The 131587-nt window shown below is 44.4% G+C and overlaps 2 protein-coding genes and 1 long non-coding RNA gene across 8 annotated transcripts; 1 reads left to right on the top strand and 2 right to left on the bottom strand.

The window, feature by feature from the left end:
• Positions 1–37555: 37555 nt before the first annotated feature.
• On the bottom strand, positions 37556–57967 carry LOC144315932 (uncharacterized). Its single transcript, XR_013381663.1, has 8 exons — positions 57854–57967; positions 55195–55272; positions 51525–51640; positions 42836–42958; positions 42320–42394; positions 40503–40712; positions 39050–39201; positions 37556–37920 (listed from the first exon to the last, which is right to left on the bottom strand). It is a non-coding gene; the product is annotated as an uncharacterized LOC144315932 (long non-coding RNA).
• A 455-nt stretch (positions 57968–58422) lies between these two features.
• WDR26 (WD repeat domain 26) lies at positions 58423–98458 on the top strand. 3 transcript variants are annotated; one of them, XR_013381661.1, is made up of 15 exons: positions 58614–59172; positions 60948–61047; positions 61148–61252; positions 66677–66813; positions 70271–70368; positions 71535–71691; positions 77175–77313; positions 81538–81678; positions 84727–84846; positions 86554–86699; positions 86981–87059; positions 87337–87466; positions 90555–90740; positions 93902–96051; positions 97125–98458. XR_013381661.1 is itself a non-coding variant. In XM_077901263.1 (14 exons), the coding sequence occupies exons 1-14, from the start codon at positions 58751–58753 to the stop codon at positions 93925–93927; spliced, it is 1986 nt and encodes a 661-aa protein (XP_077757389.1). In that variant the 5' UTR covers positions 58423–58750; the 3' UTR covers positions 93928–98458. The 3 variants fall into 3 exon arrangements, 2 of the variants coding, with proteins under 2 accessions (XP_077757389.1, XP_077757388.1); XM_077901263.1 differs by having other exon boundaries at positions 58423–59172; positions 93902–98458; XM_077901262.1 differs by having other exon boundaries at positions 61148–61204; positions 93902–98458.
• A 4892-nt stretch (positions 98459–103350) lies between these two features.
• CNIH4 (cornichon family member 4) lies at positions 103351–119079 on the bottom strand. 4 transcript variants are annotated; one of them, XM_077901264.1, is made up of 5 exons: positions 118921–119078; positions 115433–115501; positions 109945–110057; positions 104829–104969; positions 103351–103553 (listed from the first exon to the last, which is right to left on the bottom strand). In XM_077901264.1, exons 1-5 carry the CDS (start codon positions 118987–118989, stop codon positions 103526–103528), a joined length of 420 nt encoding a protein of 139 aa, XP_077757390.1. In that variant the 5' UTR covers positions 118990–119078; the 3' UTR covers positions 103351–103525. The 4 variants fall into 4 exon arrangements, with proteins under 4 accessions (XP_077757390.1, XP_077757392.1, XP_077757393.1 ...); XM_077901267.1 differs by lacking the exon at positions 103351–103553 and adding an exon at positions 109774–109775 and having other exon boundaries at positions 104829–104920; positions 118921–119079; XM_077901266.1 differs by lacking the exon at positions 115433–115501 and having other exon boundaries at positions 118846–118988.
• Between the last annotated feature and the right edge of the window lie 12508 nt (positions 119080–131587).

The raw sequence follows: 131587 nt of genomic DNA, 5'->3' as shown, positions 1-131587 counted from the left end.
AAGACCTGCAGGCAGGACCAGACCCTTCCTTCCAGGCCATGGCCACGTGCCGGGGAGGAAACAGGCCTGCTGAACTCTCCACTGCACCCGCCGTCACAGAGACGTGGGCCAAATGCCACCAATTCCACGCAAGCCAAGTAAAGAAGGCGCACGAGGTGCTTCGATTTCAACATCAATTCTTTCCCCAAGTGTGCATTTGAAGAATAATAACATTCCGTACATGATCATGGTTTTGTTTTAGAATCAGTTAGAAATGACAAATACCCACCATTTGCTTCAACATGGATGGAACTGGAGGGTATTATGCTGAGTGAAGTAAGTCAGTCGGAGAAGGACAAACATTATATGTTCTCATTCATTTGGGGAATATAAATAATAGTGAAAGGGAAAATAAGGGAAGGGAGAAGAAATGTGTGGGAAATATCAGAAAGGGAGACAGAACGTAAAGACTGCTAACTCTGGGAAACGAACTAGGGGTGGTAGAAGGGGAGGAGGGCGGGGGGTGGGAGTGAATGGGTGACGGGCACTGGGTGTTATTCTGTATGTTAGTAAATTGAACACCAATAAAAAAAAAAAAAAAAAAAAGAATCAGTTTGTACAAGTTTTCAATGAGTGGTTGTTAAAGTGTTGAGCAGAGGAGGTAGCTGGGGTGCAGACTTCTGTGTCACAAGTTGGAGAGAAAGGAGGTAAAGAGCTGTGGGGTGGGGAGACCCGGGCCGGATGCCTTCACGCGGTGCCAGCCCGAGTGTCCACTGGTCGCAAGGGTACAAAGTGGAGGAGCGTGAGGCATCCCCAGCTGCTCAGGTCCCGCACAAGCATATGCACTTCTGGGCGTCCTGTCCTGGGGCCTGAACAACACACACGTACTCCTTGGGGTCCTGGCATGGCAGGTGCAGCGAGGGGGCTCCCCGGGCCCTCTGACTCGGGCACTGACCCCACTCTCCGTGGCCCCAGCCCCACGACCGACCACCTCCGAACGCCAGCACTCGGGTTACAGTCAGCAGGGAAACTCGGTGCCCAAGCACCCAGGCCACACAGCTGGTCTGCGGCTCTGACTGAAGACCAGCCAATTCCCGCAGGGGGCCTGCTCCCCCGCCAGGGCCCAGCCTGACCTGCCCACCTCCGCTGGGGAGTCCCCACCGCCCCACCCTCACCCCTGCAGCTGTTGGTTTGTCTTCCAGAAGTGGGGGTCGGGAGAGTTACTTTCCATCCGCAACCAGCTGGGAGCCACGTGACCCAGGAGACCACCGCACCCCCAAGGAAGTGGGGAGCTGCCTCGGAGCCCAGGGCCTGAGGCCCTGCCGCTTGGCCTGGCCGGGCTCCGCTCCCGGCACAACCGCGCGGGTTTGGTGCCCCCTGCTGTCCCCTTTCTGCCTGTGTCTGCATCCTGTGTCCCCCTGTGTCCTATGTCCTGTCTGCTCTGTGTCCCTGTGACCTGTGTCCCCTGTGTCCCTATCTGTGTCTCTTGTCCCCTGTGTCCCCTGTGTCTGTCCCTGTGTCCCCTGTGTCCCTGTGACCTGTGTCCATATCTGTGTCCCTGTCCCTGTGTCCCTGTTCCTGTGTGTCTGTGTCCCCGTGTCCCTGTGTCTGTGTCCCCGTGTCCCTGTGTCTGTGTCCCCGCCCCTGTGTCCCTGTGTCTGTGTCCCTGTGTCTGTGTCCCTGTGTCCTGTCTGCTCTATGTCCATATCCCTGTGTCTGTGTCCGTGTCCCTGTGATATGTGTCCTGTCTCTTCTGTTCCCCGTGTCCCGTGTCCCTTTCCCATGTTCTGCCTGAGACAGACATCATGACCATGGTGCAGCAGGGGGTGGTAGCATTGCAGTGAGGCCACAATGGTGCAAAAATGCACCTGAGTCATTCGCCATATAAAATCCACAATTTGAGAAAATCAAGTGCCACAGAGGGCTCTGCACCCCTCCGTGACCATGGCATGGGGCTGCTGTGCGGCCCTCGCATCTGTCTGCGCTGAGGCCAGCATGGGGCAGGGGCGTTTCAATCATTTCTTCAAGAAACAACTACTCCGCTTCTGCACCAGCCAGGAGGCATTGTCAACAAGACACAGGTATTTACTAGAGGCTGGGCAGGCGCCCTGCTCTCAAGGGGCTTTCCACCTCGGAGACAGGGAAGAGAAACCTAAGAAATCCTGTCAGTCCCTTCACTGACCCAACCATCTCGGCCTTCTCTCCAACGTCAACAACAGTGCTGTGAACTCAGTGCCAGGCCTCGGATGGAGACACTGAGGCTCAAGAAGGCCCAAGTGAAACAGGCCAGTCTCGAGCCCTGGTCCACCTCACCCTGAACTCCACGAGCTATGCGCCCACATCCTTCTGTGGTGGTTCCGGGGTATATGGGGTAGGAGCGGCCGCATGCGGGCACACGCAGGCACACATGGGCACACGCGGACAGGGAGGGCACACACCCGTGACAGTGTCACCTCAGGGGCTACAGGAAGGCAAGGGGCAGGAGGGGGGGCATACAAATGTTTTATTTCCTTTATTTTTTTTTTTAAGATTTTATTTGTTCATGAGAGACACACAGAGAGAGAGGCAGAGACATAGGCAGAGGGAGAAGCAGGCTCCATGCAGGGAGCCCGATGTGGGACTCGATCCAGGGACTCCAGGATCACTCCCTGGGCCGAAGGCAGACGCTCAACCCCTGAGCCACCCAGGTGTCCCTATTTCCTTGAACAACAAAATTTTAAAACCACATATAACTCACAGTGCACTGTTAGATTTAAAAAAAATACTTTAAATTCTAATAAAGGTTGTTAATTGTAAAAAAAAAAACTCACTATTTGTTCATTCTGGATGGTGGGGGTGTGGGTGTTCAGCTCCATATTCTCCATGCAGCTCCATATTTTTAAATTTTTTTCCTAGATAATATTTTTAAAGCAGAAAGAAACTGATAGGAAATAAGTATCCTCCAAGGATTCGAATACGAAATCACGGAACCAGTCTACCCCTGCAGCAATCATGCATGAGCGCAACTGTGAGAACACAGGCTGGATCCTCACGGAGAAAGTCAGCTACCCACGCAGCATTTTCATCTGAGAGCCTCTGAGCATCACAAACAGGAATTAACTGTGTCCTGTCACCTCCTAGAAGATAGAGCAATGCTTCACAGATTGTTAAATCGAGTCCGGGGAAACAGTATGGATTGGGATCACGGAACTGGAAACATGCCAAGCAGTCCCCCACAGGACCGCAGCGGTGACCGTGACCATGTCCCTGCCTGCCTACCTGCTGTGCCGAGACCTGCTGTGCCTCTGAGGGCCAGCTCCTGCACAGGACAGCCTCCTGTCCTGACATGAAGCCCCATCTGAAAATAACCTTCCACATATAAATAGAGATCTTTTTCAGGGACAACCCAAACCACATCCTCTGGCTTTTATTTTACATACATACTCAGCCAGGCTCCTTCAAGCACTGGGCCTCTTTTGTCTGTCCCCTGCTCTCACCACACAGGGCCTGGGAAGAACAGGGACACCAGTCAGCACCGGCACCAGAACTCACGTGGCTGTGGGTCCCGGCACCCATCTTCTCAAAGGCAACACTTACCATGCACCTGACACCCCGGCACCTGGGGCCAGCAATCAACCGAAACACTAACAGGGTTCTGGTCCTCTTTGTCCCTCCCCTCAACTCCTGGCCTCCCAACTGGTCTCCACGGCTCCAGACTGCTACCTGCAATAATCCTAAAACACAGATCTGACCCCTCACTGAAGACTATGCCGCTGCACCTGCCGGAGGTGGGTCTGCACGCCTTACACGCAGCATGCACAGGGGAGCCTGGACCCCTCAGGACCCTAGCCCGTCCTCCCTTGCCTCCTTCCCAGAAGCAGGGCACCCCACAGGGAAGTTCCTCAGAGAACACCTGCAGACTCCACCAGGCCAGTCCAGGGAAGGAGTCCTGAGCTTGGCTGTCGAGCTTCAGCAGTGGGGAGCTGGACATGGAGCCAGGGAGCTTCATTCAGGCTGTGGAGGTCATGGGAGGAAGACTCAGAGCTGCAAGGCCACAGGCTCTCTCCATGCCTCCTGCAGCCCAGCCGAGGCAGGAAAGCATTCAGGAGGGCTACTGCCCCCTTTCTCAGGTGCCCCTTCCCCGGGCGACTGCCAGGAAACACTGACACAATGTCCTAGAGCTCTGGGGATGTGGCACCTGGCGATCCCAGCACTGAGACTGCTAGGCTGAGCCTCCCACACTCAGGGCTTAGGGTTCATCCTGCATCCTTCAGATGCATCCAGTGGACAGACCAGTGGTGACTGGCTTCCCACTCACCAAGAGCAGATGTGTGGGCTCCTCTGGTGTCTCACATGCTCTGCCTCCCATTTCTGTGCAAGTGCCTAGTTCCCCTGCTAAACTAAGTTTAGATACAATATACTATATACACATATATCCCACTTTTCAAAGGTGTATCAGCCACTTTGCTTCTACAGAAGACCTACATTATTACCTGTTCTTACTAAACAAAAGAAGGATTTTTGCTTTCACAATGAAAGACTTAAAGTGAAAATCGCATTCAGCGTGTGTTTCACAGCGAGCAGAGCCTGGAGCAGCGAGAGGGGTCCCCCGGCTCCTTCCCTGGGACCCACACTCACATTTCAGCCTCAGGCCACCAGAGCTTTGGATGGCATCTCTGAGCATCAATTTGTTTTGTGCATCAATTAGCAAGATGTGTCCTAAGGTATCAGAAAAGTCTAAGACAGGTTTTCTTGGGTCTGGGAATTCCCAAATATTTTCCATATAAATGAAATGTAACTGCTTCTTTGATTTACACCCCTTTACCTTATAGAAGCTTCCAAAGGAATGTTCAGCTTTCAGATAGCAGGGGAAGCTGCCTCCACAACAGAAATGGCAGGTGGACCTAAGCCACACCTTAGAGGATGCTGAAGTAAGGGTATATTTGTATGTTTGATACCGTTAGTAATGGGGAGTCATCAACATTTTACAAGGAGAGCAATTTGATCCGAGCTGTGTTTAGCAAACCAAACTGGCCCTGTGTGTTCAGCAGATCTGAGCAGGGAGACGCGGGATGGGAGAGCACTCAGAGCCGTAACAACCCTACCCCATGCAGAGTCCCTTCAGAGAGTATCCCGAATGGCCTGCGGCCCACTCCACAGAGCACCAGCCAAGTCCTGACCCTCACACTGAAAACCACACCTCAGGAATTAAGACAGACAAACACAGCATAAGACCCAACTGCACAAGCGCCAGCACCTCTGTTTTTGCTGGGAGAGCCCATTCCTTCTAGTGCCAGAAGCATCCACAGCCACCCCTACCCACCCCATGTCTGAGCCTGTGACATCTCTAGAGGGAGCACAGGGCCATGTCTGGCTTTAATGACCATTGTCTAAAAGAAACACATCCGGAGAACTGGACAGGAAGGAAAAGCTTGTGTTTGGGGGGAAAGGGAGGAGGATGTGCTTTATCTCCAAACATCTAGCTTCTATTTAATAAAACCCTCCTTTGCCAAACGCATGTCAGGCCAGGATTCTCACAATGCTCACACAGAACAGAAAAGAAGGGCCTAACATGGAAATGCCTCTCATTTCTTGCTCTGGTGTGGCAGATGGCCCTCTCCTGACATTCAGGGAGGTGAACTTTGCTTCCAGAGAGAAAAGCTCACAAAACAATGCTAGGTGGGTGGCATGTGCGCAAATGCCTAACCCTGGGCGGCACGTGCACAAATGCCTAACCCTGGCCATAGGCATCAAGCATGTCTGTGGAACACGAAGAACATTCCCAAGCAGGGACCAAGTGTAGCTCATCATGCTCTCATCACAGTGCACTGCACGGAGCAAATGCCGTCCAAAGATGAGTGCACATACAAACAGCTTAATGAGACAGCTCAATTCCAGGTATACATATTAATGGGCCTCTCACACTGAGAAGCCTAGGAGTTCCTGCAAATTCAGCAACAATCCAACTGGGAAACAAGACACTAGATACTAATTTCTTGCAGACAGCCTTGAAAAAAGAGCAGGGATGGAGGTGAGTTTTGGTATACTGTGGTATGCTATGCTGTGGTATACTGCATACACTGGAGTATGCTGCGGTATATTGAGGTCTACTGTGGTATGCTGTAATCCACTGCGGTATACTGCATATACTGTAGTATACTGGGGCATACTGTGGTATGCTGTAATATACTGAGGTAAACTGTGGTATACTGTGGTGTGCTGTAATATATGGTATACTGTGGTATGGTGTATATACTGTAGTATGCTGTAATATACTGAGGTCTACTGTGGTATATTATGATATACTGTGGTATGCTATATATATGCCGTGCTATGCTGTGCTATACTGAGATATACTGTGGTATGCTGTAATATACTGTGGTATACTGTGGTATACTGTAGTATACTGTGGTATGCCATAATATACTGGGGTATACGGTGGTAATCTGTAGTATACTGAGGTATATTGTGGTATGCTGTATATACTACAGTATACTGAGGTCTACTGTGGTATGCTATAATATACTGTGGTATGTTATATATGCTGTGCTATGCTGTGCTATACTGAGGTATACTGTGGTATGCTGTAATATACTGTGGTATACTGTAGTATACTGTAGTACACTGAGGTATATACTGTGGTATGCTGTAATATACTGTGGTATACTGTAGTATACTGTAGTATACTGAGGTAAATACTATGGTATGCTGTAATATACTGTGGTATACTGTAGTATACTGAGGTATATACTGTGGTATGCTGTATTATACTGTGGTATACTGTAGTATACTGAGGTATATACTGTGGTATGCTGTATTATACTGTGGTATACTGTAGTATACTATAGTATACTGAGGTAAATACTGTGGTATGCTGTAATATACTGTGGTATACTGTGGTATACTGTATATACCGTAGTATACTGAGGTCTACTGTGATATATTATGATATACTGTGGTATGCTATCTGTGTCGTGCTATGTTGTGCTATACTGAGGTATACTACGCTATGCTGTGTTATACTGTGGTATATTGTTGTATTCTGTGCTATGTTATGCTGTGGTATATTCAAAGCCTCTGGTTTAATGATGGACCCTAGCTGACACTAGGGGAACATATATATCAGAAAACGACTTTAAATATATTTGCGTATTCAGCAAACACTTATACACTATATTACGTTAGGCATTATCTTCATCACTTTTGAAATATTAATTCATTAAATTTAATACTCATTTAAAACCCAAGAGGCAGTCACAATTACTATCCTGATTTACAGAGGACAAAACGAGGCACGGGAAGGGTACTCAACCTGCCCAGGGTCACAATGCCATGAAGTGACAGAGTTGGTAACTTGAACTCGATCTGTCTGGACGCAGGTTCTGTGACAACACTAACCTCTGGCCTCACACACGCCTCTTTTCTGGGCTGCTACAATTCTCCTCCTGATTTATTCTATTTGGAGTGAGAAACACTTGATATTCTGAGAATTGGAGCATCCATTGTTTTATGAACAAGAGTACTTCTAATTTAGGTGTTGAGAATTAAAATCCGATCATCTTGTCCATAGGTATGCAGGCATAGCCTAATTGCTGAATACCATAAAATTCCAGCACAGAAAGGGTGTAAGGTAAAAACAAGTGATTCCATGTCCCAAGGGTGCTGCTCCCCATGAGACCCCACATTTCCCCCAAAGGGCTAACTCAGGTTTAACTTCAGGGAAGGCTTTGGAAGTAGAGGTGAGGCAGAGTATTGTAATTGATCCACCCCCACAGCCTGAGCCCACTAGGAACACTAACATGGGGTCCATGAGAAAGTGGCAGAGTGCTGGCTGCCACAGGCCCTTTGCTGTGGCGGCCAGGAGGATGTGTTGCAGGGAGAGCCAAGCCTGAAGGGGAGGGAGCAGAGCCAGTGAAGACGGAATGTGCTAGGCCCAAAAGATTCATTCCCAAAACATCTCTAGTCACTAGAGGTCAAAATTCCATGAACCAAAATTCCTTAAACTAAGAAAAGTGCCCCAGGACCTTGGACACCAAAGTCTTTCTGATAGGAGGGTCTGGGCAGGGAGGGGGAGTGCATACTTTCAAAGGGGCAAACAAGCTTAAGCCTGCAAGCCAGTCATTTCAGGAGGAATAACCAAACTTCTAGTGCAACAGGGAGCCAAGTACTTTCATTTCAGGCTCTGGGCCTGCTCCAAGTGCTTAGCTCCTCCAGATTTTTTATAATCAATTGACGGTTTGCCAATTTTGTTGAACACTAAGAGTTTGCACAGCATCAATATAACCAGCAAATAAGATTCAGGTTTAGCATCTGTTCCACCAAGACTGTGACCAACAGACACAGACGATGTAAAGAAAACAAAACATGGCCTTGGCATCAGTCTGGCAGCCACATAACCTGGGTCTCACGGCTCAGTACCTCTGAGCCCTTGTTTTTCTGTTGGTAAAGTGAGGATAGTTACACCTGCCCTAGGAACTTGATGTTCTTGCAAAAGTTAACGAGATACCATGTGAATGTGCCAAACACCATGCCACCTACATAGGAGCTGCCTCTTTTCCCTGTAAACATACAGACAAGCAATGTGCCATGATTGTGGATGAGCATCATTCTGCAAAATTTGGTTAAATTTGGTTAAATAACAAGTTAACCAAAATGGAGGGGCAGGTGCCAAGGTATTTACTGATCACCCAACACATGTATATCATTGACAGGTGATATGGCGAGAGAGCAGAAGGCACAGCCTGCTTTTGAAGAGCTTACACTCAAGACAGGAAGCAAAAATGCTCCTATTAGACACTCAGCAGCATAGAAGTCCTGACAAACCTCGACTGAGCAGATACAACATGACACATACTCTGATCACTGCAGGCGTAGGGGCTTATCTGACCCTCTTAACAACCCCCCAAGTCCTTACTGCTATTCCTGGGTCTGAGCTCAGACCTCAAGCAGTCTGGCAGGCATGGGCTGGTCACAACATGTCTCAGGACAAAGATTGAGGTGTAGCTCGACCAGTGACAGCCTTCTCCGAGGAGCTCAGCTGAGTTCTAGAGGAAAAATAGAATTCAGACTGGCAGGTGCCAAGGCGGGCTGGCATGTGGCCATGGTGGGCTTTGACTCCAGATCTAACTCTGGAAGGCATCGCTCAACCACAGAGTCCTTGAAACAAACTATTCACTAAGTGGGCCAAGTATTACTTCCATTTCATAGATGAAGACACGAAGTCTGAATGAGGCAAGTAACTTGAGTAAGTCTGCTCCACTCACTAGCAAGCCAGGCTTTGGGACAACTATGTCTCTTGCCCCACCTCACCCTCCCAGCCCCTGTGAGATGGCCAGCCTGGCACCCTTCCTTCTCCTGGGACCCATGCAACTGCGACTCTCCTAAAGAGTGGAGGGCCCGCGGGCCCCACCAGCCTGAGGGCCCTGTGGGGCCCCACGCACCCCCTCCCCTGGGAGCTGGCGGCCACAGTGCAGCCCTGGCCACGTGTTTGTGCCTGCTGGGCTGGGCCTGTTACTTCACACAGCTGGCACTCCCGCCGCAGCCTCTGCCAGAGGGCTGGGCCGGCTCCCCTATCTCCCCTGTCGCAGCTGTGTTTTCAACAGGGAGAGTCACTCCAGCTCCCCTCCTGAATCCCGGGCTCTGGACGCAGCCAGCAGGGTGACAGGAGGATGAGATTAGGTGGGCGGGCAGGCCCCTGGGCCCCGGGACAGGCTGCTCACCGCGAGAACCAAGGGACGAGGGCAGGACACAGAGACTACAGGCAGGAAGGAAGAAAGAAACACAGGCGAGGGGAAGACGGAGGGACGGAGGGACAGAAGGACAGAGGGACGGACGGAGGGAGGGAGGGACAGAAGGACAGAGGGAGGGATGGGGGGTCGGAGGGACAGAGGGACAAAGGGCCAGCACAGGCGAAGAAGCCAAGATGTGCTGCGGGCCTTGGCTTTCAAGCCGGGTCCTCACAACAGACCTGCTGAAAGATGTTAACTCTCAGAAGCAGCTCGCGGACAGGAATCAGTACGTGTGCACTAAGTGTGCTCTGGTGCTTCACACAAAACAAAGGCGGTCCTCTTGCATCCCCCCCAAGGGGATGGCTCACCCAGCAGTCTCCCAGGGCACACTCCCCCTCCCCGGGGGCCGCCACCCCCCCTCCCCGGGCTCTGCTCTTCTCCATCGCTCCTTCTCCCTCCCACCCTTCCGCCCGCGGGTCCCTCTGGCTCTGTTCCTCGCTGTCCACGTGGTTCTTCAATCCACCGCTTCCTCTCGGTGGTCAGAGAAGGGATAAAAGCTTTCCTTTTCTGTCCGCCAGGGTTAAATTCCTTCTGAAAACATCCAGAAAGGACTATGAAAGGGGAACGGTCTTTTCCCACTGACTGCTCAGCTACAACCTGGCAGGGAATGCAGGGGTGGGGAGATGCCCAGCCGGGGGGCTCCTGGCGGCCTGGACTGCATCCCCTCCCCAGGGTGCCAGGACCCCGAGAGGCCCCGGCCTCCGCCCCCCAGAGCGTGGAGCCTCAGGAGGCAGGCAGAGCGGACTCGGGCTGCCAGTGGATGGGCCGCTGCCTCTAGGGACCCAGGCTTTCTGCGCCAAAGGAGGTCTCTGCCTCGCTCCGGAGTGTCCACGTGGACCTTCCACAAAAAGCGGCTCCCCGCTAACCCACTGCCCTCTCAGGGGGAGCTTTCTGGCCAGCCTCTTACCACTCATTTCACCCCAGCAGCTGTCTCAGGATGGCTGGCAGGATAGCTCGACCCCCAGGTTCTGAGGACCCCTGGAGACAAGGGCCCGGGGTCAGGGCACCATACTCCCCAGCACTCCCCGACCCTGTCCACAAACAGCATCCTGGAGGGAGACCCTCCTCTTGCAAACCACCCAGCTCAAGGCCCTGAGGGTCCTCCACTCGCCCGCCTCTCCCACCGCCCCTCCATGCTGCAGTTCCCGGGGGAGCGCCACGCTCACCCCTCTCCTGGCTGGTCCCCTTGACAGCTTCCAGGGAAGGATCCCCTGGCATGCAAATCTCAGCACAGAACTGGATCAGGCCTAAGACTGGGGACTGTGGAGTAGAAAAAAATCCAGGTACCAGTCTATGGTACTACCTGCTGACTGCTTTGCCAGACTGAATAAGATTAAGTGCAACTTGTGCAAAGACATCTTAGCAAAGAGCTGTCTGTGCAGGGAGCTCGGTAACGATATTACTTCTCACGACCATTTATTCAACACTCGTGCCCCTATGGTGAGCACACTATGAACCCCTACCTCGCGGTTCTCTCTGCTGAATTATGGACTCGGATAAATACACCACCAGATAGGAAGCTGTAAAACATTATGAAACATACGTGTGTACACCGCTCTCTGCCCCATTCCTACTCATATTTGGTCTTGGACCCCAGCTCCCTACACGGAGCTCCTAAGTCCTTCGGAATCTCCTGGGTGATAGGAAACCTCTTTTGTTCTAATGAGGTGACTCTCGGGGGCTCCTGGATGGAGGGTGGGCACCAGGAAATCTAAGCCATACTTTAAAGCTCAGAACTTCCAGCCCCACCCCCATTCTTGGGCAGAGGGGAGGGGGGCAGCTGGAGAATGAATTAATGATCAATCCCACCTATGTGATGAAGCCTCCGCAAAAGTCCCTGAAGTGCAGGGTTCTAAGAACTCCAGGCTTGTGAACACATCCGCATGCCAGGAGGGTGACACACCTCAGCTCCACAGACACAGGTGCTGCTGCGCTCAGGACCATTCCAGACCTCAACTTATGTGCCTCTTCATCTGAATCCTTTATTAAATCCTTTATAATAGGTTGGCAGATGTGTTTCTCTGAACTCTGTGAACCATTTTAGCAAATGATCAAACCCAGGGAGGGGGTCATGGGAACCCCAATTTATAGCCAGCTGGTCAGAAATACAGATGACAGCCTGGGACTTGTGACTGGCCTCTGCCGTGGGACAGTCTGGTGGGACTGAGTCCTTACCCTGGGGGATCTGATGCCACCTCCAGGTAGGCAGCGTTGGAACTGAGTTTTACTGTGGGACACCCAGCTGGTGTCAGAGAAATGACACCAATGCTGTGGAGCAGAAACCACACATCATTTGGTGTCAGAGTGCAGAGTGTGAGAGTCCAGGGAAACAGTGCATTTTCCCCTAGACAAATGCAGAATTAATAAATGCAGTCATGCATGAGACAGAGCTCCAGGAAGTGGGGGAAGGAGCAACATTAATTCAGCAGGAGAACAGAAGGGACGTAGCAGCAGACATGGTACCAGGGCAAGGCCGTGTCCCATGAGTGGGACTGTGCCTGGTGGGAGAATTCCAAATTCCAGGAGGCAGATGGGGAATTGTGAAGGGTGCAGGCAGGGTGTGTGGGATCAACACACACAGGCTGCTTTCTTAGGGTCCAGTTCTCCTTCCTCTTTCCACCAGCCCTGGTGCCCACTTAGGTGCCCACTCAGTTCTTGGGAAACCCCTAATGTGAAGAGGAGCACATCGCACTGGCTGCAGGAATTGGTGCAGAGTAAACACCGACATAAACAAACCTAGTTGGAATGAAGATGGGCTAGGAATGCGGGGCAAAGTCATTCTTTCTTTAGAGACATGAACAATGAAGCAACCACCTTGGGACCATGAAAATCAGATAGAAGGAAACTGAGTCCTTGAAGGAATTGCTGAGCTGCTGGAGCAAGCCTTACCTGAAGCTCACACTGATAATGAACTTTTGTGTTTTTTTAGCCCCAGGAGCAAATAAATCCCTGTCTTACATATACGCCAGTTTGAGCTAAGCTTTTCAGTTTCTTGATGTTCAGGAAATGACCTGAAGTCATGTTTTGCATGCATCATGGGTGCATGGAGGGATGTAAGAGACATTGAAACTAGAAGGGTATTTGAGGATTAAGCCATGTTCTACACTAGGGTGTTGGATTTCATGTAGGCAGCAGGGAGATGCACAGAAAATTGTTGAGGAGGGAGGTGGCGTGATGGAATATGTTTTAAGAAATTAGTTCTCATGGCAGGATGAGTGACAGACTGCAGGGAAGGGAGATTAGGAGGGAAAAAATGTGATTAGTAATGGGTCTGGGAAAGAACATTTATCAAACATGCCCAGATGTCAGTGCTGCAGGGGGACAGGGGGCGTTGGCAAGCTGGCACAGTCCCTCCTGCTGCAACCTCTCTGCTATCAGCACTGAAAGGCTTCCCTTCGCCCTTGAGAGCACACAGCACACAGCTGAGAGGGTCCAATCCTAATATCGCCATATCCCCAAAGGCTGTCCAGTCATCTTAGAAGTTTCAAAAAAACAGGAGAATCTTCTTCTTTTAAAACCTAAAACGGGCAGCCTGGGTAGCTCAGTGGTTTTGCCGCCTTCGGCCTGGGGTGTGATCCTGGAGACCCGGGATGGAGCCCCCCGTGGGGCTTTCTGCATGGAGCCTACTTCTCCCTCTGCCTCTCCCTCTCTCTCCCTCTGTGTGTGTGTGTGTGTGTGTGTGTGTATCTCATGAATAAATAAATAAAATCTTAAAAAAAATAAAAATAAAAATAAACTAAAACAGGGGAAGCCCAGGTGGCTCAGTGGTTGAGTGTCTGCCTTTGGCTTGGGGTGTGATCCTGGAGACCCGAGATCGAGTCCCATGTCAGGCTCCCTGCATGGAGCCTGCTTCTCTCTCTGCCTGTGTCTCTGCCTCTCTCTGTGTGTCTCTCATGAATAAATAAATAAAATCTTAAAAAAAAAAAAACAACCTAAAACAGGGGATCCCTGGGTGGCTCAGCAGTTTAGTGCCTGCCTTTGGCCCAGGGCGTGATCCTGGAGTCCTGGGATCGAGTCCCACATCAGGCTCCCTGCATGGAACTTGCTTCTCCCTCTGCCTGTGTCTCTGCCTCTCTCTGTGTGTCTCTCATGAATGAATGAATGAATGAATGAATGAATGAATAAATAAAATATTTTTAAAAAATTAAAATCTAAAACAAAGTTAATTTTAACTTTCTTAAATTTGTTTATTTTTTTTAAAGATTTCATTTATTTATTCATGAGAGACAGAGAGAGAGGCAGAGACACAGGCAGAGGGAGAAGCAGGCTCCATGCAGGGAGCCCGATGTGGGACTCGATCTGATCATGCCCTGGGCCGAAGACAGGTGCTAAACCGCTGAGCCACCAGGGCTGCCCTTAAATTTGTTTAGACTAACAATACATTTCCACAGTGGGGAAAAGAATACACCCCAAAATAAGTATCTATAACAAAGCATCCCCACTCACAAAAGTTTGTGAAACACCGATCTAAATCACAGGGCTCCTAGCTCCCCTCCCCTGTGGGAGCACCTGTCCCAACAGCTGCCAGAGTGTTAGAGCCTTCCCAAGCCTTCCAGAGGCTGGCAAGAGGCCTCCGGAGCTCACGTGGCTCTGTCCCCACAGCCACGAGGAAGGTAAGCATCTTCATCTCCTCCCACTATGCCCAGAGAGGGCCCTGGCTGCCCACTAGTCCATACTGCCTGGGGCCCTACACCTTGCTCCTTCCTCGCAGCCTCTTCCCCACCTGTTCCCATTCTCGGCCCCCAGAATTTCCCATAGGCAGACTGCCACCTGCATCCCAAACCCACTGTTTAATTTACATAATTCCAGTTGTTTTCCTTGTCAGCTTCCAGTTTTGTAAACTCCGTAGGGTTTCTTAGTCTGCCTGGTTCACCACCACCCTCTGCCAACATGGCCTTTCACATCGAAGGAGACAGAGGAGCTTCTATCTGTTGATTTCTCTTTTTGTTGTAGAAACAGAAGCTTCAAAACAGCCAGTGGTTTTTCCAATCCAGAGAGTTTCCTACCAACTTCTGACTCCACTGGTTACTGGCTTCCTGTTAGCAGAACAAAGTTTCAGGCTGAGTCACAGCAGAGAGCCAAGCCCAGCAGTGATGTACAAGTGCAGCTAATGACAGCCTTGCCACCAGCAGTGGCCACTAGCAGTGCTGCCCCTGTGGGGGCTCCACAACCCCTGGTGAGTCTGATGCTAGGAGTGCAAGACACTGAAGTGTGTGCCTGAATTTCTCTTCGGGGTAATGTAGGAGTGCCAGCAGTAAGCACAGGCTGGGCAGGGCTGGCCCGGAGGTCGGGGGATCAAATGGGGCCTGCATCAGGGTGGTTCCAGGGATACCCAGGAAGGCATGACTGCTTCCAAATAACTTCCCACCCACCTCCTCTCCCCTCCACAGAGCAGGTTTTTCCCTCTGAGGCACACACAGGCCACTCACACCCTAATATGATTAACGTGATGAGTTCACTTTGGAAAACACTCATCACTGCAGAGAACCACATGAGAGAGACACAGAAATAACCAGAAACATGAGCCGGCCAAGAGAGATAGGCAGGAAGGAGACACAAAAGTCAAGTGCTCCTCAGTTTCGCCCAGGACGGGGCTTGGCTGCAGGGGCAGCAGTGGGGAACCTCTACCCGCCCACCCCCCACCACCATAACTGAGTTTGGGAGTTTCTCCTGATTCCAAGAGTCTCTCAAGGGGCCTCAACACCAATGAGCCATGCAGGAGCGGCCTTATGATACATAGATGAAACACAGGGGCTCCACACCATGCCAAAACCACCACCACAAGGACAGGTCTGCAGTGGGTCTGTCACATGCAACATCACCGTTAATTTTCACAGACGTCCAGGAAATGCAGCTCCTCCTAAGTCTAGAGAGCAGGGGGAAGAGGTTTTCTGACTCTAGGTACCGTGGCATGTATAATTGATGAATTCCTAGATTTCTCAAAAATCAAGGTATCATCCCATAACATGAAGTTCACCATTTAAAAATCTGTGGTCAGTGGCTTGTGGCAGGTTCAACACGTGGGACAAGCCCCAGCGCCCCCCAATTCCAGGTCCTGGCACCATGGGATCTGGGCAGATGTGAAAGTCCCTCCCACAGGCCCCTGGGACAGGCCTCAGAACAGAGAGCAGGTGAAAAGCAGAAGCTCCAAGGTACCAAGAAGGGACAGTGGCTGCTCAGTGACTGTTGTCACAGGAGCTCAGAGAGGACAATTGCTGAGCCTCTGGAATTCCGGAGACGTAGGCAATGTGTCACTTCCCAGATCACGTCCCACTCCACAGCAAGGAGCAAATCCCACTGCTTCACGGGCATATCTCACATATGGGCATCTCATGTGGTCTTAACCTTGATTAAAGGAGAGCTAAAATTCTGTTTTTCTCCTCAAAGCCTGTTCCTGTGACCCCCACACACACACCCCAGCCCCATTTTGGTCCTCCAACCCACTGGCCTCCTGTCATCTGCTTCAACTCACTCTGCTCCTCTGGCCCCTGACACCCGGCACAGGCCACACCCTGCCCTCACACGCTCAGCCTACGGTTCCCAGACCCTCTCCTCCTCCCGACACCCACAATGCACACCGCTCCTGGGAACTCAAGAGTCCCTGCCCCAGTGAGGAGCCCTCGGCCACCAGCCACACCGCCTCTCCTCTGGGCCTCCTGGCTGCATGTGGCCCAGCCTCTGTGTGACACCTGCCACTGCTGTGGCCGGGCACTTGCAGGGTGACCATTTCATTGGTGTCCATAGCCAGCAGACACCCCATCTCCTCCGGTACCCCCAGCAGCTGGCAAAACCTGGCACCTAGCGGGCAATAGAGTTCTGACAAACAAAGGAATTCAAGTCTCGTCTCTTTGTTTTTACTTACCTACTTATTTATTGAGGCATAGCTGATATACACAATGATTCAACATCTGTATGTATATGCTGTGAAATGATCGGCACAATGAAGTCTAGTTAACATCTGTCAACAAACATAGTTACAGAAAACATTTTTTTCTGGTGATGATTAGGAAGAAGCCCTAAGAGCTCTCTAGGATAGGGCAGCCCCGGTGGCGCAGCGGTTTAGCGCCGCCTGTAGCCCAGGGCATGATCCTGGAGACCCGGGATCGAGTCCCACATCGGGCTCCCTGCATGGAGCCTGCTTCTCCCTCTGCCTGTGTCTCTGCTCTCTCTCTCTCTCTCTCTCTCTCTCTCTCTCTGTGTCTCTCTCATGAATAAATAAATAAAATCTTTAAAAAAAAAAAAAAAGAGCTCTCTAGGATAAAGTGGCTGCAAAAAGAACTTCAAAAGAACCCCAGCAGTTGGTTATGGAAACCAGTGTTTATACCATGAGCTATTCCCCATGTTGCTTTGACCACAGGCAAAGGTTTGACAGGAATGTAGCTTTCAAGCACTGGGACTGTCAGGCGGAGGGCTTGATAAACCGGTTCCTACCTTTGGTCTACTCTCTCCTGCTCACCTTCCTGCTTCCAGAACACAGACTGGAGTAGGGCCAAGTGGGGAGCCTGGCTGCTGCCAGGTGCGCTGCCAGGGTGCAGGGAGGACACAGGGACAGAGAGGGAGGACCGGGGGCCAGGGAGATGTGCGTGCACTCCGTTCCTTCTCATCCCTGGGACTACACAGCATTTCAAGGGCTCTGTGATTTCTGAAATTCCATATGAAAATGATAGGAGATCTAATTTTTCCAAGTCCTTTTGGTGAATTTTATCAATAAGGGATGTGAAATACCAACACTGCTTGATACAATATTCAGAAATCACATTATCACAGCTTTTGACCCAACACCTGGAATGGAACCTATTTAGAAATCAGTCCTGGCAGCTTCTGAAAGCCTGGAAGACATTATTATTGATTTTGCAGGTACTCTGAAGAACTACCTGCCTTTTCTCATCAGATCAATATGTTCAAGTGAGGGGGGTCCCTGGGTGGCTCAGCGGTTTAGCACCTGCCTTCAGTCCAGGGCGTGATCCTGGAGTCCTGGGATCGAGTCCCACATCGGGCTCCCTGCATGGAGCCTGCTTCTGCCTCTGCCTCTGCCTCTGTCTCTCTCTCTTTCTCTGTGTGTATGTTTCATGAATAAATAAATAAAATCTTTAAATATATATATATATATGTATATATATGCTCAAGTGGGTCGTCTGTTGAGATGCTGCGGTGATGCAGCTGGTTTACACAGCCCTGGCCCCGGGGCAGCCACCGCATAGCAGTGTGGACAGAGGAACTCTGGCCCACGTGCAGACTGTGGGTTGGCAGGGGGTCTCTGGTGGCGGGGCCAGAGGAGTGGCACTCAGCCTTTCCCCACCCCTCACCTGCGGCCCCCACATCCTCCTTACCCAGCCCCCCAAGTGCTGCCAGAGAATCAGAATGACCTGAATTATCTCTGATACACTATACAAGTAAATCATCTCCAAATGACAACATTTTTACTATAACCGAAACAAATCCCACGTGAGACACCTTCCAGCTCACCTCTGTTCATCTCTGTAAAGACTGGATTACTCTCCTAGAAAAAAAAGGTATGCTGGTTTTCCAGCCCACATCTACACCCTACCACCTCTGCTAGCAGAGGGGAGAGCCCAGCTTCAATTCAACTTCTTTCTGGTTCTGTCTCACTGGACACAATAGCTGTGCTCCTGAAAACCCACATGCATTTACTCTTTCTAAACAGTCCCACATTTAAAAGGCACTAAGGAAGCTTCCTACCTAAAAGAATTCCAGGGGCAGCCCTGGTGGTGCAGTGGTTTAGCGCTGCCTGCAGCCTGGGGTGTGATCCTAGAGACTGGGGGATCAAGTACCACGTCGGGCTCCCTACGTGGAACCTGCTTCTCTCTCTGCCTGTGTCTCTGCCTCTCTCTCTCTCTCTCTCTCTGTCTCTCATGAATAAATAAAATATTTTAAAAATAATAATAATAAAAGTAAAAAAAAAAAAAAAAAGAATTCCAGAAGCACCGGTGGGGGCTCAGTCAGTGAAGTGTCTGCCTTCAGCTTAGGTCATGATTCCGGGGTCCTGGGATCTAATCCCGCATCAGGCTCCCTGCATGGAGCCTGCTTCTCCCTCTGCCCGTGTCTCTGCCTCTCTCTGTATGTCTCTCATGAATGAATAAATAAAATCTTAAAAAAAAAGAGAGAGAGATGTGAAGGAGAAAAACACTGGTAAACCAGAAAAAAACCACATTTCTCTGTATGCAACTTCCTACTTACTTCCCATGCACAGGATGGGAATCCGACTCACCCTCCCTCTGCTCCCCTCTGTGCCTCCTTCCAGATATTTACTGTTCATTATGTTTGCTACCAGCAATCACACTCCTCCTTTGAGCCCCTGGGCAGGCTGAAAATACTGCAGAGACCACTCCAGTCCGCACACTCATGCACACTCATGCTCACTCACACACTCACCCAGGGCCTCAGGTAGCTTTCCCTGGCCTTTTGGTTTGCTAAGCACAACTAAAAAAGGCCCCCACTCACCCACCAAAAGGGTTGGTAAAAGTCCCTTATGCTCAGCAAATATAAAATAGCCACAAGTCTGTAACACAAATCAGTCACTGACCCATCAGCCTATTTATTTACCCATCATATTGAGTTTATATACAAAGACTAACAAAATAACTCTCAACAAATTAATCCCTTTAAAAAGAAAGATCTTATTTCTCAGCTTAAAATGCCTTGTCAACTGGCAACAGATAAACACATGTTCTGGGATAAGTTAAAGGCCCTGGGGTCAGTGCCCTCACTATCCAGGGAATTCATGGACTAAATCCTTCTGAACTTGATTAGATGGCTCACACTACTCTGTTCTGACATTGCTGGATGTTATAGTAAAATAGCCAAAGTCATTCAGTCTTGCCATCAACAGATGGTGTCTGCTTTTCCCTTGTGTGTGCCTAAAGGCCTCTGCTATAAACTCAGAAATAAAATAGAAACTTTTGGAAATAACCTCAAAAAGAGGTGTCATAAAACTTGTAGCAGGCTCTGTTAACTACGGACACCACAGAAACCAGACTTGGGAGCATGGGCCTCCCCATTGGTGCAGACAGCATGTCCACACACACCTGTCCAGTCCATACCCAGGCTCTGAGTCTCAGGACCTCCACAACTCTGAGCACGGAAATAGGTGACCTCATGAAGGTAGGCTGCTCAGCCCAAAGTTGGCCAAATAAAAATCAATTTTCTGGGACTGAGTGAATGGATTTAATTGTGGTTAATGTTCTATTCTGAGTGGGCAGATGAGGAAATATACTTCTCTTCCTTCTTTATCTCTAGCCATCAGTTTAACATGCTTTCATAAACTGGAATGGAAAAAAAATAAACTGGAATGGAACATTCTGTAAGTGATATAATATTCTAACATCCCTCCTTAGAATTCAGGAGGAAAAATAAACTTCTGGTGAAATTTTATAGTATATAGTTTAAATGAGGAAATTAAAAGAGAAATCTGAAAATACTGATTCTGGAGAATATATTACTAGACTTTACAAATTACCCAAAACAATGGTAACAGTGGTTAAATATTACTCCAAACACTTTTACTAAGTTCCTTTACTTTCCGTGATTGTGTAATTATTTACTTAGGACCAATAAAAATCCACCCTCTTTCCTATAAGATTGAACCTGGTAAATCAAATTTGCAACAATAAGCAAGATAGAAACTCCATTTAATTAGATATGGCAAGCTCCTCCAGGACCAAGGGCTATGCTTTACAGGTTGAAGGGAAATGCCTACGACCACTGATATGTTGATAACTGTTTAACAACCAGCTCTCCAAAGGAAAGGCAGCGCCTGGTGGTGTTTGCCAATTCCTGTGTTATGAATACTCTCGTCATTGCCAACTTCAACAAGACACCCTTGAACACAGGGTTGGGAGTGGACACGCAGTAGCACACCACTTCAGAGTATCTCCACCACCAAGATACGAAAAGTGTGAACAACCTCAAGAGCTTACATTAAAAAGTAAGATGTGGGCAGCCCCGGTGGCTCAGCGGTTTAGTGCTGCCTTTAGCCCAGGGCCTGATCCTGGAGACCTGGGATCGAGTCCCATGTCGGGCTTCCTGCATGGAGCCTGCTTCTCCCTCTGCCTGTGTCTCTGCCTCTCTCTGTCTCTCTCTCTCTGTGTGTGTGTGTGTGTGTGTGTGTGTGTGTGTGTGTGTCTCATGAATAAATAAATAAAAATCTTTTTAAAAAAAAAAGTAAAATGTCAGGCAACAATCAGGAAGGATGAGGTTTGAACATTTATGACCACTATGTTAAATATAATATATTTAACTGTAAATGATAAAGTTTAATTTCTAATAATGGCCTGGTTTAACACACAGCTTACAAAATTCCTGTAGATTTAAAAATCAACTCATGTGAGCCAGTGATAGCCAATTCCAGGATACTACTTCCAAGAAAACTGTCCTGAAACCTACTTCATGGCTTACAGAGTATCAGCTTTACAGGTAAAGAGTTTCCCTATGGGCCAGAATGTGACAGCGCTGAGCCTCTCAGACAGAGGGTACCCTACAGGCTACTGCAGGCAAACCTCCTAGAAGCAAATTGGATGGTTCTTGGTCCTTAGCTCAGGAGATGAGCTGATAGAAGTAACTTACAACTGTAGAGGATTTACAACGTAATTCTGAAATCAGAACTGCCCTGGTTTTATTAATATGTAACAAGGATGCCTCCATACAGACAGTCCCTGACTTAGGATGTCTCCACTCACTGGTTTTCAACCCTATAACAGTGATACCCTTTTCAGGAGAAACCACACTTCCAATGGGGAATTGTGATCTTATCCCAGGCTAGTGGTCTGTGCTATCCTCTGGTGATGCTGGGGAGCAGTCCCTGATCCCCATTAGTCAGTCATCACAAGGGTCAATGCCGATCCACTGACCTCCATTCTGTACCCATACAACCATTCTGTCTTTCACTTTCAGTACAATATTCAATAAATTACATGAGATATTCGATACTTTACTATAAAACAGGCTTTGTGTTAGATGATTTTGCCCAACTGTAGGCTGATGTAGGTTTCTGAGCAGTACTGAGGTCAGTGGGACTAAAAGGTACTGTTCAGTAGGTTAGGTATAGTCAATGAACTTTCCGCTTAGTGATATTTTCAAATGATAAGGGGTTTATCAGACATAAGTCCCTTGTATGTCAAGGAAGATCTGTGTATTAACATATCTTGTGCACTATGTAAATAAAACCAGTGAAATAAAACAAAATATCAGTTGAGTTACACCAAATCTGAAAACCTCAAAGCCATCTATGGGGTCAAATCCGAGCATCAGAGTGGGGCATGAAGGAGAGATGGTGAAAATACAACCAACGCTCTGCTAACCCACACAGATGGGACACGTACGCATCTACTTTGCACCCAGAGATAAAATCAACAAACAACAAAAACCAGGAAAACCAGAATCAGTCTGTGTCATTCCAGACCTCAAAAGAGGAAATGTTAAGCCTTTTCTGCAGGTTACCGACCCCGACAAAATCATCTGTCTCCCTACCTTTTGCACTGCTAGTGCCTAAAGATATGTCTCGGCCTCTGTAAGTGCTAAAATCATGCAGGAAAACTACAATTTTTCTACCACACACAGACCAACCGGAATCTCAGAGATTTGGTCATTTCTTTCCTTTAAATACTGTTGCATTTTTTCCTTAAAAAGCCTGTCTTTCCAAAGCCTGGACTCCCTTACAAGCCTCTGTGTAAGTCCAATTACTTTCATCTCTGAGTCCTTCTGTGACAGTGACTTGCTTATCTGTCTCTATCTTGTGATCCTACACACCGAACTAGGTTGTTTCCAGTCACGGCCATGTGGTTTCTGTCAGAGCAACCTTCTCACAAATAACAGCTATAAACCCTGGGCAAAATATAAAGACAACTATCTGAAGACATTGGGGAATAGCCAAAAAGAGGTGGATACTGGGAGGAAGTCAACACTTGGATGAAGGCAAAGAACTGGGTGTGTTTCCCACTTTTTTTATGGCTTTGATCCTGAGGTAAGGCCTCACTATACAAAAGAGCCAAAAGTCAGAAAGAAAACCCAAAGTCTAATGACCTGAAGACAGAGCACAGAGTCAAGACAGACACAGCTGCTGTAAAGCAGAGGGGGAAATCCTGAAGAGAGCAGATCCAGGAAGGGGGAGCCCCAAATTGTGTGTATAAATTTTGCCCAAATCTCTTGATTCATGCTGAATCACATTTGTATGAAGCAGACTTCAAGCAGTCCAGCAAAGACCTAAATGAAAGGAGAAATTGGACTGACCATTCACAGCAGGGAAGACAAAATTAGCAATCTGAATTCAGCCAAGTTAACTGCCTACTATCCAAAAGCAAACAAAACAAAACAAATCAAAACTCTTCAGGAGAACATAGCAGAACTAAGAATCTCTACAACATGTCACTCAATTCATAACGTCCAGAACATGGTTCAAAATTACTTAACATTCAAAGAAACAGGAAGACATCTATACTCAAGAAAAAAAAAAATGAAGATCAACCCTGAAACGATTCACATATTGGGATTAGCAGATGAGGGATATAAAACAATTATTATAACTAATTTCAAGGACACAAAGTATGCTTATAATAAACAAAAAGTAGGAAGTATCAGTAGGTAACTAGAAACTATTTTAAAAAACTAAATAGACATTCTAGAGCTGAAAAATATGTATCTCAAGTGTTTGAAATCATTGGATGGGCTTAACAGTAGAATGAAGATGACAGGAGAGTCCATAAACTTGAAGACAAATTAACAGATTTATTTTCTGATCTGAAGAGCAAAAGGAAAAAAAGAAAAATTAATAGAGCTTCAGGAACTTGGGGGACATTATCAAAAGCTTTAATATATGTACAATTGGAGTCCCGAAGGAAAAGAAAAATAAAATGAAGCAGACAAGATATTTGATGAATCATGGCCAAGCGTTTCCCCAAATTGCTATGTCCCATCTAGATGGCAATCTCAGCGAAAGTGAGGGATTCTGAGTTGTGCCTCTTCAGTGGTCCACACAGCACCAAACAAAGGCCACACAGCAGATATGTAACTAATACATATTTATACATTCAGCATCCAGAATAATTATTGAATGCTTACTATGTGTAAAACGTAATGAAAGGTGCTAGAGACACAGTTCCAGCTATTGTTCTTAGTTGAAGACTACAATTTTGAAAAAGGAAAGAGGGAAAAGCCCCACTGTTTCTTTTTGAAACACTTTTCTTTCCTAGGCAATTCCCCTGCCGATAGTGGTCCCTGCCAAAAGGAAGACATAACATTGTGAATCCAAGGTGAGAAGGGATCTCATATCAGCAAGCAATAGTTAGAGCTCTCTTTCCAGATCCCCTTCAAATAGTCCTTTTCTCCCCTAACTTTGTTTGTTTAGGACAAAAGGGTGAGCATCTCCACACAATTTTCACTGATTTTTCTTGAGAGTGTCTTTAGCTTTTAGACAGAATTTACAACCTCAAGACACCTACAGATGATTAACCATGACATATTTTGGTACTCCCGTAATATATAGGGAGAAAGCTGAGAAAGACCATCTCTCCACTTTGGAAAGAATACACAGAGGTGAACATACCTCTTCGGAACCTAAACAATATAATATCCAAAAGATGAGGTCTGTGTGAGTGTGTGTGCATGTGTCAGTCAGAGAGACAGCAAGGCAAAGAACCAGAGAGACAGAAACACAGAGGGAGAAACAGAGAAAGTGGGACTCAACATTCCCTCCTCTGTGTGAAACCTTGAAGCACTTCTTCAGTCTAATTTATATGCCTGTCCACTAACAGCCTATGGTTTTGAGAAGCAGCCTGTCCACAAATAAACTCAGCAAAACGCCCCAGCAGAGATGTACTGGACTGATAGACTCATTGCAAGCATTACCGTGGCTATGAGGACATGGTTTTGGGCACAATGCCCAAAACTAGATGCCTGAGACCATAAATTTAGTAAATCCCCTTGAAATGAGCTGCTGGAAATGTCTATTCCTGTTATAAAAAAGAATTTGCCCATAAAGATAGAAGCAGAAATTAGATTTTGGTATATTTGCAGGAGCCTTGGAGTCCAGGAAGTGGCATTTATGAGTTTGGTTATGGGTCTGTTGCTGGATCCTGAAGAGACTTTAGTCAGTATCTGAGTATTTCTGGTGCCTGTGTGGCCAGCCACTTGGGGACAATTCCCTCTGCTATCCATTGCACAGCCACACTGCATCTGTCAATACACTAGTTGTCATCTACTGAGTTATTCCTAAGCATAGCGCACAGTGAGGGGCACTCTACTTGCATCACTTCTAATCCTAGTCATCCTCCTGAAGGTGGGCATTATTCAAGTTACAGATGATGATGCTGGATCTCAGAGAGGCTTAGCAAATTTGGAGAAGTCACATCAACTAGTAAGAAGTGGTGCCAAGATTCTAAGAGACTCTTACTATGTTATGCTAGTTTGCTTTTACTCATTAGGCACAGTTGATATATAAAGGACACTCCAGGTATATATGTACTCAGAAAAGAAGAAGAAGAAAGAAGAAAAGAAGAAGAAAGTAGCTTAGGAACTGCATTCATGGATATAAATCTAGATGAAAGAGGAAATATGGCCTAAATCACCCAGAGACTAGGAACAAAGCACAGAATGAAAGCTACAGGTTTCACTTAAGGAGTGTGCATAAAACAAAAAGTCAGAGAGGATTTGAGATGCTACTGTGTCCCCTGGAGACCCTTAGTTCTTATGTTGTATGCACCCTAACCTGGATAATAAACCAAGAGTCCTATACCCACACCACATGAGACAAAAAGGGCTGCACATCCCCCACCACATGATTTCTGAAGCAACTTGAAAATAAGTCCCTAATAAATCTTGAAAAAAAAATGGGGATGCCTGGATGGCTCAGTGCTGTGATGCCTTCAACTCAGGGTGTGATCTTGGAGTCCCAAGATCAAGTCCCACATCAGGCTCCCCGCAGGAAGCCTGCCTCTCCCTCTGCCTATGTCTCTGCCTCTCTCTCTGTCTCTCTCATGGATAAATAAATAAAATCTTGAAGAAAAGAAAAGAAAAGAAAAGAAGTCCCTAATGTTTGCAATTCCACAGCATTAGAAAAATGCAGTTGCAAGAGTAGATGACTGGGGGTTTTTCTAATTTATTTTAATTCAATTAATTAACATATAACGTATTACTGGTTTCAGAGGTAGAGATCAATGATTCGTCAGTCTTATATAACACCTAGTGCTCATCACAGCACCTGCCCTCCTTAATGCCCATCATCCAGTGACCCCGTCCCCCCACCTCTGAATGGATGATTGTTGATGACTGCATGGGAGCCCACTGTACCATCATCTTTCTATATTTTGGCAGGCTTAAAACCTTTCATAACTGAAGTTTTAAAAGAGTCAAAGGAGAAAAGAGAAAGAAAAAAAAAGAAAAATGTCAGCCTGCATAGGGTGGAAGAAGAATGATGCCTGAAAATAAACAAGAAATCCTGATAAAATAAAGGACATATGAAGGAGCCTCTTCCCTGTTAGCCAATAGCCATAGGGTTTCAAGGCAAAAAAACTCAGGGAAGAAAGAGAAAGCTCCTCCTGTGAAAACCTGTGAGTGTTCTTATGAGAAGTGAGGGATTCTGAATGACCAAGAAAAAAAGCATCTTGGAAGAGACATCAGGGCGGCCCAATATGACAGAGCTGAGAGCAGTTGCATGTGGAGCTCATGAACAAAGGGTAGATTTATAGCAGAAAACTGTTTACCATGAACTTAACTGCATCCCAGAACAAAACTCAAAAACATCACCAGGACTTATTAAAATACACATAGCAGGGTGCCTGGGTGGCCCAGTCTGTTACACATCCAACTTGATTTTGGCTCAGGTCATAATCTCAGGGTCATGAAATCAAGTCCGGCATCCGGCTCCATGCTCAGCAGGGAGTTTGCTTCAGAGTCTCTCTCCCGTTGTCTGCCCCTCCTGCTCATGCACATGTTCTCTATATAAATAAATAAGTCTTAAAAAATACACATAGCAAAAATATATCTATACCGATGTCTCAGTGAATCAGTCTGTTTAAGCACTTATCAGGGCTTCCAAACAGTTATCTATTTTGCTCTGGTTGATCTTGCTTGCCGCCATTAATGGCCAGATGGAGCTCTCATTCTTTCTTTCAATTATAACTTGTAAACCATTGATTCCCAATCTTTTTAAAGTTACCATTGCTTATTTGACTTTATAAAACTTGTTCCTTTTTTACTCCCTGAAGGAAAATAAAAGCTTTATAACATATTTATTTTTTTAATAAAACAAAGCAAAAATAAAGGTCCTGGTAGTTTTTTTTGTTGTTGTTTTTTGTTTTTTTTATTGTTTCTCAGGGAACTTGGCTGGCTTAGTCAGTGGAGCATGTGACTCTTGATCTCCAAATTGTGAGTTTGAGCCCCAGGTTGGTATAGAGAGGATTTAAAAATGAAATGTTAGCAATCAATGTGATTGATCATATCAGCAAGAGAAAAAACAGGAACCATATGATCCTCTCAACAGATGCAGAGAAAGCATTTGACAAAATACAGCATCCATTCCTGGCCAAAACTCTTCAGAGTGCACGGATAGGGGGAACATTCCTCAGCATCTTAAAAGCCATCTATGAAAAGCCCACAGCAAATATCATTCTCAATGGGGAAACACTGGGAGCATTGCCCCTAAGATCAGGAACAAGACAGGGATGTCCACTCTCACCACTGCTATTCAACATAGTACTAGAAGTCCTAGCCTCAGCAATAAGACAACAAAAAGAAATAAAAGGCATTCAAATTGGCAAGGAAGAAGTCAAACTCTCTCTCTTTGCAGATGACATGATACTGTACATAGAAAACCCAAAAGACTCCACCCCAAGATTGCTAGAACTCATACAGCAATTTGGCAGTGTGGCAGGATACAATATCAATGCCCAGAAGTCAGTGGCATTTCTATACACTAACAATGAAACTGAAGAAAGAGAAATTAAGAAGAGAAATTTACAATTGCACCCAAAAGCATAAGATACCTAGGAATAAACCTCACCAAAGAGGTAAAGGATCTATACCCTAAAAACTACAGAACACTTCTGAAAGAAATTGAGGAAGACACAAAGAGATGGAAAAATGTTCCATGCTCATGGATTGGAAGAATTAATATTGTGAAAATGTCAATGCTACCCAGGGCAATTTACACATTTAATGCAATCTCTATCAAAGTACCAGGGACTTTCTTCAGAGAGTTGGAACAAATCATCTTAAGATTTGTGTGGAATCAGAAAAGACCCCAAATAGGGGAATATTAAAAAAGAAAACCAGAGCTGGGGGCATCACAATGCCAGATTTCAGGTTGTACTACAAAGCTGTGGTCATCAAGACAGTGTGGTACTGGCACAAAAACAGACACATAGATCAATGGAACAGAATAGAGAATCCAGAAGTGGACCCTCAACTTTATGGTCAACTAATATTCGACAAAGGAGGGAAAACTATCCACTGGAAAAAAGACAGTCTCTTCAATAAATGGTTCTGGGAAAATTGGACATCTACATGCAGAAGAATGAAACTAGACCACTCTCTTTCACCATACACAAAGATAAACTCAAAATGGATGAAAGATCTAAATGTGAGACAAGATTCCATCAAAATCCTAGAGGAGAACACAGGCAATACCGTTTTTGAACTCAGCCACAGTAACTTCTTGCAAGATACATCCACAAAGGCAAAAGAAACAAAAGCAAAAATGAACTATTGGGACTTCATCAAGATAAGAAGCTTTTGCACAGCAAAGGATACAGTCAACAAAACTAAAAGACAACCTACAGAATGGGAGAAGATATTTGCAAATGACCTATCAGATAAAGGGCTAGTATCCAAGATCTATAAAGAACTTACTAAACTCAACAGCAAAGAAAGAAACAATCCAATCATGAAATGGGCAAAAGACATGAACAGAAATCTCACAGAGGAAGACACAGACATGGCCAACAAGCACATGGGAAAATGCTCCACATCACTGGTCATCAGGGAAATACAAATCAAAACCACAATGAGATACCACGTCACACCGCTGAGAATGGGGAAAATTAACAAGGCAGGAAACAACAAATGTTGGAGAGGATGCGGAGAAAGGAGAACCCTCTTGCACTGTTGGTGGGAATGTGAACTGGTGCAGCCACTCTGGAAAACTGTGTGGAGGTTCCTCAAAGAGTTTAAAATAGATCTGCCCTACGATCCAGCAATTGCACTGCTGGGGATTTACCCCGAAGATACAGATGCAATGAAACACCGGGACACCTGCACCCCGATGTTTATAGTAGCAATGTCCACAATAGCCAAACTATGGAAGGAGCCTCGGTGTCCATCGAGAGATGAATGGATAAAGAAGATGTGGTTTATGTATACAATCGAGTATTACTCAGCCATTAGAAACGACAAATACTCACCATTTGCTTCGACGTGGATGGAACTGGAGGGTATTATGCTGAGTGAAAGAAGTCAATCGGAGAAGGACAAACATTATATGGTCTCATTCATTTGGGGAATATAAAAAATAGTGAAAGGGAATAAAGGGGAAAGGAGAAAAAATGAGTGGGAAATATCAGAAAGGGAGACAGAACATGAGAGACTCCTAACTCTGGGAAACGAACAAGGGGTGGTGGAAAGGGAGGTGGGCAGGGGGTGGGGATGACTGGGTGACGGGCACTGAGGGGGCACTTGATGGGATGAGCATTGGGTGTTATGCTATATGTTGGCAAATTGAACTACAATAAAAATATTAAAAATAATAAATAATAAGTAGACAAATAAAATCTTCAAAAAATTGTTTTTCACATTAATAGGAATACAAAAATACTTATCATTCAATATGGTGAATTTAACAATGTTAGGCATCTAATCAAAAACTACTAACCGCACAAAGGAATAGGAAAATCATTCTTAACAAAGAGAATGATCAATCAAAATAAACTGATCCAGAACTGATAGCCCCCAACATTATAATTAACAGAAGAGACATAAAAATATAATTGTATTATATGTATTCAAAATTTAAGTGGACACATGAGACATACTTCTTAAAGACTCTTATAAAACTTATAGACAATATAGAGAAATAGAACAGAACAGAGAGCTCAAAAATAAACCCATACATATTTGGTCAACTAATTTATGACAAAGGAGCCAAGAATATACAATGGGGAAAAGTCAGTCTCTTCAATCAATGGTGCTGGGAAAATTGGACAGCTACAAGCAAAATAATAAAATTGAACCCTAGTCTTACACCATATACAAAAATCAACTCAAAATCAATTGAAGACTTAAATTTCAGACCTGGGGCAACCTGGGTGGCTCAGCGGTTTAGGGCCGCCTTGGCCCAGGGTGTGATCCTGGAGACCTGGGATCAAGTCCCACATTGGGCTCTCTACATGGAGCCTGCTTCTCCCTCTGCCTGTGTCTCTGCCACTCTCTCTTTCTCTCTCTCTCTCTCTCTCTCTCTGTCTCTCATGAGTAAATAAATAAAATCTTAAAATATATATATAAAATAAATAAGTAAATCTCATACCTGAAACTATAAAACTCCTAGAAGAAAACAGGTAAACTCCTTGACATTCGTCTTGGTGATGAGTTTTGGATTTGATATCAAAAACCAAAAACAACAAAAGCAAAAATAAATAAATAAATGGGACTACAACAAACCAAAAAGCTTGTGCATTGTTGATAGGAATGTAAATTGGTGCAACCACTATAGAAAACAGTATGGAGGGGGCGCCTGGGGGACTCCATCGGTTAAGTGTCTGCCTTTGGCTTGGGTCATGATCCCATAGTCCTGAGATTGGGCCCCACATCAGGCTCCATGCTGAGTGTGGAGTTTGCTTCTCTTTCTTGTTCTGCCCCTCCCCGTTTGTGCTCATGCAGCTCATGCACTCTCTCTCTCTCTCTCTCTCTCTCTCTCTCTCTCTGTGTCAAATAAAAAAATAAAATCTTTAAGAAAACAGTATGGAGGTTCCTCAAAAAATTAAAAATGGCAATGCCATATGATCCAGCAATTTCACTTCTGGTTATATATCCAAAGGAAATGTAAACAGGATATCAAAGAGATATTTCCACCCCCATGTTCACTGAAGCATTACTCACAACCGTCAAGATATGGAAACAACCTAAGTGTCCATCAAGGGATGCATGGATAAAGATGTGCACACACACACACACAATGGATAAAGATGTGCACACACACACATACCTGTACACAATGGAATGTCCTTAAGCCATAAGAAATTCTGACATTTGTGACATCATGGAACTCGATGACACTACACTAAGTGAAATAAGCCAGACAAAAAGAAATACTACGTGGTATCACTTATATGTGAAATAAAAAAATAATAACCAAAAAAAAGTCAAGTTTATAGAAACAGAATAGAAAAGTGGTTGCCACGGGAAGGCAATAGAAGGGTTGGCAAAAGGGTATAAGCTTTCAGCTATAGGATGAATAGGGACTGAGGAACTAATGCATAATATGGTGACTACAGTTGATAATACTGTGTTATATGATTGAAATTTGCTAAGAGTAGAACTTAAATGTTTACATAAACACACAAAAAGATGAATATGTGAGATGATGGGTATGGTAATTAACTAAATGGGAGAAACCCTTTCATTACAATGTATATAATATCAAACCATCACTTAAATATCTTACCATTTTATTTGTCAATTATACCTTAATAAAGCTGAAAAAAGTAAAATGCCAACCAATATCTAAACAATTCCTTAAAAAAAACTTCTATAGATAAAAACTACATTATCTGAAATAAAAAATAGATGAGACAGAATGGCAAAATAGGTATTGCAAAAGAAAATATTAGTGAATTTGAAGATATAGCAATAGAAGCTATTAAAAAGGAAACAGAAGAGAATAAAAATTTAAAGACATAAAATCTTCAGTGAGCTGTGGGTCAACGTCAAGCAGCCTCATACACACATAATTAGAATCCCCCAAGAGTGGAGGCATGGGGACATAAAAAATATATATTTGAAGAAATAATGGCTGAAATTTTTCCAAATTGTACAGAAAACTATAAAGCCACAGATACAAGAAGCTCTATGTACCCCAATACATGCAGCATGAAGACTACACCCAAGCACATCATATTCATGTGCTCAAAACTGGTGATAAAGAGAAAGTCAATTGGAGAAAAGAAAAGACAAGACAAGACTGCAACTAAAGCAGGGTGTTTAAGTAGCTCAGTCGATTAAGCATTTCCCTTTGGCTCAGGTTGTGATCCCAGGGTCCTGGGATCAAGTCCTGCATTAGGCTCCCTGCTCAGTCAGGAGCCTCCCTTCTCTCTCTCCCTCTGTGCTTGCTCACTCTCTCTCTCTCTCTCTCTCTCAAATACATAAATACATACATAAATTTATTTATATAAATAATCTTTAAAAAAAGAACCTCAATCAAAGCTTAACACCTCTTATAAAAATTAACTCAAATTCATCAATTCAAATGTAAAATTATGAAATTTTAGAAAAGAAAAAATAGGAGAAAATCTTGAAGACCTTAGATAAGGAAAAGAGCTTAGACTTGACATTAAAAATATGATCTAAAAAAAGGAAGACTTGACAAATTGGACCTCTTAAAAACTAAAATCTTTTGCTCTGTGAAAAGCCCTGTCAAGAAAACAAAAACACAAATTATAGACTGGAACAAAATGTTCACAAACCACATATCTACCAAAAGACTTGGTGTCTAGAATGCATAAATAATTCTCAAAACCTAATAGCACCAAAGCAAATAATACAATTAGAAAGTGGGCTGAGGACATGTCAATGAAGAGAATAAACAGGTGGCAAGTAAGCAAATGACCCAATGTCAAACATCAGCAACTAGAGAAATGTATATTAAAACCCCAAAATAGGGGCACCTGGGTGCTCAGTAGGTTAAGCATCTAACTCTTGGTTTCAGCTCAGGCCATGATCTCAGGGTCATGAGATGGAGCCCCAAGTCAGGCTCCATATCCAGTGGGGAGTCTGCTTAAGATTCTCTCTCTCTCCTTCTTCCCCTCTCTCCACTCATGCTCTCTCTCTCTCTCTCTGTCTCTCTCTCTCTCTCTCTCAGATGCATAAATAAAATAAATCTTTAAAAACAATCCATAAAGTAAAAAATCCCAATGCTGGCAAGAATGTGGAAAAACTGGATCAACCATAGACTGCTGGTAGGAATACAAAAGGTTATAGCCACTCTGGAAAATAATTTGGCATTTTCTTCTAAAACTAAAAATGCACTTACTATGCAACCCAGCATTAGCACTCTTGGCTATTTATCCCAGCCAAACAAAAACCTACAACACTCAAAAACCTATACATGAATGTCCACAGCAACTTTACTTGTAATAGCCATAAACTAGACTCGACACAAATATCCTTTGACATGTAAATGATTAAATAAATTGTACATCCAAACCACGGAATACTAGTGGACAATTAAAAGGAACCAATTGTTTATGCAATGAAACCTTGGACTGGTCTCAAGGGAGAGCAAAAGACTATATACTGCATGATACTATGTAAAATATTCCATTTATATAATGCTCTTAGAACAACTATAATATGAAAATGGAGAACAGATTAGTGATTGCCAGATGTCATGGATAAGAGGAAGGGGGACAGATTGACTATAAGGTACAAGGGAGCCTTGTGATAATAAAAGATACTATATCTCACTTGTGGTGACAATTACACAAAGCCACACAAGAAGTAAAATTGCACAAATACATATACACACATACATAAATGAATACATGTATAGCTGATGAAATCTGAATAAACTCTGAGTTGTACCAATGCCAGTTTCCTGGTTTTGATACCGTCCTATAGCTATACAAGAGATCAAGACCGAAGGAGATGGGTAAAAGTACACAGGACCTTCCCATACATTTCTCTGCAAATTCCTGTGAATCTATAATTATTTCAAAATAAAAAGTCAAAAATAAATTCACTGTTTAACATAAAAACAATAATATAGCCTAGGCTTTATAGCAAATATATAAGAAAAACATATGAGAGCAATGGCATAAAAACCAGGAGGAGAAAAGTGTAGGTATACAGTATAAGCTCTTACACTACACTTAGAGTTGCCTAATATAACTTGAAATCACGCTGATGAGTTAAAGATGATACTATAAACCCTACTGCAAACACTAAAAGAGCAGGGTGAAGAGCTATAACATCATAGAAGATAAAAGGAAACACAGAAAATGTTCCATCCAAAAGAAGGCAGCAAAAGAGGAAAGGGGGAATAAAGACTAGATGAGACTAATAGGAAACAAATATAAACGACAAAATTAAATCAAACCATATGAAGAACCTGTCTCCAACAGGAACAAAATACATTTAAAGGCACATGGAACATTTACCAGGATGGGCCATATTCTGGGCCATAAAATATGTCTCAATACATGTAAAAGCACCTAACTCACACAAAGTATGTTCTGTGGTCATAAGGAATTAAATTAGAAATCAATTAACAGAAAGATGTCTGGAAAAATCTTGAAATATTTGGAAATTAAATAGCACACCTCTAAGTAACCCAGGGGTCAAAGAAGAAATCAAAAGGAAAATTAGAAAGTGCTTTTAACAAGATGAAAATGAAAATACAACATATCAGAGTTTGTGAGATTCTGATAAAGCAGTTCTTACAGGGAAATTTATAGCACTGATCACCTACCTATATTAGAATAGAAGAAAGGTCTCAAATCAGTGACCTTAGTTCCTACTGCATGAAACTAGAAAAAGAAGAAAAAATGAAACCAAAGTAAGTAGAACACAAGAAATAATAAAGATCAAAGAGGAAATCAATGAAACAGAAAACAGAAAAACAACATACAACATACAACAAAATCAATGAAACCTAAAGGTCGCCCTTTGAGAATATCAGTAAAATTACTAAAGGTCAGTCTACTAAACTGATCAGGAAAAAAGAGAGAAGATACAAATTAGCAATATCAGGAATGAGACAAGTAAGTAAAATCACTACAGACTCTACAGATACTAATAAGATAATAAGAGAATATTATGAACAACTTTATGCCTGTAAATTTGACAACTTAGATAAAGTGAACAACTGTTTGCAAGATGCAAATTACCAAAGCTCACTCAAGAAGAAATAAATAACTCGAATAGATCTATATCTATTAAAGACATCAAATTTATGGTTAAATTTTTCCCACAAAGATAGCTCCTAGCCCAGATACCTTTACTGATGAATTCTACCAAACATTTAAGAAAAAGTAATATCATACTACACAGTTTTTCAGAAAACTGAAGAGAGAATACTTCCCAATTCATTCTGAGCTAGCACTTCTCCGATACCAAAGCCAAAAACATTATAAGACAAGAAACTACATACCAATCATCATAAATATGGATACAAAAATTTTAAACAAAATTTTTAGTAAATTGAATCCAACAATTGTTAAGAGGTTAATACATTATGACTAAGTATGGTTTATCCCAGGAATGCAGCCTCAGTTTAACATTTGAAAATGAATGTAAGTCATTCAGCTAACAAGATATTAAGAAACACCATGTGATCATCTCACATGCAAAAAATGCATTTGATAAAATCCAACACCTTTTCATGGTAAAATGATTCAGTGAACTAGGAATAGAAAGGCACTTCCTCAACCTGATAAAGAGCATCTATGAAAAGCCTATATAGCCAACATCATACTCAGTGGTGAGACACTGAACACTTTTCCCCAAGATCAGGAATAACACGAGGACATCTATTCTCATTATTTCTGTGCAATCAAGTGAGAAAAAGAAATAAAAGGCATCAAGATTGGAAAGGAAAGTATAAAACTACCTTTAGTCACAAACTATATGATCATCTAAGCAGAGAATGTGATCTAATCTACAAAAAAGCTACTAGAACTAGTGAATATAGTAAGTTTGCAGAACACAAGATCAATATAATAAGTCAGTTATACCCTATATACTAGCAACACAAAATAAGAAATTGAAATCTTTAATAATAATACTATTTACAACAATATCAAAAAAGTAAATTAGGGATAAATATGACAAAAAGTACACAAACAGGTACACTGAAAACTACAAAATATCGCCAAAGGAAATTTAAACAGAGCTTTTTAAAAAGGGAGAGAAATATGCATTTTTCTTGAGTCAGAAAACTCAATATTGCTAAGACATTAGTTTTTCCCAAATTGTTCTACAGATTCAATGTAATCCCAGTGGAGATTCCTGTGGGATTTTCTGCATAAACTGGCAGGCTGATTTTTAAATTTGTATGAAAATATAAAGAGCTTAGAATAGCCAGAACAGCTATTTTAAAAAAATAACAAAGTTGGAGGACTCACACTACCTGACTTAAAGATTTATTTAAAGGCTATAGGAATCAAAAGTTTGATTTGTTGTAAATAAGCAAATAGATGAATGAGACAGAAGAGCAACACAGAAATATATCTAAACATACACGGACAACCAGTTTTTGACAAAGGTATGAAGGCAGTCAGTGAAGCAAGGATGGTGCTGAATTGACTTGACACCCATATACAAAAACAATGAACTCCAGTTCATACCTGGCACCATACACAACATGGAGTGACAGACCTAAATGTATAGCCTAAAACTATACAACTTCTAGAAGAAAATATTGGAGAAAAATTTTCTGATGTTGGGGCCAGCAAAGATCACTTAGATATGACACCAAAACTTGATCCCTAAAAAGAAAATTTGATAAGGTGAACTTAATCAAATTTTAAAACTTAGCTCCTAAGAGAATGAAGACAACCTGTAAGCTGAGAGAAACCCATTGCGAAGCATGTATCTGATAAAGGATGTGTATTCACACTACAAGAACTGTGAAAAATTAGTAACAAGAAAACAACACAATTTTTTAAATGGGTAAAAGATTTGAACAGAGAGTACACCAAGGAAGGTACATAGAGGGCAAATGAGCAAACAAAAAGATGTATCCAGGGAAATGCAAACCAAAGCCACAGTGAGATCCCACAATACACCTATTGAAACGGCTAAAATTGAAAAGACTGACCATCCCAAGTGTTGAGAAGGATTTGGAGGAACTGGAACCCCCACACTATCATCAGAAATGTAAAATGGTACAACCACTCTGTAAAACAGTTGGGCAGCTTTTCACAAAGCTAAGCAGAGCAAAGGGGATTTTTAGGGCCATGAAACTATTTTGAACGATACTATAACGGTGGACATGTGTCATATACACTTGTCAAAACCACAGAATGAACACTATATGTCAACTAAACTCAAGTAAAATAAAAACTAAGGGGAGAAAAACATAGACTGTACGACACCAGGAGTGAATCCTAACATACACTATGGTTGGGTGAGCATGTGATTCCATGTCCATGAAATGTCCAGAAATGGCAATACAGAGAAACAGGAAGTACATCATTAGTGGTGAAGCACAACCCGGAGAGACTGGGGAGCCTGGGGGGATGAAAAAGTTTCTTTTCAGACACACAGTTTCTTTCAGGTTGAGTGTTCTAAACTCAAGAGAGTGGTGGCAGCTGCGTGACTCTCTAAACATACTAAAAAAAAAACACCATGGAATTGTACACTTTCAGTGGGTGAATTTTGTGGCATGTTTATTAAAATCTTGATAAATGTCTTAAAATTTAAAACTTGATAAGTGTTTTAAAAATTAAATGTTTTAAAAATTAAAGATTGAGTTGGACTCCAGTCCAACTGAGAGAATAAATTATTTATGTGATCATTTGGAAGACACATACATGTGAGGAAAACGTATATATTCAAAAACAAACATGTACCTATACATTTTTTTAAGATTTTATTTATTTATTCATGAGAGACACAGAGAGAGAGAGGCAGAGACACAGGCAGAGGGAGAAGCAGGCTCCATGGAGGGACCCCGATGCGGGACTTGATCCTGGGACTCCAGGATCACACCCTGGGCTGAAGGCAGGGCTAAACTGCTGAGCCACCGGGGCTGCCCTGTACATATACATTTATTAGTTTTCTTTTACTTGTGAATGCAAATTGGTGGTAACACAAGAAAAGCAGGAGTACCTTCTGTGTGGATATTGGCACGATTATCTTCCCATGGATAAAAGGGAGTAAAAGTCATACTGGCTATGAAATCATCTTCTCTTCAAAATGTCTGATGACTCAGAGATAAATCTGTACTAAACATCTTCTGTTCAAAATACACAATGAATAAGGATAAGAGTATAAGTATAATAAGAATATCTGATTAGGGGGGGAAAAGTGAAGCATATTCCTACCATATGACCCAGCCACTCTACTCCTTGATAGATCCCCAAGTAGTTCAGAGTCCTGTACACAACTGCTTTCAACAGCTCTAAGAGCCAATCCCAGAAATTATCTAAACATGCGTGAACAGCTGCATAGACATTGTGGTGCATCCACAACAATATCAATGGAATGTTATTCCACAATAAAAAGGAAAGAACTGATATATACAACAGGATAGATGAATCTTTAAAAAAAATTATGCTGAATGATACCAAACCAAAAACAAAAAACAAAAAAGAATACATGCTATGCCATTCCATTTGCAAAAAATTTTAAGAATGCAAATAATCCATAGTGACATAGTGAAATGTGGGGGGTGATGGACACATTTACTGGATTGATCCTGGTTGAGTTTCTCAGATGTAAACACATGGCAAAACATCAAATTCACTACTTTGAATGTGTGCAGTTGAGTCTATGTCAGTAAAGCTATACAGGGTTTTGGGGGGGGGGTTGTCTTTTAGTGAGAAATAAAGGGAGAGAGAGCACAGGATGGGCAGAGGGAGAGAGACTCTCCAGCAGACTCCCCACTGAGGACAGAGTGTGACACAGGGCTCAATCTCATGACCCTGAGATCACGACTTGGGCTGAAACCAGGAGTCAGATGCTCAACTAACTGAGCCCCCCAGGCACCCCATCAATAAAGCTGTTTTTAACAAAAAGTGACCCCAGGATCAAGGAAGACCTGGATCCTACAACTGGAACAAGCTCCAGCGCCCCTGTGCAGGGAACACAAGTAAGCTTTTCCAGAGCCTAGGACCAGGGCTTTCTGCAAGCTCCAAATGCAACTTTACCAAGATGATCAGAGCAGCCTGCCTCTGCCCTTTGCACCCTCACACACCTCTTCCCCACTCACCCCCCATATTTAAACAGAAGCTGAGAGATACCTTGGTGCACTTATGAAAAGTCCAGCTCTACCCCAGCCCCACAGTGAGAACATTTATATAATTCAATAGTTCTCAGAACAATAACGCACACAGATCTATTTTTCTATGTACACAGAGTCCTACCAGAGATTCGAGTGGTGTGATTCTGTTTCCTGCTTCCATGCCACAGTGGGCATCACTGAGGGTCCCTGCATCTGTTAAATGAAGTTTGGCTTCGTGTAACAGGAAACTCCATCACTGACGTATATGGCTTTACTCTTCCACTTTACTGGAGACTAGAGGTAAAGAGTGGAGAGCTGTGTGGCAGCTCTGCAAAGTCTTCAGGGTCTCAGCCTCCTGCTGTCTCCGTAGGCACATGGCCTCCATCCCTGCAGTTACATGATGTCTGCTAGGGAACTGTGATCCAGCCAGCAGGAGCGGGAAGGAGAAGAGGCAAAGGGAGGAGCTCTGATTGTCCCACAAGGCAACAGTGGTGCTGCTCAAAGGAGGAAGAGGGCAATGAGCAGCAGGTCAGGTGCCCGGCTATTTGGAGTCAAAAAGATGGTGGTCACTGAAACCAATTCTGGGATGGCACACATGCTATCTTGTACCCTCAAGGGTGTACCCTAAAAGAACCAATCCCTGGAGTTGAAACATGTCCTCTGGGTCAAAGGACCAACAATTGAGCATGTTGCTACAATTTTCTCCCCCTGAAGAATGGGTGCCAAGGAGCTCCACAGCCGTGTTCAGTCCCATCCTTCAGGGCAAGGGTGGGAAGGCGCTCCCCTCTGTGTGGATCCAGCTGAGGCTCTGGCCCTGATAATCCTGCCCATTGCTCCAGGCTACTCAGCACCTGGGGTTTGTGGGCTGCCAGTGGAGAGCTGGGTTCAGGGGCACAGTCAAGCAAGGGTGTCTGCTGTCCCAGAGCACACACGCCAACAGTGGTGGTGCTCAACCAGTCTTAAAGCGTAGGTATGTCATCACCCAGGGCCTGCTGACTGGGGAAGGACATGCTGGGATCAGACAGCAGGAGGCATCAGGAGGTGCTGGTTCTCAGCAGACTTGGCTCCCATGCCGGCCAGCCACAGGCCACAACCGCCTGGGGCCTGCTCCCTGAGCTGGAACCCACGGGGGCATCTGGGAGGCACCAGGGACCTGAGTGAGGGCGTGGCTCGTCCCCTGGAACCCCTGCACTGAGCTCACCCCTGGGGGCCAGGCACCTGCTCCAGGACCAGCTCCCACCCGGTGGGGCCACCATCATGATCAAAGTCAGAGTGGATCCGGCCACACCATGCTCACTCGAAGTGTGTGAACACAGGAGAAGGGGCAGGGGTCCCCGGGAACACCCCGCCCTCCAGGTCTCCTGCCCCAGTGGTACTTCAGTGACAAGTAATAAACTAATACATTCCTTTTCATTTAAAACAGATTTCAGAGAGAAGTGAAAGGTATGAAGAAAAAGAAGTCCCCTCTTCCCCAGACTGGAGGCGCTCCTTACACAGTTCTGGGACATCTTTGCATATATTTTCTGTCCAAATGTATTTGCCAGGGAACGTTACTTATAAATACTTCAATTAAAAACAACTAACGTCTGAACTACCTCTTGCATTGTTGACATTAAAAGTAGGGAAGGATCCAAGCCACAGGGAGCCGCTGGCCCAGGTGCAGTCTCCAGTATGGCCACCAGGTGTCAGAACCACCAACGGAATTCCCACACTTGGACTGGGAAGCTTCAGGAACAGTCAGGCTGGGAATGGCACCAAGACCCCCACCTGGCATCCTTTGGCCCTTTGACCCAATATTTCGTCTCCTACGAAGGAAGGGAGGGGGGAGTAAGTATTGCTGCAAAAGCCAATTAACTTCTCAGAGCACAGATTCCCATTTAGTTGGGTAGCCTTGGATCCTTCCAGAAGCTGCTGAAACGCTGTGGGATTCCCTTGGGAAGCATGAGGCGGGCCTCCCACAGCTGTGAGGCACTTCTAGAAGCCAGGGCCACCTCCCCACCTAGCTGGAGAGCTGAGAAGTGTGAGCTCAGAGGGGTATACACAGGGGAGGGATCGGCCACAGCCATCCTGGTCTGTACGCGGCCCTCCTCCGATTTAGCCTCAGGTCATGGCCTCTGGGTCGCTGCCAGTTGAGCCCCTCACCGTGCTGGCCTGGCCTTGTCTGGAGCCACTGACCTAGGAAACTGTCGCCCTGCTGGAGCAGACCTCAGGCATGGGGGTGGAAACACTGCTCCTCCTGTAGTATACCTGCCACCACACTCAGGGACAGTGGACTCGCTGCAAGGGGCTCCAAGCAGGGCCCCCACAAGCCTCATCCTGTAACTCCTGATCACTAGAGGGGTGTGGAAGCAGGTACAACACTAATGGGGTCAAGGGGCACAGTGACCATGGCTGCAGAGGGATAGACCCCTCCCCAAGAGGGCACCATGGCAGAGTGTCCAAGGGACGGATGGGGTCCTTGTCACATGTGCCAGCTAGCATGAGTATGGGCTGCTTCCTGGGCCACATCCCATTTCTGGCCAGGGGTCCAGGGAAGGGTTCCCACAGGGCCTAGTCCCACTGCTCAGGGATGGAGCTTTCCTACGTAGAATAGTGCCACATGTGGGAGCGGGTAGGAGGCGGGGTACAGAGAGGGAGGGGTAGGAAGGGTTCAATGCTCCCAGACGATGTTCTCGATATCCAGGTACGACCCCAGATTTGTGATTTCCATGCATTCTGACAGGCAGGTGAAGGCGACTTTTTTCTGTGATTTGAATGACCTCATCCACTAAACTGGTACATCCTACACAGGTCACAGGGAGCAACAGTAATTATTTAACTCACTGTACACCTTACATTCACATATATCACTTAAAATAATACACCTGTGCTGCCATACACATAATAAAAATGGCAATTATCATTAAAACATAGGTAGCATTTATATTCAGATATGACTGTGTATGTTGATACTCCATGTTTCAAGCACAATATACAAGCCAAATGCTTTATTTAAAAAGAAAGAAGGATAAAACAATGTCTATATTGGGACCCACATTCATTTACCATGACTGGTATAACAGCCGTTGCTTTGATGTGGCCAACACTGGTCTGGCCATTGAGGAGTTTTTCCATTACCCTATGACATATGATATAAGAGGTATGGTACTGAAAGAATCTCTATAATGCTGACCAGACCACCCCCTTGATCATGGCAAAGGGAGCAGTCTCTCTGAGCCAAGGGAAGGGGCCTTTGCACAGCCCCATAATCTGCTCTGGGTCCGTCTACCTCAAGGAAGCCAGGTTAATGAGGCCTCCCCTCCAGGCACTGTAACTCCGTAACTCCTGGATAATCCTGGTAAGTCAAAGAGCCTCCCAGGCCCCTGATAAGTCTAGCTATTAATCACTCATTCTACTTGGTCGGGCCACTCACGTGACAAGGTTACACAAGGCTCAGACAGACTCCACTGGTCAAGGTGTATCTTGAGATCCCCAAGCTTCCAGGTCTCTGGGAAAAAAGTAACCAATGGAGTCTCAGGGGTGGGAAGGGATGGGGTTCAGGCCCCCACCCGCCTCGCTGAATCAAATACCTGCTTACCACACACACCCTCCAGGTCAACCATGCTTTGGGGGTGAGTCAGGGAGGAGGTGGGCGGTTGTGTTCAGTTTTGCCAGGTGTCTGGTACCCTAATGACCATGACTCCTCCCTCTACTTAATCCTTCCTGTACAGAGTCTCCACCTCCAAGCCCTGTACTCAGCCTGGTGTCCCTGAGGCTGTTCCCCTTCCATAAAGCAGGTAAGGAAATCATCCACATGAACACACAAAAACAGATGACTTCCTGAATCACACCTGAGCTTGGGTGCAGTTTGGGTGCAGAGTAAGGCCAAGCTACAAGCTCAGAGGTCACTGACTATAATTATCCCTCCCATAAGGGCAGCCATCCTTACCTGTAGCCAAGCAGCTTCTGAGGCCATGACAAATAGCCGTGCCGGTCGAAACCCCAGAGGAAGCATTCCTCAGCATGTCTCCCGGCCCAAGCGTCAGGGACGGGCACCAGAAGAGTCAACAGACTAAACCAATAGAAACAAGAGAGAACTGGTTCTCCTGCTCTCTAGATGGCTCATGACATTTCAATTATGTGCAGCACAATATAGCTGAATTATTTTTAACCTTTATGGAGCCTCCGCTTCACAAAAGAAATATTAGTTGGTGGAGTTCAAGGACAGCTGGAGGCAGAGACCAGAAAGAAGGTCACGAGCAGGAGTGAGCCCGTCAGCGGCCCTGCGTACAGGATAGATAAAGCATGCCACCTTTTGTTCAGGGAATCATGAGTGTGGTGCCTTCTGGGTGTTGCTTATTTGCAATTTATTTCTCCAAGTAATACAGTATATGTCCTTGAGGCAACATCAGTGTCTCGTCAGCAAATGGCAGAGGAGCCCTCAGCTCTGACTCCCCCAGTAGCTCTGCTGCCAGGATGGACAGTGGAACGGATGGAGCTAATTCTGCCGAAAGTCTATGTGAAGAGTTCCCAAAGCACAGTCTTTTGAACAAGTTCACTCATGATCTAAACAAACTAATCTTCCTTTTAGTAGCTCTGCTGTGGGGTGAGGGGAGAGAAGGGTCCCATGTCCTCTTCTTGTTCCACTTTCTCCATGAAAATCTCCTTTCAAAACTTGTCTAAGATACACTGCAACCTCCCAGTGAAAAGACATACCCAAAGCTCTTCTGATTACAATGGTATCAAGAGTTGCAACTTCCAATGCCTACAGGTGCCAATAGGTCTATCCCATAAGATCATCTTGAACTGTATTCTTCTGGCCCTGAAACACTTTAATTTTGGAATACCCATTTGTCTTGAAATACAGCCCGTGTCTGACAGAAACATGGATATGAGAGAGAGTTCACTTAATTCTACTATCAGAGATATGACACCACAAGTTTGACCCTAAATGGCAGCTGGCCATGAACTTTGACATTCGGGAGGATGCAGAGAGCAGCGTACACCAAGCTGAGCTGGAACGCACATCACCTGCATAAAAGCAGAAGCCACCATTAACGCCAACCGTTAGTCTTGCAGAAGCATGGGCTCAGCACTTTGCAAAGAAACCAGAAATCCAGATCCTTGCATGTAATCTCCCAGTGTTTAAATATGGACTATTAGCTTAAAAAAAAAAAAAAAAAAAGACCAATCTCAGGTCCCCAGTTTGCTACCTCCCCTTTAATGACAAAGGCAGTCATTAAACAGACTGGGAACAGACCTGCCCTAGAAGTCAGGAACATGAGGCTATTAGACCTTGATCCAACAGCTAGGCAAGACACCTGGCCATCACAGGTTTCTGACACCTTGAGGTCCAAATTTCTTTCGATACTGAATTATGATACTGTACAGTTACAGAAGTTTTCTAGATGGTCCATTTCCACAAGAATCACCAGGAATATAATTAAATGAGAAATACCCACAAAGAGATCAGTGTACCACACAGCAGGGTCTATGGCGTCACAGGTCGAGACGTGGCCTTGGTGTGGCCAAGCCACTTGGTTCATATAAGCACAGGAATGTGAGCCTTCCTCTGGGTGTGATCTCCTGAGAGCCACCCACCTGCCAGGAACAATAAAGTGTGGCTCTCCTCTGGCATATCATGGCCGTGGTGGGGAGCACCTCTCTACCAGATAGAACTAGCATGGGTCTGGAAACTCAGGGTTTTCAGGAGACATTTTGAGTTAGAAAACAAAGCTGCCCAATGGGCTGGTCTGAGCCACGAGTCCCACTTCTTAAGTTCACACTCAGCCTTCCTGCGATGAGACTCGTAGCTGCTACAGCAAGGCCTTCTGCATCAGCGGTGTCCTCAGGGCAGCCCTGGTTACTCGACCCTCAGCCATGGCCCTGCATGGACAGGAGCAGACAGCTCGCCCCATGCTAAACCATGCAGTTTCCCACCCTGCAACTTCTCTTCAGGGGATGCAGGAAGGGAGTAAGAAAATATTAAGCTGGGACGCCTGGGTGGTTCAGCAGTTGAGCGTCTGCCTTTGACTCAGGGCCTGATTCAAGGGTCCAGGATCAAGTCCTACAACGGGCTCCTGCAAAGAGCCTGTTTCTCCCTCTACTTATGTCTCTGCCTCTCTCTCTCTCTCTCTGTCTCTCTCTCTCTCTCTCTCTCTCTCTCTCTGTCTCTCTCTCCCATGAATAAATAAAATCTTTAAAAAAAGAAAAAATACTAAGCTGGAGAATAACGACAAAGGAGTAACTAAGGGCCTTCCCATTGCAAGGTTTAAAAATAGGCATATTTCAGTCCAAAGAAGAGTAGTCACATTCTTGTGGTTATGTTACGTGTGTGCCTTGGGCAAAATGAAGGCCCTAAGAACAGAAATTACAAGTGAGCACCTCCAGCAATGCCTACATGAGCCCAACTGTGGAGAGAGCCCAGAAGTCCATCAACAGGTGAATGGATAAGTTAGACATGGTGTGTATACACAATGGAATACCACTCAGCCATCAGAAAGGATGAAATAATCAGAGAAAGGCGATTATTGGATGATCTCACTGATACGTGGAATTTAAGAAACAAAACAGGATCATAGGGGAAGAGAGGAAAAAATAAAACAAGACAAAATCAGAGAGGGAAACAAATTCTAAGAGGCTCTTAATCACAGGAAACAGACTGAGGGTCACTGAAGGGGTGAAGATAGGGGGACGGGGTCACTGGGTGATGGGCATAGAGGGCACATGATATGATGAGCACCGGGTGTTATGTAAGACTGATGAAGCACTGACCTCTACCTCTGAAACCAATAATATGTTATATGTAAATTAATTGAATTCAAATAAAATGTTTTTTTAAATTTTTATCAACAGGTAAAAAACAGAGCAGCTCCTGCACACAGGTCATGTTGACACAAAGAGCTGGGTTCCCGGTGACGCAGGGAGGGGATTCCACACCCACTTTCCTAGGTGCCTGGGTCCATTGGTTGTGAACAGGGTCTGCTATTGGTAGCTGCCAGCAAGTATCCAGTATGTCTCAAAGAATGAATTACCTTTGACTCCAAAACCAGCCATGACCTCTCTACTTTGCCATGTGCCCCATGACCGCCCTGGCTTTAGGTCACCAGTGCGTATTCTAAGTCAGCTTATTGTTACCCTGAGGCCTTTGTTATCTGCATCCTGGCCTGGAATGCTCTCTTCCCTGATCTTCAAGAGGTGGGTCTTGCGGTCTCAGAGCCTCAGGGTGCCCCTCAGAGGGGCTCTCTCTGGGATTTACCCCTTCATGCTGTGTCATATAACCCTACTTTGCTTCTCTGCTTCCCACCACCTGATTTACTTCCCATTTGTTTCTACCCTCCTCACCTGTCTTCTCTCACTAGCACCTGAGTGCCATGGAAATAAGCATTTTGTGTCTCTCCGCCGAGTATTTCCAGTAGCTAGAATGGTGCCTTGCATTGAGCAGGTGCTCAGGAAGTACTAGCTGAAGGAACAGATAGATGGCTGGCTGGAGGTAAGAAGGCCTCTGGCAGATGGCCGTGAGGTACCTGTGGCGCCCAGCGATGCAATGAGGGAAAAACTCACAGACTCGCATCTAACAGGGAAGACTGACACTCATCCAGCGTAACGCAATGAGGCTGATGGAAGTGCATTGATCTGTCTGCTCAAGATGAGTGTGAGGACAATGTCAAAGTGAAGAGCTGGCCGAAGGGCAGAGGAGAGAAGAGGGTGGGGGGAAGGCATCATGGCAAGGTGACGAGTCTGGAAGCAGAGCCTAGGTTCCAGGGGGCCCAGGAGCAGGTGTGAGGGACCCAGTGTCTGGAAAGAGAGGCAACTGCCAGTTCTCAGCTTCCTACCAGTCTCTGCATGTTGGACTTTAGTCCTTGAGCAGGGGGAGCCATCTAAGGATTTTTAAGGAGGGAAGCCACATGATGGCTTGATATTAACAAAGACAATTCTGGTAGCAGCAAAGGCAACTATGAGAAAAGTGCAAAACATGCAGGAGGTTATCGTCCATCCAGGTCCAAATACATCCAGGATCGCAACTCCCAGCAGAAACAGAGAAGGAAAAGAGGAGACAGATGGAAAGCTGTTAAAAGGTAGGATCCGTGGAACTTTGTGATACGCCAGACATGGGAAAGTGAGAGAAAGGATGGAGTTCAAGGCAATCCCATCAGAATTACTGGTCTTGTCATGGGGCGTGTGAAGTCCTAAGCTCCCCTGCCCACATGTGGCTGGGTGTGAGTGTGTCTGCTGACATGAGCTCGGGGACACTGGCCCCACTGGGAACCTTCCACCCTGGCACCACTGCCCACACACCTGCTTCATCAGTAGGTTTGTAGAGAAGTCCCTGTGATGTGTGTGCCTGAAACCTACAATGGTGATGATCTCTCCCTTCAGAAAGATACGCATGTTATTACTTCCATGCACAGCCGTGTTTGGAGGCACATGATCCATCACCACAGAAGCATGACTATTGATCTAAATATAGATGTGCCTGTCACCTCAGAGAAAAAACAGACCAGAAGCCATGGTTCCACTTACTCCAAGGAAATTTAAGGTGATAAAATTAAAAAAACAAATCAATATAAGGTTTCTTAAGTCTGTAAAGGATCGAATGATCAAATTATGATGATTTCACCTGCTTCATGTCTCTTGACCTTAAACTGCTACTTTAGCCCCCTCTAAAGCAGCCCCCACCCGACCCCAAGTTATTTCCCACAGTCTTCAAGGAAAACCTCACAGTGGCCATGTGCCAGGCACGCAACAGGGTCCTCACTTCATGTCTGCTCTCCCGCCCTCACCCTATATGTTCTGACCACCACTGCTCCCACTGGCCCACTGACCCTGGGGAAGCCAGTGCTCACTCCCACCACAACGTGCCAAAGCTACAGGACCTCTGCTATAAGGCAAGGAACAATGCTCTCCTTTCGTGATATGCCACCAAAGGGGCCGCAAAGCAGCAGAGATTATGCCCAGTGTTTTCTGAAATTGTCATTAAAAGGGTTACTTACAAACAAAACAGATGAACATACAGGAGCGGGGAAAGAGAGAGAGAGGGAAACAAACCATAAGAGAAAGACAATAAACTGAGGGCCGGTGAGGGGAGGAATGGGGGAGGTGCATGAAGGAGGGCACCTGTCACCATGAGCACCCAGTGTTATAAGTAATCGATGAATCACTCAATTCTACTCCTGAAACCAGTATTAAACTATATGTTAACTAGAATTGAAATAAAAATTTGAAAAAGAAATAATAAAAATGAAAGGGTTCTTGACATTTTTGTACCTGTGGCCTTCCCTCCTGCACACTGTCCTCCCAGGACTAAGCCAGGAGCTGTGGGCACCCAGGCTAGAAGACAAATGAGTGACAGCCACCACACGGCCTTCCTCCCTTGGGGAAGGGCTTTGTTACAGGGTCAAGTGGGTCCAGCCTGGCTCCAGCTCCCTTAAGATGGATTCTTCCCAGGAGAATCCTTCATTCCTCACCTAAATAGATTTTTGGAGCCACCCTCTTCCCAATTCCTCCAAAGGGAGAGTTTGAGTCCAATCCTTTAAAAGAATGAAAGACCAGTTGTATTGTTAAATTATTTATAAGTGGAAAGCAAGTAGAAGCTGTAAAAACATGCTAAGTTCAAGACTAAAAAATAGCTCTGATATCGGACTTTTCATTTACCTCTGATGATGAACCACCTGTCAATAATCTGAACATGAGGACAGGGAGAGGAAAATGAAATTTTAAACATGATACCACTTACATTGGCATAAAAAAATCCAACACATAGGAATAAATCTGATAAAATACGTGCAGGGACTATCCAGAGAATCCAGAAACATTGCTAGGAAAAATTAAAGACTTATGTAAATGGGAAAGCATCCCATGTTCCTAAGCACAAAAGCTCAGTATTATAAAATGTATTTGTTTTCTCCAAGTTGATCTATGGATTTTATTCAGTTCTAGTCAAAATCTCAGCAATTTTTTGTGGCAATTGACAAGATGACTCCATTTTTTCCTATGAAATGCAAAGGGCCAGCCAAGGCGATCTTGAAGAAGAAAACCACAGTTGAAAGATTTCCACTACCAGATGGCAAAACTTATAAAATTACAGCAATTAAGTCAGTATGGTATTAGCAGAAACTTTTGTCAGCAAAGCATAAAGATACACAAATGGACCAATAGAACACAGAAGGTTTAGAAACAGATCCACATGTGCACAGTACTCTAATTTTTTTGATAATGACGCCACACTGCAAGGCAGAGAGGAAGGAATGGTCTTTTCAAAATGGTGCTGGATCATCTGGACATAAACATGGAAAAACAAAGGAGCCTTGACCCTTACCTCACACCAGTCATGAAACTAAAGTTTAGGGGCACCTGGCTGGCTCAGTCAGAATAGCATACAATTCTTGGTCTTGGGGTCATGAGTTTGAGCCTCACATTAGGTATAGAGGTGACTTAAACTAAAAAAAAAACAAACAAACAACAACAAAAAGTAACACTAAATTTTAGAACTGTAGACATGCCCTGGAAAGGCAAGACATTGAAACTTCCAGAGGATCTCTTAGAAGAGTATCTTCATGCCCTTGAGGACAGAGAATGGCTTCTAAAGTAGAACACGGAAAGCACAAACCATAAAGGGAACAATTGATGAACTGGATTTCATTAAGAACTTCTACTCATCAAGACACCATTAAAAAAGCAAAAGCAAACCACACAGTGGGAGAAGAAACTTGCAGTACATGTATTCAACAAAGCACTCATATTCAGAATACATAAAGAATTCCACAAATCAATAAGAAAAAGGAAACACAATTTTAAAAGGAAGGAGAAGCAAAAGACTTGAAAAGGTACTTCATAGAAGAGACTGTCCCAGTGCCTCTCCCCTAAAAAATATTTTAAAAGGGCTCAACATGATTAGTCACCAGAAAAATGCAAATTAAAACTACAGTAAGATGCTGTTGAGGTCCGGGCAATGTTCTGTTTCATGACATGGGTGGTGGTCTCACAGGAAAAAAAATTCACTAAGTTATACGCTTAAGGATTTGTACACTCTTCTCCATTTGTTATAGTTGCCTAAAAATGTTTCCTTAAAAAAAGACTTGAGAAATATATCAGCCAAAGTTAATGTGTAGACTTTATTGGATTTTGCTTCACACAAGCCAACTGTTAAAAAAGAATTTGTGAGAATTTGGTCATTAGCTGCATATTTGGTGATACTTAATAATTGTTTAGGTGAGATGATTGATGGCTTTATATCAATGTTTTCAACAACACTTCTTACCACTTAGAACTATATACTAAAGTATACATATATCAATAAAATAATATCTTGGATTTGCTTCAAAATAATCAGAAGAGGGAGAACAGTAAAATAAGAATAGATGAATTGATAGCTAATATAGCTGGACAGGTGACCCTCGAATAACATGGGGGTTAGGGACACTGACCCCCCACAGTCAAGAATCCATGTATAACCTTCGACTCCCCAAAAACTTAACTGCTAATAGCCTACCACTGACCAGAAGCCTCACCGATAACATAGTCGATGAACACGTATTGTGGATGTTACATGTATTATGCATTGTATTCTTAACAATAAAGCAAACTAGAGAGAAGAAAATGCTATTAAAAAATGTATAAGAAAAAAAAAGAAATGTATAAGGAAGAGAAAATACATTCACAGGTCAGTACTCAACTCATCGAAAAAAATCCACTTCTTGTGGACTTGAACAGTTCAAGAGTCAAGTGTAGTGTTCTACTTTTATGTATAGATCTTGTATAATAAAACCTTTTTACTTTTATTATTATTATTATTTTTTAATAAAACCTTTTTAAAGCCATAGCTTAGCCAGGGTGCCATGCTGTGGGGCCACCTATGATTCCTCTCTTCCATCCCTCCCTAACGGAACCAAGTATTTCCGTAGTGATGATGGAAACCGTAAACATTGAACCCTCAGGCTCCTGGGACCTCAAGAAGTTGTCTTGGCCATTCTCTCCTTATCAAGCAGAGTCTCTGAAACAGGGGGACCCCACCACAATGTATACTGCGCAGCACAGGAAACACAGCATCCATTTCAACACACTGCATTTCAATAAGGATTTCTCAGAGAAATGAACCAGAAAGAATGGACAACCTTCTACCACCCTTCCTCCAAGGTTCACTTATCCACTAACCAGGCCAATGAAACAGTAAAGAGTTCCTAGTGGGGAACAAGGATTCATACACACTAAAAGGGCAAGATTAGGGATGCCTGGGTGGCTCATCAGTTCAGTGCCTGTCTTCAGCCCAGGGCGCGATCCTGGAGTCCTGGGATCGAGTCCCACATTGGGCTTCCTGCATAGAACCTGCTTCTCCCTCTGCCTATGTCTCAGCCTCTCTCACTCTCTCTCTGTCTCTCTGAATAAGATTTTTTTTTTTAAAAAGGGGGGGGGAAGGTTAAAAAATTAATTTATAGGACTTGCTCCTGTTTCTTCTTTTGACCTCTAGGAACTGCAACAGTGGATACTTTTCAGATTCATACCAGGCATCTCTGATAGCGTAGGGGTTGAGCGTACAGCTCAGAACCCTGCATACCCAGCTTACCCACCCACCAGCCACATGACCTCAAATTTCCTGTGCTTCGGTCTACCACCTGTGAAACGCAGGTAATAGTACATACCTCACAAGGTTGCTGAGATTAAAATAGCACAATATGCGTAGAGTGCTTAAAATGATGCCAGGTGTTGCCTTTAGCGTTTCTCCAGTGCCACAGAAGCCTGCCATGGACCCACGCCACTGCCAGAAAGAACGAATGGGAAGGTGGGCTCTCAGAAACCAGAGAATGGTGTTGTTGAAACTCTGTGGTTAAACCTTCCAAACACATCTATTTCTAGCTATTTCCATATTTGTTGGAGAACAGTATTTGCCAATAATTTGGGGGTAAAGAAAAAGATCCTCTGAGATAAGAGGTCAGAGGTGTAGCAAGAAACGCAGAAAGGCTCCTTCTCTGTAGAGGATATAAACCCTATTCACATTCAAGGGACCAGCAAGTCCCTCAACTGCCAGTCTTGTTTTTGAGATTTATTTCAGAGACAGTGAGCACAAGTGGGGGGAGGGTCAGAGGGAGAGGGACAAGCAGACTCCCCGCTGAGTGCAGAGCCTACCGTGGGGCTCAATCCACGACCCTGAGATCATGACCTGAGCCGAAATCGAGAGTCAGACACCTACAAGACTGAACCACCCAGGTACCCCTCAACCACTGGTGTTCATTTAGCCTGGCACCACTCCACACACCACAAAAAGAGGCTAAGAGCTATTATTTTGTTCTTTTGTTGTTCATGATTGGTATCCATGAGCTCATTCAAGCAAGTTTTTTGAAAAATTGAGGCCATCATGTTTCACATTTGCCTATATGTTTAGTATTATTTAATAAAGACCATGATTTCCAAATAAAAATAATTCACCAAAGAGGTCCAGAGAATCAAAATATTAAAATTTCTAAGTTTTAAAATTCTAGCCATTAGACCATTACTTCTATATGGCCTGTGTATACATTCTGAAAACTATTTTTTCAGAACTAGAATTTCTTGTTAACCATCATAATTGTGTTTTATCGTTGACTATTCTTTATGATTAACATAATGCCAGAGGAATGAACAGCATATATGAAACGGAGAATGAGGTAAGGCTGCCCAAAGGGCCTGTTGTCTACCATGCAGACTCCAGGGGCTATTAATTATTTAGATACTTTTCAAAGTTAATAAATAGGAATGTCTTTTTGCCCTTTATTCCCCAGATGAACGTAACCAAATGAGAGGGATGTGTATGTGCAGAGAGAGCTGTCTGAGAACAAGGGAGTACAGGTAATGAAAGGGCCATTTAAAATATATATATTTAATGTCAAATATGCACAACACTGCTTTATGTGGCATGTTTTTATTATGACATTCTTATGAGTATTTTGATGGTTTTTGAGTGTACTTTGAAAAACACAAGTAGTTTAAAAACATTAATACAAAAAAAAGAGAGCAAAATTAAAATGACACGTTAAAAAAATACTGATTGTTAGAAAATGCAAACACTAAAGTATCAAAGGGAAAAAATAGCCCCCTTCTCACCATCGGAGTCCTACCCCTCCTCCCCCCAGAGCTTTAGGCTTTTCTACCCCACCAGAAAAATAACGTACACGTGCAATTTACTGAAAGGAATCCTACCATGCAGTTTTTTTACTTAATAACATATCTTGATGCCATTTCCAGATCAGCACAGGCCATTCCTTTTGCTCGTCCACAGGGCTCCAGGGAAGATCTCTGCATATGAAGCTCGGGGTCATATGTGGTGTTTCAGTGTGACCTGCCACCACAGAGTGCAGCAGCAGCTACAAGCTGGTCCAAGCGGTCTATCACTGTTGCGTGATTGGAAAAGAACAATCAAGTTCCTTGGTTTACTTCAGTTCCTTCAGGAAATTTCCTGAGCCATTGATTTACAGCCAGTGGGCCTAAGACAGCTCAAGAAAGGGCTGCTGGCAGTTGAGGAAGGCAAACACTTCTATCTGTGCACTTTTGAGAGTCCTGTCCTTGCGCTAAGATCCACCTGCTGGGCCACCCCCTCCCACTCCCAGGCGTGGACTGAATGCTGATGGCACCAACGAAATGCTTGTAGATGGGGGATCAGGAGCAAGTGCTGGAGAGACACGCGTGCAGCAGTAGGTACAACTGCTAGGTGACTGTGCCTTTCACTATGACGCAGGCATGAGAAACTCCCCAGTCACCAAGACCGACGCGCAGCACAGTATTCAGAGCTGCCTGCCTAGAGTGCACACGAACACAGTCACATGGCAGAGTACAGGCTCAGAAATACTAGTAACAATAAGGCCGTATTACATCTCTGCACTTAGTTGCCTCAAATCCTTTTTGAAATGATGGAGGGGTTTTTAAAAATATTTTATTTATTTATTCATGAGGGATACAGAGAGAGAGGCAGACACAGGCAGAAGGAGAAGCAGGCTCCATGCGGGGAGCCCAATGTAGGACTAGATCCCGGGCCTCCAGGATCACACCCTGGGCTGAAGATAGGCACTAAACCACTTAGCCACTCAGGCCTCCCAAATGATGGAGGGTTTAACATGTATTTTGAAATATTTCTGACAGGGCATTTTTCCAAATATTTATTTGTTCTTCCATTTGAGTCACACACCAACTCAGCAAGTAGGCCAGAGGGACTTTCTACACTTATAAGATGGGATGAATGTAGGGCAGCAGTGTTACACGACTCACCCAAGATCAGTGGGGACCACGCGCCCTAACCCCAGGCACTGTGCTCTGTTCTGGATGGTCCCTGGCCCCCCTAAGTCCAGGGCCAGCTCACCAATTTTAGGACCCTCAACAAAGAACTAGGAAAGAAGCCAGAGATAGAAATACACCCTCCCCAGGAATTCCTGAGATAATGAAAACTACCTTTCCCTAACAAAAATTTAATGAATTGAAGAATATTGATGTTGCTAAGTAACCAGATTGATACACCAAATTAACACCAAAACAGAACAGTTTTTACCAGTTTTACAAAGACTTTTGTGAAAGGGGTGCCTGGCTGGCTCAGTCAGTGGAGCGTGCAACACTTGATTTCAGAGTTGAGTTCAAGCCCCACACTGGGTGTACAGATCACTTAAAAATAATTTTAAAATCTTAAAAAAAAAAAAAAAAAGACTTTTCTGGGGGTGCCTGGGTGGCTCAGTCAGTGAGCATCTGCCTTTGGCCCAGGTCATGATCCTGGGGTCCTGGGATGGAGCCCCAAGTCCAGCTTTCTGCTCAGTGGGGAGTCTGCTTCTCCCTCTCCCTCTGTTCTTCCCCCAGCTTGTGCTCTCTCTCGCTCTCTCTCAAATAAATAAATCTCTTTTTTAAAAAAAAAGGCTTTTGTGAAAATGTGGTTTCATATTTTATTATAAACATACATACTACCTCAGCTTTTTTTAAAATCAGGTAGTTCCTTAATTTTGACAGACACTACCTTGGACAGTACAAGTAACTTACATTTTGATATCTAACATCTATGTCCTGTCTCTCTGTCAGGGCTGTCCTAGAGAATTACTGTTTAAACTTTTTTGAGGATGTCCTACAGAAGAAATATTTTTCAGTTTGTCAAGCACAGATATGTCATTGAAACAAAATTTTCACAGAATCATCATTACCCTTCCTATGGGTGTTTTCCTTGGATATTTTCTATGCTTTTATATCTTTGGGGGTAGAGGTCTAGAAAGGCTCCTCTCTTCTGACCTGAAGAAGGGGTCTTAGTACATTAGCAAAGATTACAAACAGCCTTCAGAATTGAAGGCCCCAGTAAGTGATACTCACACGGAGGGCCAGGAGGCTGGAAGTCAGGAAAGGCTCCCTTGATGAGGCCCCCGAACGAGGCAAATCTTGAAAAATGAACTGGAATCAGAAGGGTAGAGACTCAAAAGATGAAGTAAGCCCAGCACGTCTGGGGGGAAGTCACTAAGCATTCGTCAAGGGAGTGGTAAGGGATAAAATCAAAAGAAAGCCTGAGGTCAGTATGTAGAGAGCAAGGCAGACTCTGGATTTTGTTGTGGAGGGAGTAATGGTGTCACTGATGGTCTATGAGTGTGCAGTGTTGTTCCAGAATTGTTCATCTGCACACAGACTGGAAACAAGCTCTAAAAACACCTAGAGCTCAGACACCAGGTTCTCCAGCAATATTTTAGCAGAGAAAAATGTGTGTACACATGGACCTCATAAATTCAGAATCCTAACAAGAGCAGAATAAAAAAAAAATAGAAAAGCTGGGATATACGTAGTCAGTTTAGACAGCAACTAAGTCGCTTCTGTTTTCATTCGTTTAGTTTTGTTAATGAAGTGTGGGCCTTACCTGCAGCGACCACAAGTAATTATTTCCTTTACAAAAGCTATACACTTTACTAAGAAGCTTGTCCTTCATACTATTACAAGCCTAACCAATTATTGTAAATAACTGCAAAAGTTAAATTTTGTATCCACAGTAACACTTTTAATAATAAGGCTGTAGAGGGAACACACAAACAGGGACCTGTCAGGGTGTCCAGCATCCCGTAATTCAGGCTCTGCTGGTACAATGACAGTGCCCTCTGATCCTCAGCTCACACCGAGGTCTGTCTCAGAATAAAAACATCCACCCAGAGTCACCTGGCAATTATACCACCACCTGGAAGCATATTTAAGAGATGAGAACTACAAAGCTGTGCACTTCCTCTCCCTTCCTCCAGGCAGCAGAACAACAGAGCTCAGGACTCTTTGACTAATTTCTCATAAGCATCACTTTTTAATCATTTTTCTGAATTTAAAAGGGCCGGTCTCCCAAGGCCTCTCTAAAGTTATCTCGAGTTATTAATATTGCAAATTTCAGTGCTAGAAGGTGCATCAGTTGAAGTTTTGTGTTTTCCACAGGGAACGGGCTTTAGAGGAAGATTTCTCTAATTTCTGAGAAAATGTCTATTACAAAGACGTGTAACCACAGCCGCAGGCACACACACAACCGTCTGGGCTGAAGGTCATTTCTGCAGGCACACAGGCTGGGACGTCACAGTGACATGGAAGCCCCACGTTTCACCTAAAAACCTCAAGCCTGGATCTCAAGCAGAGTCCAAACCCTGCTCGGGATGCAGGGTTCAGCAGAGGCAGCTGGGAGGGACAGAGGCCGCCCCAGGCAGGTGCCCACAGGCTCTATCTCCTGGGGCCTCAGTGTCCAAGCACATCCTGCTCTCCGCTGGGAGCGCTGCTCCGAAGCTCGGGTTCCTCCACACTAAGACCAGGAGCCTGTTCTCCCCAGTTTCAGTCCACGTGACCTCTGGGTGAGCTGCCGGGGCTGCCAGCCCTATGCCTCAACACTGCCACTGACCCCGATATCCCCAAACCCCCTGAACTCTGGTCCTGCCGGTGCCGACCCCGACCCCCTCGACCTCTGCCTCTATGACCTTTGCCTCTATGGCCCCAACCCCAACCCTCTACTCCCTGGCCTGATGCCCTGGATGCCAACCCCCTACTCCTCAGCCCTGACAGCCCTCACCCCAGCTCCCCCTTGACCCCCCATTCCCAGCCCCGAGGGCCTTGGCCCCAGCTCCCCCTTGAAAGCCCATTCCCGGCCCGAGGCCCTGGCCCCCAAGCCCTGGATGCCGACCCCCCACTCCCAGACCGAGGCCCTGGCCCCTGAGCCCTTGATGCCGACCCAATTCCAGACCGAGGCCCTGGCCCCCAAGCCCTTGATGCCGACCCCCCACTCCCAGACCGAGGCCCTGGCCCCCAAGCCCTTGATGCCGACCCCCCACTCCCAGACCGAGGCCCTGGCCCCCAAGCCCTGGATGCTGACCCCTCCACTACCCTGCCTGAGGCCCTGGCCCCCAAGCCCTTGATGCCGACCCCCCACTCCCAGACCGAGGCCCTGGCCCCCAAGCCCTGGATGCTGACCCCTCCACTACCCTGCCTGAGGCCCTGGCCCCCAAGCCCTTGATGCCGACCCCCCACTCCCAGACCGAGGCCCTGGCCCCCAAGCCCTGGATGCTGACCCCTCCACTACCCTGCCTGAGGCCCTGCCCCCAAGCCCTGGATGCCGACCCCTCACTCCCAGACCGAGGCCCTGGCCCCTGAGCCCTTGATGCCGCCCCGATTCCAGACCGAGGCCCTGGCCCCCAGGCCCTTGATGCTGACCCCTCCACTACCCTGCCTGAGGCCCTGGCCCCCAAGCCCTGGATGCCGACCCCCCACTCCCAGACCGAGGCCCTGGCACCCGAGCCCTTGATGCCGACCCCCCCCACTCCCTGGCCCGAGGCCCTGGATGCTGACCCCAGCCCTCCACCCCCCGCCCCCCACGGCCCGGCCCTGACCCCCGGCCCCCTGACCCCAACGCCCTGGACCCCGGCCCCGCCCCCCGCCGCGGCCGCGGCCGCGACCCCGACCCCGACCCCGACCCGACCCCGACCCGGCCTGCGCCAGCCGTCGCCGGGCCTGGGGCGGCCGCACTTACTCCGCCGGGGAGCCGGGGCCGGGGGCCGGGGGTCGCGGGGCCGGGGTCCCCGCCGCCGCAGGCCGCCCTCCGCCCGCCGCCCGCCCCGGCACGTGCCGGCTGACAGGCCCCCCATAGGTCCCGTACCTGCCACCGGAAGTGAGTGAGGAGGGCAGTATAGGCATTTCCTGTGACGCGAGCGCCTGGACTCCATTAGGCAGCAGCTGGGGGAAGAATCAACACACCAGGGAGCGGAGCGCAGCCACCGAGCGCCCAGGCGGCCGAGGCGGCCGCTGCCTCCGCCGCCGCCCGCCGCCGCCGCCGCCCGAGCCGGGGCCCAGCCCCGCGGCGGGCCCCGCGCCCCCCGCCGCCTCCCGCGGGGCCCCGGCGCGCCCCCCGCCGCGCTCCGAGCCGCCCGGGGGGAGGGAGAGGCCCGGCCCCGCGGCCCCGCTCCGCTCGGCTCCCCGCTCCGCTCCCCGCTCCCCGCTCCCGCTCCTCCTCCTCCCCGCCCCTCCCCCGCCCCGGCCCCGGCCCCGGCCCCCCGCCCCCGCCCCCGCCCCCCGCCCCGGCCCCCCGCCCCGACCCTCCCCCGGCCCCCGCCTCGCCCCGCCGGCTCCCACCACGGCCTCTCTCGGCGAGGAAACTCTGGCCTCCGCTTCCTCCTCCTCCGACTCGGACGCCGGCGGAGCCTCCCCGCCCCCGCGGAAGAAACCCCGAGCCTCGGCGGCGGAGGGAGCAGGAGAGCCCGGGGCCTCGGCAGGCAGAGCAGGCCTCTCCCCTCCGTCCTCGGCCTCGTCCTCGGCGTCGTCCTCCTCCTCCTCCTCCTCCGTGCTGGTGGTGGTGGGACTGCCCCCGGCCGCTGCCCCCGCCGCCGCCCCGCACCGGAGTAGCGGCCACAGCCTGGTCAGCGGCAGCATCATGCAGGCCAACGGGGCAGGAGGAGGAGGAGGAGGCGGCGGCGGCGGCGGCGGCGGCGGAGGGGGCGGCGGGGGCCAGGGACAGACCCCGGAGCTGGCCTGCCTGGCGGCCCAGAACGGGGAGTCGTCCCCGTCGTCGTCGTCGTCCGCGGGGGACCTAGCCCACGCCAACGGGCTGCTGCCCGCCGCCCCCTCCGCCGCCAGCAACAATAGCAACAGCCTGAATGTCAATAACGGGGTCCCCGGCGGGGCCGCCGCCGCCGCCGCCGCCTCGGCCGCCGCCGCCGCCGCCGCCGCCGCCGCCGCCGCCTCGGCCGCCACCCCGGAGCTGGGCAGCAGCCTCAAGAAGAAGAAGCGGCTCTCGCAGTCGGACGAGGATGTCATTAGGCTAATAGGACAGCACTTGAATGGCTTAGGGCTCAAGTAAGTGTCCCTCCCGGGCGGCCGGTGCGGACGGGCCGAGGGCCGGAGGCCGCGTGGGGGGAGGGCGCCGGCGAGCTGGGCCGGCCCGGGAAGGCCCGCGGGCCCGGACCTTGCCCTCGGCCCGCACACCTTCGGAGCCCGATTGTCTGTCAATAAAGACGGATGCGGGAGTGCGTCTCCGGTGGGGGAGGGGCGCGCTCGAGCCGCCGCGAATAATGAACCTCGGAGGATTTGTTTTTCGAGTGTATCTCGGAGGCATCTTTGTGGGACACCTCCCCACCCCCAACTATGACAGACAAGCCAGGCCAACCACCAATCAGGGGACACAGTCGCCTACAAGTGTTCATGGGAACGGAGGGGCTGGGAGAATTTGGAAGGAGGCTGTTGAAGAAACGTGATGGGAGCGAGCGAGCGAGGGAGCGAGGGAGATACGCTGTGGCTGTGGGTGTCGCCGAAGGTCCCGGCGCGCGGCCCAGGGGCCTACCACCAACCCAGGGGGACGCCCGCCGAAGGAGCCCCTGCTCCGGCGACCTGCAGCGTCGGTGGCCTCGAGCCCCTCGGTGTAGGTGAAGGGATAGGCAGCGACCTTGGCCTAAATCCACCGTTTTGTGGACACAAAGGAAAACCGGCTGGGGGGGGGGGGGGAGTGGGGGGGGTGGAAGGTAGGATCGGTGGGAGTGCCCTGCAGTCCTGAGGGGGGATGGAGCAGAACCAGATGAGACCAGGGCGAACCCTGCAACAGTCCATCTCCTGGCTTCAACGCACAGGCCAAAATAAGCCCCTTGGGCCAGCCCAAATGTACGTTTGGGTTTATAGATTTGTTCTGGGGGGGGGGGGGGGGAGGCGGGGGAGGGGAGCACTTTCAAAAAGTGACTTAAGTATTTTGATTCTCTGGCAGATCATCACACTGTTTAGCTGAAAAAAAAAATAAACAGTTGAGAAAGGAAACGTTGAGACGTAAACACAAATATAGAAAACTGATAAGGAATCTTAGGTATCAGAATGCCCGATGAGAGAAACTGCGTTTGATAAATCTCTTCAGCTCTCAAGGAGAAACACATATTAGAAAGATTTCACTTTGTTCCCCAAGGAAAAGGATTCTTATGAAAACAGATTTTTGTAAATGCTAACAGAACATGTTACCGAGACAAGAAGCAAGCTGACAGCAGCAGGAGGAAATAACTCGTGACTGTTTGGAACCTACACCATAGTAAATTTGCTATTTTTAGTATAGAGAGAAAGAGAGTGATTTTTGATGCTGGATTTATTTTAATTTTAAAGGTTGACCTAGTAGAATTTCTGAACAAACATAACTGCCTGGATGTAAGGCCCTTCCCTAACCCAGGTCCTCTCTATCACCTTGTCTGGAGCTAACAATTTCTGTCTTTTGAGACTTTGTAACATCAGTATGCAGATCCTGGTTTTTATTTATTTAAGCACTTGGTTACAATATGTTTTTGGAGATTTTATACTTCACTAAACTTCTGAGGCATTACATGGTAAAAATTGGAAGAACTTTTGATTCTGGTTTCAAGACTTTGACTTGACTAGATAAAACTACATAAAGGTGGCCATTTAAAAATGCAAGTTTGTGGAGCCAAGCACAGTAAAAAACAAAACAAAACAGAAAAAAAAAAAAAACTATGGATTTCTTTTTTCTCCATCATGAGGTTAGATTGAAAACTTTTGCAACTGTTTTTATGGACATTAGTTTATTTAGAAGAGTAAATCCTACAAGTTGGCCAGGTCTTTTTTACACTGTATCTCTCCTGCAGCCAGACTGTTGATCTCCTCATGCAAGAGTCAGGATGTCGTTTAGAACATCCTTCTGCTACCAAATTCCGAAATCATGTCATGGAAGGAGACTGGGATAAGGTAAAGTAGGGCATATAGAGCTGTGTGACTGCTGCTAAAATTATATATTTGAATGTGCATGTTGTGACACTTCTGTTTTTCTTTATGCCAATTTTTGCAGGCAGAAAATGACCTGAATGAACTAAAGCCTTTAGTGCATTCTCCTCATGCTATTGTGGTAAGAGGCGCACTTGAAATCTCTCAAACGTTGTTGGGAATAATTGTGGTAAATACACTTTTGTTCTTAGTTTCACATTCATGCTTATTTTAGTAGGTTATTGATAGTTTCAGGCTTCTGCCTCTTATAAAAGATAAGACCTAAAAGTAGTTAAATTTCATAATTAAGTTTATAAACTAGGATGAGTGTTGACTTTTTAAACTTTTGAGTTCTGTGTTTTTAAAATCATGTTTAGTAAATGTGTCGTTTGAACCTACTTTATAATTAAGCTTCTAGAAATTAATTGAAACATTTTCATGCTTTCAGTGTGTTAATAGCAGTTTTATATTTATGGAATCAAAGATAAATTATACTTTCACTATTTATACTGAATGTGCTGGCAGAGGAAACATATTTGGATGTGTGTGTATCCTATAGCCTGAAATAGCTGATAACGTTAATTGTCCTGTTTTGGGTTTTTGTTTTTTTGTTTTTTTTTTTTTTAATCTTCGGAAATGGCAGTTGATTCAAAGCAGCTCCTTTGGTGTGCTCACCATTTTCCACTCTTGCATTCCAGTTGTGTGCAGGGACAGTGTCAAAGTGTGTCTAATGTGCATCTCTCTGGTGGAGGGTTTGTGTGCAGATTGGACCTTTGGGCTCTGTTACAGCCCTTATTTCCCCCACAAGATCAGTTCAGTAGGCTAACCTGTTCACTTCTTTCATCAGTCTCAACGAATCCTTTATAGTGATAGGCTTTATTTCTTCTGTAGATGTCAGGAGAGGAGGGGGATCAGTTTTTCTAAGTGCTTGTGATTGGAAACCCTGAAGAATCAGCTGCTGGCTACTGGCCTTTTAACTTCTAGCTGATTCATTTGTTGTCAAAAGCAGTTTCCTGTCTGGTGGGGGAGGGAAAGAAGGCCAATAGGAAGTCAAGTAGGGAAACCAGCTGTTTGTTAAATATTAGTAAATGACTACTGTTACCTTTTTATTTTTTTTGTTTTGTTTTGTTTTATTTATTTATTTATTTTTGTAATTGGGTCAAACATTAATCTTGCTGCCTTTGTCTATAAACCTACCACAGCCTCTTGTTTCTTTTTTGGGGGGGATCGGCGGGGAGGAGGAGAATCTTAAATACAGAAGTTTTCAAATTCGTGATATGATTTCATATAATGATATATAATCCTAGAGAATGGACTTCAGGCAAGTTGAAGGTGCAAACAAGAGTGAACAAATACAGATTAAATTGATGATGTAGGATATATAGTTTTGCTTTCAGTAAATATTTAAAAACTAAAATCTTTACTTTGGAATCATTATTTTAATGATAAATTAACTCATAGAATGATTAATTCCATGCTAAATATTAAAAATGAAAACACAGAAGCTAAAATAAACAAAACACTTACTTTTAAAAGGTTATAAATTTTCCAATAATGAAATTTTTTCCCAATCAATGTGTTTGGGGTTTAAAAGAAAAAACTCAAGTGTATTTTAATTGAGCAGTTTCTCATAAATTATTAGCTCTGACACAACGGAAGATGGCCCTAAAATAAAGACAAAAAATAAGTGTGTGAGTTTTGGGAGAATTGTTTTTGCCTTTTTTAAAGCTTCACTTCAAATTGTATTTGTAATTGAGTAGTAAAAATTTAGATAGGTCACCTCCTATTTTTTCTTACTTGTTTATAGATATGTGGGGCTTCTGTGTTGGATTTAAGATTATGACTATCTCACTTGAAAGCTTCATTAGAAGCAACGTGTAAACTCAAGAGAGGGAATTGTAGATAATGAGGAAGAGGCCTTTCTTTTTACAGCCTCTTAAGTCTATAGAATATTACAGCATCTAGTAAAAGATGAAGGTTAAGTCATTGGCTGAGCCTCACACCGTCAAACTGTTTAGGTATTTGTACAAAGAAAGGGGCTCCAGGTTTATGATTCAGTTCAGCATTTTTGTTCACCCTTCTAGTTTGTGTTCAGATTTACTCCTCTCCCACTGCATCTCCAGAAGAGAACCCAATCCAAGCATAGTTATAATAATACCATAGAAGACAACTATTTGGGACTTTTTAAAACATAATTATTTTAATTGTATGCCCAGACACATTTGATGACTTAATCGAGACTAAAATTATTATTTTACTTTTTAAGCCTGTATATTTTTATTGACCCAATCCACACTCTGTTCTCTCCACCTACCCTCCATATTTTTTAATGGTTTCCAGTCAAATGATATCAGCAATAACAGAATTTGCTCTGGATTTTCTGGAGAATGAGCTCCTCAATCAACAGTATTCAGTTTTGGTTCAGATGTGCTTTGCCACATCCGAGGAGTTTGGGTAGGTAGGAGAAGCCAGTAACATGGGAAACCCCTCTCTGTCTAAAATTTTTATAGTATAATAGAAATGTGTTTAAGAAAAGTGTTCAAATGCTAATTTCATGAACAGAAATTAATTACTGTTTTTTAAAGTTAAATAGAGCTTTGAAAGCCATGATTTAAATAGAATTCATTTCCCCTTTCCTCTGAGTCATGGTTTAATTGATACAACTTGGTTATAACCTTATTCCAGAGTTAGTCAGAACCACTCCTGAGTTAGCTAGAGGCCACCCTGAATAACCAGACTGCACGGCTTCTGACTTTTCCTTCGCATGGAATTCAGTACGGTTAGGTGGGAGGAGGAGAGAGAGGATCCAGCATCCCAGTACTGGGTAGGATGGTGGGGGCATGGGGCAACAGCAGGATCTACTCTGTAGAGCTGTCTCACAGTCCTACTGGACAGTAAGAGACAGACACACACCCTGTGCCTGGAGATGCTAGGAAATTACCAGAGACCAGAAGTAATCTGTCACAGAGGTCTCCTTAGGAGCTGGGAGGAGATCTAAAGGGCAGTTTGTTTTCTCAGCCCTTCTCAGCTTTTCTCAGAAAAGCTTTTTTTTATTCATTTAAGAAGTTTGTGATCTTGATCTTTAAAAAAAAAAAAAAAAAAAAGTTCATAAAGCTCTGTCCTACCCTCAGCAAATTTGCTTGATTTTTTTTTAAACTTTTTCAGTAAATAATTGACATCATTTGTGAAAGATGTTTATTTTCTTGAAATTGTGTTTACATTTTCGTGCTTTAAATTTTGGAAAGTAAAATGCAGTTTTACTCTCCTTCCTTATCATATGTGTCAAATACAAATTGAACTGGGTTTTAGAAAAATAAACATCTCTTTCAACCAGATCTCTAGCTGTGCTTAGCCAGTAGCCTGTCAGTTGCCATGCATACTACGAGGATTCGGTATCCATTTGAGGATATTCTTTGTTTTAATCTGGATAAAATGACTCATAGAAAAATGTCTGTGCCCTACCTTTATAGCATGCCATGTATATCCAGAATTATGTGTTTGTGTGGGCTTCTCTCACAGTTTTCCCTCTGCTGTCCTCTCTGGCCCCACCCCTGCCCCATAGAAAGACAGTAGCACGTTCTATCAGGATCTTGGTGGGAAAATAAGGGGGAAATAGCGCTTGGGGCACTGTCCCTACACACATTGGAATGGGGGATGTGCCTAGGACCTCACAGTTGACACCCCAGAAAATAAAAAAGTAATTTTCTCCAAATTTCCAGTTGCCAAGAAAAGTTAGTAGAGAAATCGAGTACAGATACTGGCCAGTTCCACGTGGCATTAATTTAAATGAAAAAAATTGTTCAACTAAACGTGATTCTCAAGTTTGAATCAGAAACACTATGTGAAACGAAACTGTGGCAGTATCAGCAAATGGAAATATATAAACTCTACATTTCATAAAGAGTGGAAGTCTTTTTCAGAAAATAAAATGGTGAGAATATAACCTCAAATATAAAATCCTTTGATTTTTATATTATTTAGTCTTTTGGTTTTTGTCACCTGATGGACATGGAGAGTGTTTTTTTATTTAACATAATAAAGGTTGACTTTGGGCTCCCTGTGCAAGAACACACTTTCCAGGGCCTATTGGTAACTGATCTGTTTCTGAAGCATTCACTAGTCACTCTAACTGGATGTGTAAAATTTGGTAGGTGTAGTTTTTCTAGAGTTAACAGGAGCTTATCTTAGAGTTTGAAATTTTTCCTGTTGTTCTTTAGTTACAGATTTAAGTTTAGATAATCACCACACATAGGCAATGCATCTTATAAAAGATGTGTTTAAATGTAGACCTAACTTCTGTGACAGGGTTTGTTTTGTTTACTTTCACTAGAAACCATTTTTTAGAGGATTGTAGGTATACCATTCTTCTAATACTCCCTAATGGACAGTCTTGTAGAGAAGTTCATGGTATTCTTAATTTTGTAAAGAAATTATCATTTCTGCACCCTTTTTGGACAGCAGTATAGACATACTTAATGTGTTCAAAGTAAGCCTCTTACTGAGGAAGAAAAAGCTGTCGTTTGGTTTTTTTTTAAGTAGGTTTAACATCTTTACCACTGTATTCCTTGGGGTCTCTAAATATGACTGGCATTTTCTGTCTACGGACTTTTGAACCTGCGGCAATCGGCTTGCTCCAGAGCCGCAGGTAGCAGTATGATGAGAGTCCCTCCAAGCAGTGGTCTTCTATTGTGGAAAAACTCTCAGCCTGATACTCCTAAGCATCTCTCTCCTCTAGCAGAAAAGTTGCAAAGATTATGACTATTGATGCTCTCCAGTTAAAAGTACAGTGATAGAGTAAAGGGACATTATAAAGTATTAAAGCCAAACATATTTCAGAGAAAAACTAAATGTGAATGTGCTTCCCAGTGAGCTGGAAATGCTCTCTCCTTTTTTGGGAGAAAAGAGCTGATCCTAACTGTGTGCCCCATAGTTAAACGCACCAGTGATCAGGCTGTTTCCAGCACACACACACAGATTGCCTCCTTTTGCAGATTTCTCGGTTCAGCCTTCTGTCATAAACATCCTAGCGAGAGCAGGTCCATCAGGCTCCCTCGAGCCTACTCTGCACCTGGACCTCCAGTCCTTCTGCTGGACAGCTCTTCGTACTCCCTATGAGCCAGGCCTAACACTTCCGCTCTAGTTGTGCTTTCCCATCTACTTGTCCTGGCACGTCATTTTTAAATAATTTTTCCATTAACCGGTTTTTCTGCCATCTCTTCAAAACTTGTTATATAAAACCCCGTAATGCCTTGTTATAAAAGTCACACTTTAAAAACAAATTCCGTCTGAGTTTTCACATAAGAAATAAAATTCTAGGTGAATGTTTTAAGGGCAGAGTTCATTTTTTCCTCTGTTGATGCCTTGGTCACCAATAGTCTTACCTAATTTGAGATGATTCATCAAAGCAGAGTTTTATTAAGATGTGGAATTGAGCAGAGTCACGTTTAATCTGTGACTCTATTAAACCAAAATATCTTGAGTCCTCTTAAAGCTTTGTAAGAAGTTATTTTCCAAGGGCGTAGTAGAATGGTTTCTACTGTTCTGTTTAGGAACAAACATTTTCTGAAACTTCCATCAACTTCTTTCCCCTGACTGCTGCTTTCTGTCATGTCAGAGGATGAAGTTTTTGCTGCTGCAGCAGAAGTACCTAGAATACCTGGAGGATGGCAAGGTCCTGGAGGCGCTTCAGGTTCTGCGCTGCGAGTTGACACCCCTGAAGTACAATACAGAGCGCATTCACGTCCTCAGTGGGTAAGGACGCTCAGCTCTTAACTCCAGGGTGGCTGAGGGGCTGTCATTTTTATCAAGAGTGCCTGTTCCTCCAAGATGAGAACATTGCTAAATCCTTGGATGCTGTTTGTCTGGATACAATCATTGAAACATGTTCGAGCTACTTGTGTCCTCCTCGGAAGCGTCCCATAGGAGACTAGAGAGATACTTAAGTGGGTGAAAGAAAGAAGAAATACATACCGCCGTGTCATAGTCTTGTAAAAATCCTGTGGGGTAATCCTCTGTGCAGACAGTAAGCAGTGATGCTTCCAGTGTACCTTGTCAGACGTTCTCCATAATGCATGCTTGTCCCGCCCCAGATCCTTGCCGTGCGTTTCCTGTACACAGTGTCCCTCAATCCTCATGTCCGTTCTTCCCATGTCCAGGGGCTGAGGCCTTGGATCTGCACCTCCCTTCTGTTTTGTGTCCACAACACCCCACCAGGTCACCTCGTTCTGTGCTGCACCCTCACATGCCGTGTCTATGCGTGTCTATGCTGGAGGCTGTCCCCCCCACCCCCCATTTCCCAGTGTGATGGGTCTCCTAGCCTCCTTGACAGTCTCCATTTGAGTGTCTCAGAGATGTGTGTCACAGTGAGGTTCTCCAATCCAGTTGTCTTCTCCCACCGTTCCCCACTACCTGCTCCTCCCAGTTTTCCCATCTCAGACAAACATCAAACCTTATCCTTGCGTTTTTTAAATATTTTAACTCTGACCTGTATTGGCCCAACTCTAAAACATAACTAGGTTTGTCCATTTCTCTCTATCTCCACAACTCACAACCTCTCTGCTAGTTTATCCATAAACATCTCTCCCAGAATATGCGAGTGGCCTCCTCATGAGTCCCATTGAGTTCATTTTCACTCCCTTAATGACACAGATTTCACACAGCAGCCAGATAAATACATAAGTAAAACCACACACTCAGCCACTTCTCTCCCTTTCTTAAAACTTCCCACTGGCTTTCTAGCACCATTAAGTTCTAGAATCTCTGCTCATGCCCGCAGAGACCCTGACCCTTGCCCACCATCTTTTTCTTTCTTCTTTACTCTAGCAACATTAATGTTTTTGCTGTTCCTTATCTGGCCAAGCCTCTCACTGCCTCTACCCTCTATCGTAAATGTTCTTCCCCTAATCTTCCCATACCTGGCTCCTAGGTGCTCTGGTCCCCGCCCAAATGTCCTCCTAAAACCATCCACCAGGCGTTCTCTGTCACATTATTGTTTTTAATTTTTTCCTTCATAGCATTTTTTATTATATGGTAGATATGGCCCCCGGCCTCTAGAACAACATTAACACATGAGTTTTCAGATACAAAATAATGGACAAAAACGATAGACCCAAAGAGGTGTAGAGTTCGTTTTAGGGTTTTCGAGAAAAAGGAACAGAACCTTGGAGAAGTGAAGTAACCAGTCCACGATAGAACTAATAAAGTGGAGAGCCAGGATTGCAAGCCTGGTTTGACTCAGCAGAGTCCTTGGTCCTCACTCACTGCATCTGCATCAGTGCAGTGTGCTGGGTACTTTGCTGGGTCATACTTGACAGCTGGCCTTGTTCTGTTTACCTCTCTGATAAGGGGTCTGATTTCTGTGTCACTCAAAGACCGTTCACATGATGAATTTTGTCTTGCTCTGGTAACAGAACATATAACTGAATCACATAGTTTTTATTCTAAAGTGAATTTCACCCGCTGTGCCCTTTGCTCGTTTCCCATAAGGGAATGGCCCAGAGACAGCCAGATGCAGAGTTCTCATGAGGACCCAGGCTTTCTTCCTACTGGCCCAGCATACTTTCAGTTACACCACACAGCTTCCCATAAACAGACCTTCATTTGAAACCTTAAGGTATAATGTGTATTTTCAAAAGGGACAGCAGAATCAATCATTAAGTCTTTTTTGCAGAATTTTAAAAGTGAGCAATTTTTCCATAAAATTATGGATAATAGGGCAGCCCCGGTGGCGCAGCGGTTTAGCGCCGCCTGCAGCCCAGGGCATGATCCTGGAGACCCGGGAGCGAGTCCCACATCGGGCTCCCTGCATGCTTCCTTACTTCTCCCTCTGCCTGTGTCTCTGCCGCTCTCTCTAGCTGTGTCTCTATGAGTAAATTAAAAAAAAAAAAAAAAAAAAAAACTTAAAAAAAATTATGGATAATAAATTTTATTCTAGAAACCGATAATTCTGCAATAGGGTATTTTGAGGCCAGTTATTCTTGCTATTAAAACGAAGTTCTCCTCGGTTAAGACATCATATACTAAATAGCAAGAGAGCAGGTGGTTCTACTCTTGGGTAAGAGGCAAGGAACTTAGTGCTGAATACGGTTTGCTTCATGCAGCCAAGAAAAATAGAAGGTGATGCTCACATCAGCTCTTATCACTTATTAAGCTCTACGTGTATACCAGCTAATGGACCAAGTACTTCACATACCCATCTTCGTTAATCCTCACTTCCCTATTTAATACCCTTTTTACAAGTTAGAAGAATGAATCCAAGAACAGAGTATCAGACAGAGTAGCAGGAGAGTTACTTGCCAGGTCTCATCTCCATGTCTGAATCATGCTTTCACTTCTTTTACTTTTAAAGCCAGTTCTTCTGAGAAGAACGAGGTCAGGGTCACACTTCCAGCAGGGGGCCCTCATGTATTCTCCAGAATCCATGACTTTAGCATTTATGCCTCCTTTGGCACATATTAGTGAGTAATGAAACAGTTCCCTAAGTCTCCACTTTGGGATCTCAATACCTTTCACAGGATGACCCAAGGATGATTATCCAATTATACCATTTCTTGAGTGACGTTTATGATAAACTCTTGAAGGTATGTTGTTTTTGTTTAATTAACTTAGTGTAAATATCTTTGAGGGTTTTTTTAAATTTATTTGGAGTTTTGGGGGGAGTTTTATTTTACTACTGAGAAGCAGTTCAGTTAGCATAGTAATTAAGAGCAAGTTTTGCAGTTAAAAATGCCTGAGTTCATATCCCCCATTTTTTTTGCCTTGTAACCCTCAGTCAGTTACTGAGGCTTTCTGTGCCTTGGGTTCTTCATTTGTGAAAATAAAGTGCCAGTGCTTGCTTCATACAGGATTGCGACCTGTGTTCAATAAAGTCTTACATGTGGAGTGCTTAGGACCGAGACTGGCAAGCAGTAAGAGCTACAGTATATAACTACATATGATAACAAGCGTGGGAATGTATTCCACTAACAGATAAGAAGATGTCATGACAGTAACATTATATATCTTGCTATTATTGTTGTATTACATATTAGTAATTATATCCAGGTACCAGGTGTATTAATGGATTGGGTCCATTGTAGAAATTTCTCGATATATTTCTTAGTAAGGACTTATATATATTTCTTAGTAAAAATATGATCGGTATTTTTCAGTTAATGTTTAATCCAAGGAAAGGGTTTGATATTTGTTGCTTTCTCTGTTCTGTGTTAAGGTATCTGATGTGTAGCCATGCAGAAGACTTACGTGCAAAAGCAGAATGGGAAGGCAAAGGAACAGCTTCCCGATCCAAACTGCTGGACAAACTGCAGAGTAAGAGTCTTACTTTCTGGTGTTTCTGTGTTTTTTCTTAATTAGAAATAGATAACTATGAATTGATCAGGAAATCTTGTGTCTAGACATACCCTCAGTGAGGAGGGAGTAGTTATATAGGAAAGAAGGGAAAAGCCATTAAAAGAAGCCCTTTCAACCAAAGGTTTCCAAACCCTGCCATTGAGCCTGAGAAGCAGCTAGCCTCCCCTGGAGTCGGGGCAGAGAGCACAGGTCCCAAAGCAGTTCTCCCTTCATTTGTGTTATGCCATGATGCTCCTGTTAAGGTTTTGTTTGGGGGAGAAATGCTGCGATTTCAGGGAAAAAGAAAATATAAACCAGAAACATAAACGAAAAGTGTTTCAATATTTGTTGATTTCAATAGGAAAGCCCAAGTTTAAGTAAATTTTTTTTTAACCAGATTTAAGTAAAATGTCCTCCCCCCCACCCCCCATATGTTATATGTATTATCCAAATTAGAGTAGGGGTTTTATTTTTGCCACATTTTTATAGAAAAGATCTTTCTTCCTTCTCAGATTAAATCATGTTATCCCATGTTCCATATTGAGGTATGAGAGTAGAGATCCTAAAAAGTCAGAAAATTGTGTGGTTAGGGAGGTTCGAGGCATGGAAGAATTAGAATAGATTGATTTCAGGATCAAAACACCATCATGCCCTGAATTTTCACGGGATCCTTGGCATTAGAAGCAAGTTGATGGGAGCTGGAACCTGTTTCAACATGTTGGCTTGCCCTTTGTGAAGTGGAGGTCTCTTACATTTTTAGTGATGCTCAGTCTCCCACTGGGACACAGTCATCCTCAGATTTTCTCTTCATTGACTTTTTGGGGGATTTTGTTAGTAGTGGGAGTTTTGGGATTTTTTAAATTTTTTTATTTTTTATTTTTTTGCTTTGTGTTTTTGTTTTTGGAAATTCACATACAGACTGGAGCCCTTGGATCTGCTCCATTTTGTGGCCACATAGCTGTAGCTGCTGACAAATACTCCTAAGGTTCATACTGTGTCTCCTTGCCTGCCACTGCTCTGAGAGATGTAATACTTGAGGGCAAGGGCAGCAAAAGTGGAGCAGGTGTCTTAAATGAAAGTTTGTACTGTCTTGGTCTTCTAATTTTTATTTTTATCTCTCTTCTTAAAAATGTCTTCTCTTAAAGCATATTTACCACCATCAGTGATGCTTCCTCCACGGCGTTTACAGACTCTCCTGCGGCAGGCGGTGGAGCTACAAAGGGACCGGTGCCTATATCACAATACCAAACTTGACAATAATCTAGATTCTGTGTCTCTGCTTATAGATCATGTTTGTAGTAGGTAAGAGAAAAATTCCTTACAGATTTAACAGACTCAGTATGAACTTTGTTAAAATGTTTTCTTTTTTGGAGCTTTATCCTATCAATGTGAAACCATTTGTGCCTGATTCAGCATTGCAAGCAGAGCAATTGGGACGTGTTTGTGGGATGACCTGCATCTTAAGAGGGGAAACTGGAAAACCCAGTTTTCCTCTTCTTGTCTTCATGTTGTTGGTTGGTCATTTTCTCTCTCCGGCCATCATTGTAAGGGCTTGTGAATGGTTTTGGGTGGGGAAGCCAGTGACCTGAGTGTCTGCTGTCCTTGGGTGCCAGAAGTCACTGAGTGACTCTCTCTCCGCGTTATGGCTATTTTAACAGTCGCCTCAATTATTTTCTGCTCATAAAAATCATGGAAATACTTTGTTCATAATGGAAGCTCCGCTTTTTAGTAGAACCTGGCCTCTAAGCTAAAAATGGTTAGAGTAACAGGCAGTAACTTTCTGATTTGGGTTTTATTGTACCTGTCCACGTCCATAATTCAATCCCACTTTAGATATTAGGAGTATTCTGAGTGAAAATGTGCCTACCATTTTAATAATCTCTAAAATTAAAGCAGGGCTTTAATTTTTCAGATACTGAAAAATAAATTCTGCAGTCTTTCAAACTCCCAGAGGGAGATGCTCTGGGTCTGGTGAACCACACCTGAACCCACTGTAGTACACGTGCCCACTTTGTTTAGCAAAGATCATGGACTCAAGGCTGAAAGTGGCCGGGGTAGGTGGGACCAGAGTGTAGACCACGTGCAGGCTTTGGGAACAGCTATAGGTATTTTGTGCTGTGCAGTGTGAGTGAGGTTGATGTGGAAGGGGCGCATGTAAACCATGTCACATGGGGTTGAGTTCACGCCTCCCCCTCCCCACATGCACTGAGAAGCTGAAGATGATTGAGCTGTTGGCTTTAAGTGACTTGGTGTCATTCATCTTCACATACTGGATAATTACGTGGTGTGTGTTGTAAATGTCCTAAAAGAAACTGATTAGAGATCCTTTTCCTTTGATATTCTTGCTTGTGAGAATTTTTAATCTTTTCATTTGAGTTGACATAGGAGATAATAGATTAAAAGGGTATATGGTTTCATCCTTTGCAGCTCCTTTAGAGAACTTGAGACCAGTGTTAAAATTAAGGCAGTTGTGAACCCAAACCATTTTTTGGTTCATGGATTTGTTGCTGGTGAAATGCATTGAAAAGTATTTATGGTAGGCTTGGTGGTTCAGGAGGTGTCAGTAGAAACAAATCTATGAGAATGTGACCTACATATTTCCTAAGTGCCTCGATTTCTGTAACAGTACCTGTGAAAGGAAATGATGGGAAATGTTTAGTCTGACTTTTTTTTTTTTTTTTAAATGATTTCTACTTATTTGAGAGGGAGCAGCAGGCCCCTGCAGAGCAGGGAGCCCCACACGGGGCTCGATCTCAGGACCCCGGGATTATGACCTGAGCCAAAAGCAGAAGCTTCACTGCCTGAGCCTCACCCCCCCACCCCCCCCCCCCCAGGAGCTTCTGATCTGACTTTCTACCCTCAGAACAAGGATCAGCCTCCTGTAAAGCTACAGAGAAGGCACTCTTGAGGTTTTGCGTAGGAACAAAAGTTCACACTTTTCAGAACTAACCACTGATGGGCAGGTCTTCCCCATAATCTCTTAAAAACAAAACAGAACTTTGACTCTGCTTCTGCTAGTCCCCACTACAGGCGCATGCATGCGTGCATACACACCTGACAGTCTGCTGCTTAAAGTAATGCCCTCCTGCACATTCACAATATGTGTGTCCTTCACTCTTCAGCTTTCTGCAGCCAGCACGACACCACAGCTGTTCCTGGTGTTGATAAGGAACGAGCTCTTTATTAAATCCAGGGACTACTCTGCAGCCTACGGTTAGATCTTTCTGAAGCCTTTGACTCCTTTGCCTTGAAACTGTTCCTTCGACTTCTAAGACATTGCAGACTCTGTTTCTCTGTTGGCTGCACCTTAGGCTCCTCCTCTGTCCCCATCCCTTTAATAAACGTGTGTTGCAGAAGGTTTCTTTGTCTTCCCAAGGTTTCTTTGTCTTCCCACCCTCCCCTTCTAGGTTCTGATGGTGCCCGGGCCTGGGCTAGAGCCACAGCATTGATCTAAGCCCTAGACCTTCACACAACTGTGCATGTTGCTCAAACACCTTAAACACAACATGTCAAAAGTAGAACTTCCCTCTCCTCTTACTCTCTGCAAGGTCTACTTTTCCTCTTTTGAGTCCCCGATCTCAGTGAGGGGCTGCCATCTCCCCAACCTACCCAAGCCAGACCTTCAGAGTCAGACACCAAGGAGGAGTGTGTTGGGCACACAGTTGGTGTGTACCATCTTCCAGATATTGCTGAACTATGAAAAAACCTGGAGTTAACTTAATTCCTAGTATCCCCCTTCATTTAGGTCTTTAAAAGAAAAGTTAGTATTTTTTATTATCTGCTTTACTCCCTTGCAGAAATTAGATGAGCATTTGAAACTAGGAAACTCTATTTTTGTCAATTAATTCTTAGCGTTGAGATCTAAATACCAGGTTTTCTCTTCTCTCTTTGGAGAAGAGAGAATTAATTATGAGTAAATGAACTTCAACTTTTAAAAATTCTAATCAGCACTGAACAGTTTTCATCAGATTATGTATTTGTATTTTTCACAGTATGTACAATATATTTGGTTAAAGCTGTTTCTGTAGGTAAATTTTTAAGTTTTAATTTTTTAGTAAAGGATTATTATGAAATATTTACAGAAACTTAAAATATTAAGATTCAGTAATTAAAATACTACACTATTGAGTTTTATTTGGGAATATATGATATTTTAACACCATCTTAAATTTTAAGTTAACTTGAAAGTAAAGTCATTAACTTTCACTTGTATACATCTAAAATTAGACTTTTAATAAACTGGAGGCTGTTAGTCTTTTTTAAAGATTTAAGTAATTATAAAAATGTCAGTTTAAATACCCCTTTAATCACTTTAATTTACAGTTGGTTGTCAGTAGACTGGATGACTTATTCCCTAAATTCTGACTATGAATTGGTCCTTCCTTAAGGACATTTTGCTACTCTGATTTTAGATATATCTTTTCATTTGTGATCAATTTTACCCATTTGAATTACTGTGTATTTTGGGCCTAAAATACTCCATGTTTCTCACTCCATGTTTCTCATTTCTCACTAGTAAATGATATCACTATCAATTACTACCCATAGGGCCGGGGGTGGGGGGGAACACTTGATACTGAAAGTACTTATTTGACTGGAATTTTATCCAACAGTGTCTGGGAAAATGCAGTTTAAAAAATGATATTTGAAAAAAAAACAGGTCTTGGAGAGTCAACCATAGGTTTAAACCTGATTCAGTTACCAGTTTATGATATTTGTTAAGTTACTTGCTCTCTCCAAGCCTCATGAAGATAGAGATATTACTTGCCTTGCAAGATAGTTTTGAGAATTAGCAGTACTATATATAAACATGTAGCACAGTTCCTTTTTTTTTTTTTTTTTTTTTTTTTGTAGCACAGTTCTTGGCATCCAGCAAGTGCTTAATAAGTATCAACTGGTATTGATTATGTTTAAGTTCAGATATAAAATAATAATTAATATTAAAGCAATTTTTAGACGATCTGGAAGTTTAAAGCAGCCTCTAGATAGCCAAGTGCTAAGGTAGAGATTTCTTGTGTGCCTGATAAAGAATTTTAATTTAGTTTTAAATATATATTATTTATCAGAGTAATGAATTGATAAAATATATTTTTAAATTATAGATTGGTTGGGGGAAAAATAGGGAAGAGCATTTTTCAAGATAGACTTAAAAGTTTATCAAGTCACAGGGATGTACAGCATAGGTAATCTAGTCAATAATATTGTAATACACTTGTGTTGGTCAATGTTTTGTAGTGTGTATGTAATGGTAGAGTAATAGAACATCTGAAACTAATTTACTATCACATGTCAACTATCATTCAGTTAAAAAGAGAAATGTTCATGGGTCGCCAGGGTGGCTCAGTCAATTGACTATCCAACTCTTGGTTTTGGCTCAGGTTATTATCTTGGGGTTGTGAGATCAAGCTCCATATAGAGCTTCACACTCAACACAGAATCTGCTTGAGATTCTCTCCCTCTCCCTCTGGCCTCCCTGCCCCACCAAGAAAGAAAAGTTTATCCACTAGTGTTTACATAACTTCTTTATAATCTTAGACTTTAGTGGCGTGCTGGACTGTCCAAAAGGTAATTACATGTGGCCACTTAAATTTAAACGTAAGGAAATTAAAATTACATTTAAAAATCAAGTTCCTCAGCTGTACTAGCCACATTTTCAAGTGTTGAGTAGCCATGTGTGTGTCCAAGACTTCTGGGTTGATGACAGTACATAACCTTCCTAAGTGGGCACAGAAAGCTCCAGTGGAGGAGTTTTTTCTGCTGCTGTAGAAGTTGAAGAAGAATAGAATGGTTTTAAAGTGAATTTACACATAGTTCAAAAAGTGCTTCCTGGGAATAGTCTTGTGATCACTTTTCTCAAAATCGGAAGTCATCAATTCTTCACCCTTAATACATAGTAGTAACTGCCAGTGAGGAAGTGCCTGCCAGGTGTTTGGCTCCACGGGAATGCTCTGCCTCCATCACCTCAGTCTTGTGCGACATCCCAGTATAGAGAATTCTGTAAGGCAAGTGCTGTGGTCTTTAGTTTATGGTTGGAAAACTTACCTAATACGTGGCTGAGCCAGCATTTGAACCAGTCTCTCACATTCTGCTGATCTCATTCCTAAGGCTTTATCCTTAGCCACTCAGCCCCTACCCATGACTACACTTCTCTGCTCCCCCCAAAATAGAGGAGAGATCACTTGTATCTGTTGTGCTCCAGAACATATAGATGTTTTTCCTCATCCTTAGAAGAACCTTGTTAGGTGTTTGTTAACCTCCTCCTAGATGAGGAATCTGGGGCTCAGGGGAGTGAAATGACTTCCAAAGACATGAAAGCTTGTGACCCAGACTTGTCTGACTGCATGCAGTGCCTCATCTCTGTTATGTTAGGTTGTTTTTATATAAATAAAAATGCACATTCCTTGTGATGCCTGCCAACTTATACCAACCTGAAACCCTGATTATTAAATTTTATTTGTATGAATTGACTTAAATCAGACCAAAAAATTCTATGGTAGACACCTATTTTTATTCCTGTTTAATCTTGAGAAAGGGGGGGAAGGAGAATAAATTGTACATTGAAGCAGACTTCAGATTACTGATTTCGCCTGAGATTGCCTTGACTGATGTAGTAATCTTCTTTCAGCATACCACTGTAAACATGATTTTTTAAGATTTACAAAAGCATTCATATCTTATTTTTAAAGTTTTTATATCCAATGAAGTTTTATCAATGGTTTCACCTTTTTCATTATTAAATTAGTCTATTTTGAAAGAATAATTATTTGTGGACTTTTTTGTTTTAGGAGGCAGTTCCCATGTTATACTCAGCAGATACTTACGGAGCATTGTAATGAAGTGTGGTTCTGTAAATTCTCCAATGATGGCACTAAACTAGCAACAGGATCGAAAGATACCACGGTTATCATATGGCAGGTTGACCCGGTATGTACTCCAGCATGTGTGTGTTTGTGTGTGTGTGTGTGTGTGTGTGTGTGTGTGTACTACAAAAAGGTAATTCATAATCTAATGGACTACCTATTTTTAAAGTGTACATATACAAATGTATTCTTTCCTAAGAGCACTTCTCTTGTCATTTTTGTCATGTCTTACCTCTTCCTGTGTTTTCTATATGGTATATGTAGATAAATGGTATATACAGAATGTGTGCTAGTGATTATGCTAATGATTTATGTTCGTACAATCTGCTGTAGTCCTCAGAATAACTCTGTGAGATGCTCACATCTCGTGTTTTCAGACCAGGAAACTGAGGTAGATTCTAAATGCTCAGGCTCTCAGAGCTAGTAAGTGGCAGAATGAGACTCATATCCAGGAATAATTCTACTCCAGACGTACTATTCTTAATGCCCCTTGCCAGCTTGTATCTTTAATATTTGATTTACCATCCTTTTTTTTTTTTTTTTTTTTTTTTAAGATTTTATTTATTCATGAGAGGCAGAGACACAGGCAGAGGGAGAAACAGGCGCCATGCAGGGAGCCTGATGCGGGACTCAATCCCAGGACTCTAGGATCACACCCCAAGCCGAAGGCAGGCGCTAAACCACTGAGCCACCCAGGGATCCCTTGATTTACCATTTTGTCACAAGTTAGGAAAGTCTCTTGTTCTTGTGTAATTTGTAGAAAGTCTGTTAAACACTGCCCCCTTTCATATGAAAAGTATTGTATTCTGGATTTAAAATTCTAGGTTATCTCTAAAATCAGATTTTTGTTTTTTTTGTTATTTGGTTTTTTTTTTTTTTTTTTTTTTTTTTTACTTATTTATTTATGATAGTCACACAGAGAGAGAGAGAGAGAGAGGCAGAGACACAGGCAGAGGGAGAAGCAGGCTCCATGCACCGGGAGCCCGACATGGGATTCGATCCCAGGTCTCCAGGATCACACCCTGGGCCAAAGGCAGGCGCCAAACCGCTGCGCCACCCAGGGATCCCCAGATTTTTGTTTTTGTTTATAACAGGATGGCTTACAGATTTGTAGAAATAAGTATTTCCTTTTCTTTGTTACATTTTCTTTTGGCAACAGTGTGTAACTGTGTCTTTAATTTAGCACATATTTATTGAGTGCATGCTTATGCAAGGCCTTACCATGAACTTATGATAGTACTGTGTGGTTGTTCTGCGGTGGGTGCCTCACGGGCCCAAAGAAGAAAGCCTCCTGGAACTGGGAAAGAAGACAAATTCCTAGCAGAAGGAGTAAACCATTATGGAGGCAAAACCAATTACTTCTGGCCCTCATGGGACACGTGGGCAAGGAAAACATGACTGGCATTGGGGCAGTCTCGGGGAAGAGGTTACACCGCAGAGTATAGGAGGTGAGATTAGCGGAGTTAGTAGCCACCAGTTGAGGATATTGTATGTTCTGCTAAGAAGTTTAGGCCTTTATGCCAGTACTACCCAGAATGCTTTTGTTGGAATAGGCATTATGTATAAAGGGTTTCTGTGGCCACTGTGGCCAGAATAGCTTGGGAAACACAGAGTTAATGCCCTCATTCCAGTCTGAGATGCCGTGTATTTTAGAGTTTAGTATGATAGTATTTGTGTCAAATACTGTGAAAAACTTGTAAGAAAATTGCTGATTCTTTTGAGAACGTGTTTTATGTATGTGTTTTTGAATGGATAGAAAACAACGCATAGAGAAGGACCTTAAGATTTGAGGTGATGGAGACACCTGAGTGGCTCAGTCGGTTAAGCATCTGACTCTTGATTTTGGCTCAGGTCATGACCTCAGGGTCACAAGATGGAGCCCTGCAATTCAGTTCCACACTGGATATGAAATGAAGCCTTTTAAAAAAAAAAAATTTTTTTTTTTTTTTTTTTGAGGTGATGTGATTCTGATGGCTGGTGTCTTTTAACAGGTTTTCTTACATTTGCCCCTCCCCCCCCAAAAAAAAAATTTTACCAATTCTCTCACCCAAAATCTGAACACCATTAAGTGGATTCCATGAATATGGTATTTCCACTTCATGTAAGAGACACTGTACTTGAGAAGATCGAGCATTCATATATCCCCATTTATTTTCAACTTTATTTCTTTACAGGATTATATTGTGCTGAAATAATTAGTGTTTTAGTTAAATACTTCTGAAATAGTTTGTCATGAGTTTAGAAGAGATTCTTTGTAAGGATCTGAAGCATGGCTGTGATTGAAAGTTTCTTACTAGAAGATCTTGAGCCCATCCAAAAGCCTGGGTGTCCTGTTAAGTTACTCCGGCTGCTTTGACCAGCAGTGTCACATTCTCACACAAATACCTGTGCCAGTTAGCCTTCTCCCAGGGAGGAATCAGAAGCAGTAGCAGTGTTCACTAGTTTTTGTCAGACCATGGTGGTTTGGACTAGGTGATGGAATAAATGATAAACGTAGGTGAAGAAACAAAGTACATTAAACACATCCATTTGTTAGTGACATTTCTGGCAAAAAAAATTCCAACGTAGTTTTATCAGAGGAGTTCCAGACCCATTTCTTTTTTTTGTTTAAGATTTTATTTGAGACCGCATAAGCAGTGGGGAGGGGGCAGAGGGAGAAGCATGCTCCCCTCTTGAATTCAGAGCCCTACATGGGACTCTGTCAACCCCAGGACCCCGGGATCACGACCTGAGTCAAAATCAGATGCCCAGCCAATTGAGCCACCCAGGTACCCCTCCAGATCCATTTCTCACTGCTTCCAGGTCTTAGCTGTTCACATGCTACTGGCTCGGTACTGGTCTCTGTTGGTCTTTGAACAAAGTCTCACACTTAACTCACTACTTTCTGCCACCTCCAGCCCAATCCCTAATTGCTATGTTTCCTGCCCACGTCCATCCATGCCCTATACAACAGAAACCTGACGGTTGTCTCTAAATATTTCTTGTCTCATTCTGTCCTATGTATTTTATGTCCCATGTACATTTTGATGAGCTCTTTCAGTCCAGGCTGTGTTCCATTTGGATTTCATTTCCTGTCTTAACTCCCACAGCTCTTGTGTCAGCAGCTCCTTCTCGGTGTCCATGTCCCATGTCCGTTCATTCTAATTCATCGTCTACATAGTCCTATGGGTTCTTTTGCTTTATATTCACCAACTTAAACATCTTCAGCAGCTCTCCCCTCACAGGGTACAATTTAATCCCTTAGCCTACAGCACAGGTGGTCTGCTTGACTGAGAGTTGAGCCGCCCCACTGCAGACTCTGCTGCGCTGTGAGCAGAGCCGACACTACATGTCAGTAGACCTCATCTCCTTCCTGCAGTCTGGGGGGAGGGAGGAACATGTAACCTTTCAAAGTTAGGAGAGTTTGGCGAGGTATTGTTGGTGAACAGTGCTGATACTGATTAGCACTAAATACGTGGCAGCCTTGCTGGCAGGAAGGTGAGGTGGTGCAGGTACTTGGGCAACAGTGTGGCAGTTCCTCAAAACCTGAGACCTGGAGTTCACAGCTTCACTCCTGTGTGTGTTCCCATAGGAAACAAAAATGTGGGTCTGCACAAAAACTTGTTCATGGTCCTAGCAGCGTTGTATATAGTAGCCGAAAACTGGCCACAGTCCAAATGTTCATTAGTTTAAACCAAATACGGTTATCCGTAAAATGAAATATCGAACAATGAAAAGGAGTCAGATGCTGGCACATGCTGCAGCATGGATGAACCCTGGAAACATTATGCTGAGTGAAAACCTAGTTACAGAAAACCCCACGTTGTATGATCCTGTGGATATGAAATGTCCAGAACAGGTGAATCCATGGAGAAAGAGGCCATGGGGGTTGGGAAGCAATATACTCCGTGAATATACTCAGGGTCACTGGATTGCATACTTTGAGGGGTGAATTTTATGGAGCATAAGTACTTTCTCAGTCAAGATGTTTTTCAGAAATGAATTGGAGGTAGCTCTTTGTGCACCTGCTCACAGTTTCCTCGGAAGATTCACAGGGACTGTCATCTCTGTTTCCACCCAGGACACTGTGAGTGGTGCATAGTAGATGCTTACTAGCTATTGCAGTGTGAGTGAGGCTTTGTGAAGCAAGCTGTTGGGGCTTCAGGTAGGGGGAAAATTGGTGAAATCTGTGAAAATTTCCTCAGATTTAATTACATCATTGAAGTATATCCTTGCAGCTATTTAAGTTCTGATGCCAGAAAACCATGGACTTTGGGGATTCTAACCAAGTCGTCTCTTTGCCTCCTAGGATACACATCTGCTAAAACTGCTTAAAACCTTAGAAGGACATGCTTACGGCGTTTCCTACATTGCGTGGAGTCCAGATGACAACTATCTTGTTGCTTGTGGCCCAGACGACTGCTCTGAGCTTTGGCTTTGGAATGTCCAAGTGAGCATGTCCCATCCTTGCTTTAGCCCTTTCCTACAGCGTGATCAGCCTGCACATCCTCCTTCTAACTTGTTCTCCCTCACTAGAGCACAGCTGTTCAGCCTCAGTTACCAGAGTGTGTCCCTTGTAAAAGAGAATTCGGCGAATGGAACCCAGGTGTCCAAGCTTTTAAATTAAGTATTATGCTGAGCGTACTAAAGTTTTTAAAGAAGGACGAAAGAGTATTTTCAGAAATGTGCTTTGTACTGTGGAATTCTTACTATTTACTGTGGTACTTTTGCCTCCATTAATAGTTTGATGATTGTACACAAAATTTACCATTTGAGTGTGCAAGCAGCTGCACAGAACCAGATTTCTCATTCTGGTGGCGATCACACCATTATCTCCTTACCATGTTTACTATGTTGATTTAACTTAGAAAAAGTAATATTTCAGTACTTTTAATAAGGGCTCTATTACTATTTCTAAACAAAGGGTAACCTCTATCCAGGGTCCTTTTTTTTTTTTTTTTTTTTTTTGTCTTAACAAAAACTAGCATTAAGTTCATCCATTATTTTTCTATACTATGTTTTAGAAACTTTATAGTTGCAATTTGATTTATTTTAACTTCCTTCTATAACATGATGGTTAAATCCTGTTCTTTTCATTATTCTGACCTGAGGCAAGGGCATGGTCTGGGCTGTGGTCTGAGTTGTGTGCGTTGACAAGGTAGGACCGTGAGTCCGGGGACCTGTACGTGAGTTGGTTTTTAGTGAGAGAGTGGAGCTAAAGCTGTGCACGAGTGTGCAGAGGACAGAGTGAATACTGAAACACGCCTGCGAATGGTATGCCAGGATTCTCACTCTGCTGCCACACAGTGTGCTTTTCTTACTGCTCACTTACTATTTACGTTTCAACCCCAGCTTTTCAGTAGGAAAGCTGTCAAATTTTTTTATTTTTATTTATTTATGATAGTCACACAGAGAGAGAGAGAGAGAGAGAGAGAGAGAGAGAGGCAGAGACACAGGCAGAGGGAGAAGCAGGCTCCATGCACCGGGAGCCCGATGTGGGACTCAATCCCGGGTCTCCAGGATCGTGCCCTGGGCCAAAGGCAGGCGCTAAACCGCTGCGCCACCCAGGGATCCCGGAAAGCTGTCAAATATTAAGTGGAAGAGTACAATGGTGACCCTCACCTACTACCTTGGATTCAGCAATCAGTATTGTGCATATTTTGTGTGTACACACATGTGCATACACACTCATGTACATCCATGTCCAAAACACTTGGAAGGAAATTACAAATATGTTTTACTGCAAGTACTTGAGTGTATATCTTCTAGAAAGTAGCATTCTCCTATATAACATGTCATTATCTAAGAACATTAGCTATAATTAATTCTCTAACATCTAACTTTTTGTTCCGTAATTAAAAATCCCCCGTTTTTCCCCAAAAGTCTTTACGGCATTTTTATCTAACCAGTGTGTGATTGGTGTTTGTGTTTGGGTTCAGGGGATGACAGAGCACAGAAGAGAATAGACGACTTTCCCTCGGTAGAGCAGACTTGAGGAATCGGACCTTAGAGACAGAAAGGGGTCTTTTCCATTAAAGCTTTTTTTCCCCTCAGAGAGAAGACGTACGTGATCCTGATCATACAGTAGTAGACTCAGAATTGATGGTGGCTGTAGTCTTCCTTAGAGTCAGTTCTGAGTTTCTAGACAGGTAAAGGGTATTCTAGCTGAACTGTGTTACTGTGCAGTACTGTGCTGACCTGGTTTCCAGTCAGTTTGCACATCATTCCTTTATATTGTTGGGTAGTTTCCTAGTTGTAGACTCGCTCATACCTACTGTCCCAGCGCAGCAGGAAAGACCATCTCTGCCCCCAGAACTTAGTGTAGTAACACATCTGTGAACAGAAAATGTGGAGGATTTATCTGTTGCATGTTTACTTACGATTCTGAACTTTTGTTTTAACTGTTTCTGTCTAGCAACCCAAAAAAAGATAAATAGGTGAGAGCAATTAGCAGTATGGGGGAAGGTTTTAAGATTGCAGATTTTTTTTTTTCTTTCTAGTGTAAGGGAGACCTCTGGTTTTCTATTTCTGTGCCCTTTTTGCTTTTTTTACTTGGCCCTGTTCCCTGATCATACACTCCGTTTTCACTTTTTTTTTTTTTTTTTTTTTTTTTACTTTTGATTATCCATTTCTCACAGGAAAATTACACCCGTGTATTTACTTTTTATTAAACCAAGGGCAGCTATTACCTCTCAGAGCCTGTTTCTAATCCATGAACAAAATGGAATCAAGACTAGATTAAATGGTATGTGTCTACCTTCTAAGTTAAATAACTTAGAAAAAATAACAGAAGGATACCCTAGGGTTGTAACTAGTAAATAGCCTTTCTTACTTGGGAATCCTTTAAAACAGCTCTGCTAAACAGTACAAAGTTCTCTTTTCTGTACATTGAGATAAAATTAGATATCAGAAAAATAATTTTCATTTCTCTCTTCCCATCTTCCCTGCTACATTCTGAGCATCTCGAATATGAAAGTTAACATAATTTAGAACTGCCACACCCTTGCCCTAGTTCAAGGCCCTAGTTTTTCTGTCCATTCATCATGTTCTTGAGGAATTGCTAATGGCAGTCACTACAATTTTAGAATCAAATTCGCAAAGAACTGTTGCCTGAGAAGTGGGAACTTGGAAGGAATGGGCATGTAGCATTGAGCTTTTCATCATTTTACTTGGAGAAAATATGTTTAATTCATAAACATCATTGACTTCAGATGAGAGTTTTGATTAGAGTTTATCTCATGGTACCCATTCTTGGGGTCACCTGTGCCAGGCATCATTCAACTCCTGGGTTCTTTCTTCACATTCTTGATTCCCCTTCCAAGTGCTGCAGTCTTACTATTTGGTTGGATGGGTTTTTTTTTGTAAGGCCAGTCAGAATAGTTCATTTCTCTAATCAGGAAGACCAAACTACCCTGTTGTTCCAGCTATTTTTTTTCTTTATACAGTCCCTTTAGAAGAATATCTTGAAGGTCTTACTCACAGTTTTATTTCTCTGTAGACAGGAGAGCTAAGGACAAAAATGAGCCAGTCTCATGAGGACAGTTTAACAAGTGTGGCTTGGAATCCAGATGGGAAACGCTTTGTGACTGGAGGTCAACGCGGCCAGTTCTATCAATGTGTGAGTATTCAGTGCCCCCTTTCAGAAGTCTGCTCCTGTAAAAGCAGCTTTAGATTTGTTTAAAGACTTTGCTTGACTCGATATCTTTTATGAAATATATTCTGTGAAGACTCACTTAGCTTTCTAAATAAGCACTCTCCGAAAGAACTGGGTTTTTTTCTTTTTTTTTTTAACCATTTTTAAACATTTATACAAAATATAGACTTTAATAAAACATTAAAAAATTATTTTACAAAGTATTTTGTTCTCATAAACAAGTTTCTGATATATAGGATTGAAAATATTCAGGTGGTTTTTTTTTTTTTTTGAGGCTTTAGGTTTTTTATATCCAAAATATGCTGAATTACATGAGTTGGCCATCTTAAATATGTGAGAACTAAAGTGGTGATGGCACTACCAGAGAACCTTCAGTGGGATGATGAAAATAAGAAGTGACGTGTTACACTCTTCTGTGAGTGCGGTGCCATCACTGTCTGGTTTCTGTGTCTCCCCTTAAAACTTGGCACAGTGGGCGCTTCCACTTCCACATGTGTTTTTAAGACTACAATTAAACAAGATAATGAATCCTGTAAATTATTCAGGGTAGCTAAGATCACCTGTCATAAAGACCTCTGTGTGGCCATTACAAACCACTGGGGTCTCCTATTAAGCTGGCCATGGGACTCATGGAACCTCGTGTTCTGTCATTGCAGCATGGTTATGAGCCACAAGTTCTTTTCTTCCCCCAGTAGTTTCAACATGCTCTATCAGTGATTTTCCCATAGTTTAAGAAGTTATTTCTGGACTTTTCTATCCACGGGCTAATATATTGTGTATCGTACTACCTGTATTTTTTACTTATTTTTCCTTTGTTTTAACAGAGGCACCATTGACATACCACATTATGTTTCAGGCATACAACATAATGGTTTTATATTCGTGTGTGTTGAAACCACAGTCACTGCCCATTACCATACACAGTTGTGATGAGGACTTTAAGATTTACTCTCTAAGCAACTTCCAAATACACAGTCCAGCTAGCCCCCATGCTGACTTGACAGCAGTGACGCCGTTGATTCTTGAGTCCCTGGCTGACCTCAGGATAACCGTGTGTGTGTCTCTGCTGACCCGCAATCCCTACAGTGTGGACACCTTCCAGGCCCAGAACTCGGCAGCTCCCTCATCTGTGGAATGGGATGCTTCTCAGAACTTTGAATATTCAGCAAGATAATGATCCTTAGAGCTTTGATCTGTAGAACACATTTACAAATTTAGTGATGTTTTTAAAATGTAACAGATTCTGAGTTCCGTAAAACTGTAACTAATGGTTTGGTAATCTTTTCCATTTCACCACTTCTGAATAGTGTAGGACAGATCCCAGTACACCGCATTTAAAAGAACGTTTGAATTCATTTCCAATAGTAGTGAGACCTTCACTTGGAATTTAAGGATTCTTTCTTTCTGTGTGTATGGTTTATTTATCTGTGCCCGGCTGGTTATTGAAGGGAAGACAAATTTTACAGAGATTCTCTCCCCTTACCCCGAAGGTACTATTGTAATGAAATTTGACCTATATTCAAATTTTCACGATTAAAACCACTTATGGAACAATTAAGTCGAGCAGGAAAAAACAAACTTACTACAAAAAGATGCTGCTAAGAGATTCTTTCTGTTCTTTGCTTTCCTGATGTGGTTTCCTAATGGAAATAATAATGAATTTCTCCTCAGGATTTAGATGGGAACCTCCTTGACTCCTGGGAAGGGGTAAGAGTGCAATGCCTTTGGTGCTTGAGCGACGGGAAGACAGTTCTGGCATCAGACACACACCAGCGGATCCGGGGTTACAACTTCGAGGACCTCACAGATAGGAACATGTAATTAGTTTTTATATCCATTAAATAATTATTTGATTAATATTAAAATGTGTGGTGGAACTTGATATTTTAGAAGAGTTTTGTGTTTTGTGAATTTGGATTGGTAATCAGGAGATGCTAGCAAACATTAACTCACAGTTTTTTTCTTGATTGAAATACAGTGTGTCATACTGATTACAGACAGAATTGCAGTGTTTAAGCTAGAACATTTTATGTTTTGATAATTTGAATGTTCTTGATTCTTAGTATGTTGCTTTTGACAGATTCTTTTCTGGTTACAGAGTACAAGAAGATCATCCCATTATGTCTTTTACTATTTCCAAGAATGGCCGATTAGCTTTGTTAAATGTAGCAACTCAGGTAAGTTCATTATAATTATAAAGATTTAGCTTAGTTCAAAATGGAATAGGATTGTTGGTGTATGAATATATAAATGAATGTGTTTACACTTTCTTAAATTTTACTGTATGTGTTTGATCCTTAAGTTTATAGCGTCAACTAGAAATTTATCAGACTGTTGGCATTTTGCACAAATAGAAATTGAAAATGTTCCATCAGGCAAAGAGATATTCAGATTACTTTTTAAGATTCCTTTGAGTAGAGGTAGAATAAATATGTCTATTATCTTTGCCTTCAGGGAGTTCATTTATGGGACTTGCAAGACAGAGTTTTAGTAAGGAAGTATCAAGGTGTCACGCAAGGGTTTTATACGATTCATTCATGTTTTGGAGGCCATAACGAAGACTTCATCGCTAGTGGCAGTGAGGGTAAGTTGTGTGTGTCACCATCAGTGCGCCTGTGGGGACAGGGTGGGAGCTCCGTAATTGCCTCAGTGGCTGAGAGAGCCATGTCTCCAGGCAAATGCAGGGTGTTAAATGAAAAATTGCTTATAGAGTTTTATTTCTCTGATACACTGTTCATTTCCCCTTTTTGGAACGACTTGAGTTCTCCATAACATCACAGCAGTGCCCATTCTGGCCACGTGGAGGTGTGCTCGATGCATGTGTCAAATCAGGATTTAGTTAAACCAGTACTCTCTTGTGATGATGTGCCAGGGTTTGTAGTGTCTATAAAGTCAGGGTTGATTATGATGTTTTACCTGAACTTAGACAAAATCGACTCTATTTAGGATCTGCAGTGTTTCTTTGATGGCCAAAGAGAAGCATTTAGTTTGAGGATTCTTATGGTCTCAGAAAAGCTGAAGTTCTAGAATCATCTTTCCTACCTTTCTGAAAATCCGTACTCTCCAGTTTGATAACATCAATATTCTAGGCAGGCCTGTTCCTAAAGTAGTCTATCTGTCTCATTTATAGGAGAAGTTGTTTGCAATATGCAGCACAGATAGGCGCATCAGTATTAAAAGTAAGTGTGCTTCTGAAGGCACTAGAAGCACAGGTAATGGCAAAGAGTGGCAAAACCTCACTCAGCCCCCACTGTTCTGCTCTGGGTGCTGCAGCAGCACAGCAAACAGATGGAACCTAATCTTAGAGCACAGACCAGGGGCCCAGATTCTGCTGGTGCTGCAGTTATCATCCAAGGTGTCAATCACCCAGCTTGATGAAAAATTGATATCCGTAGATAAGAGGATCACAGAGAAACACATGCATTTCCCCTTTGTGTATAAGGGGAAATTTATACAACTCTTGATTTCATCTCGGGTCATGATCTCAGAGTTGTGGGATAGAACCCTGTATCGGGCTCCCTGCTCAGGGAGGCTGCTTGAGGTTCTCTCTCTCTCTCTCTCTCTTTTTCTCTCTCTGCCCCTCCCCTCCACTTGCACTCTTAAAAAAAAAAAAAAGAAGAAGAAGAAGAAAGAAAAAATCAGATAAGATTGAGAAGAGAGACAAATGGTTTGTAGGGAACACTTTGAAAAGTTCACATCTTCCAGTTATAGTCTCCCAGACTCTGCACTGGCTTCTCTGTGACACGGTCCAAGCACGTGATGTTTCTGCCTGCTTGTTCTCACCTCCACCTATGCTCCAAGTCTCCCTCCTGAGCTCTGCTCAGCCCTGCTGGTGGGCTTCCCTCCCAGTTATGCTCCTCAGTCTTTCCAAACATCACATGGACCCTAGAGGTCCTTCAGAATATGTGTAGCTGCCATTGTCTCTAGTGATGCCAGTCCTTTTATTTTTTTTTTTTAAACTTTTATTTATTTATGATAGTCACAGAGAGAGAGAGAGAGGCGCAGAGACACAGGCAGAGGGAGAAGCAGGCTCCATGCACCGGGAGCCCGATGTGGGATTCGATCCCGGGTCTCCAGGATCGCGCCCTGGGCCAAAGGCAGGCGCCAAACCGCTGCGCCACCCAGGGATCCCGCCAGTCCTTTTATTTTAAAGCCCAAGTTAACTTTGTATTAATGATGAATTATTATTAGACCACATTCTGTTTATGAACAGAATGAATGTTCTGTGAAATGTAACTGAAGAGATGAGGGTTCTCACAACTTAGGTGATGTAGAATGGTTCTGAGAAACGTTTTTAACACCAAGTGGACATAGTGAATGTACTGTGTCCCAAGTCAATCACATTGATCCATTTGCCATTTATTCACAGGGAATATATTCCAGGAACCTTCCAAATCCCCAAATACATAAATGCTGACATAAAATAGAGCAGTTGGAAAACCCGTTCCCAAAAAAGTTAGGCCGTTATTCAGGCTTTTTCAGTGTGCTAGCAATATGTAGAAAAACGTGCTTTATTTTTTACCTTTGCAAAAGCACTGAGTTCCGGGGACCATGGCAGCCAGCAGAGCTCACATAGCAAGACTGTCGCTCTGACCCTGACTCCTTCAAGTCACAAGGTCTGCTGTCTCTTCAGCAAGCACCTTCTTGGATGTATGCTCACAAAACATCTCACACCAGCAGTGGGCAGGTGCCTTCACACTTTTCACACTAATGTGAACTTCTTCAGTTTAAGGGGGAAGCGTACCCAACCTGCTGTTTTATCTTATTTCATGTTAGATGTTTGGAAACCAGGACAGAATCTTTTACCACAAATGAGCTACTTCTCAGCACTCTGAGATTTGCTCAGTGGAGAGCATGTCCGCCAGGCACTCCCACACTGTCCCCCAGGTGACCGCACATCTTCAGGGGGAGCCCTTCTGTAACTCACCCAGGACCCTGCCTTCTGTTTAAGAATTGTCAGCTGGACATAGGTCCCTCTTTACAGTAACACCTGGTGTTGACTCTGTGCCAGGCTCTGTTCAGAGCTCTTTTCATACACAAACTAGTTTTGCCCTCCCACCGTGCTGAGGTCAGTTCTATCCTCATGTGCAGATGAAGAACCCGAGTGGGTGCTGTGTCCAGGTTACGGGGCCTGTCAATGGAAGGCAGGCGCGAGTTGGGTGGTCGGACTCCAGAGCATACTCTATACCACATCCCTGGGAAGGGTAGGAGCACAGCACCCACCTGGTTCTTCACCACACTGGTGGTGAAAACTATAGATCCACCACATGAGTTGTCTACACGGCGAATACTCCACAGAGGTTTCACTGTCCTCTGCGCTATGGCTGTTCTTGGGTTTGGACGCGTCACAGTTCCATCACATCCCCTTTCCACAGTGTTTATCGCCTCTGTCCTCGATTTGTTTACATTGAGAGATTTTGACTGTAACCCATTACTCAGGTATTAAAGAATATTGCGACTTGGTGATGACTTGAGAGCTAATCAGTCACCTTTACCAGAGGAAATGTATGTTTTGTTAAAATGGCATTTTGCATAAAGTAGTTAATAAACTATTCACATCATATTAACTTCTGGTAATCAAGTCGTATGTTCTATGTGTAATGAATGATAAATTTAAGATCAGTTGGTTTTGTTAATGTAGAAAACTCCCTGACTTTCTTCTGTCTATTCAGATCACAAGGTTTACATCTGGCACAAACGTAGCGAACTGCCAATTGCGGAGCTGACAGGGCACACACGTACAGTGAACTGTGTGAGCTGGAACCCACAGATCCCATCCATGATGGCCAGCGCCTCAGACGATGGCACTGTTAGGATATGGGGACCAGCACCTTTTATAGACCACCAGAATATTGAAGGTAACATGGCTGCACGCCATTCCCATGTTTTCTCTGGGTGAAACCTTGCCCTGCTTATTGTAAAGTGGCAGTACTTTTAAGTGTGGGATATAATCTATTTTGTCCCTTATTTAGAGATTATATATTCTCTTCACAGAAGGAGTTTAATAATCTGAGATATGGGTGGGTGTGTGGGTGTGTCTGGTGCATGTGTGCATGTGTGTATGTATGGCATTGGTATGTGGTGTGTGTATGGTGTGTGTGTGTAAGCACGCCTGTGGCACAGGTGCGTGTGTGTCTCCAGCATGTATGCATGGACGTATGTGCGTTGTGTGTGGGGTTGTGTATGTGGTGTGCATGTGTGCATGCAAGTGTGTGGTGGTGATGGTTGTTGAAGATGAACAGGAAACATGCCACCTCGTTTACAGCCACGTAGCTGTTTAGTATTTTCAGTTCAGCAATCTTGAAAATCTTCCTCCATGATTCAGGAGGCATTTTATACTTTCCATATGCATGAGAACTAGCTAGTATACAAAATTTGAACAACTTCAGAACAATTTGCTCTAGAAAAGAAGCCCCTATAACACCACGTGGCACCCAGGCCCCTGTGCACTGTGGATAATGGGTAGAGAGGAGACCCCAATCTGTCCTGTGCCTCGGCGCCAGGCAGCAGGGGTGCCGTCGTCACAGCGCTATGAAAAGAGGGTCTACCCTCATTTCCATGGGGGAGAAGACAAGAGTCACAGTCCTGAGTTTGAAGGGTTTTCCCACTACCTGGCGATGCTGGGGAAGCAGACTGTGAACCCATGGCTCAGTTGAGCAAGATATTTGTGCTGGAGAGAAGACAAACAGAGCAAGTGGAATATTTTCTTTGATTAGAAGGAAGCAAGTTACCCTGAAAACAGATGAAGAGAATTTAGTTCGCCAGCCGTGGTCAGGTGAGAGTACGGTGCATGAAGAGGACATGAGTGAAGAAGTTTGAAAACCACTGCTCATTCATTCAGAGCCTGAATGACCTTTCTGGTCTGTGGCACTGCAGGACCGGCCAATGTTCCTCTGGGAAATCCAGTGCAACAACCAAGACCCCTTGCCTCCTTTCGATGTCTGGTTAGGTTTTAGGCCCCACTCTCAAAGCTAGATGTTTTATAGATCTATAACTGTGATTATATGTTTCTCTAATTTTATTAGTCACTGGGAAGTTATTTCTTCAAGGAAGCATATTCAATTTGAAGACATAGGAAATGTTAGGTATATAGTAATAGATTTACCTGGTGAGCAGATCTACTTATGTCTCTTACTGCTTATTCCTCTTACTGCTGTGAAGTAAGAGCTGCCCCACCATTTGGTGGATGGAGTTAATGTGGACACACGCTGTGAGCCATATCTAGGTCAAACTCAGCAACTTTGCCTTGTGTTTGGGCAACATAGGTACAGCCATAGAAAGATGTTCATTTATACCTCTAACAGGAAAACAGTTTTTATAAAACTAGATACCTGGGTAGCTCAGCGGTTTGGCGCCTGCCTTGGCCTGGGCGCAATCCTGGGGTCCCGGGATCGAGTCCCGCGTCGGGTTCCCAGCATGGAGCCTGCTTCTGTCTCTCTCTCTCTTTCTCTCTATCATAAATAAATCTTTAAAAAAAAAAAAAAAAAAAAAAACTAGATACTTGGTTATGTGCCTTTTATGTAGGTGTCTTTGGGTTCTTTTACCCCTAAAAATTTTTTCTTTAACTAATTAAAGTCATACCTGTTTGAAATAGAAATTTTGAAAAACAGAAGAGGAGACTAAAGAAAATGACATTCAAATATCATGATACTGTAATATACTATAAGTCATTTTAAACAAAACTGTTTGACTTAACTCCATTTCAGACTTTTTTTTTTTTTAAGTTTTTTATTTATTAGAGACACAGAGAGGCAGAGACATAGAGGGAGAAGCAGGCTCCCTGTGGAGAGCCCGATATGTATCTCGGTTCTAGGACCCCAGGACCACACCCTGAGCTGAAGGTAGATGCTCACTGAGCCACTCAGGTGCCCCTTCATTTCAAAAACGAGTTTGCTGCCTTTTATTTTATTTTATTTTATTTTATTTTATTTTATTTTATTTTATATTATTTTATATTATTTTATATTATTTTATATTATATTATATTATATTATTTTATTTTATTTTATTTTAAGATTGTATTTATTCCTGAGAGATAGAGAGGCAGAGACACAGGCAGAGGGAGAAGCAGGCTCCATGCCGGGAGCCCGACACAGGACTTGATCCTGGGACTCCAGGATCACGCCCTGGGCCAAAGGCAGGCGCTAAACCGCTGAGACACCCAGGGATCCCCAATTTGCTGCCTTTCATTAGAACAGTAGAGTTCCTTACTGTATCATTTTGAGGAATAAGCAGAGTGGAATAAGCTCGAGCACTGACATACTACAATGCTAATGAACCTCCAGAATGACAGGCCAGGTGCAGGACACCAGACTCAGAAGACCACGTGGAATGTCCCTCATGGGCAGATCCACAGAGACAAAGTAGACCAGTGGGTGACTGAGGGCTGGGCACTGCCGCGTGTGTATGACTGCTGACTGCTGATGAAAATGTGTGAAAATTGATTATGGTGATGGTTGTACAGCCTTGAGAACATCCTGATAATAGCCATTGAACTCTGCGCTTTAAAGGCATGCTTGTATAGTATGTGAGTTATGTCCAGGAGGCTTGTTGCCTGTTCCCAAAAACAGTTGGGAAGATAGCACAGAATCTCAGGCTGAGCACACAGTCCCAGGCACCCTCCTACCTTGGCCTACCAGGTTGTTTGCTCTTCCTTCCTTTTGTAATCTATTCATAAGCATAAAGATTTCTGTTCCACATAACTATTTCAAGGTTCATTTTTAAAGTATGAGATTCTAATTTGATTATTCACTTGGGTTCTGCAATATTCAGAATAATGAATTTAGACTGTAACATATAGGCTAAGACTTGATACGGACATGTTGTAAAGATTATGATGGAAATGCTAAGAACTTGCCATGGTGTGATTGCTTTTCAGTGGTAGTACGGTTTGTAATGTCATGATCCTGATAATTAAAACTTTCTAACTGGTGACTTTTTTCTTCCCTTTCCCTCTTCCCTTCCCCCCTCCCCCTTCCCTCCCCTCCCCCCCAACACATTTCATCCTGTCTTCATTCAGAGGAATGCAGTAGCATGGATAGTTGATGGCGAATGTGGAGCAGACGACTTCTGTTTAACTTAAAATTAGTCGTATTTTAATGGCTTGGGATTTGGTGCAAACAAACATGATTGATAGCTGGACAGACATGCTCGTCATGAAAAAAGAACCATTTCTGAAGCCCGATTGGGGCCAAACATTTACACCTTGCTTCATAGTAACCAGTTGAGATGAAGCACGTCGTTAGAACGTTGTTGGACACCATGTTGAATTATCCCCCCATCGGTTGTGAAGAACTGTGCTACATTCAGGCTTACCCATTGAACTCAGTATATATATTTTTTTCCCTCCTGCCTTTTGCCTGGTGGGATACCATTCTTGTTGCTCTTCTGTGTAATGAAGTTTAAATGCTTGTTTGGAAAACTTTATTTAACAGTTTAGAAGGCTTGATAGAAGGAGTGCATTAGTCTGAAGAGTATACATTGGATAGGAAAGAATTTCCTTCTTTTGTTTCTCCAAATCTTTCCGCCTTATTTAGCTTGAGATCTTTGCAGCTTGGTTCATGGATTCTAGCCTTGCCCGTTGCGCAGTATATACTGATCCAGATGATAAACCAGTGAACTATGTCAAAAGCACTCTCAATATTACATTTGACAAAAAGTTTTGTACTTTTCACATAGCTTGTTGCCCCGTAAAAGGGTTAACAGCACAATTTTTTAAAAATAAATTAAGAAGTATTTATAGGATTAAAGTGACTTCATTTGTATACATTTGGAATCTAAACCAGCTTCAAAAAGTTTCCTCTCTGACTTAGATATTACGCAGTATAACTGATGCTCTTCTGGAACCCCACGTGAGACTTGCCCAGAAACAGTGCTTGGAAGGACGTGGCACAGGAGACCCAGAGTCCCACCGGGAAGGTTTCCCCCCTTTTGTTTTATTCCTGAAGGAACATCAGTACCTGATGTTGAAGATATTCAAGATTCAAAAAGAGAATTGTAAATCTCTACTGACAGGAGAGATGAATAGTCAGTTTAAGTTTCCAGCCTGGGAAGGTGTTCTGGTGCAAAATCAGCAGGCGAGTGGAGCCGAGGCATAACCACTGGGGGAGTCCAAGGATGTTTGAGCTTGTCCGGAGTATCAGCAGGTTACAGACAGGCCAAACTAGGTTTAACACCTCATAGTCATTGGTCTTAGTGGCCCTCACTATTTTGTCCCATAGAGAGACCTAAGTCCAGACTGCTCCTCCTCAGTTTTCCAGGTATTGCCATACTGAACCTCATTCTACACTGGTGCTCTGGGTAGTCCTTGCCTTCCCCTCCCCTTAGTTGAAGGAAAGGTCTCCTTCGTGGGAAAGCACTTTTAATCTTGAGAATTTCACATTTAATTAAAGTAAGCCAGAAGCCTGATGTTCACGTTGTGCTTTTAAACCCTGTAACAGCTGAATGCAGCCGACTTCATCTCCTTTGAGACTCCTTTCCCTGGTCAGCAGAGGCTCCCAGGGGCCCAGCTGTTAGACTGGGAGGAGGAATGGGAGCACCCCTGAGATAAGATTCTGGCCAAGGAAAGGGCCTGTCTGTGCTAAGTCCCTTTGGGGCCCAGCCAGGCCTGCAGTCTGTCACCGCCCCAAGTGGGCACTATCAGGACCCAGAGCGGCAGGGGGAAAGGCTTCAGTGTCAGGAATCCTCCTGGGGCGCAGGCTGGGCTACAGGGAGGGGAGAGGACAGACAAATGCAATTGGCCTTAACATGCATGGGTCCTCCAGAAGCTCACAGAGTAAGACAAAGTGGCAGACCGTGGGCAGCAGATTATTTTATCAAATTGGTATGTAAAAGATTTCTTTAAGCTCCATTTTGCAGAGACCACCACTTAGAGAATCAAGAATTCCTGTTTTGATACTTCTGAGTTACAAATAAGTATATGTTACAGTTTATCTGGTACTTCATTTTTCTTAACTCCAATTACTTTTTACTTTGAGCTTGAATAAAAGTCTTCATTGGTATCTGTAAGTAACTAAGTGGCAACTTCTCTTTACATCAGTGCAGTTCAACCCGTTCCTGGTGTTAGTGATTTGGTAAACCTCAAAACCGTTAATGCAACCCAGTCTCCAGAAACATCTGAACATTTCTGTAGGCCGCCACGGCTTACAGATCGAGTCGCCATGTGCCCTGGTAGGTTCCGGGGCGGCTTAGCCATAAGTCTGTCCCTGCTTTGCCCAGCCAGCCCCAGATCTGAGTTTTTCCCTTAGAAACACTGTTAAAAAAAAAAAAAAAAAAAATGGCATAGAGGTGAGGCACATTTTACGAAGAACCTAACTATTTAAGTTAACCTAACTTAAAGCGGAGTAGCAACTATGCAAAGGTCCACATAGCAGCTAGGGGAGCGCCTGCACCCACCTACTTGCTGCAGCAGCAGCCCAAGCACACCAGCAGCGTTTGGGCCGGAGTGCCGCACAGGGACTGCTAGGCGAGGTGACCAGCGAAGAGACCTAGGACTGGCCAACCCATAGCTATAACCTGACAGCCTCCAATAGCGCTATAGTCTGTAGGCTCCAGAGTGAGGATCCTGGCAAGCCGGCACGAGATACTGACAAATGTATAAATGAAAAGTACCAATACTTTTTGCACATAGATCAAACTAGACTGGGGAATTTTGGCTCCAAAAATCAGGTTAGTAGGCTCACTTCCATGTGCTTAAAAATGTTTTTGTTGTTATTCATTATTAAGGGCTAGAGCAAGTATGAAATGAAATGTCTTTTTCCTCCAAACACTTGGTTATGGGTAGTAGAGCGTTGGATGTGAGAATCAGGTGGACTGGGGGGGGGGGGTGATGAAGAGCTGGGGGGTGGGGGCTAGGTGTGGGCATGGCACAGCTTTCCTTCGGGGCTGGGTATCCTTAGTGGTTGCACCAGCTGCATTTCTACTCTAGGCCAGGTAAATGTGTTGCATTAAACCAGGTAAGTAGTCTAAACAGGAGGTTTGCAAGCATCCCCAAAGACCAGCCCATTTTAGTGGGTGGGAGGACAGGCAGGGCTTACCTAGCTTTAAATATGAATGAGGTGATGGAAGGCACCTGCTAGTTGAAAGGGAAAAAAATCCCAATTTCTGTCTGTATTTTCATCTGAGCTCACACTCGTAGAAATAGGGCGCTTTCTGTTCTCCCTCCAGAACAGCGTTCTGTGACATTAATAGCAAACCTTCTTCCCCACCCCACCCCACCCCCATCTTGAAATTTTCTTTTTTAGGCTGTTGTTTCCTGCACACGAGAACTGACCCTACCACCTCTGCTCAGCGGTCAATACCGCACACCTCTTGAAAGGGAGATCTCTGTGTCAGTTTCTCTGACAGCAGAAGAATGACTACTCTTGAGTGGGGAGGACAGAAGACAGTTTCCTTAATATCCTTTGTGTCCCATCTCTAAAATGTGCAGATATCTAGATTTCATTTAGACTTTAGCAGCTCTCTTTTGGCCTTACACTCCAAAACATGCATTTTCAAAACCGTATCTGATTTAGCATAAACAGCTAACTTTAAAAGAAGAGGTGAATTTGCATTTATTTACACTTAGACACTTTCTAAAAACAGGGTGAACTTAATTGAAAGTTTCAGTGTTAAGCTATTGTTACAGTAGCTGCCCTATAGTTGCAGAAACAAAAACTGTAAAACCCGTCCCCTGTCCACTTAATCCAGATAGGCTGGATTTAATGAAACTAATAGTATAAAAATTGTGTGTGTGTGTGTGTGTGTGTGTTGTTTGTCTGTGTGGGAGAGAGAGAGAACTTAATTCATAAAGAGTCCTAGAAACTGTTTTCTGGGTTCTTGTCATTTTACTAAGTCTCGTGCTTGTGTGATGTGCCCTTTCTGAGTTTAGGGTCTGGTTAATACTGGTATATTTTTATAAGATTGAGATGTGTCCCCATCTTTAACTCAAGCATTTTCATTATCAGGGTCAATGTGCTAAAACCGAATCGTAACATTTTTAGGCACAGATGGAAAACGATGTCATTGGCTCCTTGAATGTGTGTGTGTGGCGAGGGGAAAAGATCCGCAGAAGCATGTTTGTACTTACAAACCAAGCTGTAGAGATCAAGGAAAGAACTTGAGTGCTGATCTCAAGATACCTAACTTGTCGAGATTCCCATGGCATTGTGGTGGAGCTAGTTAACACTTAGAGCTTTTGGTCTGTAATAACTATTTGCTATGGACTGATTCAGTGTTTCAAAGGATTGTGTTCTTAAATTTGGGGGGTTCTGTTTTTTTTTAACTGCCTCAGATTCTATTTAGTAGTTTAAATTTCTTTGCTTTATTATTTCATTAAAGCATAAAAAATTTCAGGTCTCATATTTATTTTCACTTGTTCTACTAATTATTTACAAAACACCCTTTGTTAACTTTTATTTTATAAATGTGTAGTATATTAAACGTCTTTTAAAATTTTGTTCAATTGAAACTACATTAACTTTGATTTGCTTTAATGGGATTTTTTTTTTTAAATACACCTTTTCCATGTCAGTGCGTAGCACCTAACCAATCGTTTGTATTCCCTTTCAATCCAATAAACAGAATGAATAAGACATCATGGCTGTGTCAGCTCTCCTCATGTCCATTAACGTGAGTGCTTAGATGGCACTGCTTCTAACAGTTGATTTGCTGAGTTTGACCCCCATATATTTACTGGGTGTCTCTATAAGTTGCTGTCAAAGGAAGCACCTCAAGTGTTCGGCTCCCTTTTTTTAAAAGAGGCAGTTGTGCAAGAAGAGGTGCTCAAGTGACTCAGTAGGTGGAATGTTTGACTTGATCCTCAGGGTCATAGGTTCGAGCCTCACATTCGGTATAGAGATTACTGAAAATTTTCAAAAAATAAAGGACAATCATGGATTAGAGAAATTTAGGGAACACTTGAATTTTATTTATATTTTAAAGATTAATTCACAGAGAGAGCACAGGGGTCTGGGCAGAGGGAGAGGGGGAGAGACCATCTCAAGCAGACTCCATGCTGAGCACAGGGCTCAATCCCACAACCCAAAGATCACAACCTGAGCCAAAAATGAAGAGTTGGACACTCAATCAACAGAGCCACCCAGGTCCCCCAGGAGCATGTTCTTGCATCTCCAAGGAATCCAATGCCTGCCCCATTTTGTTCAAAGATATTACTGCATCTGAAACTATGCATTAGGAATTACATATGTTGGGTATCCCTGGTGGCGCAGCGGTTTAGCGCCGCCTGCAGCCCAGGGTGTGATCCTGGAGACCCGGGATCGAGTCCCACATCGGGCTTCCTGCATGGAGCCTACTTCTCCCTCTGCCTGTCTCTGCCTCCCTCTCTCTCTCTGAATGAATAAATAAATAAATCTTTTTTTAAAAAAAGGAATTGCATATGTTAGAGAAAACATACTTTCAGTTTGAAATTAAAATTTATTTCCTAATGAATAATTACAATTTTTTTTTTAAGATTTACTTGAGAGAGAGCAGGAGCAGGGGAGGGAGAGGCAGAGGAAAAGGGAGAAGCAGACTCCCTGCTGAGCAGGGAGCCCCATGCAGAGCTCGACCGCATGTCCTGAGCCAAAGGCAGGATGCTTAACCGACTGAGCCACCAGGTGCCCCATCTATAGTTTATTTAAAGATCTCCTTGGAGAGGGTCACCTGGGTGGCTCAACCAGTTAAGCGTCAGACTCTGGATCTCAGCTCAGGCCTTGATCTCAGGGTGGTGAGTTCAAGCTCTGCGTTAAGCTCTGTGCTCAGCAAAAAAAACTCTTGGGGGAAAGCATTGAGTGTGTACCAACTCACAGCACTTCAGTGCTTCTGAGAAAAGGGAAAGAAAATCAGTTCCTTGTGGGGGAGAGTGATTACACAAGTGAGCTTTAGGAGGCTTCCTGTAAGGAGCAGAGTCGTGCACGGAAGGACGCTCCCCTGTGAAGCATCAGTGCTAGGCGGGCAGGTGGTGGGGTCTGCAGTGTCCTGAGGAACAGGTCGGAGAAGCCTTTCCATTTGTTTTCTGTAAATACAGCTCAACTCTGTAGACTTGGAAACGCAAGCCTATTCATCTGTGTTTTAGCTCTCTGGCCAGCCCCCAGGACCTGGGATAATTTCCCAACCAAATCGCAGAGTAGGGAGCTGTATTGTTGGGGCCGGGGGAGCGGGGGCACAGAGAATCCCAGGCGGACTCCCCGCTGACCATGGACCCCAGTGCGGGGCTCGATCCCACGACCCTGAGATCACAGCCTGAGTGGAAGGCTGTGATCACAGCAAGAGTAGGACGCTCCACCGACTATGCCAACCAGGCACCCCTGGTGCCCTAGGAGCTGTCTTTTAAAACAGAACTCAATTCCTTCCACTTAAAAGTGAATGATTTTTGGTTACATCCTTTGATGATGTCTTGAAATTTTTTCCAGAAAAACAAAACTCTTATTGAATCTTATGTTGGGCAGCGCAGGTGGCTCAGCGGTTTAGTGCCACCTTTGGCCCAGGGCGTGATCCTGGAGACCCAGATCGAGTCCCACGTCAGGCTCCCTGCATGGAGCCTGCATCTCCCTCTGCCTGTGTCTCTGCCTCTGTCTGTCTCTCTCTTTGTCTCTCGTGAATAGGTGAATAAAATCCTTAAAAAAAAAAATTTTTTTTTTCAACAAACGTTGACTTTGTGGCTGTGGCTCCCCCTCTGGCTTCATCAGTGCACTTCACCCAGGAGCTTACTGTGTAGGAGGTAGTGGGCTAATGGCCCCTCGCGGAATCCTAAACCCGTGTTTAGGGAAGGCAGATTTCCTTCACGCCTTTGTCTTCCAGCTGGGAGGACCCAGGGCTGCCATCCTGCAGGAGCTCAGGATCAACATCTAAGAATTCAGGTTGGTTTCAGGAACCCTTATCTCACAGAGATGCTGCGTACAAAAATACTACAATATTAGAGACATGATGATGTCGATGTCGGGCTGGATTAGGGATGAAGCAAGCATGCCCATGAATTCAGTGCTGTAGCGGCTAAGATACAAAATTACCAAGCAACGTCAATTAGTCCTGCTACTGCCTTCCAGAAAGTTAGGATGTCTCCTGGAACCACAGGAGGCCCGGCCGTGTCCCAGGGGCCGCCCGGGGCAACTGCACAGATCGTGCCTCTGTCTGGGACACAGGCCACGGGTTCAGATAAGCAGTAAGATGAGCCCTCAAAGCAGGTTCCTTCCCCATCAGACTTGATGACGATGTCACATCATCATTGAGAGAAGATCGATGCCCATGAATTGAGCTGAGAAGACCAAGCAAGGACTCCAGCTCCCTCCTGCTCAAGTGCTGGCCTCTTGCCCCAGACGCATGTGGTCAGAGCAGCAGACAGGACGAGGTCGGGTCCCCTGGGCAACCAGAGGAAGGTGTGAGGCACGGGGTCGTCATGGGTCAGGGGGTGCCCTCTCAAGGTCGCACACACTGGGGCCCCTTCAGGACCAGGCCTGATCTGTGAAGCAGACATTCTGATGAGGTGAGAGCTGGCTACGTACAGTCTGGGAGGACAGGCTCCTGATCTGGCAGGCAAGGTGCAGAAGGTGCCAGAGCAAGTCAAGTTCCCAGGGAAGCATCCTAACTGGAGAGGAAGCAGGTCCCGAATCCCACCGCCTTGTCCACGACACAGGAGAGCTGCCCACCCAGGGGCTCAGAGGAGGGGCGGAGGCGCGCCCCCACCTGGCTTCCTCGGTGCCAGCAGGGGCTGAAGCGTACAAAGACAGGGACAGGATGCGACCAGACTCAGAGCTCACTCGCAGAGCACCCCACACAGCCGGACGGGGGTTCCGAGGCCACCTCCAGCCTCACTTCCCTCTTAAGGGCAGAAATGGGAGGATCTGGAAGGTCTGTGCAGTGCTCCTCTCAAGGGAGAGCACAGCACCCGAGTCCTAGCACCTTAACCACAGCTCATCAATCCAGGCTTCTCCCCTCTTTTCACCATGTGTGGACACTAGTCACCCCCTCCTGTGGCTCTGATGCAGACGAGCGATTCGAGAGCATGGGCTCTGTTCCTTTCCAACCAGTTAGTGTTTCAGAACCGCCCCCACAGCCCAGGCTCACCACCCACCCACTTTCCACTCACCCCCCGGGGCAGAGTCCCCAGGGAAGAGCACACCCTCTACCACCTCGGAGCTGCTTGAGGGGACCTGGCGCTCAGCTCCAAGGACTGAAGTCCTTTAAAGCCTGGAGCTATAAAAGCTTGAGCAGGACATGGCGAAAACCATAGATGAGAACAAAGCCGGGCAATAGATCGGTTTGGTTTGGGGCTTTTCTCTTACAGGCAGAAAGCTGTCCCCTGGTCATCCTACGTTACAGTTTCTCAGCCCCGAGACATCAGCGATACAAGGGGGCCCCAGGGTCCGACGGCAGCAGTCCCTGTCCCTGACCGTCCTGTCCTGCCATATTGTAGCCGCCACGCTCCAATCGGGGCCCGTCTGTCTAGGGAGTCAGGCTTAGCAGCCTCCAGGCTTCTGCCCAGGCCGGACCGGGTCCCCGACCAAAAGGGCACGCGGCATCTGGTCTCTTGGTGACCACACATTGTTCAGCTGCCCACTTCTGCCCCAACGTCACACAGCCATATCCTGCCTAGACGCCAAGGCTTCAGTCGGCGCAAGCACAGCCCCAAGTAGGAGTGAAAAGATCAGCCATTCAGCCCACAAACACAGACCAAGAGGCTGATGCTCCCGCCAACCGCCCGAGCAGACCCAGCCCCAGGGAACGGAGTTGGCTGCGGAGCACCACGGCCTGGATGGCCTGGCCCACGTCTCCCTAGTCAGAGTGGACATCAGACGGCGGGACAGAAGCAGGGCAGTGGCAGGCTCCATGGTCACTCGGTGACTGGCTATTCCTGCTCTAATCTCATGAGCATCTTCTCTATCAAATCACCTCTCCAAACCCACTGAAAAATGTAACTAAGAGACCGAGTGCAACGGGTTGCACAGAACATGGGATCAAGACCCGGCAAGAGCCAGCGGGTTGAATGGGTTTGAGGGTGATTTTGGAGGCAGTGGCTTTAAATGAAAATTCTTGATAAAATTGTGCTTTTTTTATTTATTTTCCTTTCTAGAAGCAGGAATTACATTGTACCTGGGAAAATGGCTTATAGGATTTCACAGAATCTGCAAAGAAATATATACTTTTTGAAATGTCATTTTCTATTAACATTCTTATGAAAAGACTTTTAGCTGACAGTCCCATAAATCTTTACACCGAATTAAATACACGAAGCTGCCACAAGGGGTAATCTGTCTCTTCCTCTGCCCAGATTAACAGCGCAGCCCTACGCTCTGCCTTCTCAGTACACTCGCAGCGCGTTCCTGCATCTAGTGGGCTTTCCCTTTGATGTGTGTCCTTTGTTTCTCTGGCATGCAAGGCCGGCGAGGCAGTCCTGTTGCTATGTATGGATAACGATCTTCAACACACAGATGATTAGAAACACGTGTCAGGGTTCGGGCTGAAGTTGAGAACCAGAAATCTACAAAAACTCAATTTGTGTTTTTTTAAATACTTTATATGGTAAAAATACAGCAAAAATATTTTTCTTTTTGTTCAAAGAGGAAAAAATATACTGCTATGATCACGGTTCTAAGGATGATCTCCGGCGCCTCTGGCTCCTGGGCTGCACTTCGTGGTGCTGGCGGACTCGGACCGCGGCTCCTCAGCTTCAGTCGTTTATCAAGGCTAAAATCATGCTGGGAGGGAAGAAACAAGCGTTACCAGCATCTCCTTAGCAATGTTCCTACAAAGTCTGCTCTATCCGGGTTTGTGCCTCTGAGGCTCAGCAAGGAACACTCATGTCAATAAAAGACAATCGCTGACACGTTTTTTTAAAAAGTATTTCTAATTGGGGCCTCTCCAGGTCCTACTTTTCTTCACAAGACAAAACAAATAACTAGGGTGGGGGTGGGAGGGTGACCTAAAACCAACGCTGGGCTACAGTTCTGAACAAAGAAGCCATGTCCAGAAAACAAAACATTAGTTCTCTAGCCAGACCTTGCATGTGCTGTCCCAAGACCTGGACCCTTGCTCCCCGTCTCCCAGGGTCACACCCCCGCACAGACCGCACAATAGCTAGGAGGGCAGCTCAGGCCTCAGGACGTCTCCAATGTAGGCCCCAACTTTCCTGCCAGGACTCTGTGCTGCCCCAGACGCCACCTATGCAGCCCGACAGTGTGTGATGTATTGCAGTCACTCTACGAAAACCACCATGGCCAATAACAGCAAATTGATTATTTCCTTTTCCTGAAGTCGGCCTTGCTATGCTAAGATTAGAGGACTAGAAACCCCCTTACAACCACTAACGGCATCACTGGTTATCCAAATTTAACCACGCTAAGTGTCCTCCCTGCACAGCACAGATTAACCAGAGTAGCTAACACCTCTGAAACATGTTTACGGGTTAACTACAGCTCACCGCAAACCCAGGTGCTTTAGGTGCATCATCTCACTGAGCCTGGATCACAACAAATGAGGTAGGCACTACTATTCCATTTTCAGATGAGGAAACTGAGGCATAGAGTGCTTAAGAAACTAGCCCTGGGTCACACAGTAAAGGGCAGGGCGTAGACTGCACTAGGCTGGCACCCAGCCCAACACCCAATGCCATCGACTCCAACATTCTCTCAAGAAGATGGGCGTCTCCCCTCTGTAACTCCTCTCTCTGGGAGCACAGCCAGCACCACTCATGACCGGCAGAGAGGCCTGGACACTGGGGAAGGAAGACAAAGCACCTGGTGTGGAGCACACGGACGGCCTGAGCCAGGGAGTAAGGACGCCACAGAGCAGCTCCTGGAGGTCATGCGGCACGCAGATGCGGTGACACGTACAAAATGCACACAGCCATAAGAACTCCGCAGGATCCCCCGAAGCTCTGCATCACCAATGCAAAGTCTTACTAGCCGGGAGCATGTCACCCGCCCAGAGTGGTCCTCGCATATAGGGCAATACCAAGAGAGCCACGAACTCACCTATAAAGATACATGAAGAAACACAGCAGGTGGAAGCCGAGCTTGATCATGGCTTCCTTCATGTGTGACTTCAGCTGCCCCCGGTTGTGGATCTCCGTGGGATCAAACACTCCCATGTTCCCACTCGGCACCATAATGAACCTGGTATGCACACGTTAAAAGGAGAATATAATCAGTATAAATATTCAAACGTACCCAATAACAGCCAACCTTTAAAAGTGAACCAATCAGCAGTCTTCAAGTCAGACCAGATATGGACAGCGTAGCACAACGATGTCACAGGCCACCACATGGTTTTCTTTGAAAGACACAACACTTGTTAATTTGTGCTGTAATTCTCCACCCCCTGAAACAAAGACAGAGATACTCTAGAGAAGGGTATTCTGTGCATCAAGACCCTTTTACCCATCTGTACAAAACTAAACTGGTCATACCTGCAGCCATCTTCCACCTGACACAAAGGACTCCAAACCAAACCAATTTGTTTTTAAAGATTTTATTTATTCATGAGAGACACATATAGAGGCAGAGACACAGGCTCCCCTGTAGGGAGCCCAATGTAGGATTCGATCCCAGGACCCCAAGATCACACACACTCTGAGCCGAAGGTAGATGACCAACCACTGAGCCACCCAGGCGTCCCCAAACCAAACCAATTTTATCAAGGTCTTAGAAACTTCTTTATCTAGAAACTTCTAAAATAATTAATGTAACATATTTTTTTAAAGATTTATTCATTCATTTATTTGAGAGAGAGAGAACATAAGCAAGCAGGGGGAGAGGGAGAAGCAGACTCCCCATTGAGCACGGAGCCTGACACAGGGCTCGATCCCAGGACCCTGAGGTCATGAGATAAAAACCAAGAGTCAGACACTCAATCTACTGAGCTCCACAGGCACTCCTTAATGCAACATATTTATAAGGAGTAGCATCAAACATATTTATCCCCATTTCACAGAAGACAGTGAAAGACATTCTATGTCCGGTTGGAACACTCATTGGTGGTGCTCCTGTTGATCCAGAGAGAACACACCTTTGTCTACAGGTGCGTCAATGGATCCCGGCTCATAGGCACAATTATAGACAAGAGAATGGGAATGATTTAGCCTAAGTGCCACCACAGTAAAAGCAAAATTCAGTTAGGAGACTGTTAAGACTCAAAGTGCAACATCTAGCTTTATGTGACTCTTACAAAAACAGGCCAAGTGCCAGAGGTTAAGTAATAATATTCCAACAACCCAGAAATGTTCTTTTTATAGTGGTGGAGGCCCAACCACCCTGGGACATGAGGAACAGGGCCCACAGATCAGAGCCAAAGAGAAAGGGCACAGCAAGCCGGCAGCTAGCTCTAACTCTGCACCAGTCCAACCCAGCGTTCCCACACACTCAGAAGACGGTCCCATTTTTTAAAAAGCATCTTGACACTATGTTCAACATGCTGAGGAGTCTTTTAAACTTTCGTATTTATTTCATGTCATTCTGCATGTAATAGTGACACAAAACAGTCTCCTTTCCAGATTGATGCCCTTTAACAAGTGAGGAGATCGGATCACTTGGGAGGGTACTCCACTACAAAGTACCTGCACTGCAACCTCCAGTCAGTGCCACTCCCACTAGTCCAACGACGTGTCCAACCTCATGCCACCCTCGACCTCTTCCTGCCACATACACACTTTCTCAACAATGACTTCAGCGAAGTGCCCCCAGAGTTCCACAAATCTCAAACTCTCCCCCCAGCCCTGCAGCCCATCCAGAGCTGAATGGAGGGTCTAGACAACATCTCAGCCCCATCTCTGCTAAGAGGTTTATCCTCCAGTGACTCCCAGGAAACCCAACAGCACTGTCACCATTTGCCTGGGGCTCCTTCCAGACGTCTATCTCTTCTGTACCCTTCACAGGCCACCTCCCCACCTAGTGCCACTTCCACGGAGGTCTCTGCATTCCTGCATCCCAAACCCAGTGCAGCGCCCCCGGCTCACCCCCGGCTCTAACGGGCCTCTCTACCTCCTGGCTCTTCTCCACAATCCAATCCGTACTACACAACGCTTTCAGAAAAATCTTTCCAAAGATACTTGACTTTATCAACTTAGCTACTCAAAAACATACAGACCAATGATGATACATTAAAAGGTCCTCGATTTCCTTAGCCATTAGGGAAATGTAAATCAAAACCACAGTAAAACATGTCACCCAGCAGGATGGCTAAAATAAAAAGACACAGGAGCACCTGGCTGGCTCAACTGGAAGGGCATGCAACTTTTGATCTCAGCGTCCTGAGTTGAAGGCCCATGCTGGGCACAGAGATGACTTAAACAAAAATAAATCTAAAAAAGAAAGACACACAACAACAGGTGTTGGGGAGGATATGGAGAAACCGGAACCCTGGCACATAGCTGGCAGGAATGGGAAATGGTACTTTCAAACACCTAAGTGGTTCTTTCAAAGGTTAACATAAAGGTAACATATGACCCAGCAATTCCACCCCAGGAAAAATGGAAACGTAACATCCACGCAAAAAAAATGCACACAAGTGTTCACAGGAGAACTATTCCCAATAGCCAAAAAGTAGACAATTCCAATGTCCATCAACTGCAAACGGACAAGATGTGTTCTGTCCGTACAGTGGACAGGGTGAAAAACCACAACCTGCCACCCATGGAAGAACCTTGAAAACATAATGCTGAGTAAAAAAAGCCAGTCACAACAGAGCCCATACTGAGCGCTCCATAGGACGCATCTGTACAGAACAGGTCATCATATGAGACACAAAGTAGACTACTGGGTGCCTGAGGCCAGAGGAGGGGAGGGCAGGACAAGGAGGCTGCCAGCCGGTATAGGGCTTTCTTCTGGGGTGAAGACCCTGTGCTAAATTAAATACACTGTGACAATGGTTGCTCAAGCCTATAAATATACTAAAAACATTGAAGAGAATACTTTCAACAGGTGAACTTTGTGCTCCGGGTACTCATATTTATACATAAACTCCTTGGACGAATGTTCCAGACTCTCTGACGACTCCCTCATCTATGTGGCTGCCACCTGTCCAGTCCTTACACATGCCTGTGCATCTCAGCCCGCTCCCCCACCCGTCATGCCTCACCCATCCTGCCGGCTCTGCTCCCACACCCACTTCTGGAGAGGGCCCCGGGGCACACCCACACGGCTCTCCTCCCAAACAGGGTCTCATCACTCATCAGGCACCTTTGCCTGCCTCTTCGGGAAGCAACTTGTCTTGTGATTGCCTCTGTCCTGAGGAAGAGTCCACTTCAGATGTCTGCATCCCCAAGAGCATAAGGTACAGACGTCTGAAGAGAAGAAAGGATCCATCTGTTGATTTAACCTTTTTGAAGAAAAGGTAAATTTGTGAACAGCAGTCACTGCCATCATCAGGGTAATAAACCCACATGATCTCTGTGGTTACAGGAAACGATCTGTGGACTTTGTCATCCCTCCAGTAAAATCAGAGCCTCCCACTACAGTCTGTACTATGTACACGGGAGACGTGGCCAAGCCCACTCTTCCTCTGGCACATGCTTGGATCCTGTGGAAGGAAGATGGTGCGCTCTCGGGTATCGCTAAGATCCAGCCTCAGATGTTCCCATGCTCACTCCCACACTCATGTTCTGCTCACTTGGACCACAGGGATACCGAGCAGGGCTCAAGGTCTATGTGAGATGGCACCACAGATGGGTCAGGGCCCCGTGCTGCTAGCTGAGCTCAGGTCAGGGTGTTGGTCTAGGGATGACCATGGGAGAGCAACAAGAAAAGGAAAACAAAAAGTGATTCTTTCTCTCTGGGAAAAAGGTATAGAGATTTCAAATCTCTTCCCTAGCTCAGGTTCTCATCTCACAATCTTTATATATAAATTCATTCCCCCAAACCCACTCACACTTCCTCATCCTCATGGCATTCCATCACACGTGCTCCAAGCCTCTCCCCACCCCTCCTTTATTCTTTTGCCTTAGCCTTTTTTTTTTTTTTTTAAGATTTATTTATTCATGAGAAAGACAGAGTGAGACAGAGACACAGGCAGAGGGAGAAGCAGGCTCCCTGCAGGGAGCCTAATGCAAGATTTGATTCTAGGACCCCGGGATCACAACCTGAGCCCAAGGCAGATGCTCAACCGCTGAGCCAGCCACGTGCTCCTGTCCTCCTTATCCTAACTGCACTTTTAAAAAATCACATGTATGGGGTGCTGGGCTGGCTCAGTAGGAAAAGCATGTGACTCCTGATCTTGGGTGGTGAGTTTGAGCCCTACATTAGATGCAGAAATTACTAAAAAATAAAATTAATAAATAAACCTTAAAAAAATTAAAAATCAGGGCACGTAGGTGGCTCAGTGGTTGAGCATCTACCTTTGGCTTGGGTCGTGATCCCGGAGTCCTGGGATTGAGTTGCACATCGGGGTCCCTATGGGGAGCCTGCTTCTCCCTCTGCCTATGTCTCTGCCTCTCTCTGTGTTTCTCGCATGAATAAATAAAATATTTTTTAAAAATTAAAAATCACATATATAAAGATCAGCTGATGAATGATTTTATCCCTCCCCCCAAAAAAAAGATAAAAGTAAAATTTTAAAAAACCGGAAACTTAGCAGAAGAGTAGCACACTGAAAATCATCCCAGGTTTGTCAAGATGATCCCAAAGTTCTTCAAAAGAAAATGTATATTGTGCAAGTGCCCTACTTCAGTTAAGCTCGGCACTACATCAGTTAATTCTGATGTTATCCAGTCTACAGACTTTAAAATGAAATTCTCTCTGGAGCGTTCCAAGTATACTCTAATTAAAATCTGCAGATATAAATAACAAGAATTATATATTCTTGGACTTTTGATCATTCTTACAGGAAAACACACAAGTTCTTAGATATCACAACTAAACATTCCATATTTCTTAATTTTACATATGTAACTTTGTGTTTCTGCCACAAGAGTGGGGCCAAGCACACTGCTGCTTGCCTGGTACACCAAAGTAAACAAAAATGTATATTGATTTAGTGTAGCACTCTGTGGTCATTTATTCCATGACTGGCACATATTTTATTGCAGAAGAAAAAGCTATTAAATTTTTAAAAATTTTTCTTTAAACTGCTGTGATGCAGTGAACAGACTACACTCACCGATATATATTCCAGGTGGCAGCAGGCAAGTTGAGGAGGAAGATGAACCAGTGCAGTGAGACGAGCATGAGTACGGTGATGACGGTGTGGCCGATCAATTCTGGGATCACCCACTATAAGGGGGGAACACAGTATTACATCTCCCTATTGTGTTCTTCCAGGATTTGTGGGTTATCTGAAGCTAAATCAATGAATACACCAAGAATTTACAAGCTCATGTTTCAAGATTATTTTTAGACTTGGATGACCCAGATCTATATACTGCTGTAACTGCTTACCCCACACAAGTACTACAGGGCACAGCTTAAAAATAATGCCCTTAAATTTCAATGATGTTTTATCCTAAGCAAAGGTACAGATTCATCCACGAAGAAGGTATGAATGACACTGGGGGTGGGGGGTGGAGTATCATTTACTTTCTAGTCCAGTGTCTGTACTAAAGCCTCTTACTCTAATTTTTTTTTTTTTTTTTAGATTTTATTTATTTATTCACGAGACAGAGCAGAAACACAGACAGAGGGACAAAGAAGCAGGCTTCCTGCAGGGAGCCCAATGTGGGACTCGATCTCAGGACCCCGGGATTACAACCCGAGCCAAAGGCAAACGCTCCACCACTGAACCACCCAGGTGCCCCTAATTTGGTGTAGTTTATATTCAAATATACACTGCCTTGCATGCAAGTCAGAATATCAATCTTAAACATTTTCCAATCTCCAGAATCCTGAGAGAAATCATTTCACATTCGCATTTACACACTCATACACACACATACACACACACACACAAATACTTTAGCAGCTTACATTAACAACTCAAAGTTGAACAAATACGGTAATGAACCAGGGTACCAGAACACCAGCCTACTGGCTCTACAGCACACACTGCCCTCTGTGTGCTCTCTCTGTTAACTGACCAATATTCTAGTTCTCATGACCAAGAACTATTACAGCAGGTCCTCCCTTTACCAATAACCTTCCTCTGAGTAGAGACTTTTTTTTTTTTTAAGATTTTATTTATTTATTCATGAGAGATACAGAGAGAGGCAGAGAGACAGGCAGAGGGAGAAGCAGGCCCCATGCAGGGAACCCGACGTGGGACTCGATCCCAGGTCCCCAGGATCACACCCTGGGCTGAAGGCAGTGCTAAACCTGAGCCACCTGGGCTGCCCTAGACTTTTCTTTTAAAGGAAGTTAATAGTAATACTTATGCACATACAAACTGGCAATCCCCACTTGCAGAAACTAGAAACACTCAGAGAGGCTAAGTAATTTGCCCAAGGTCACAAAGCTACTTCCTGGTGGAAAAATATGGTATAAACCCAAACACACTGCCCCCGGGGCTCTCACATTTAGATTTTAGAGACATTTTTAGAACAAAGAAGGGATTTGCTAAACCTAACTTGCAATCAACTGGAACTTTTCAGTATGTAATACAGATTTTTAAAAGTCTAACCAAGAGAGTATAATGCTGACAAGCGTGAGTTGCAGAGTCAAACCTGGACTGGAATTCCTGCTCTATCCCACAGATTAGTTTAGCAATCTTAGGAAAGGTCACCTACCCTGAGCCGTGATTCTCTCATCTGTAAAATGGAGATGATGATCCCTGTTGTACAGTTAGAGGAACAGCATGGGTGAGCCACAGGCAGAGCAAGCACTCTGGAAGCGGCAGGGAGGTCACTGCCACCAGGGTCTGTGCCCTCCACCCACAGAGCAGTAGCTTTCGAACTTTCTTACCTTGTTTTACACTGACACAGACTGGAAGCAAAAGTTTTAGAAAGGGATACTTAACATTATTAGGCTTGCCTTACTGATGTTCAACCAAACCCTATGTTTCCATTCTCTTCCCTCTTTAGTTATATGTTCTTTTCCTAACTCGCTCTCGGAATACCAGCACTAGGCTTGTAGCCCCCAGCTGGAGCCTGGAACATTCTGCTGTGGAGTAACTTGATGGCACAAGAGAGAATGCCTACAGAACTGGCTTCCAGGCACCCCAGCAGCCCTATAGTGAAGTCTATCTACCAATCAGTCGGTCAACAGCCTGGACCATGCATGAAGCCTCCAGCAAGTATTTCAGTGATTTACCCTTAAGGACAGCCAGATGAGGGGGGATCCCTGGGTGGCTCAGCGGTTTGGCGCCTGCCTTTGGCCCAAGGCGTAATCCTGGAGTCCCAGGATCAATTCCCACATCGGCTCCCTGCATGGAGCCTGCTTCTCCCTCTGCGTCTCTGCCTCCCTCTCTCTCTCTCTGTCTCTCATGAATGAATGAATAAAATCTTAAAAAAAAAAAAAAAAAGGACAGCCAGATGGACAGACAGCCATGTACCAGAAATTGAGGAAAGCCTCCAATATGAAAGGGAAAAACACAAAGGGAAAGAAGCTTGGAGGGAACAGATATAATGTAGGGAGTAGACGGAAATTTCAAAACTACTGTAATCAAGATTCTCAGCTAAGAAACTCAAACTTGAGCCAAGAAAACAAGCTCTTAGAAACTAAAACTTGATGTAAATGGTGTGCACACTAGGGAATCAGAAGAGGGTGTGGAGGAGGGAAGCCTGGGTGGCTCAGCAGTTAAGCGCCTGCAGCCCAGGGGTGATCCTAGAGACCCAGGATCGAGTCCCACGTTGGGCTCCCTGCATGGAGCCTGCTTCTCCCTCTGCCTGTCTCTCTGCCTCTCTCTGTCTCTCATGAATAAATAAATAAAATCTTTAAAAAAAAAAAGTATGGAGGAAATTTTGAAACAAAAAAGGAAAAAATTGAAAGCATAAAAATTTTTAAAAAAGAACAGGCAGATAATCCAGCAGATGAATTATCCAGAGTGTGAAAGTTGTTGAAAGAGAAAGGGGGGTTGATTTTATCAAAGAAAGAATGGAACTCACAGGCCAAAAGAGCCAGCAGATGGCTGAAACAGTGCATGAAACGGGCCTCCACAAAGGTACACAAAGGTTTACCACTGCAAAATTCCCAAACACCAAGGATAAAAGATTCTAAAACTTCTGGAGAGGATTAGGGGGAAAAAGATGGGGGCAGGGGGAAGGATGCACATGAAAGGATAAAAAATCAAAACAGCATCATCCTGCCTGATGCGAACACTGGATGTCAGAAGACCACTGACCAATATCTTTCAAACTCTGAAAGAGAATCTTTGCTACCCAGAACTGCTACACTCAGAGAAACTCTCTCTCTAGAGTAAGGACAAGACATTCCCAAACACAGCAAGGCCTCCAAATTTGGTCCCCATGTAATGTATCTCAAGAATCTACGCCAGCAAGACAGCAGGAGGCCAGAAGAAAGGACAACATGACTTCCAAGGGTCCCAGGATGTGGGCTGTGGGATCGGCCTGGAAGCGGCGAGTCCAGAGCACAGCAAGATGAGAGTGATCTCAAGGAGAAAGGTAACCTGGAAAAGAGCTCACCTGATAGGTTATTTTAATGTTTCCCATGGAGAAAATAGCACTGAAAAGCTTTAAAGATGTATTTGAAAAGATTTCATAACACGTAAGTGAAAACTAAGGAAATTTTAAGATTTTAAGATTTTATTTATTCATAGAGATACACATTGAGAGAGAGCAAGAGAGAGGCAGACACACAGGCACAGGCAGAGGGAGAAGCAGGCACCATGCAGAGAGCCCGACGTAGGACTTGATCCGGGGTCTCCAGGATCACGCCCTGGGCTGCAGGCGGCGCCACCAGGGCTGCCCAAGGAAATTTTTTAAATGTAGCAATTATTAACACTGGGAAAGAGAAACCTATCCAGAAAAACAGGAAAGAAAGAAAAATATGATCACTGTCTACTATGAGACTCAGTAATAAAAAATATTTAGTATATTATCATTAACAGTATATTGTAACAATATAAACACTGAATATCAATTTAACTCAAAAAAGAAAACGTTTAGGGAAGGGGGTATCTAAGAACGAAATCTTGTCATAGTGACTCATAAATCAATAGATGACATTTAAAACTGATAAAACAAGAAACAGCAGTATGGGCATATAAAAGAATATATGAATATAAACATCAGAAAAAAAAATTAATGGCTCAAGTGTGGAAGTCAGCTGACCCCAAAAAGTATGACAGGTCAGAATCAGAGCAATCAGGAAGGGATCTGGTTTTCAGTGTAAGCTTTGCAGAACCTTTGACTGTAGTTGTGTTCAAGTATTACCTTCACAAAAGTAAAAATTAACATTAAAAAAAGATTTAAGTTCAAACTGAAGGAGTAACTTTCTCAAAAGAATCTAGGTAATCTTCTATTTCAATTTCTATTTTTTATAAAAGAAAAGCCACTTAAATGCCCCCTAAAATATTAAGTAAGCAAGAAATATAAACAGAAATACAACCCATTTGGTAAATATATATAACCATTCTTTGGAAGATGAGGAGGCCTGAAACCAATACAATATAGATTACATCTCAGTGTCTTAAAAAGTCTTAAAGTATGGCAGATAACTACAAAATCTTTTATTTAGAGCTATCATTGTATTAAACCACATCCTAGAAAATTCAAAATAAAGAAAACAAGAGGAGGAGGAGTATTGTTTACTAGAAATTTTAATTTTCCATGTGTGGTTTTTTCCCTCTTGGGCCAGAGAGACCTAAGTAGATGAAGAGGTGAAAAGACACATGGGAATAATTTTTAGGTCAAGCCCAAAGCACTTCTCCGTATTTACTAAATTGTTATATGAACTTTTATCCAGAAAGCTCTTCTGTCTACGCAGCCCATAAAGTGAATCAGGACTGTGTTCCCTTGTTCCCTATTTCTAGACAAACCCTGCAACTCAGAATATTCTTGCCAACATAAAGATCTGACTATATACCAAAGGTAAAATGACCTTGAAACAGATCAACTCATTAATTCCACTTCTCAGCAACCCACGAAAAAAAACATCATCTTTTATGCAACAAAAACCAGACTAAGCTTTTTGGTCATGGGCAGGAGGATGGTAAATACAATTACCCTCATAATGATAACGAGCCTTTCCCTCATAAAGTTCTGATGGGCACAGGTTCAAGAAAGAAACACAGTAAAGAAACAAAATTTCCAGCAAGTTCTTCTACAGGATCTAAAGTACTGCAAAAACACAGTAGCTCTACAGACATTCCAAAAAATGAGAAGCAATATGTACTTTAAAATCAAATATAAAAATAAAATAAAATAAAATAGGGATCCCTGGGTGGCGCAGCGGTTTGGCGCCTGCCTTTGGCCCAGGGCGCGATCCTGGGGACCCGGGATCGAATCCCACGTCGGGCTCCTGGTGCATGGAGCCTGCTTCTCCCTCTGCCTGTGTCTCTGCCTCTCTCTCTCTCTGTGACTATCATAAATAAATAAATAACTATTAAAAAAAATAATAATAAATAAAATAAAATAAAATAAAAATAAAAATAAAAATAAAAATAAAATAAAATATACATGTGCTGGTTTATCTAGAATAATCTGTAACGCAGAAAATGGAGAACCACCTTCAGTGCCAGAAAATAAGAAATGTCTTACCTTGTTTAATTTTGAGCAACATGATCTAGCATTAATGTAATCACATTCTAAATCAGACAATGTAATTATCTGAGGATCAAGATAAGGAATTATAAGATTTCTTTTAAAACAACCGTTTTTAAGTTTAGAAAGAAACCCAACTGCAACGCAGAATTAGATTTGACTTGAAAAAATTTGTTATTTCCGTAAAGTTCACTCATTAGACAACTAAATATTCTCATTATATTCCTTCACCAAAATATTTTCCCAAAATAATCTTATTATGCTCAATTCTAAAGTGACCCATATGAGAACATTCAACTGGAGTTCCTTAAAAGTCAAACAGTGTGGAATGAGACCCCTGAAGACAATTTAAATATGAAAACCTGAATTACCAAAGTAGGAAAATAGTGTTAATTTATGATAGATCCATAAAATGTCTTTGAAGATTCCAGGTGTGAAAAAAGAAAAGATACAAAATTGTCAATATAGTATGGTACTATGTTAGCACTGGTTATGTCTCCTTACAAATGATCTGTCTTCCTATTATTTTTCTCTATTTCCGAAACCTTCCACATTAAACATACTTCATATTAGAATTAAGCAAAAAACGGTATTCAGTATCAAATGTAAACTCATAAAAACATGAGAGCAGACAGAAACAGAAGGAAAAGTCCTCAACCGAATGATACTATGATACAACGCCCGAGATTTGCATAAAATGCTCCACCATCACCCCCCCCCCTTCTGCCCCAGGAAAGGACAAAGCAAAATGCTGGTATAGTGCATTCGTGAGCAAAAGAAACACAGGGTTTTTTACATTATACTCTCTGATTTTATACTTGAAAATGTCCACTGAAACAAGTAAAAATAAATGTTCTCACCTAAATTCTAAACATTTCCATATGGACATTACCCCTAACACTTCAACACAAGTCAAACTCATCACTTTCTTCACAAATTGTTTCACTGCCAAATGTGTTTTCTCTCTTGTCGATGACACAACCACCATTTGCCCAGGCTCAAAACATGGCTCAAATTATTTGTCTTCTGTTTCATAGCCCACAACCAGTCATCAGCAGGTTGGGGCAATCCCTTCCTCCTCATTCTCCAGTTAGTCCCTCCTTTCACTTGCTCACAGTCAGCAGTGTTGCAAACCCACATGGGCCCATTCCCCAATGGTCTGCCTTCCAGTCTTCGCATTTCCAACCTACTCTGCAGTTTCAGCTCCCTAAAACACCATCTGTGTCAAAAATGTTCAACAGTTCCCTATAGCCTAGAGGATAAAAGTGAAAGCCCTCCCTGCCTTAGAACTCAGAAGCCCTTCAAAACTGGCTGATCCAGCCTTCCCCACCAGACCTTCTACCACCAAAATCAAGCATGTCCTCCAGATAGTCCAGAAATGCCATAAACTCTTCACTTTTGCTCCTGCCTGATTTTGAATATCCACCCTTTCCTTCTGTGCATATTCTTCGTGGTACGAAGTCCACGAAAACCTCTAACCCTACAGAACCTCTACCCTGACCACTTTCTACCTCTTCCCTCTATACTAAGCTAGTACAACTATCCAAAAATACTGTAATACAACATGCTAATTTCATCAAAACACACCCTAAACATACCTGAATGTTTAAGTCAAATATTCCACCTAATGTTTTCCTATGTACATAATAAACTGGTAAAGTCCATGGCTATTTCAAATGATCAAGCCTAGTTTTCCAAAGTGCAAATACAGAAATCTTTCATTTCTCTGTAAATCCCAGTTCCTTACAGTGCCAGTCATGGGAAGGACACACGTCGTCAAAACTTAGGCCCATGATTCTGCTAGTTCAGTCAGTTCCAAACCTAATAAAACCCAAAGTCCTCCCTCGACTGACTGGCTCTGCAGGCACAGCACATGAGTCTTCATCCAGCCGTTGTGAATTCCAGCCCCAGCTTGGAGTATATAATAAAATCTTAAAACACAAAACATAATCAACTCAAGGTTCTCCCCACTATAACTCATGAGTGCAGGGGACAAGTGCAGCTGAACTGGGGCAGGAGAGGCAGGCAGGGTGCTGGGTGCTGAACCCACGCTCTGGCTGTGCACACCCAGAGCTGAGAAGGAAACATGTCCCATTATAAAGACAAGAACTGAGGCTGAGATCCGTGCACAGTACTGTGGACAGTAAACGTGAAAAAGTAAGGCGTCCTGACTGCAAACTCCACACTACAAGGTCATGCTGGCTGCACAGGCTACAACTACCCTATGCCGGGGCACGCTGGCCAACAAAACGTTGACTTCGATCACAAAGCACATGTTGCACATGAATTCCAAAGAAAAAACGATACAGCTCCCAGGTGTTCTAACATTTTAATGACTTCAACTGGATGGTGCATGGCGACTAAGACTGGATGAGAGCAGAGTGCGGGTCCAACCATCACGCACCGTCCTGGACACCAGTCTGGGGACCAGCACCGGGACAAGTTTCCCACGCGGGCGCTGCTTCGGAACCGACACACGCGAAAACGACCCCGACACACGCGAAAACGACCCCGCCGTCCCTTCTGCACAGCCTCCCAGCACCGGGCTGCTCCCCACCCCCCCACCCCACCCCCCGCAGCCTCCCACCCCCCACAGGGTTGCTTGGCCCTGACCCACCCCCGCGTGGACCCCTGCACAGCTCCCCTAGAACAGGGCTGCTCCCTCCCCAGAGGACCCGCCCCCCCTTGCACGGACCCTCTCAGGTGCCCCCCCAGCACAGAGCTGATCCGCCCCCACCCACACGGACCCCCAGCACAGGGCTGCTCCCCCCGCAGGCCCCCCCTGCATGCCCCGCCCCCCCAGCAGGCCCCCCTGCACGCCCCACCCCCCAGCACAGGGCCGCTCCCCCCGCAAGCCCCCCTGCATGCCCCGCCCCCCCAGCAGGCCCCCCTGCACGCCCCACCCCCAGCACAGGGCCGCTCCCCCCGCAGGCCCCCCTGCACGCCCCACCCCCCAGCACAGGGCCGCTCCCCCCGCAGGCCCCCTGCATGCCCCGCCCCCCAGCAGGCCCCCCTGCACGCCCCACCCCCCAGCACAGGGCCGCTCCCCCCGCAGGCCCCCCTGCATGCCCCGCCCCCCAGCACGGGGCTGCCCCGCCCGCCCCGCACTTCGCCCGCGTCCCAGGCTGGGCCCGGCCGCCAAGGCCTCCCGAGGTCCCGCGGCGCTCCGACAAGGGCGGCGGCGACTGTCGCCCCCAGCGACCACAGGCTGCCCGTGGCGGCCGCTCACCGGGCGCCCGGACGCAGAGGTCCCCGCGGCCCGCCAGGGAGGCCCGCCGCTCTGCCGCTCAGGGCCGGGCCGGTGCGCGGCGGCGGCGGCGGCCTCCCAGGCCCGGCCCCCCCCTGCGAGGCCGTCCTCCCGCCCGGCTCGCCGCCCCGCTCCCGGCCGGGCCGCCCGTGCCCCCGCGCACCTGCCCGGCCCCGCCTCAGCCCCATTCCCCGGGCGCCGGGCCCGGCCGGCCTCCGCCCGCCTCAGGCAAGGATACGAAGTACACCGAGAGGAAGATGAGCGCGCAACAGTCGAGGAGAGAGAAGACGAACACCACCGCCTCCATCCTCCGCCGCCGCTCCTTCCGTCAAACCAGCCCCGGCGCCCGCCGCGCCCGCCGCGCCGCCCGCCCCTGATAGGCCCTCGCCAGGCCGCTGGAGCGCGTCGCACGGGCGCCGACACACGGCATGCCGGGAAATGTAGTCGGCCCCCGAACCCCCGGCCGCCGTCGTTCCGACGCATGCTGGGAAGTGTAGTTCGTGAGCACGACCCCCGGCGCTGAGGAAGTACGGGAGCCTACGGTCAATCTGATGCGTCCCGGAAATTGTGACGAGAATCAGCGAGCATTGGCTGGACCTGGTAATCTGCTGGGTACCCGGTACAACTTGTTATCATGGGCAGTGTCTCTTTTAGTTTCCGCGTGAGGCCCACTAGGTCCCCCCCCCCCCCCGGGCCACGCCAAGAGGCTGTCCTGCCAAAGCCCGGGTCCACCCGCAACGACCCTTGGCTTGCCGGCGGACACCTGCCCTTTCCTGATCTCGGTTTCTCCGGGGCTTTCACGGTCCTTTGCTTGTGTTACAGCAACGATTCTCTGCACTCTAGGTTTTAGCATTCTCACTCAGCAAGTACGTATTGACTCCACCCCCAGTACCTGCCGGGACCTGCCCTACGCCCGCCCGCGATGCGCGATGCGCGATGCAGGAAGGTGCGAGGCAGGTGGCTCAGCGGTTGAGCATCTGCCTTGGGCTCAGGGCGTGACCCCGCGGTCCCAGGATCGAGTCCCGCATCGGGCTCCCTGCATGGAGCCTGCTTCTGTCTCTGCCTCTCTCTCTGTGTGTCTCATGAATAAGTAAATAAAAATCTTAAAGAAATGTGCCACGCAAACTAAGCAGTAAGTGGAGACCAGATAGAGGGGAAAGGTTTCTTTAAAGGCAAATTATGGGATCCCTGGGTGGCGTAGCGGTTTGGCGCCTGCCTTTGGCCCAGGGCGCGATCCTGGAGACCCGGGATCGAATCCCACATCGCGCTCCCGGTGCATGGAGCCTGCTTCTCCCTCTGCCTGTGTCTCTGCCTCTCTCTCTCTCTCTCTCTCTCTCTCTCTGTGACTATCATAAATAAATAAAAATTTAAAAAAATATAAAGGCAAATTATACCAAAAGGCATACATTCATTCAACCAGTATTTCCTGAGCAGCTAGTGTATGCAGTTACTGGGCCGTAGGGATCCCTGATGAACAAGAGGGGGAAAGTCCTCGCCTTCCTGTAGCTCCCACTACAGTAGGGGAGACAGAGGAAGGAAAACAGTCTTAGACTGAACCATCAGAAAAAGCCAGACTGAGGAACTGCTTTTAATTTGAAATCTGAACGATAGCTAGCTGAAGATTTGCAGGCAGAGTGATTGCAAAGGCCCGATTGCTCATAAAAACTTGTCTTTAAGAACAGGCGAAAAGGCAGTGCGCTGTACTACAATGAATAAGAGTGTGTGAGTTTTGAGAGAACATCAGAGGTGGCAGGGCAAGGTCACACAGGTCTCGGGATCCCTGGCAAGTTTATTTTATTTTATTTTAAAGATTTTATTTATTCGTTCATGAGAGTCACAGAGAGAGAGAGGCAGAGACACAGGCAGAGGGAGAAGCAGGCTCCATACAGGGAGCCTGACCCTGACGTGGGACTCGATCCCCGGTCTCCAGGATCACACCCTGGGCTGAAGGCAGCGCTAAACCGCTGAGCCACCTGGGCTGCCCCTGGCAAGAAGTTTAACTTCTATTCTAATGTGCTGATAAACCACTGGACAGTTTTAAGAGTATCTTGGTCTAGAGGCACCGTGATGGCTCAGTTAAGCACCTGCCTTTGGCTCAGGTCATGATCTCAGGGTCCTGGGATTGAGCACCAAGTCAGGCTCTGTGCTCAGTGAGGGGGTCTGCTTCTCCCTTTTCCTCTGCTTGTGTATGCCCTTGCCCTGCCTCTCTCTCTTAAATAAATAAATAAATAAATAAATAAATAAATAAATCTTTTTTTAAAGTACCTTGTTCTGATTTACATTTTAAAAATATCCTTCTGTTTGGTGCACTCAATGTATGGAAGAGGCACAAGGTTGCAAGGAGACCACTTAGGAGAAAAATGGATGAATAGGGGAATCAGCATGAAGGAAAACCAACAGGATTTGCCTGACACAGCATAAGTTCATAGGATCCTTAAGGATTCATAAGTTAAAGCTAGACAGGCTGGTAACAGATTTTTTATGAACCAGCTATTATTATCCTACTGCACCTTGTCCACACCTCTACCAGAGCCCTCACACATCGGCTGCTTGACATGCCCAGCCAGCCATGCCTTACATTGCAATAAAAATAACAGATTTTATTAGTTTTGTACCCTCAGTACTTTTTATCCTGTAAATAGCTGGTGTTCCATAAATGTTTGCCAAGTGAATGATCTATACTGACTGTAAGGAGAAGTTTCATTAAATTTATTCCAGATTTTCTTAAAAACATACACCTCATGCCCCATTTCTCTTAAGTTGGAGCAGAAAACACTGGCTATCCCATAGTCTTTATCTGTTGCTTTATTCTGAGTAAATTTAAAAGTTGGTACCATCATCAAGGGTTAGAATTACCAGTTCTAATTAAGATAGCCTTTGGGGATGCCTGGGGGACTCAGTGGTTGAGCATCTGCCTTCATCCCAGGGAGTGATCATCCCAACAACGAGATAAACTCATTTCAGCCCACAGTTTGGCTCATGGGCTCTGGCGTCAGACTCCACGTCTGGGAGAACATCAGAGGTGGCAGGGCAAGGTCACACAGGTCTCAGGGATCACTGGGTCCTAACAACAAATAAAAAGCCAAACAAACTGAAAAATCAACAATTTTTAGATCTGTCAGAGAAGTGAGGTCACTGCTCCAAATAGGGGAGACAGACAGACCATTATAATCACAACTTGCCAGGGCAGAAATCTCTGTGAACCAGTACTGGGGCAGGAAAACCTGATCATTGATTGACGAAAGGTTGGAGGCTCCATAGAGACAAGCCTGAATATAAGACTCCAGAGGGCTGGGGCATCTGGGAGGCTCACTCGGTTAAGTGACTCTTGATTTTGGCTTGGGCCATGATCTCAGGGTTGTGAGAGGGAGCACCTCCACCCTGCCCATGTGGTGCTCTGCGCTGGGCGTGGAGCCTGCTTGGGATTCTCACTCTGCCCCTCCCCCTCCCTCTATAAAAAAAACCCAAAGCATAAAAACAAAAACACTCCAGGGACCACACTAAGTGCATCTGAACTCCTGAAGCTCTCCCACATCTTCCTACTGATGATCAAAGAAAAACCGTCTTCCAACAGGGGAAGGCAAAAAGTGGCCATTTGAAAATGCCAGAGTGGTACAGTGTTACCTGAAAGCAGACCTGGAGTAAGCATAAACATATACTGCAAAATCTAGGGAAACTACAAAAGAAAGTAAAAGAAGTGTAATTGATATGTTGAGAAAGAAGAGAAAAAGAAATCATATTAAATGCTCAATTAAATTCCTAAATGGCAGTGGGGCACCGGGGTGGCTTAGTCCGCTAAACATCCGACTCTTGGTTCAGCTCAGGTCACCATCTCAGGGTCCTGGCTGCGCTCAGCACAGAGTGTGCTAAAGATTCTATATCTTCTCCCTCTGCCCCTCCCCAAACTCATATGCTCTAAAAAATTTAACTAAATCTTTAAGTTTCCTTTAAAGTAAAGCTTATTTTAAAAATAAAATAAAATCACAAATGGCAGAAAAAGAGTAGAAGACAAAAATAGGAACGAATACCAAGGCAACAAATAGAAACCAGTAACAAATATAATAGATATGAATCCAACTATATCAATTATCACTTTAAACATCAATGGTCTAAATTATAAGACAGGGATTATCATAGTAGATCAGAAAACAAGACCTGACTATATATTGTCTAGAAGAAGCTCACTTTATTTTTTTTATTTTTATTCATTTATTTGAGAGAAGGAAAACACAAGTTGGGGGCAGAGGGAGAAGGAGAAGCAGAACTCCCGCTGAGCAGGGAGCGTGATTCAGGACTCTATCTCAGGACCCTGGGATCATGACCTGAGCCGAAGGCAGACGCTAAGCCGACTGAGCCATTCAGGTACCCCAAGAAACTCACTTTAAACATAAAGACACATATAAATTAAATGTAAAGGGATGGTTGCTGTGAGAGTAAAGCTTTAATGTTCTCACCATGACAACAACAACAAAATGGCAATTATGTGAGGCAAAGGATGTACTAACTAATCTGATGGTGGTGAACATTTTGCAATATATATGCACCTCGAATCATCACTTTGTACACCTTAAACACCCAATTATATCTCAATAATGCTGGAGAAAAAAAAAGTAAAGGGATGAGAAAGATATATCACACTAATGCTAATCAAAAGAAAGTGGGAGAAGTTATATTAATTTCAGGCAAAGCAAACTTCAAAGCAAGAGAGATTATCAGGCGCAAGAGGAGCACTGCATAATGATAAAAGGCCAATTCTCCAAGAAGACACAATAATCCTCAATTACATTTACACCTAACAGCAGAGTGTCAAAATGTGTAAGGCAGAAAATGACAGAACTATAAGGAGAAATAAATGAATCCATTATTATGGTTGGAGACCTCAACAACTCTGACAGAAATGGACAGATACGCCGCTCAGAAAATCTGTAAAGATGTAGCTGAACTCAACAAAACCATCAATAAGCTGGATATAATTCACATCTATGGAGGATTCCATCCAACAGGAGAATACACACCCTTCTCAAATTGAATGGTTTCCTCACTTCCTGGGTGACTTCCTTAGGCAGATTCCAGGTAAAAGATACATGGATATAAATTTTTTGAGACCTGGCATGTCTGAGATTAGCTTTGTTTTATTCCTATCTTGAGTGATAGTTTGAATTAGTATAGAATTATAGGTTGGAAACTATTTCCCAGAATAATTTTAAAGCATTGCTCCCTTTTCTCTCTTGTATTAGTGCACAAGTTGAAAATTGTGTGCCATTCTAGAATTCCTCATCCTAAAAAAATAAAATAAACAAATAAAATAAAATTCCAACCCTGTGGATATACTTTGTCTGTTCTTCCTTTTCCCTGACATTCTGTAATGTCATGATAACATGTCCTCTTCCCTGTGCTTCACTGGTTGATTAGGAAAACACATATCTGCCAGTTTTGATAAGTTTTCAAGAGTCACTTGATTATTTTTTTTTCACTTCTGTTTTGTACCTTCTTGCTTCATAAAACATCTGTTAGTCATACATTGGGACCTCCTAGGGCCAGGATATTTCCTCTCCTATTTCCATCCCTGTGTATTTTGTTGTTGTTGTTGTCGTTTTTCTATGGGAATTCCTCAACTTTACCGGACAAACCTTCTGATGAAGTTTTTTTACTGTCATATCTCTATTTTATAAGGGATCCTCTCTCCTTCTCTTCTTGTTTATAGTATCTTCTTCCTGTTTCACTGATACGATATCTTCTTATTTGCATGAGGATATAAATTTTAGTATACTTGACATATTTTGCTCTGTGCATTGTCTCTATTTCCTCTAATTTCTCTTTTCACATTATTTTGTTTTGGTCTATATTTCATGTTGGAGGTTAACTTTAATCCTGGACAGTCTGTTCATATGTTAAATTTAAAAATGAAAAAAAAAAGGGTGGTTGGGAGTACAGTGTGGATTGGCAGGTCGGTTGATTAGTAGGTTTCACTGCGTATTGATCAATGGTAACCTAGTTGGTCAGTGGTTACCCTTGCCTCCTCAAATGTAATCTGTTCCCTAGGGTCCTTTAGTTAGTCCAGAAAAGAATCCAAGCATGAGTGGCTCAGTTGGTTAAGTGTCTGCCTTTGGTTCAGGTCATGATCCCAGAATCCTGGCATCAAGTCCCACATAGGGCTCCCTGCTCAGTGGGGAGCCTGCTTCTCCCTCTGCCTGCCACTTCCCCTACTTATGCTTTCCCTCTCTCTCTCTCTCTCTCAAATAAATAAATAAAATTTAAAAAAATAAAGGAGTCCAAGCTTTTGCCTGGAAGAATATAAGCCAACCTTGCCAGGTTTCTGAGCAAGATAAATGGGGTAATGGAAGTGTCTGAAGACACTCACTTAATCTACCTGTTCTTAGTTGTACATCCTTTCTGTTCTCCACTGTCTTGTTAGTACAATAAGGGAAGAAAAAAATACATATGGACCAGAAAGGAGAAAATCAATTCTGTCTATGTAGATTGTCTTTTTAACAAGGTTGGAGAACACAAAGTCAATACACAAAAATCAATTAAATTTTTATATTACCAACTAACAGAAATCAAAATTTTAAAACAGTACTACCTACAACAACATCAAAAAAGCATGAAATATTTAGGGATAAATGTAATAAAATATCCCCAGGACCTGTATGTGATTAAAACATTGATGAAATAAATCAAAGAAGACCTAAATAGATATACCAGGTTCACAGATTAGAAGACTCAAAGTCGTTAAAATGTCAATTCTTCCAAAACTGATCTACAGGGTCAATACAATACCAATCAAAATCATAGTAGGATTTCTTTAATATTAATATAAAGCTTATTCTGAAATTTTTTTTTTTATGATAGAGAGAGAGAGAGGCAGAGACACAGGCAGAGGGAGAAGCAGGCTCCATGCACCGGGAGCCTGATGTGGGATTCGATCCCGGGTCTCCAGGATCACGCCCTGGGCCAAAGGCAGGCGCCAAACCGCTGCGCCACCCAGGGATCCCTATTCTGAAATTTATATGGAAAGGCAAAGGACTTATAATAGCCAAGACAATTTTGAAAAAAACACACCAAAGTTGAAGGACTCACACTGATTTTAACAGAAGAAACCAAAGAGGATTTAAGGAGTTAGAATGAAAAATTCACTACAGGGTGTCAAAAGGAGATTTGAGCAGGCTGAAAAATAATCAGTAAACTTGAAGATAGGTTAATTGAAATTACACAGTTTAAGAGGAAGAAAGAAAAAATAAAGAACAATGATATGACCAGACCCTATGAAACCTTAAGGACACTATCAAAGTACCAACATATGTATAATGAGAGTGCCAGAAAAGGGGAGAGAGAAAGGAACAGAAAGAATATTTTAAAAAATAATGGCCAGTATGTACATGAATCTACACATCCAACAAGATCAATAAGTCTTATGTAGGATAAACTCAAAGAAGCCCACACCAAAACATAATGTAATCAAACTGTTTAAAGTCAGAGATGGAATTCTGAAAGCAGCAAGAGAGAAGTGACTAGTCATGCATCTCAATAAGAATAAAGTCAGAATCTCAATAAGGTTAAAGCTGATTTCTTACCAGAAACCCTGGAGACCAGAAGACATTGGGATAACAGAATCAAAGTGATGAAAGAAGAAAACAAAACAAAGCAAAATTCTAAACCAATTCTATATCCAGAAAAATCATCCTTAAAAGTAAAGGAAAATGTAAAACTCCCAAGAGAAGACATACAGGAAAGCTTCATGATGTTGGATTTGGCAATGATTTCTTGCATATGACACCCAATGCACAGATAACAAAAGCAAAAATGAATGGAGCTACATCAAACTTAAAAACTCCTGTGCATCCATGGAAACAGTTGACAGCAAAAAGGCAACCTATGGATGAAAGGGGAGAACCTCTGAAGTCATATATCTGATACAGGGTTGACAAGAATGCATAAAGAATTCCTACAACTCGGGATCCCTGGGTGGCTCAGCGGTTTAGCGCTTGCCTTTGGCCCAGGGTGTGATCCTGGAGTCCCTGGATCGATTCCCACATTGGGCTCCCAGCATGGAGCCTGCTTCTCCCTCCTCCTGTGTCTCTGCCTCTCTCTCTCTCTGTGTCTATCTCTATCATAAATAAATAAATTAATTTAAAAAAAAAGAATTCCTACAACTCGACAACAACAATAAAAATAACCCAATTACAAAATTGGCAAGGATTCAAAAAGATATTTTTCTGTTTGAAAAGAAGGCGGCGGGCAGCTCAGGTGGCTCAGCGGTTTGGCACCGCCTTCATCCTAGGGCCTGATCCTGGAGGCCCCGGGATCGAGTCCCACATTGGGCTCCCTGCATGGAGCCTGCTTCTCCCTCTGCCTTGTGTCTCTGCCTCTCTCTCTCTGTGTGTGTGTCTCTCTCATGAATAAATAAATAACATCTTTTAAAAAAAAGAAGAAGGCATCCAAATAGCCAACAGGCAGATGAAAGTATCCCCCACACCATTAATTATCAGACCAAGGCACACCAAAATCATAATGAGATACCACTTCATCCCCATTAGGTTGGCCACTGTCACAAAATAAAACAAAAACAAAAAACCCAGAAAATCTGAAGTGTTAGTAATGATGTGGAGAAATTGGAACCCTTGTGCACTATTGGTAAGAATGCAAAATGGTGCAGCCTCTATGAAAAACAGTATGGAGTTCCTCAAAAAATTAAAAGTAGAATTATCATATGATTCAGTAATCCCACCTCTGGGTATCTATTTAAAAAAACTGAAAGCAAGATCCCAAAGAGTTATTTGCATGCCCATGTTCATTGCAGTATTGTTCAAGAGAGCTTGGAGGTGGAAGCAACTCAAATGCCCACTAACAGATGAATGGATTAAAAACATCTGGTATATAAGTAAAGTGGAAAATTTTTGGCCTCTAAAAAGAAGGAAACCCTGTCACATACTATAACATGGATGAACCTTTAGGACATTATACTACATTGAAATAAGCCAGTCACAAAAAGATAAGTACTATATGATTCCACTGATACAAAGTATCCATAGGAGTCAAACTCCTAGAAACAGAAAGTAGAATGGTGGCTTCTAGGGGCTGGGGTGAAGGGGAAATGGGGACTTTTCTAGTGGGTATAGAATTTCACTTCTGCAAGATCAGAGTTCAAGATCTGTTGTCCAACAATGTCAACGTGGCTAGTGCCACTGAACTGGACACTTAGAAATGTGTAGGATGATAAATTCTGTTACATGTTTTTCATCACAATTTTTAAAAAGATTTTATTTATTTATTCGAGAGAGAGAGAGAGAGAGAGAGAGCTCGTGCACGCGCGTGAGAGAGAGGCAGAGACACAAGCAGAGGGAGAAGCATGCTCCATGCAGGGATCCTGACGTGGGACTCGATCCCAGGACTCCGGGATCACAACCTGAGCCAAAGGCAGATGCTCATCAACTGAGCCACCCAGGCGTCCCAACCACATAAAATTATGATTATAAAGTTATTAAGGAGCACGTAATGCATAAAGATGTAATACGTGGGGCACCTGGGTGGCCAGTTACTTCAGTGGCAGACTCTTCATTACAGCTTATGTTGTGATCTCAGAGTTGTAAAATTGAACCGTGTCAGGGTCTGTGCTCAGTGTGAGTCTGCTTGAGATTCTCTCTCCTCCCACTGCCCCTCTCCCTCATGCACCTGCATGCTCTCTCTCAAATAAATAAATCTTTTTTTAAAAAGATGCAATATGTAACAATAACAATGTAAGAGGACAAAGCTATACATATAATGGTAGTGTTTTTTGGTTTTATTTATTTATTTTGAAGATTTATTTGAGAGAGCGAGCACTCACAGACACACGTGTGGATACACAAGCACATGCACAAAGGGAAGGGGGAGAGAAGAGGCAGAGGGAGAGAGAGAATCCCAAGTAGACTTCCCCTTGAGCACAGAGCCCGAACTGAGACCCAGAAACCATAACCCGAGCTGAAACCAAGAGTCAGACACTCAACCAACTGAGCCACCCAGGTGCTCCCCATCCCCAATTTTTTAAAAAAAGTTTTATTTATTTATTCATGAGAGACACAGAGAGAGAGAGAGAGAGAGGCAGAGACAGGCAGAGGGAGAAGCAGGCTCCATGCAGGGAGCCCGACATGGGACTTGATCCCAGGTCTCTAGGATCACGCCCTGGACTGAAGGCGGTGCTAAACCGCTGAGCACCTGGGCTGCCCCAAAATTTTTATATACAATTGAAACTAAGTTGATATTAACTCAAAGTAGATTGTTATAAATTAAGATGTTAATTGTACATCCCAGGGCAACCATTAAGTAATTAACTTTAGAGGCAACTGAGGTTAAGAAATTAACTTTAGAGGTGCCTGGCTGCCTCAGTCGGTAGAACTCGTGACTATTGATCTTGGGGCTGTGAATTGGAGCCTCTCTTTGGGTGTAGAGATTACTAAAAAAACAAAATCTTAAGAAAACAGAAATTAACTTTAGGGAGATACCAATCAAAATCACAATGAAATAGCATTTCACATCCACTAAGATGGTTCCAACTAAAAAACAGAAAGACAGAAAATAAGTTTTGGGGGAGGATATAGAGAAATTAGAGCCCTCTAGCAGTGCTGGTGGGAATGTAAAATAATGCAGCTGCTTCGGAAAACAGTTTGGTTGTTGTTAAAAAAGTTACATGTTGAAAAAGTTACACATTTGAAAAAGTCACACAATCCCACTTTTAAGTCTATGCCCAAAAGAACTGAAACCAGGTATTTACATAAAAACTTGTACAAAAAAAAAAAAAACTTGTACAAAAGTGTTCTAGCAGCATTATCCTCAAGAGCTAAGAAGAAGAAAGAATCCTAATGTCAATCAACTGATGAATCGATCAATGACATGATCTGTCCATACAGTGGAATGTTATTCAATCCCAAGAAGGAATGCAGTACCAACACACATTTCAACCTAGGTAAGCCTTGGAAACTCCATGCTAAGTGGAAGGAGCCAGACACAAAAAGTCACTAATTGTGTAACTCCATTTATAGGAAACGTCCAGGGACTGTGGTAAAAGGGGAATCTCTCGAGAAGGACAGAAGCTTTGTGGTTTCCTGGGACTGGGGAGAGGGATTGGGAGTGAAGACTCGATGGCATGGGCTTTCTTCTTGGGTTGAGAAAAATGTTCTCAAACTACAGAGCGGTGATACTTGCAAGGCACCGCGGATGTACAAAAAGCTACTGAATTGCATACTGTAAAGTAGTTAAAATGGGAAATATTTTGTTATATAAATTTTACCTCAATTTTTAAAATCCCTGAATTATACACTTAAAATGGATGCATTTTATTACAAATAAATGACTTGGCCTCTCAATGGAGTTTGGCTCTTCTTGGCCATTTGGTCTTTCCCATTAGTCTTAGATTCAACTTTTCAAATTCCCCCAAATAACCTACATTCACTCAAATTAATGTTGGTTCTAAATGACAGAAAGTTCACGTGATGGTGATTTAAAGCAGAAAGAAGTTTATTTTTTCTCTCTGTTCCTCAAAAAAGTCAAAGGCTTCAGGGCCTTTGCACACTCTCCGTACCAGAACCTCTCTCCTCACACAGCCAGTCCCTGCTGACCTCAAGGTCCCTAAATGTGCCCTTCTCAGAAAGTCTTCCCCTGGCCACTGGGACAGAGAGGCAGGCTCCCTCTTCTCTTCCATACCACTCCTCATTATTTTCTTCACCATGTTCCCCAACTGAACACTGTCTCCTGGAAGGTACTACTCCAAGGGCCGTAAAATCCTTATTATTTCTCATTATTCTAATTTTAAGTTGTTTTGCCAGCCTGTGGCCTGCTCCTCTCAGCAGAATATTAAGCTCCAGGACCACATCTGTTTGACTGTGACTCTCTTATAGTATAGACCTGGCACAGAGGAGACAACAAACATAACATGCCTGCTCGAAATATTATTTTCATTCTATTTAAAATTATGGACATGAATGAGGCAATCATCTCAAAGGAGGACAGACTTTATTAGCGAACAGAATTATTAGTCTTTACCAGATAAAATAAAAGTTTTTTCCCTGAATCTCAGAAAACAAGGACACAGACTCAGTCTCTAGCTTCAGGGAAGCAGACAACCTCCCTTGTGACCCTGGGTAAGAAATCTCTGCCATTCACACTCTCTCACCTTTTCTCCATGTACCTATTACACATGGGGTGGCCACATATTGTCCAAACCGGACCCTTCTAAGAGATAAAGGTGAGAAACTGGATATACAAACAAACAACAGCCAGACTACATATAAAAGCAGAACCCTGACTTACAATCTGCAGGATCCAGCCTAGGAAGCCAGCCTGCTACCTGAAAGCAGTCAGGCTTGTAGAATATCAGACCATTCCTCTAGCAAATAGCCCAGAAGGCCAAAAGATACATCCTAGAACAACTGGCCCCAGATGGCCAGGATTCCACTAGTAACTCACAGCTTCCCTGGTTTTTGTCCCAACTTCCAATTTGAGGACCAACCAGAGCCAGCCAATCCACTCCCCTAACTCACCACATTAGGATGCCCTGCTTCTAGTTAGCCATCCTGCAGCTTCCAGCCAACAGCCTCCAGCCAGGGCACCCCGGGGAGCCATCCCTGTTCCAGCCACAAAGCTCAGCCGCTCTTCTGCCTCCATTGAGTCCCTCCCAGAACACGAGTGACAGTGGTGGCCACCCTTGGCTATCGTGAGCTCTGAATAGCCTTTGCCTGTTCTCATTGGGGTGATTTTCATTTATTTCCACAAATTACTAAACTGTTAATAACTATGCTGCATCAAGAGGTAAAAATCGGGACTATTCTGAGTCCAGACTTGATCACCCAAATTATACAGCACTAAAATTAGCCTAGAGGCTGTTTGTTAGAGAAATCAAGTCTGGGAGGGCAGGGCGAAGGTTGTGAAGA

Source organism: Canis aureus, chromosome 6 (genome assembly GCF_053574225.1).
Source record: "Canis aureus isolate CA01 chromosome 6, VMU_Caureus_v.1.0, whole genome shotgun sequence".
In the NCBI taxonomy this organism is placed as follows: domain Eukaryota; kingdom Metazoa; phylum Chordata; class Mammalia; order Carnivora; family Canidae; genus Canis; species Canis aureus.
This window is presented reverse-complemented; position numbering and strand designations above follow the sequence as displayed.

What these genes read in the sequence shown, in the direction of transcription:
- WDR26 (XM_077901263.1), top strand. Translation starts at nt 58,751, where the DNA reads ATGCAGGCCAACGGGGCAGGAGGAGGAGGAGGAGGCGGCGGCGGCGGC. An exon ending in TCATATGGCAGGTTGACCCG is followed by an intron (nt 77,314 to 81,537) that starts GTATGTACTCCA and finishes TTTGCCTCCTAG; the next exon opens with GATACACATCTGCTAAAACT. An exon ending in TTTGGCTTTGGAATGTCCAA is followed by an intron (nt 81,679 to 84,726) that starts GTGAGCATGTCC and finishes ATTTCTCTGTAG; the next exon opens with ACAGGAGAGCTAAGGACAAA.
- CNIH4 (XM_077901264.1), bottom strand. Translation starts at nt 118,989, where the DNA reads ATGGAGGCGGTGGTGTTCGTCTTCTCTCTCCTCGACTGTTGCGCGCTC. An exon ending in GCCACCTGGAATATATATCG is followed by an intron (nt 104,970 to 109,944) that starts GTGAGTGTAGTC and finishes TGTGCATACCAG; the next exon opens with GTTCATTATGGTGCCGAGTG. An exon ending in TTCTTCATGTATCTTTATAG is followed by an intron (nt 103,554 to 104,828) that starts GTGAGTTCGTGG and finishes CTTCCCTCCCAG; the next exon opens with CATGATTTTAGCCTTGATAA.